Source organism: Jatropha curcas, chromosome 8, assembly GCF_041381405.1.
Source record: "Jatropha curcas cultivar XTBG-Jc1 chromosome 8, XTBG_Jcur_1.0, whole genome shotgun sequence".
In the NCBI taxonomy this organism is placed as follows: domain Eukaryota; kingdom Viridiplantae; phylum Streptophyta; class Magnoliopsida; order Malpighiales; family Euphorbiaceae; genus Jatropha; species Jatropha curcas.
The window spans coordinates 8,554,212-8,663,675 of record NC_143158.1 but is presented as its reverse complement, the minus strand read 5'-3'; the positions used below and the strand labels follow the sequence as shown (position 1 = coordinate 8,663,675).

The window sequence follows — 109,464 nt, the reverse complement described above, 5'->3', positions numbered from 1 at the left end:
TAGTTTGTCTCCTAATACACTTGACTACAGTATCAAGCCCAGACTCTAAAAGCGACTTACAATCCAAAATAACAATGTCAAATTTTGAGTTGTCTAATAAAATAAAAGACGATGCAAAATAAATGTTTTGAGAATCAATGTAAACAAAAATCATTCCTATGCATATTTGATGCAGCATAGATAAGAGAGTGACGAGGAGCTAACTTCCATGGTATCAGGGTTAAGGCTACCTTCATAATAACTGATAACGCCCTAATGAATTGGCCTTCCTTATCTTCAAACAAGATACAAAAATCAGCAAGTCTAAAATCATTAAAATTGGTCCCATCAATGTGACAATGCCATTCATTAAAGTAATTGTGGATTTGTGCTGTGGAGTTGCTACTAGACAAAACGGTTATGGACCTTGAAGCCCTTGGCATCGGATTTGCAGGAATTAAATATATGAATGATTGTTTCACATGGAATTAAAGGCCTAAAGTGAATTCCTCTCATATTTGGAAAGCTGTTTGGTGAAGGTATGAAGATTATATAGGTGGAATGGTTATTGATGTTAGAAATGGTCAAACCACAAGGTTTTGGATGGACTCTTGGTTTCATGTTGGCCCTTTGATCAATTTAGCTACTTGTCCTATCTCTGAGTTAGAACTAAACTATTTTGGAACTAAATTATTTTGTTTGGAATGATTTGACAACTAGTGAAGATTGGAAGTGGGATCATCTTAATGATAAATTGTCTGCCTCTGTTATGGATTCTCTTGGTATTATGTTTCTTTCTAATGATAATTAAGACTAGGATAGTTGTGTTTGGGGACTATTTCCTACGTGTGATTATTTTGTTTCCTCTTCTTATTTAAGTTTCGTCAAGATAAAGACTCTACTTTTATCCAATGGTTGGAAAAAGCTTTGGAAAATCCTATTTCCTCAACGGATTCGCTTATTCCTTTGGTAAGTTTTTCGTGACGAGATAATGTGTAACGTGGAATGATACAAACGTTGTTTTATTACATATCAATAATGTTATTTATGTCATAATGATGCTGAATAGGTTATTCATATTCTTCGTAAATCAAGGGCTATGGACTTTTTTTAATGTGAGTTAGTGTTTTCCTTCCTTTGCGAGTTTGGTTGGATTAGAATTTGAAAACTTCTGTGATTTTTGAAGATTGTAGTTGGAATATGTTCGTTGCTAATACTCTATGGTGGCTTTGGAATTCCAGAATTTTTAATAGAGATGTGACTTGGACATTATTATCGAAGGGTAAAATTATTCATAAACCAAAAGAGTATGTTATGGTTGGCTAATCGTTTTTGTGGTGTTAAGTGGTGTTCATAGTCCTTATACTCGTTTTGTGAGTTGGATTTCTCCTTAGCAATCTTAATTCAGATGGCTGCTCTAAAGAAAACCCTACCTAAGCAGCTTGTGGTGGTGTTCTTTGTAATGCAGAGGGAAATTGGCTTAGTGGCTTTATGTTAAAGATTGAGTTGAGTAACACTATAAAGGCTGAGGTGTTGGGTGTGTATAAAGGCCTTTCTTTAGCCTGGGAGAGAGGCATCCAGGAGGTGGAAGTGCAAACTGATTCACATATTATTGTTTTCCTCCTTACATCTCAACGTAATTCATCTTTTCGTTATATGAACTTGGTTTTAGCTTATAGAGGCTTAATGAGTAGGGGATGGCAGGTGTCTATCAAGAAGATTTATAAATAAGATAAGAAATTATTATTTATAAAAAAATCTTTAATTGGATTAGTTGTATTGGTTTCGTACTTAAGTACAAAATGAAAAACTAACATTTATTATTAATTAATATTTGAAGTAAAATTTTATTTTTGCTTTGGTATAGAGTTTATTATTTTTTTACTTCAGATGCTTTCTGTTTATCGTTTTACTTCTTAATCTTAGCGGTATTATTTTGTTTAAATTATTATTATTTTTATTTTTCCACCTTGTTCAATCATAAAGTTTGTTTTTCATTTCATTTTAATAATTTTTTTATAATATTTTTTCATTTTGTTTACATACATATGATAATTCTTACAGTAGAAATTAAATAAAAAGAACCAAATATATTTATTTTTTTAATAACTTATTACCATTTTATTATATCACAAAAAATACGATCAATCATATTTAAAAAAATAATATAATGAGTATTAATATGCAACGCGAGTTGTTATTTTTGCATAATTGTAAAAGCTTCTAAAATAAGTTGGGAGTAAACAGGGTTAAACTACAAAAATACCCTGACCTTTGTGACTTGTTGCAAAATCACTCTACTTTAATTTTTGTACCCCGGACACCCAAGTCCTAAAACTTAGATATATTGGCACCACAAATTTAAAAGTGAGATAAAGTTTTAAATAAAATATTATATTAGTGAGGCCGCTAATTATCTTTAGATTAACTTAACCCAATGAACTAAAACGCAGCATTTCTCTTGATCTATTTCTCTTTTTTTAATTTTTATGAATTATTAATATTATTCATTTCTTTTTATGATTGCTATTCTTGATATTTGGTCTCTCTCTAAATATTTCTTTTTTTCTTTTGTTTGTTGTGTGTAGTTGAATCTTGAAAAGGAGCTTGTAATGGAGAATCATAAAATTACTCTAGTTCACTGGCATTCCTATCATCACCAACAGGAGAAAGAAAGGGACCTACTCGGCAAAATAACCATCTGTCGTTTTTCTTATTACCAATTTATCAATCCTCTTCCTCTCTAAGCATCATGACTTTCTTTTCACAGCTTCTGTAACTATGCCATCCACTCAATTAATCAAATCAATTTTATCAATTATTTTTTATTACAATATTTTGGTTGTTTAGAGATTGATGGTTTTAAGAGAGAAAGTGTTTTGATTGTTTACAAAACTTGACGAAGGTCTGGGCTGCACGGGTTATTTTAATAATTTGTAATTTATAATTTATAAATCATCCATATTTATAATATATAAATTATATTTAACATATATTATAAGATTTATTTTATTCTTGTGAAATTCTCGTGTTATATAAAAATTATAATATTATTAATTTGTTTAAGATAATAACAAACAGGTTGAATATTGTTTCTTATCCCAAATAATTTTATAAAGTGTTGCAATTCAAATAATTCAATGTGGATAATATATAATAAAATAATTTTCATAATTTTAATTATTTATTGTTTAATGGTTAAAATATAATTAATTATTATATTAAATATCAATTTTTAAACTAAAAAAAAGTCCTATTAAAACATAGAAAATTTTATTTTAAAAAATACATCAATTACAATCATATAATTTACTTGTATTGACGTGAAGTACAATATTTAGATTTTCATCCTATTGCATCTCTAGTTTCATAGTACCTCTCAAGAATAGTAATTCCTACATAAAAATGTAAATTTAATTAAATTTCTGTCATAGTGTATGTAACTATATTCATAAGATTGGCAATAATACATTTATAGTTTAGTATATATATATATATATATATATATATTGAAAAAAATTCCTTAGAAGTGAGAAATGATAATAATATTACCTTTGTATAAACTATAAAATATTAATTAATTTTAATATCCAATAAATGATAATAATATTAATAACAAAAAAAAACACTCCCTTCAAAGCAGAAATAAAAAAAAAAAAAAAGAAAGCAATGACCCAACGTGAAACAAAAGAGGAAAAAATGAGAAATTAAATCACGAGAAAAGTAGAGTTCAAAAAAAAAATCATGAGAAAAGAAGATCAAAGATTAAAATAAAACCTATAAATAAAATTTAGTTTTCTTATTTAGAATTCAAAGAATGGAAAGAAAAAAAAAAAGCGAAAGAAAACCTAATCTGAGAATGATTTAAGATTCAGTTGGTGGCGAGTTCTTTATGTTAATCTTTCACTTTTGTTCGTAGAAAAAGTAAATAAAACTATCTAAGAACAATAGCTGGAGGGAGCAGGAGGTGTAGAGATACAAATAAAAATTAAGATCCAATAGAAGAGTTAGATAAAATTAAATTTCAAAAATATTGGTTATAATTGCAAAAAATTAATTTTTAAATTTAAAAAATATTTTATTGGCTATTCAAATTGTAGAAAGATTCCAAAAATGTTAATTATTATCATTAAAAAATAATTTCCAAATTTAAAAATATTTCAATGACCAATCAAATTTTTAGAAACAAAGAAAAAATCTAAAAATTTATAAACAAAAGAGAAAAATAGAAATCTAAAAAAAGAGAGTAACACATCAGTATTTTTAAAATATTTTTTACTTCAGGATTATATATATACTAGGTAAATGGAGCCCCGCGCTTTACACAGATTGAGAGTTACTTTTTTATTCTAGATTTTATTTTATAAAATGTATTTTCTATATTATCAAAAGATCTATTTTTACATTATTAAATTATCATGTTATAGATAATAATTATAAAATTCAATGAATCATAAAATTTGACGATTCAAATAATTCAATATGAATAATATATAGATAACTATTATTTATAATTTAATCATTTAATAGTAAAATATAATTTATTCTACAAAACATAGAAAAATTAAAGAAAAAATTAAAAATTTCTTTTCTCAAAAAAAATTAAACATTTCTATACTAATATATATTAATTTCAAATAAAAAATACTTTAATTCAATTTAACATATATAATTTAAATATATTTAAAAAGTAGATTTAAGTAGAGATAGCGATAAGAAATATTATGGAAGATAAGAAATAATTTAAAATTTTCAAAACCCTAATTATCTTAAAAATTTTAAAGAAATATAGAAAAAATAAAAAAAATGAAATAGAGATATAGAGAATAAAAAATTAAAAATTTTCAAAAGATAAATATTACTTTTAAATATATAAGTATCCAATAAAAAATAGAATCTTATCCTACTTTCTGTTTTCTTTTTGAACGTGGACGACTTTTTAGTACATGAAAAATAATTTATAAAATTAAGAAATTAAGTATTTTAATATATTTTTATTTGGATAGAATAAAAGGAAAATTTAATTATTACATGACAAAGACATGTAAATGTGCAGTTCAAAGCCAGAAGATCAGGTTTTTGAAAAGCCTTAAACGAATCAAATTATGTAAAAGTGAGGCTTATTTCAGTTCTCCCTTTCTAGATAATTAAAGCAAATTGAATATCTTAAAACAAGAAAATTTATTTAACTATTTTTTCAATGCTACACCAGATATATATACACACTGTTATGCAAATCCAAAAAAAAAAAAAAAAGGGATATCCTGGGTATGTGATTCCATAGTACTGTAATTTATCAGCATTTGTCAATGGAAATAGGGAAAAAAAAAAGTTTATCTATATATATATATATATATATATATATATATATATAAGATAGATAATTGTAACGGAATACTAAACAAAATAAAATTTCAAAACCATACTTATCTATATCTATATCTATTTATAATAAATAGTTTATATCTATTTATAATAAATAGTTTGTAAATTTTAAACAACATAACAAATAATATAAATACATTAAAATAGAGAAAATTTATAAAAAAAAGGAAAAAGCAAATGCTGTGAAACAAATGAAATAAATATATTGAAAATAGTTCTCATGACAATAAAAATTAAATCTAAAAATTTTAATTAAGGAAGAATGAATCTTGATCGCTCCATTCAATAAATTGATAAAATTATTAATTTTGGAAATCACGTTTCCTTATCAGTAGGTTGGATTTGGATTTAACTGTGATTGGCTTTTGCTATTTAATAAGCCACCGCTTGTGATTTTTCTAGCACATAAAACAGAAAGAACCTCAACTTTCCAACATTAATTTGGACTTTGGAATGTTATATTAATCTAATTGGTTTGAAAATAAATAATTTATACTCAAAAATATTTATTTATGGTGAAACTTTAACGATCAAATCTTAGTCAACAAGGTAGAGAGTAAATCCATCTGCCTAACAGTCAACTCTTAAATTAGATAATATAAAATTGCATTAACAGTGCATTGTACATTTTAAGAAACATAAAATAATTAAAATTATTAAGTAAAAAAAGGAAAAGTAGAAGTAAGATTTATTTTATTTTATTTTCTTTTAGAAAGTTTCTTAATGCTAATAATTTAATGATTTCATGTAGTTGACCGGTTATTTAAATAAGAAATATAGAAGTGGAATTTATTATTTTCTTTTAAAAAGTTTACAAATGCTAGTAAGTTGACTAGTTATTCTATTGGATAAGCTTTTTGTGGGTCGCAGCATCAAAACCACCTGAATATAACCGATTAAATAAATAGCCATCGCCAATAATTAAGGTGTCAAAATTGATTGCTCGGCGGGGCTTAACACCAGCCGTCTGGCACGTCACATGACTAATATCGATGCAAAATATAATTTATTTAATAATCGTGTCAAATATTTAATATAAAAATTAAATGAGTGACATTATATAAAAATAATATGTATAATTTATTTAATTAAATGGATCATATATAAATTAAAAAGTCCAACTAAATTTAATTAAATGGGTCATATAAAGATTAGAAATTGCATAATCCACTTAATATATGTGTGCGCGCGTGAAATTGCATTATTATACTTAAATAAATATGTTAGACGAGTCAACCCGTTACACGATCCATTTAAACTTGTATTATGTACCGTTCATGACATGAATTCATTTAAACTCAATTCTAACTCGTTTTTAATTTATATATTAGGCGAATCATATTCCCATGTCATAACCCATTTTGACACGCTACCAATAATAGTGAGGTAGCCATGACTCTTTTGGTCATGGATTATATCATTCTCCCTAATATTTTAATTTATATTTACAGGCTCTATTTTTTATGGATTGGGTTGCCCTTAGCGGACCTTGATGTAATTTATATTTAAAATTATAATTGTTTAAGTCTATTTTAATTATAGTATTGTCTGATTGCATATTGTAATATAGCACTTGTATATAATATTGAATGCCAAAATAAGGAAAAAAATAGATTAATGTACAAAAGTGAGCAGTTCTAGATCACAATATTACACTCGTAATAAAATCTATTTGGCTAAAGATTTAGGCCTAATAACTAAAGAAAACCTAACTTTGATCATTTTAATAATTTTGGTTAATTCTTTTAATTGTTACAATTGATACTCTGAAGTAATTTTTTATTAACAATTGTGTCTCTGTCTATTAACCGTTACTACTATGTTGATTTGGCCGTTAGTGGGACTCTCAATATGACATATCACTTGCTGACTGTAAATTTACAAGATATAATCATTAAAAGAATTGGTCAAAATTGTTAAAAATGCCAAAATTCAGAGTTTTTTTTAGTCATTAGGCCAAAATTTGTTAGTTTACCAATTTAATATATTTATTTCAAAAATATGATAACTATTTAAGTAATTTTTTTTGGTAATAATAAGTAATTTGATGAATCACAAACAGAATTTTTTAAGAAAAAGGCAGATATACAAATCAAACTTATAATCTATACTCAAAATTTATTTAATAAGTGAATTAATTTTAAAATTATTTATTATTTTCAAAATTATTTAATAATTTTAAAATTATTTTCAAAAATTTACATCTCAAATGGGATTATTTTGATGTCGTTTTTCCATTATTAATTCTTGAAACGTGGAACAAAGCTAGCTAATGCGTACTTTACTTTGGTTTGTGTTGATGTATTCTTTTATCCATATTTAACAATTTCCTACATTAATAGTAATCTTTGTTGTCTTATCACATTCATCATATGATGCCCTAACTAATCGGGAAGATGGAGAGCTTCTCAGCCAGGTAAAATTATACTTCTTTAATTAACTTTTTAATTTTGGTTTATTAGTAATCACATTCCTTTTTGTTTTTTATTATTAAATTTTTTAATGAGATTTCAATATAAAACCTCTTGCAATTGATAATTGTGATTTAAATTTGTTGTTTGTGCTTATTATTTTTTAAAATTGAGTGGTCTAATGGATAAAAATAACACTACGGCTACACAACTAGGAGTAGCTATCGCCTTTACTCATCAAATTGGTGAAAATTTTTGTATTTGAAATGACTCGAATTCGAGACCTTTCACTTCTCATATAAGTGAGAAGACCAACCAGACTACACTTAACATAAATGATGAATTTTATTATTTAAATAAAATTCTCTTGTATTTATTAATTAAGAAAATTCACCAAACTGTCATAAGACAATTCACTCAGAACATAAGATAAACTTGAATTTATTTATTTAAAGGAAGTCAAGAGGTAAAAAGGTTACTCTGACCCATAGTTGTTGTTGAAAGGAGTTTCTTACTTGTATATATATTTTGGTGTGACAAATAAACAAAATACCTTTTCTTATCTATCAACTCAAAAGGAAAATAAAGGCATGTGGAGCCTTTTGGCTATGCATTTTCCACCGTACATAAAAAGTTTCAATTTAATGCAACATATTATTACTCATCAATTCAAATATATTTTTTGTTTTGCCACTCTTTCCATTTCATTATTTTTATCAAGATGGTGTTCCTTATTTGATAATTATTCTTTGTTTCGTATTAATAGACTAGAAGAAGATTTCATTTACAAACACAAGCTAGTTTTCTATTTTTTGGCTGTGAAATTAAAAAATTAATTTTTAATTTATAAAATTATAAAAACATTTTGAATTAGAAAAATTTCACATTTTCAAAATTTATTACTGAAAATGAAAATATTATATAAAAATGATCAATTATGACAGTCGTAAGTGATTTTGATTGTTTATGGCAATTGATAGGTGACTAATAGTTATTATCGGTGATCAATAATAGCAATAATTTGTATTCAATAAACTAATAAATGTGATTATATAATTTTTTTTATATGAAAGGAGAGTTAAAATTCAAAAAAGAAAACTAAAGAATGCAAGAGCCATTGAAATACCACTAATGTTATATGTCAAAGTTGGTTGTGGTGTGCCCACTTATATGGGACCCACATGTGCAAAAGGAAAAAAAAAGGAAAAGGAAAATGTGTTATTTGAAAAAGAAGAAAAGTTGGCAAAAGTTGTCAATTTCTTTTTGACAAAGTGTGAAGCCGTGAATGAGTTATACACGACTCATTCACTGAACTGCCTATAAAAGGAGGCAGACGAAGTTCATTTAAACATACCAAAAAAGAGAGAGTGAGAGCAATTGTGAGAGAGAAAAATAGAGAAATTATTCAAAAAGAAAAATTAAGATTAATTTTTTGAGTATTCTTGGATAGAGGGTTGTGAGTGTATGTAAATGCTTTATTTATTTTTCTCCTATAAAAGATCTGTAGCAGTCCGGAGACGTAGGCAAGATTGGCCGAACTCCGTTATCAAATTGTGTGTGTTGTTATTTTCTTTTGCTCCCTCATCTGACTTATCGGGGATTTTGCGTAATTTTTTCCCAACAACTGGTATCAGAGCTGATGCCCAACAACTGGTATCAGAGTTGATTCCTAACAATTGGTATCAAAGCCGAAGGTTTCGGTAGGTCCAGCCGATCAGATAGCGGTACCGGATCCGTGGATATACTTTGAAAATAAATATACCACGACGACGAGAAAATTACGACGAGTCTATTGGTGCTGTCCGCTCGGAAAGTTGTTGCAAAATCGACTTAGTGATGAATAGTAAAATAGTAACTCAAAGTTGGTGATGAACATTATTATTGGCGTTACTATTACTGAGCCCGTTTCAAGTAAGCCCAGCATTATTTCACGCATAGTACTATTTATATGTACGGTTACTATTTACGTGTACGACTACTATTTATGTATACTGATACTATTCATGGAGTCAGACTCGAGTGGGAGTAATGGCCGCAGATGAAGAAAAGTTGAAAATTGAAAAATTCGATGGTGCAGATAGAGGATTATCTGTATCATAAAGGTTTTTTTCAAACCTCTCTCCAGAATGAAGCCAGAGGCTATGAAGGAAGAAGATTGGAATCTTCTAGACAGACAAGCACTCGGGGTTATTCGTTTAAATGCTCTCCCGTAATGCCGCCTTCAACACAACAAAAGAAAAGACTAGACGATGGACATAACACAGTGGCCAGCGACTCAAAACAGAGTGGGCCAGTGTTTGCAGAGGTAGACGATATCTGAGAAAGTCCAGTGGCCAGCAACTCAGAGCAGAGTGGGCCAGTGTTTGCAGAGGTGGACAATATCTCAGGAAGTCCAGTGGCCAACGACTTAAAGCAGAGTGGGCCAGTGTTTGCAGAGTGGCCAGCGACTCAGAGCAGAGTGGGCCAGTGTTTGCAGAGGTGGACAATATCTCAAAAAGTCCAGTGGCCAGCGACTCAGAGCAGAGTGGGCCAGTGTTTGCAGAGGTGGACAATATCTCAGAAAGTCCAGTGGCCAGCGACTCAGAGCAGAGTGGGCCAGTGTTTGCAGAGGTGGACAATATCTCAGAAAGTCCAGTGGCCAGCGACTCAGAGCAGAGTGGGCCAATGTTTGCAAAGGTGGACAATATCTCAGAAAGTCCAGTGGCCAGCAACTCAAAGCAGAGTGGGCCAGTGTTTGCAGAGGTAGACAATATCTCAGGAAGTCCAGTGGCCAGCGACTCAAAGCAGAGTGGGCCAGTGTTTCTAGAGTGGCCAGTGACTCAGAGCAGAGTGGGCCAGTGTTTGCAGAGGTGGACGATATCTCAGAAAGTCCAGTGGCCAGCGACTCAGAGCAAAGTGGGCCAGTGTTTGAGAGGTGGACGATATCTCAGAAAGTCCAGTGGCCAGTGACTCAGAGCAGAATGGGCCAATGTTTGCAGAGGTGGACGATATCTCAGAAAGTCTAGTGGCCAGCTACTCAGAGCAGAGTGGGTCAATGTTTGTAGATGTGGACGATATCTCAAAAAGTCCAGTGGCCAGCGAATCAGAGCTGAGTGGGTCAGTGTTTACAGAGGTGGATGATATCTCAGAAAGTCTGTCGAATGAATGGAGGAGAACCTGAATGCTTTGAGGAAGCATGTCAAACGGCAGATGCCAGCAAGTGGGAGCTTGCCATGAAAGACGAAATGAAGTCTTTAATCTCCAATCAAACATGGGAACTAGTTGAGTTACCCATGGGAAAGAAGGCACTTCACAATAAATGGGTGTATCGAGTGAAAGAGGAACATGATGGTTCCAAGAGATACAAAGCTCGACTGGTAGTCAAAGGGTTCCAGCAAAAGGAAGGAGTTGACTACACCAAAATATTTTCACCAGTTGTAAAACTCAATACTATCAGGTCTGTGTTGAGTATTGTTGCTAGTGAAGGGCTCTACCTTGAGCAGTTGGACGTAAAGACATCGTTTCTTCATGGAGATTTGGATAAGGAGATATACATGTACCAGCCGGAAGGATTCTCAGAAAAAGGAAAAGAGAATATGGTGTGCAAACTCAAGAAGAGCTTGTATGGCTTGAAGTAAGTCCCAAGACAGTGGTACAGAAAATTTGACGGCTTCATGCATTGAGAAGGTTTCCAGAGGTGCAATGCCGACCACTGTTGCTACTTCAAAAGGTTGAAGACTAATTATATCATTCTGTCACTTTATGTCGATGATATGTTAGTAGCAGGACCAGATATAAATGAAATCAAAAACTTGAAGAAGCAATTGTCAAAAGAATTTGACATGAAGGACTTGGGTCCAGCGAAAAAGATTCTTGGAATGCAAATCACGAGAGATAAGCAAAAATAGGTGTTGCAGTTATCTCAAGCGGAGTACATCAATCGTGTATTGCAAAGATTCAATATGAATGAAGCTAAGCCAGTCAGCGCACCCTTGGCTAGCCATTTTCGCCTATCCAAGGACCAGTCCCCTCAAACGGAAGAAGAAAGAAAAGACATGGCCAAAATTCCTTATGCTTCAGCCATAGGAAGTTTGATGTATGCGATGGTCTGTACAAGACCAGATATTGGCCATGCAGTGGGAGTTGTTAGCAGGTATATGTCAAATCCAGGGAAAGCTCATTGGGAAGCTGTAAAGTGGATTTTGAAGTATCTACGAGGCACTACTGAGAAGTGTTTGTACTTTGGTAAAGGAGAACTAAAAGTACAAGGTTATGTAGATGCGGACTATGGAGGTGACATTGATCACCAAAGAAGCACCACATGTTATGTTTTCACTGTTGGTACTACAGCTGTTTGTTGGATGTCACAGGTACAAAAGATTGTAGCTTTATCCACCACAGAAGCTGAGTATGTCGCAGTGACAGAAGCCAACAAAGAGATGATATGGCTTCAAGGCTTGTTAACAGAGTTGGGATTCATGTAGAAAAAGAATGTTTTGTATAGTGATAGTCAGAGTGCAATACATTTGGAAAAGAATTCAGCATTCCATTCTAGAACAAAACACATTGGTCTTCGATATCATTTCATCAGGTCTCTACCTGAGAATGATGTGCTAAAGTTAGAGAAGATTCAAGGAAACAAGAATCCAACTGACATGTTAACAAAGGTGGTGACCACTGAAAAACTGAAGTTGTGCTCGACTTCAGTTGGCCTGCTCGAATAACATACCAGAGAAGATTGTTGCATGATTGATGTGTGAAGACAGATTGAAATCAGTCTTCAAGTGGGAGATTGTCAAAGTTGGTTGTGGTGTGCCCACTTAAATGGGACCCACATGTGCAAAAGAAAAAAAAAAGAAGAGGAAAACGTGTTATTTGAAAAAGAAGAAAAGTTGGCAAAAGTTGGCAATTTCTTTTTGACAAAGTGTGAAGATGTGAATGAGTTATACACGACTCATTCACTGAACTGCCTATAAAAGGAGGCAGACGAAGTTCATTTAAACATACCAAAATAGAGATAGTGAGAGCAATTGTGAGAGAGAAAAATAGAGAGATTATTCAAGAAGAAAAATTAAGCTTAATTTTTCGAGTATTCTTGGATAGAGGGTTGTGAGTGTATGTAAACACTTTATTTATTTTTCTCCTATAAAAGATCTGTAGCAGTCCGGAGACGTAGGCAAGATTGGCCGAACTCCGTTATCAAATTGTGTGTGTTGTTGTTTTCTTTTGCTCTCTCATCTGACTTATCGGGGATTTTGCGTAATTTTTTCCCAAGAACTAGTATCGGAGCTGATGCCCAACAACTGGTATCAGAGTTGATTCCTAACATTATAGTCCAACTAAAGAGAAAGACATGAACAGTTGCAATCCTTAGGAACTAACTACATAACCTTTTTTTCTTTTTCTCTCTGACTGCTTTTCATATGCCCTAATTGCATTGTTCTCTTCGCTTTTCTTTCAATAACCTTGATCTGTCCTTAATTTCTTACTGGTTTTATCGGCTCTTGGCTTTCATGGAGCATGGTATGGCTTCCTTGTCTATCATGAAGGCAAAAGATGAAGGGTTTAACATTGAACCCATAAAAGATCTGGCAGAAACGTCCTATGAATTCTACTTAGTGGGCATGCTTTTAACAATGAACTCTATCAATTTTAACACTATGCAGAACGTGTTCGTTGATCTTTGACATCCATTAGGAGGCATTAGGATATTATGTCTTGAAGCTAAATGCTTCCTCTTCAGGTTTTACAATGAGCTTGATATTGAAAGAGTTATAACAGGATCACCATGGCACTTAACACGACACCTTCTAATTTGGCATCAACTTGACAAAGGTGAAGACCCCTTAACTGTACCCTTACTTTATGTCAATTTTTTGGTGGAAGTTCATGACTTGCCAAAGGGATATATGTCTGAGAATATTGCTACACTCCTTCGAAATTTTGTGGGAAAATTTCTTGAATATGATTCAAAGAATGTGACCTTAGTTTACTCAAGTTTATACGGATAAGGGTCCAAATAAATATCCATCAACCATTAAGGAGGAGAAAGAAGTTAGTGGTGGCTAACGGGGAGGTCCTATACGTTCAATTTTGGTATGAGCGAATATCGACTTTTTGTTTTTTATGTTGTAAGCTCGGTCACACCGACAATTTCTATGAGCAAAGGTTGTACTGGTAAAAAGAGGAGTTAACCTTTGAATGGGATGATCAGCTAAGGGTTCCAGCAAGAAGGGGGGTCAATGGATGAGTACCTGGTTATGGGAAGATTCGAGTGCCTCTACAACAGGATTATAGGCGGGATCCAAGGACCTGGTTATGGTAAACTTTCCTCAACTCAAACAACAATAGTTATGGAATTCTTTTTTAGGTACCAACAGTAAGGAGAGTTTTAATAGAAGAAATTATGGGCTTATAGATTTGGACCAATATCAACCGGGCCTGAATAATGAATGTTTAGGCCCATTGGAAGATGAAGCTTTAGAGAAAAATGAAGAAGCAAAAAAATGTCCCAGAAATAAGTTACACCAATCTTTAGTTGTTTCCCTCACAAAGGATTTAGTAGGAAGTACATAAACACACCAGAAATCGGCTGATCCTGCTAAGCAGGATAGCCAGCAGTCAGGTAAATCATTAGATGGAACTATTGAGAGATTGGCAACCATTGTATAGTTCACGCTCTTAAGGATATCTCCTTGAGTTAAAAGCTTGACATGATTTTTCTTAGTGAGACTCTTATTCATGAAAAGAAAGAGTGTAGTTTTATTGGTTTTAATTCTTGCTTTTCGATGGATAGAATAGGAGGGGAGGGAGGTCTGTCCCTCTTATGGAAGAACTCTTGTAATGTGAATGTGGTGAGATACTCAAATAATTTTATTAATTGTACCTTGGATATTAATGGCCATAGAGTGCATATTATTGCTTTTATGGCTTTCCAGAAAGACAGAGATGGCAGTCTTTATGGAACTTGTTAAGAGCCATAGCAGCTACATTCGACCTCCCTTGGTTGTGTCTAAGAGACTTTAATGATTTGCTCTCCATGGAAGAAAAAGGGGGTAATCCTTATCCTATTTTCCTGATTAATGGTTTTAGAGAGGCAGTTAGGGACTATGAGTTGCTAGAAGTTCCTTCGATTAGTCCTTTTTTCACTTGGGAGTAGAGGCGGGATAATGTTGTAACAATCTAGGAGAAGTTCGACGAAAGTTTGGCCAATAATGAATGGGTTTCTCTCATCCCAGTTTGTTTCCATAACATGCTTGTGGCTCCCATTTATGACTACAAGCCAATTATGGTTGATACAACTATTTCTTCTCGTACAGGGGTGCAACCTCTTTTTAGATTTGATAATTCATAGATATTAGATGAGGAGCTGGAATCGGTAGTGAGGAGGGGCTAGACTATTAACACTTTTGCTCCTATTATGGATAAAAGAACGCTTATAGGGAGGAGATTGATATTTGGTCAAAAAACAGGAATAAAGAATTTCGCAGGAAGAAGCGGAATGTGCATAAGGTACTTGAGAAAAAAACAATTATGACTTGCTTTCTAATTTGAAGTTGCATAAACTTTGTAAGGAATGGAATATTATTTTAGAGCAGGAAGACATGCGACTTCGTCACCAAGCCAAAGCCTTTTGGCTACAAAGCAAAGACAAGAATTCAAAATTTTTTCACATTTTTATTAAGGGGAGGAGGTGGACAAATAAGATTTATAGGTTATTGGATGACTTCAAAGTCTGGATTGAAGATAAAGATGGTATAAAAAAAATATAAAAAATTATTTTAATGCTTTATTTGCATGTAGCTCTTCAGACCCCCATCGGATCACCAGATTGGTTTCCCCTAAGGTTTCTAAGGACAATAATAATATGTTATGCTTTCCTTTCTTATCGGCTGAGTTTAAGGAGGCTATTTTCCAAATGCACCCTAATAAATCACCAAGGCCAGGTAGTTTAAACCCAATGTTCTATTAGAAATATTGGCACATTATTGACAATGATATTATTGCAAGGTGCAACAAATGGCTTGCTCAGGTACTTTTTCCTTAGACGCTTACTGATGCTCTTTTAGTTTTAATTCCTAAGAATAATAATCTTGAAACTGTGAAAGACTATAGGCCTATATATTTGTGCAATGTGCTTTATAAGATTATCTCCAAGGTTCTTGCTAATAGGTTTAAGAAGATTTTACCTAATATTATTTCTAAGAGTCAGTCTATTTTTGTTCTTGGAGGTTAATCCAAGATAATATCCTTGTGGCTTTTGAGATTATTCATAACATGAAATGTAAAATTGATGGGAAATCGGGCATGGCTGCTCTTAAGATAGACATTAGCAAAGCTTATGACCAGGTTAATTGGGACTTTTTGAAACATATGTTAATTGGCCTAGGTTTTAGTGATAAGTGGGTTGCCTGGATGATAATGTGCATTACTAGTGTCAAATATTTTGTCTTATGCAATAGGGAGGTTATTTGGCTTATTATCCCTAAGAGGGGCCTGAGGCAATGGGATCCTTTGTCCCCCTATCTTTTTATTATTTATGCTGAGGGGCTTTCTTTGTTATTTAGGCAGGCTAAGGCTAAGGGCTTGATCTATGGGAATAGGGCTAGTCGTAGGTGTCCTAGAGTTTCAAACTTACTTTTTTGTTGATGATTACGCCTAGAGAGAGTAAAAAAGTAAAAGAGATTTTAAGTGTGTTTGAGGAGACTTCGGGGTAGGCGATTAATTTCCAAAAATCGGGTATTCTGTTTAGTCCTTACATGTTTAGTGTTGATAATATGTCTGTGTCTAATACCCTGGGGGTTTTAATCCATTGAGTGGGGGTAAATATCTAGGTTTACCTTCTTTAGTAGGTCAGAATAAAAGTAGATTTTCAATTACTTAAAGATAAGCATTGGAATAGAATTAATTGTTGTAACAATAGGACCTTGTCTAGGGCGGGTAGGGATATTTTACTAAAGTCCATAGCTCAGGCTTTACCGTCCTTCTATATGAGTGTTTTTCTCATTCGCAAGTCTACTTGTGATGAATTTCAGAAAATCGTGAACTCTTATTGGTGGGGCAAGAAAGGTGGTGATAGAAGTGGTATTCATTGATTTTCTTAGGATCAAATGTGTCATAGCAAAAAAGATGGAGGGATGGGTTTTAGAGACTTGAACTGTTTTAATATAGCTATGCTAGGTAAACAAGGTGGAAACTTCTCGCTCAACCCAATACTCTTCTTCATAATATCCTCAAAGCTAAATATTTTTCAGAGGGGAATTTTTTAGTGTCCTTAGGACACAATCCTAGTTTTACTTGGAAGAGTATTTTGTTTTCCAGACATATTTTAAAACAGGGCCCTTGGATCCTTAAAGATGAGTCCTTTATTGTGGAGGATCCAAATTTAATTGATGGTACCATGAGAGTTTATGCCCTTATGTCTAGGGACTGCAGAAGTTGGGATTTTACTAAAATTGTGGGGCCTTTTAGTACGAGAGATATTCAAGCCATCCTTAATATTCCTATAAGCGTTAGTAATAGGGACAATATAATTATAATGAGGAATTATAAGAAAAAAGGGACTTATATTATTAAATCTTGCTATATATTACCTTAATATCCTTGGAAGAGGGGGATAAAAAAGAGAATGGGAATATTTGGCATAGGATTTGAAATTTAAACATTCCCCGTAAGATGAAAGCAATTTCTTAGAGAGCATTGAAAGTTATCCTTCTTACTAGAGTTAAGATCTTTGATAGAGGGGTCTGCATTAATAAGAGGTATGCTTTTTGCAATGATGAGGAGGATGTTACTCATGTTTTTATGAAATGTTGAACGTCAATTGAGTGGAACTTGTTACTCATGTTTGCAATCGAAGTGGTAAAACAAAATCGTGCTGATAACGTGTTATAAAATAATATGAAACTAAAGAGAGAAATAAAGAGAAAATAAGAAGAAATACGAGAGTGTTATTATTATTATTTATGAGAACCACAAATATATATAGGTACAAGAGTGGAACTTGATAAAGGAAGATAGAGTTCTAATGATTAGGAATATAAACTTCTAACCCATGTAGGATATCCACTAATTTCATAGCAGACGATATATTTTCTAAACAATTCAAAGTAAAGGATGGTAGTAAGATAACTAATACTAATTAATAAAAGTATTTATATTAGTATTTGATGAAAGTTTGTGTGTTTATGTTTAATTTTACTATATAATTGGTTTTAACAATATAAACTCATTAAAAATAGAAGAAAATTATTTTCATATTAAAATTATTTATTCGAATCACTTTTATGCTTGAATTTCAATATAAAAGTTACAAAAAAATGTCACAAAAGAACAACTTAAACGTTATATAAATACTTGCGCGCGAAATGCGAATTCATAACTAGTTATTGAATAATATTATAGCATTAAAGAATTCAAATGGATCGAGAACCATTTAAACAAGACCCCTTTCAGGGATGGCAATTTAAACCGATTCGATTCGATCTAATTTTAGCAGGTTCGAGTAGTAAATAAATGGGTTTGAAACAGATTCAGGTAGTAATTTTACTACTCGTCGCGGATTCGGTTCAAGGACATGATTACCCCTACCCGTTACCCGTTTAATAAATATTCAAAAATATTTAAAATTATTATTTTTTAAATGAAGAATTATATATACACACTTTTTTTAATTATAATTAATGCTATAATCATTTAATATTTATATTATATTCTTTATTAAGTCAAAATAAAAAATTTTATAATTTTTAGTTATTTTTATTTTAAAAAATTAAAAAAATATATTTTTAATGCTAAATGAGTTTTTAAACGGGTAATTATAATCAAATTTGGGATAGATTTAAATAGTAAATATGAATTTTCAAACAAATTTGGAACCGATTTGGATACTTAATTTATAATCAAATTTGGATCCGGACAGTGCATTTTACGCGGGTACCGACCCGTTGCCATCCCTACCCCTCCCTATCCCTCCCTTTCAAACAAACAAACAAAAAAAAAAAAAAAAAAAAGCAAGACCCGCGATAATAAAAAACAAAAAAACTGGGCTTAAAAAGATTTGAACTGAACCAAACCAAGGTCGATTCAAACCAAACCGAAGTATGAAAGGTATTCAGGAGAGAGAAAGCGAGGCTTTCTTCTCCTCTCCCTTCTCTCCTTCACATCGTCCGACAGAGGCTTCCAGCCTCTCCTTCACCGATCAACTTTCGGCCAGCTCCGGGAAGCGATCGACGCCATGCACGGCCACAGCTTTGATCCCAACCTGAATCTAAAGAGAGACAGAAACGTTTAGCCATTGATTACGGCGACCTTCCTCGCTTCCGGCAAGAATCAAGACCATAGGTGAGAGAATACTAACTCCAAAACACCTCCTAGATTACTTTTCTCAAGTTAATTTCAAGTTTTATAGACGGTTTTGTGAAATTTGAAAGTGGGTCTTAAAAATTTTAGGGATTCATCATATACAGTGTAATGATAGCTCATATGGTTAAATTGATCAAAGATATGAAATCCCCTCACTAAAAGGATTGGTCTGGTGTAAATTTCGTACAGCTCCGCTGAAGCCGATTTCCCGTCCACTGTGCGGCGGTCTAGCGAGGTCATTAGAGACAGAATTTTCTTTTCTTTGCCGTAGATCATAAGCTTGCAATCCAATTTTGAATCGGTGAGTCGCAAGGCCTCCAATTGTCAAATTTCAAGTTTAAATTTAAATTTCCTATTCCTAAATTTGGTATTGAACTAATAAATTGGGATCTAATATTTTGCAACGTTATATTCATTATTTGCAAGTGTAAATATTGAACAATTAAACGAATTTTAAACATTTGATTGAACTTTAGTTAAAAGCATATAAATGGTGGCCGTGATAAAGTTAAATAAATTGGATTAAATGATAAGTTTTTGTTATTAGCTAGTGATATGTTATTGGTAAGCCTGAAATGACATGAGTATTGAACGCTATATATATATTGTGATATCGAAAGAAGGGCTTAGATTGAGGAATTGCTTGATGGATGGGCTGGGACTTGTGAAACTTGAATTGGCGGATAGTCCGTATTATAGGGCTTTGGGAAGATGCTATCGGATTTTCGGCAAAACACTTATTAAAGAACTAGGTTAGTTATATCATTAATGGGAAATGACTATTAATATTATTAGTATTACTTTTATCATTATTATTATTAGTAGTAGTAGTAGTAGTATTATTATTATTATAAATCATTAATTACCAAAGAACCACAAGCTTTATTAAAGTTATCAATTAGAATAAATAAATAAATAAAAGAATTGTAATTATATAGTTTGATAAGTTAAGGTAAGTTGCTATAGTGACCGTAATTAGCAAATGAATGAGAATTGAATTTCTCGAATTAGAATTCATACTTAGAATTTCCCTTCTAAATGCTTACAATAGCAGAATGACAAGACAAAAGCTGAAATGAAGCATTAATAAAGATAGTCCTATTAAGGACAATAATGAACTGTGAAAAAAGTTAGATAATTCGCAACACATGCATTTTACATTCATGCATACATGAAGAATATGATATCTATGCGAAACATGCATACATATGGAGATGCCATATAAGCGTGTATGCCACAAGTTGCATTGAATGTATATTTTATATATTGAAAAATAAGGGGATGTCTTATATTATGCACTCTGTGAATGATGTGAGATTATGTGATTGGATGTGACTTGTTTGTGTTTTGTCGTGGAGTTAGTAGTCTCACCCTTTATTTTCATCTCCATCTTCCAAGGCTTGACCGACATCAACTATAATGGACTTAGTGAGTTATTGCACATATAAGCTGAGTGGACAGTCGTGGACATTCTACTCACCTAACCTATTTAAAGTGGCTTTGGGAATAAGTTAAATGGGTGTGGAATGGGTGCGGGTATTAATGTTTAATGTTTTAAATGGATGTGGGTATAGATATTAAAAAGGAATTTTAAACAGGTTTGGAATGGGTATGGTATCAAAATATTTAAGTGGGTTTGAGTGTGGGTAGTACAAATTTTAAGGATACCCTCCCTATTTCCATTCCTAGCAGTGAAAGTGCAACATCAAAAGTGACATAAACAATGTAGACAAAAGCGACATATGCGCGAGAATTCAGATTAAGGCTATAAATTTAATTATATGCGTCTAATACAAAAAGTGACGTAAGTAGACGATTGTAAAATTGTGTGCAAAAAGAATGAAGAAAATGAGCACATTCACTAAACGTGGTTGTAATTGGATACTACACAACAGCTCAGTTGTCGCTTCATTCACAATGTTTGAGTCAACTTCAGTAGGTGAAGCATTAAAATCTAATTCAAGTTCATCAGGTGTAGGCATTTCTTAAATTTGTTTGTGGGCGAACTATTAGGAAAGTAGTTGAAGTATAATCGAAATGTTGCATCCATGATGCTTAGAGAATTTTCATTTATTTTTAAAGTGCCCTATTCTATAATGTCTGCAAATAAAAGTTTTTTCTCTTGATGGGTTCTTCTTTACTTACATATGGTCATATATAAATAGAAGTTCAGGAGACCTTTTGCAAGCACTAAAAAACTAGGCTCCAAAAGTGGTTAATTTTGCACCCTCAATTGAACAATGCCCCACTTTTATAATCCTCTAAATTTCCCTTTAAATTTGAAACATTGCCAAAATTTTCTCAAATTTCAAATTCCTTTTTAAGCGCTTAAAATGTAGCTCAAATTTCCCCCAAAACAGCTGTTGATGTCACAAGATAATTAAAAAACTGCCTATGGTACATATATTATGCTCTATCAATTGTCAACTAGATCGAATACTTCAAATTAAGATTGTATTTTTTTTTTTTTTTTTTATATGAGAAGTTTATTATTTAGACTTTTATGCAAAATTATAGAAACTTATCGATTTGTATTCTATATTGACTCAATACACGAACTTTGTTACTTTAACTTTATATTGTCCTCAATTTTTACTTTGATTCATTAAACACTTCAATTCATAAAATTGCACCTATTAAACACTTCAATTCATAAAATCATTTTATTGAACACTTCAATTTGCAAAATTAGATTAATTAAACATTTATTAAATAGTTGAAAGTCATGAAAATTATTATTTCAAACATCATGTTTGCAAAATATCAAATTGATATTTTGTGAATAAAAGCTAAAATTCTTAAAACTATTGCTGTTATTGTGGAAAGGAGTGCAATGTTACTAAAATTTATAAATTCAAATGCATGATATTGATAGGTCATTGATAAAATTCAGGATGACATATGATTAAAGTTGTAAAATTCAGAAATGAATTTATGTATTTCGCCATTCTTTATCAAAATACTGTTTTCTCCTAGTAAAATTTTCAGTTTTAATTTATTCTAAAAAAAATTATTCTCAATTATATCAATTTTCTGTTTTCTCCTAATAAAATTTTCAGTTTTGATTTCTTCTCAAAAATTTTTTTTGACAACTAGTGATAAGAACTAAATATATCAAATAAATTGAAAAAAAAAAATATGCTCTTCAAAATGCACATTAGTGAAAAAATAATTCGATTCATTCTCTCTCTTCCGCCTATTCGTTATGTCTTTCCTTCGTTCTCAGCATTCTGTCTTCATCCTTGATCTCTAACCATAAAAATGTAATTCACTAGAAACTACAGCAAAAGCTACAAATCGGTGAGTACCTCTTTAACTCTTTTTTGTTTTGGTTTGGAAATCCCAATTTCTTTTCCCATTCTCGTTTTCATACACTTGCAAGCACCCAGTCACTGCCTCAGCATTTGATCCCAATGACGGGAATCTAATGAATCGGACTAAGGAAAACCTAATTGAGGATATTATGTTTGTTTGATTCTGGTGCAGTAAAAGAAAAAGAAGAAAGCTTTGATGATTGTTTCTGTAATTTTGTTTTGTGAATTCGAATGTCTATGGTGGTTTGTTCTTTGATTTGATTACTGTGAAAATGGGATTTTTTTTTCAAAAAAATTAAATGTAAGTATTATTAGTCCAGTTGACAAAGTTTGCAAATTTGGTTCTCTGAGAATTTAAATGTTCATGTGATTTTGTTTTGTATATTTTTAGGTTCTGCTTTCAAGCTTTAATTATTGTGATATTTGTTTGGGTTTGATGTGAACAGGGTTGAGGTTGTTGCTCTTTCACCAATGTACTAGATTGAAACTATATATGATTCCTTCTCAAACAATGAGCACCACAACTGAGCCTCAAAACACACCTGGATTGATTATATCGACCACTGAACCCATTCGTTCCTTTCTCCTTTCAGCTTCCAAACAACCACACCTTTCTCAGAACCTTCGAGCCCTTGCTTCCACTCTCCTCACTCAAAATAATATACACTACAAGTCTCTACGTAGCTTATGGATAGCATGCCAGCCTTCCAACCGACCTGATTTGGCCAGCCTCTTCTCAGGATCTGAATTCCTCTTTACTAGTCCTAAACCTAGAGAAAAGGTAAGGCTTGCAATTTTCTTTCTCTTTCTCTTGTATATATGCTGTATGTTTCTTAGGAAAATTGTGAAAAATGAGAAAATCTCTCAATTGGACTAAGTGTAGTATTTATGCTCAGCATACTTGAGCTGTTTTTCATTGCCTTTTTTTTTTTTCTTTTTGGAATTTGCAATAATGAAGTTAAAAAAAAAAACATAGGTTTTTAAAATTTCCTTCATGTCTTGGTGACCAAACAGACATGATTTTGTGGAAAAGTCAAAATAATTCATCAAATTGAAAAATCACCCCTTGTTTGGTATAGATGAGTTGAAGTGTGAAATGCATTTACTGAGAAAAATTGTTTTAGTTATATTGACTTACATATTTTGAAGTGAAATGAACATTTTTGTTTACATCAACTGTGAAAATGAGAAGTTCCGAATGAATTCTACATAATTTTGTGGAATTCATTAATAAGAAGCAGATCCTTAATGTAACTTTAGTTGACTTGATGATATTCCCTCTGGCAACTAAGAAAATGGGTTTTTGTGTTGGTGTATTAAATTTATGCTTATTTTGTTTGCCTTTCCATATTTCTTTTATTTTGAGATTGATATAGAGTGAAGCGTTAAAGGCAAGACTGAGGAAACTTGAGGAATTGGCAGAGAGGAATGCATACCAGAAGCTTGTTATGGATATTACACCAAGGAACGACGAGACTGAGCCTTTCTCCTCTTACAAGGATCAGCTTGGTTTTGGTAATTATCATTGAACTTGCAAAGTTACATCTAAAGTTCCTGCAGCAATATGATATTAGAATTTTCTGTTTCCAGAATGCATTGCTCATTAAGAACTTGTTTGGTATGGTTGAAAACTGCATAAAATTTTCTGGAATCTTGTGCAAATCTATATTTTCATGTTTGCTATAGATGAAAATTCATGTAGAACTCTACATTTTTAACTCCACGGAATTGGTTGTATGCTTGAATTAAATCTCATCAAAATTGATAGAATTTGCAATTGAACTATAAAGTTAACAAGGGTCGAGCTATCTAAACTAATCAATCTAAAGTACAAGCTAATAATGTTAAATATTTCAATTAATTCTATAGTTAATCCAAACGTGAAATGAAATTTATTTGCAAATGAAATGAATTCTGTATGGTTTATTCCAAGCATTTTTAAATATGATGTTATGATGTTCTGAAGTTATTGCCTTGAAAACTTTCACAGGTTTACATGTTGCTCTAACCATGTTTACTGGCTACTTGGTGGGATATGCAACATTTAGGGCATTGTTTGGCCACAATCTTGGAATGGTAAGATAAGATGCCATCTTTTCTATATATGCTTGTGTGTTTTTTCTTGATCATTGCAAGTGTAAACTGCTTGTCTTGTGGGGATATTGTTTTCCCTTGTCATCAATTTGCCATGAGCACATAAACCTATTGCTTCAAACTTTTCTCTTCCATTTCCTATTTTATTGAACTTTGATGCCAATCTTCCATTTAATCCAGAGTGCTGCTGGAGGGATTCTTGGTCTAGTTTGTGGAATGCTTGTAGAAACTTTGCTTTTTATTATCAGAACTTCTAACCAAGATCGTCGATCCTCAACTTCTACACTAAAGAAGAATCAGTAGACTTGCTATAGAGAGGCTGGTTTTTCGAATCTTTGTCATTTAATGCTGAGTTGAAAAGGTATTTAACTATATTGTAGACAGTTCATCTGGTTATGTGTTCACAATGTAGGTTGCTCTCATAGATTCACAACAGATTGTTTTTATATATATTATACATTTTACTTTCAAATGGTCAACAATTTTTCAAAGGCTGGAGGTAAATAGGCCTTTTAGCTACACCTTTTGTTATTAAAACATCACTATGCCTTGTAATCTTGGATGTGTCTCGAGTTGTTTTTCAATACCAGTGTTTTGTTATCACAAAAAGATAGTTGTCTGCCAGTGCACAGCATTTGAATCACTTAGTGAGGCCTTTTTTTTTTTTTTTTTTTCAAATCTTTATGTTGCAATATTTTCAAAACTGTAGCTAGGACTAATTGGTTGATGCTTTCTTTCAGTTCTTGGACATTAGTTGGAATGCAATATTTTCAATATCTGTAGCTAGACCTAGTTGACATGGGAAGTTTCTTGTTATTATCTTGTGTTGTGTAAATTTCTATAAACAAAATGATGAACTTTTGAAGTTTTAAAGAACTTTAACTCTTCATATCAGTGCAGTTTGTGACACACACACACACACACACACACACACAGTCTCACATAGCATCAAACCAAACTGAAAAAAAAAAAAAAAAAAAATGAAATGAATAAATTCATATTTGCATAATTGCTTGGTTTAGAAACAAAGAGAGAACTAGGGGATTTGGTGGTCCTTTAATTATCTAAGACAGTTATGTGCTAGCTGTTAGTTTATTGAGTAATTTAGGTGTTTTTAATGGATTTTGTTTGTGTAAATTTTTCGTTGAGATATTGGTTTGCTCGAAACTCCATGGATTTGGTTTGAATTTTCAGTCTTCTTATATGGATTCAGCCATTACATGGGTAGGCATGGCAACGGATCAGGTATCCGTTTAAAATACTCTGCCTGATCTGAACCCAATACGGATAGTAAAAATACTATCTAAACTCGTCACAAACCTATTTATTCATTACCCAAACCAGCTAAAATTGGGTCGGGTCGGGTTAAATTGATATCCCGATAGATGGGTATTTATATGGGTTTTGATATTTATGTTGTATAGATTTTGCCATTTTGGTAATTTTATATTACTAGTTATTAAATAACGGGTTTCATTTTATATTACTAGTTATTAAACCATATAATGGCTTGAATATTTGAAATTATTTACTGCCTCGTTAACATAATAGCTGGAATATTAATTCTCTATGAAAAATAATTAAATATGGTACTTAAGAAAATATAAGATAACATAAAAAAAAAAAGTTAATACTAATAAACTTTTCTTCCTTTTTTTTTTTTAATCGTAACCATTGGTATTTGAAAGCTTATTGGATTTTGACTAAATCAGGCTCCGAGTATAAAGCTCGAACATTTAATTAAGGGAAAGGAGTACCAATTACTCTATCCTAAAAAACATTGGTAATAATAATAATAATAAATTTCTCTTTTGTACTTGATAAAATTTAATTAAGGCTATTTATTAATATTTAAGATAAAAGAAAAATTAATAATTGATTTTGGTTTTGGCACCATCAATTCCCATCTCTGTTCTATTCAGTAGGGGTGTAAACTGGTTTGGAATTAATCGATTCAAATTGAATTTCAATTTAGAACGGAATTTTAGAATATAAAAATTAAATGAAATGTATATTTTAAGATATTGGTATATAAAATATTGAATGGAAATATAGTACAAAATTCCATATCCCTATTCAAATTTTATTTTATTTTATTTTTTAGTTTTAATTATATATTTTAATAATACAATATTAAAATTGAGTAAAATGTTTTTAAAATTTAATATTAAAAACTCCTATTTCAATCTAATATTGTATAGTTTACTGGAATATGAACCCTAATAATAATTATAATAAGCTTGAAAAATCCAATTCAAAATAAAAAAAAGGAAGTCAATTTCAGTCATATTTTACATGTTTTTCATCGATTTTCTTTGATTCATGTAAAGTGATGTATCATTTTCTTTTGTTATATTTGACAATAAAATTTATTTTTTAATGTTCAACTTTAAAAATTTTTTATTTGAATTGCTATCTTGGTCTTTTTTTTTTTTTTTTCTTATTTCTCTTTCTAGTTTATCGTTTTTAAATTTTATTATATCTATTTCATGATCGTACTAATAACATACGTAGACTTACTTTACATTTTGAATTGCATAGAGAGGATTATTTGATTTATTAGACTTTGAGAACCCAACTCATGACTAGGTAAAATAAAATTATTATGCTAATTTGATTATAAATTTACTTTTATGTCTGATTGGATGTAAATAAAAAAAAAAAAAAGTCATAATCCAATTTCAATTTTGATTCATTTATTTTAATTTTGACAATATCAAATACTCGTGACAAGATAAGGATCACATGCTAGTATTTTTTTTTTTCAAAACAAAAAAATTGAAATTGATATAAAAGCTTCCAAAAAGAAATATTAAACCATGCTACGGATTGTTGAAAGCCAGATAGTGACAGAAACGCAATAACTCAAACTGAAACGCCATCCTACACGCTTTCTGCGACTACGAACTATCATATGTGAACTGGACGTTTCAAACATCCTTATCGTCATCGTTAGGGTTAGCTCAACAATTTGTCATCTTCTTCAACTAAGAAAATCCAACTCATCACCTAAATGAAAGTTTGATTTGGTATGATATTAATTTAATTAATTATATAATAATAAGTTTGATTTGGTAAACTAAGTAGTCTGTGGATAAAGGCAACCACAATTAGAACTATTTATGAAATACCCATATTTGTATCGATTTGTTAATTAGAACTCGGGCAAATTTTGCAATTATTTTTCCCAGTTTTGCTAAGTATTTTAAATATTATAATATGTCTTGTAATTTTATTTATTAAATTTGCTAAAGAAGCGTTCTACTTATTATAAATGACTTCAATTCCTTAAGTGGGAAATTTGATTACCTATTATTATTATTTTATTATTTGTTAATTATTGTTTATATTGATATATATTATCTATGTAGTATAAATTTTTGAGATTTGATTGATTTATTTCTTAAATATAATTAAGATATTGCCGTTATTATATTTGAAGCTTATATTAGCCCTTGATTTAAAATTGTTAATGATATTTATACTTCGAACATGCTCCTGAAGTAGTAATATTGAGAGAGATGATTTTAAGATATATTTTGAATTTTTCATATCTTTTATATCATTGAGCAAAATAAAAAGATTTTAATAAAGATCATGAGATCACCCAACTAAATTTTGCCCAATTCCTTGAATTGAATAGAATAACATATATATGGCTCTAGCTGTGTCTACCCAACTAGATATGATATTTTCTCTGAAGTGAATGCAATAATATATGATATTGGGCGTGAATATGAATAATGTTAAAGATATAATTGTGATTGAGAATATTCATGAGATTATAATTGAAATAATGATTTTAGCAATAATGGTAGCCACATGAGTTAATAAGAACAAATCTTACAACCAGAAGTGGTACAAATAAATGTGGCGTATGTAGATATTGGTTATGTACTTGTACACCAAATATTAGAAGGCAAATTTGATTTTGGTAGTAGAAGAATATTTAAAGGCTCCGTAAGAGCAAGTATTACTACCAAAAAGGAATGAATTTTATGCATAATGCAGCATTCCAAAGATATTTATAATTGAAATAAATATTGTTGTAGGCCAAAAATTTATAAATTCAAGTACTTTATCATTTGGCATGATCGATTGAACCATTCTGATCAATAATGATGCGGAAAAAAAAATCCTTAAATGGATATTTATTGAAGAATCAGAAGTTTCTTCAAATCTATTGAATTTTTCATGCTTAGTTTGTTCTCAAAGTAAATTAATTATTGAGCAATCACCAAGAGTTCAAATTGAACTACTTGCATTTTCTGAAATATATAAAGTGAAATTATTGATTAATTCATCCATCATGTAGATTATTTGGATATTGTATAGATGCATCCAAAAGATTGTTACATGATTATTATCAACATGCAACTAGAAGTTTGTATGATTATTACGCAAATAATTTAATTAAAAATACAATTTCTAGATTATGCTATTAAGACAATTTATTTTGAGAATAATGATAAATTTACACAACGGCCTTTAATGATTATGGCGTGTGTTAATTGAAATAATTTAGGGTAACATGTTGTTGCTTTTATTTATGCTCAAAAATGATTTAGTAGAATCATTTATAAATCATTGTAATTAATTGCAAGACAATTATTATGAGAACAAAGCTCCTTATTTTTGTAGAGCAGCATGCTATTATATATAGTAGTACTTACTCGCATCAGGCCAATAAGTTATTATAAGTTCTCTCCTTTACAATCGGTTTTAGATCAAGAACCAAATATTATTCATCCATGAATTTTTGAACGTGCGGCGTATGTTCTAATTGCTCCACCACAACGCACTAAGATAGGTCCTCAAATGAGGTTGAAAAATATGTCGGGTATGAATTTACATCTATCTATCTAGAACTTTCAAAAATAAGAAAGTTATTTATAGTCAAATTTGCTAATTGTTACAGATCTTGACATTAGGGGAAGAAAATAAGCAGCTAGAAGAATAATTAATTGAAAAAGAATTGTCGTTATTATATCTTGATTCTCATACAAGGCAGTGTGAATTTAAAATTTTAAAAGATAATTCATTTACAAAATATTGCAAATTAGTTACTAGATATATTTACTGATCCAAAAGGAAATAATTAAATCTCATAAACTAGCTGTAAAATGCTCTTATTAGAATTAAAGTCCTTGAAGGACAAACTGCCTATGCTAATGAGTCTAAGGCACGCCTGAAGTGTAGTAGACTAATTGGTTTTAAAGATAAAAATCCTAGAAAATGAAAAGAAGCAAATATTCAAGATATTTAAGTTCTAGAAAAGTAAATTCTAGAAGAAATCCTAGACATGACTAGTAAGTTTTCCGAAGAAATTCAAGTACTTGAAATCAATGAAAATTATGAGATCTCTATAAATTATATCATGCCAGGACAAGATGGAACCAATATCAAATATATGTTGACAATATTTTTTATGATATAGCGCTGAATTTTTTTTTTGAAAGCTTATGAGGATCTTGAGAACTATCTATTGAGAATATAAACATAGAATTAATTGGCCAAAATAGAACGACACATATGATATTTAATTTACTTGAAAAGTAAAATTTAAAAATTGAATATGGGCATCAGGAGATGTCAAGCCAGTAAAATGTAAATATATATTTGTGCGAAATTAAAATGGGATCATGAGTTATAAAGCAAACTTATTGCACATGTTTTTTCCGCAAAGAACTGGTATTGATTATGAGGATAAATATCCTTATGTGGTGGATACAATTATAATTTGATATTTGATTAGTCTGACAACTTATGAAAATTCTAAATGTGTCTAGTGAATTAATAGCTGCCTATTTATATACTAACTTGATGTAGATATCTATATGAAAATCCCTGAAGGATTTTAGTTGCTTGAAGTATAAAGTTAAATTCTTGAGAAATTTATTCAACTAATATTATAGAGCTCTATAAATTATTGGATAATAATATCCATAAAAAACTGAAAAAATGCTTGAAGCAAACAAATTGAAACCCCGAGAAATATATTCAAGATTTCTAAATGGATTAAAGAAATTTCAATACATTTGATATAATAGCCTTAATGATGTTTATGACTAAGAAAATATAATATTATTTTATAATTATATTATTTTTATAATATTTTATTATTGAAAGCATACTTTTAATATTTACTTTATATATTATCACGAGTAAGGTGATATCTTGATTAGTGGATATCAGTTGAAATGATATTTTAATAATATTATTGTATGTTTATGAATTTTTATAGAGATATTTGAATATGAATTTGTCATTATTTGATTGGAACTCCTGAAGAGTTTCCAAAGATTATAAATTCCTTAAGGAAAGAGTTTGAGATGAAAGACATTGAAAATATAAAGTTTTGTTTCGGCTTAAAGATCGAGCATTTCATAAAAGAAATTTTACCTATGAATCCACATATATGATTAAGTTATTCAAATGATTTTATTTGGATAATAGCGAGGTCACTTGATGAAAAGATGACCATTTTTCACTTTGAGAAAATTATAAAGAACTCTTGGTCTTGAAGTGTGACATCCTACTGAATCCAGTCGTTGCATAGAATCGAGTCGAGTCCAGCCGAACTAGAGCCCGGTTCGAGCCATTTAACTCCAGAGTGGGGTAGAATGGGATGTAACTTAAATAAGTAAAAAAAAGTGGACTTACTTGAATGAAACAAAAAGATCAAAGTATAAGGAGTAGGACTTACTTGCACTAAAATATAGAGTTTAGGTATTAAAATGTAACATAGGGAAAATGTAGGTACTATCTGGTAATTTTAACATACAATTAAAGAGATGGTTGGAGCAAAAAGCAACAGCTTGACATCATATTCAGCACACAGAATGATATTAGCATGAAAGGACATAGGTTCAATCAGATTGTAGCGTCTCGGCTCGGTTCATTCGAGTTAACGGGTGGACTGGGAGGGGATGTTACATGAAGTACCATATTTTAGTACAATAAAGGCGCTAATGTATCTTGCTACTTATACTTGACTTGATTTTTATAAATTTTATTAACAAGATATAGTTCTTGTTGAAAATGAAGGAATTAATGGAGTTACATATATATTTTGAGATCTTCATATTATATGATAAATATGAGTTATATTATAACTAACATGTCAAAATCAGTCTTGATTGGCCATGAAAATGCAAGTTATTTGTCTAATCCACATTATGTTATATTATAAACAAGTCATTCATTTATATGTGGATGTACAATTATTTTATGACATTCAAGAATCGAAGAATTGCTAATACTTCTTTTAACTATCAAAATTTTAGCAACTCATGAAGAAAGATAAGAATGTGTTTGCTCAAAGTACGTGTAGTCTATTTGTCTAGAGAGAAATTCCTACAATATTATATAGAGAATTGTATATTGAAGTTCAATCACTCAAGCGATTATATTATTGATTTGCTCATCAAACATCTTCTACTACAAGCTTTCTACCATAAGTTTTGAAGGATTGGTGCACAAAAAAAGAAACGCATAAACTCAAAGATCTCAAGATTTATCTTCATGAGCGGGAGAAAATACGCACTGTACTATTTTTCTCTTTAACCAAGGGTTTTTCCAACTGGATTTTCCTAGTAAAGGTTTTTAATGAGGCAGTATTTCAATGCGTATTGAAGAAAAGAATAATATACTGTTTTTCTTTCACTAAGATTTTTTTTTTCCATAGTATTTTTCTTAGTAAGGTTTTAACGAGGCATATTCTTTGAAAAATGGATATCCAAAAGGGAATGTTATAAAATAAGTGAATGTCCCATATTAGCTAGAATTCTGTAGTCTTAATTATTGCGAACTTTATCTTCCTGATTTGTGAAGGATTCTGTTAGGGTTTCACTTATGTAACTATATATATGCATCTTCTCATTAATAATAAAGATACTCTCGTATTCTCTTCCATATTTTGCTCTCTATTCCTTCCCTTTCTTCTCTCTAGTTTTATATTATTTTATAACATTACTTAATTTATTTGTTTTTAAAAAAGGCTTGAACTTATTTCTTTTTTTAGAAAAATGGCTTGAAATTAATTTATTTTTTTGAGAAAAAAGCTTGAACTTAATTTAATTTTTTAAAATGAAAAGAGGTATTTATAGTAAATTCAAAAAATCAACTTTTCATAAATACCCTTAAAACTAACTGTTATATATTTGTTAGGAGGGTTAATTTGAAAATTTCATAAAAATATCTTAAAAAATAAAAAAAAAATTGAACCAGGAGAACCTTTGGTTCGAAGCCTCAGAGGCATCGGTACAAACCGGTTGAAAGAACCACTGGTTTCGGCTGGTTCTTGGAACCATCGGTTCACGGTTCCTCAAAAGTGGGAACCGAAACTGGACCTTAGACCCCGATTTCAATTTCCAACTGGTTCTTAGAATCAGTTCACGGTTCCTCAAAAGTGAGAACCGGAACCAGAATGCAGACCTCCGGTTTCTATTCTGGTTTGGATCGGTTATGGTTCATCATGGTTCTGGTTCTGAATTGGTGGTTTCGGTTCCAAAAATCGTGAAATGGCCACCCCTACCCTTATGTAGATGTCGGAAAATAGTACCAATTACGTACATTTATGAGTAAATAAGGGCGCGCGAACCTCAATGTCGAAAGACTAAAATGGGGTCAAATGATCCTACTAAAAAAAATTTTCTTTTATATATTAAATATTATATATAAGTATGTTATTTTCTCAAAATCTAAAATTAACCTAAAAACTCTCTTTTCTTCTTTCACGGGCACCACCGGTGAACTCTCACCAGTGGTCTCCCCTTTCCCTTTTTTTATGTTTATTTTTTCGTAAATAATCCGCAGATCTGTATACAAATCTAAATTATTGTCACCAAATATTAGGATTTATTGTTGCCCATATCTTGAGATTTTGTTTTAAGATATAGTTTTAAGTTATTGTTATCATCATTATAGTGATTTTGTTTAGAGTCTTTTATTATTTGGTTAATTTGGTTAATTATATAAAAAGAAGTGTAGATCTCATCTCCAATAGAAGGAAGGAATTTGAACATAATCATATCGGACCTGTAGAAAGACCATGGAGTCAAACAATAGCCATGAATAGCCACCAGGTGGAGCAAGCGATCGCCTATAGCACAAATATTATGCTCTATCAACTCGATTAGATATTTCAAATTAAGATTGTGTTTTTTTATTATTTGTATAAGTGGTTTATTATTAGATTTTCTACACAAAATATAAAAACATATTGATATGTATATCATATTTGTATATAGTTTCCAATTAATGAAATTTCTTTCATTTTTTTCTCAATGAAAAAAAAAAGTACGTTATTTTAACCCACATCTATAATTTTATTTGAGCCTCCCTTAGGAGAGTGATAATAATGATAATAATTATTTTTAAGAATCCACTTTACAAAGAAGGAAAAGTAGAAAATATTTTTTTTTTTTCAAAGGTAGTAGTAGAAGACTAAAAGTTGGCATGAATCTATTGAACATATGTTATATTTTTCATATTCTTCCTAAATATTTTCATTTTTAGAATCGCTCGTTTCGGTTTTAATATTATCCCAGTTATAAAAAAGATGAAATTAAAACTAAACCACTTTTAGTGGTTTCTAAGATGGTTTTGAAACCATCAATTTTGATTTTTTATGGATTTGCACCGAAATAAGATAATTCTATTTCAAACTTTTTAAAATTCTTTTCTATAATTGTAGATCGAATCAATAACAATAATAAATTTTACTATTAAAAACACTAAACCAATTCAATAAAGATTCTTAAAATTTATTTAATAAAATTATAATAAAAAAAAATTGAAAGTTTCTTTAACATGTTTTTCACGGTATAAAACCAAATCCGCCAGTTTTAAATCAAAATCACTGATTCTGGATTTAAAAAATACAGAACCAAACTCTAAGTATACGGATTCGGTTATAGTTTAATGCCACAATTTAATGTCGATTATGACTTATTCGATTCCGATTCGGTTCCAATTTGAAACCGAATCGTGGTCATCCCTAGGTAGAAGAGAAGTTAAGCACAATGGTTTTCCCATTAGTCCATCTCTTCACATCTCCGTTGCTTCTTCAAATTTCTCTATTTTCATTCTATCTCTTAACCTCACCCATTTCTATTTTGATCCTCTAAAAAGTAGTGCAATTTTTGTTGATTCCTTTTTTAGTTATAGATTTCTTGTGCATTTTATTTCTAGTATTCAAAAGGCATTAATGAATATGCACTAAAAATAATTAAATATTTAATTTATTTGAATTATTTTTAAGTAGAATCGTACTGTTTTCTTAAATAAAAAATGCATCTTGATTTGTATAAAAAAAACAGCATCTTGATAAAAAAATTATAAAAATATTAAACATATTTGAAATTTTGCATTGTTTTGGAAAAAATTTATAGGTTTTGTTGTGAGAATTATAGGATTTATTTGTTTAGAGATCAATACCCTCGTTTCAGAATTAAGATTGTAATATATCAATAAATAAGAAAACATATTCATTCTTATTTTAGAATTTTATACCAAATATCTATTTAGTCTCTATAATTATAGGAATTTTGCGTATAAATTACAGATTCCTCCCTGGTAAATATTCATATTCTATTAAATGTTATCCATAAGTAATACAACATTTCTAAGCGATTGATAAGTGGTATTTTAATAATTGACAAGTGTATTACATTTACTGACTTGACTTTATAATTATTTGAAAATAAAATGAAGTTATGATTGTTTATTTATTGCTTCAAATTGTGTTAAATAAATTGATTAATTAGAATGTTAGGCCATTTTTGGTTTAATGTAATCAACCATGTAATGGAATGAGGATTGCATTACATGACAGATTACATTGTTTGGCTAGACTTTTTTAAACAATGTAATACTATTGAGATTACATGTGTGATCTTCATTATTTAAATTGATGTAATATTCCTATTCAAAAAAAAATGATGTAATGAATATTCATTACATCAAAAAACAAATGCATTGACCATTACATCGAGCACATGTAATACCAACTATATTAAACTAGCCCAATACAAATTCTACCATTCAATGGTATTTAATACTACCACCTCACCACCACAGCCACCATCACCATTCCACCACCATCGCTCCACCTCAACCACTCTATCACCACCATCTCGCCACTACTACCACCATCGCTCGACCACCCCTCCATCCCATCCACCACCACCTTAATCACCACTTCCACAACCTCAGCTACAATTACCATTACCGCTCCACCACCCTCACCATCACCGCTCCACATCCTCACCACCACCTCAACCACCACCACCACTTCTCCAACACCTCAACTACCAGCGCTCTACCACCTCAACCACCACTATTGCTCCACCACCTCAACCACAGCCTCCATCTTAACCAACACCATCACCACTACCGCTTTACCACCACACCACATAATAAAAATTATATTTTAATACTTAATATGCATCAAAAAATAAAAAATATATTTTATTCTTTTATTTTGTTATAGGAACGAAAAGAATAAAATGAAAAATCATTAGAAAGATCAAAATCCCCATAATTTTATATTGTAATTTAATTTATTGAACCAAAATATATGAAAAAAATTAATTTCTAATGACTTTGAATTTTATTTTGTTACATTATATTTTTCCGGTTCACTTTCTTTTAATTTTTTTTTTAGTTGAAATAAATTTATAAATCTAAATAGTCTTTAATAACTTAATATAATGAATAGTTTTTGGTTCATATATTTCTTTTGTGTTAATAATGATGCGGTGGTGATGGTCGTATGATTGGTAGTGGTAGTGTTTTAATTATATTGCATATTTACAAACAAACATAAAAATGGAATAGTGATTACATTCTATAAATTTTCTCAATTACACTACCAAACATAGTAATGAAATCTTGATTACATTCCATTGCATTACATCTTTGATTACATCATATTGCATTGCATTATATCTAACCAAACATTTGCATTAGAGAATTAATAATATGCCAAGTAATACTTTATATAGATTTTAATGATATGTATAATTTACTTATATTCATGGATTAGAATGATATGAGTAGTTATTCCTTTTGTCCACAAATATAGGTCGTCTTAGGATAGATTTTTTTTCCCACAAATATAAGTCGTCTTGAGAATATTAAGGAGTAATTACTAACGTTTTTATAATTTTACCCTTATTTATATTTAATACAATAATCGTCTTTACAATATTTTAAATAGTAATTTAGTAAAATTAATGAACATTTGTTTGTAATATGAATACCTTTACGCTTTGCAGAGATATAAGGTGTCATTATACTTGAGAGAGTTAATTGTTTACTTACTCATCATGTAACAACTTTAAATGACTTATATTTGTGATGTCGATGATACTTTTTAATTTTTATACTAATTTCAAAATAAATTGTTTTAAAATAAATTAAAATTATGATTATTTATTCACTAAATTAAAATGTATTAAATACAATTGATTAATTATAATATTATTGAAATAATAACATGTCAATTAAATGATAATTTACATTGCTTTTCTTGATATGAAAAAGTTACTTAATTCATGAATTTTAATGAATTGTAAAATAAATAAAATTTACTTATAATCATTCCTTTCGCACATGTTTTTATAAGATTAATTTAGGATCTAGTACATGAATTTAGAACACTAATAATTATTATAAAGGGAAAACAATTTGTGCACCTGATTTGTGGTTTGAAGCATAGTTTCCGATTTGACTCATTTTATTTCTACAACTACATACTCGCAAATAAAATTAGTATTTGTATAATAAAGACTAGATCTTCCTCTCGTATCCTTGTTCACATAGGCAGCTTTCAATGGGACTATCCAAAATTAGATTTTTTTTAAGGATGGAGAGGGGACCTTACCTATTTATAGAGAATCCTATGGACCTTTCCATCACAAGTCCTTATAGAATTAGGCCTACACTTTTACTGTCTAACCATGCTGGCCCATTAGCGGTGCATAAGTCCATTACACAAGTGATCACATAAACATGAATTGAGCTTCACAATATTCTCAAACTATATTTACTCGGTCTATTTTTACAAATTAAAATAGCCCACAATTAATAGTATCCCATATTAAAAAAAATTCTTACATTCTCCCACTTGGACAATATTAATTATGGCTTTTAAATATATTCAAAAATAATTTTGAAAACTGACTCTCAGATTGAGTAGTAAAACACAAATGTGACCACTTAGTTTAAGAAATAACACCTCTAAAAATCTCATCCATATGAAGTCATAGATATCGAATCATGGTGATAATTATGCCATTTATTAACATAAGATCTATCCATGGTTACAAATATAAATCACTTACCGACATGGATCACAGTATGGTAGTGTAGCAAAAGAAATAGCACTCAAATATGATCAATTTGCTATTTCATTGCCGATCCTTAATGATTCCTCTTTTAACACAAATACTTAGGAATAAGCAAGAGAAATTACAACAACCCAATTGTTTCCTATAACACCAATGGAAACAAACACATATTAGCTATAAATAATACTTAAGACTGAAACATATGTCTTAAGAATTCAACACATATTTCATGACATGTCATCGTTTAATGAGCAAATATAATTAAATATAATATCACAAATGATGATTATCAAAAGCACAAATCCATCTCAAATAATTATTTATAATATAGATAAATTTAATGTATATAATTGCTCAAAAATAAATTACAAAAATAAACTCCCTCTAACCAACAACATTAAAAGACTCCATAGCACTCATATTACTAACATGGCCCTTAAAGACTATAGGTCTAAGGCCTTTGGTTAGTAGATCAGCAAGCATTAGCTCAACATTAATATGCCTTATCTCTATATTCCCTTTCTTCACTAAATTTCTAACAATGAGATACTTAATCTCCATATGTTTAGAATCACTATTACTCTTATTGTTCTTTGAAAAGAACACAGTTATACTATTATCACAATAAATTGGAAGTAGTTTAGAAATGGAATCCACTATAAGTAGCATTAAAATAAAATTTTTAAATCATATTGCCTGTGTTGTAGCTCCATAACAAGCAAAAAATTCAGCTTGTATGGTAGAAGAAGCAATAAAGTGTCTGATTAACACTTTTCCATAAAACAGCTCCACCGACAAGCATGAATACATAACCTGAAGTAGATTTAAAATCATCATGACAACCTGCAAATTCTGAGTCCGAATAGCCAACTATTTCAAGGAGATCAACTTGTTTATAAACTGACAAATAATCTTTTATCTTTTGCAAGTACCTTAAACCTTTTTATCAGCAATCCAATGCATTAGACCAGGATTAGACAAATATCGACCAAGAACACCAACAATATATGCAATATCTGGTCTAGTTCATACTTGAGCATACATCAAACTACCAACAACACTAACATAAGGTACATTCATCATGGAATCTTTCTCAAAATTATTTTTAGTACATTATTCCTTACTTAACTTGTCCTCGTTCACAATAGGAATATCACCATCTTTACAATTTTGCATATTAAACCTACTAAGAACGCGATCAATATGGGCTCTTCAAAAAAGTCCCAACATATGACAAGATCTATCACGATGAATCTCAATACCCAAGACAAAAGATGCCTCCCCAAGATCATTCATGTCAAAGGCCTTAGAGAGCAATTGTTTAGTTTCACAAAGTAATCCTATATCACCACTAGCCAACAAAATATCATCAACATAGAGAACAAGAAATATAAATCTACTCCCACTAGTTTTAAGATAAATGCAATGATCAATCTTGCTCTCTATAAAACCAAATGAAGTCACCACTTCATTAAATTTAAGATACCATTAGCGTGAAGCTTGCTTAAGCCCATAAATAGATATCTTCAATCTACACACCAAATGCTCTTTTCCACTCTCTCGAAAACCTTCAGGTTGCATCATAAAAATATCTTCACCAAGATCTTCATTTAAGAATGCAGTTTTCACATCCATTTGATGAAGCTTCAAATCAAAATGACCCAATAAGCCATAATAATCCTAAAAGAATCATTAGTAGAAACTGGTGAAAAAGTCTCATTGTAATCAACGCCCTCACATTGAGTAAAGCCCTTCCCAGCTAATCTTGCCTTAAACCTCTCAATATTCCCCTTAGAGTCTTTTAGTTTTAAACACTCATTTTCACCCTATGGGCTTATACCCAGGTGGAAGCTCCACTAACTCCCATACTCCATTATGAGCCATAGATACCATTTCATCTGTCATATATAGCATCAATCCATAAACTAGAGTGTGTACCATTGATAGCCTCTCCATATGTAACTGGATCAACAATATGACCTATATCATAATCACTCTCACCAAGATACACAATAAAATCATCAGAAATAACAGACCTTCTTTCCCCAAAAAATCTTCTAATAGGTCGTCATTCAATAATTTCAGGCTATGGAGGATTATCAACTAAAACTGGATCCTCTTGTATATCATTTCTCCTCTCAATAGGTACTCTCACTATCTTTTCATGCAAAATAGGCAAAGGAAAGGAAACTGTTTTAGTTTGCACATCCTCTACAGGTTGTGGAGAGCAATCAACATCAGCGACATCAAACTCATAAAAACTTAGATGTCATAGACTCTAAAAATTTTTGTGTCACGTGTAGGATAATAGAACCTGTATCCTTTACCCTACAAAGAAACAACGAGTAGTCCAAGGATCTGTCTTTTTCTTATTTGCATTATAAATTCTAACCTCAATAGGACAACCCCATACGAAAATGGTTCACACTAGGTTTTCTCCCTATCTATAACTCAAAAGGTGTTTTAGGAATAGATTTGCTAGGTACATGATTTAGGATATACAAGGCAGTTTTAATGGCTTCACCCCAAAGGAATTCAAACAAATTAGATCTACTCATCATGGTCCTCATCATATTTTTGCAAGTGTGATTATGCCTCTCAAACACTTCATTTCGCTCGAGACTACCAGACATGGTATATTGGGCAACTATTCCACACTCTTGTAAATATTTGAAATGGTCTCATAAGTTGTCCGGTCTCATGTTATTTGCCATAATATTCTCCCCTATGGTTAGACCTCACAATCGTACAATATATAAGCATGCATTAGTAAGCAAGGTGTTATTAAAAATAAAATTTTGTGCATGACTACACATTTCCCTTTGGGAAGAATATGTACATGCAATAAAATTTCATACATAGAGCTCACAATGAGATTATTCTAACTTTGAAAAATCCATCCCCTTTGGATAGATAGACCTTCTAGGTTAATATATCTAAATACAAATGTTCTGAATCACACACAAAATTTTAAATTAATACATATAATAATCTCCTTTGGGCAAATTATTATATATAATAATATATATTTTTTTAAATATATACCTTTATAAATAATTAAGAATAATCCTATAAATCTCAACAAGTGTCCTACTTAGGCAATAACACTGATATTGACTTCCAAAATTAGAAATTTCACAAATACCCACAATTAAAATACATACCAAACACAAACGTATGTGTTTAAGAAACACATATGAGATACTAATCACAATGTATCTCTATTATAAATACATGCCAACACAAATATGCCTTGAATTAATTTTATTCTTTATTTTATTTAGTCTAATAAAGAATGGAAGACGAAATTTGATCTTAATAATGATTAATAATACAATTTAAAGAAAAACAGTATTTATTTATAAATATTATAAATAAACAGGTGCGACCTTAAAATTTAACCTAACGACACTATATGTTTGTATATATATATATATATATATATATATATATATATATATAACAAAACAACACTGAGTTGTTAATTAATTCAACATAATCGTGAAATCAACGATACAGAAACAGATTATTTATTATTTATATATATAACTATCAAATCTACATCACAAAACAAGAAAACAATTGTATATATGTAATTACCAAAAAAAAAAAAAAAAAAACGAGAAAAGGCAACTGTGTATATATATACAATCAGACGAAACAACAACCACACAAAATCAATGCAAATTTATTATTATTATTATATGTAATAACCAAACCAATAATACAAAGAACAAGAAAAGTAATTATATATATAATCAATGACACAAATAATAGGAATCAGTATATTCAAGTTTCAGATGTATGACGAAAACAGTATAATCAATAAGACGAAATCATCTTACACTGCCGCATCAATTTTGATATATATTAATCGGTGCTTTTTGAAATCGATGTCAATGCCACATGCATCTTAATTTTTATATATCCTTATCAAAACCAAAACAAAATATCAACCACGCAATACCAGTAAAATTTATTTATAATAATTTTAATCAGGTTTCAAAATTCATGCACAATTTAAGCTCTGAAACCACGTGTAAGATTAATTTAATTAAGATCTAATATATGAATTTAGAACACTAATAATTATTATAAAGTGGAAACAATTTGTATATCTGATTTGTGATTTGAAGTAGAGTTTTCAATTTCACTTATTGTATTTTCTACGACCACGTACTCGCAAATAAAATTAATATTTATGTAATAAAGACTAGATTTTCCTCATCCTTCTCTCCATTTCCGTCTCCTTATTCGTTTAGGTGGCTTTCAATGGGATTAGTCAAAATTAGGTTTTTTTTTTTTTTTTTTTTTTAAGAATTGAGAGGGGACTTAGCCTATTTATAGAGAATCTTATGGACCTTCCCATCACAAGTCCTTATAAGATTAAACCTACACTTTTACTGCCTAACCATACTAGCCCATTAGAGGTGCATAAGCTCATTACACAAGTGATCACATAAACAAGAATCGGGTTTCGCATAAATTGAGTTTAACATAAATATTTTTAAATTGCATTTATTCAGTTCATTTTTACAAACTAAAATCGCCAACAATTAATTTGAAGGTATTAAATAATTGTATTAATGTATTGGCATGGTTTGGTTTGGTTTGGATTTATTTTGAATTAGTATTTTTGGTTTGATTTGATTTGATTATTCAATGTATTAATGTATTGGTTTAGTTTGGATTTATTTTGAGTTAGAGTTTTTTTATTTGATTATTTAATGTATTAATATATTAGCTTGGTTTGGATTTATTTTGAATTAATGTTTTCGTTTGGTTTGATTTGGTTATTTAATGTAATAATGACTTTAAATGATTATTATTAATTATTAGTTTTTAAAAAATGATAAAGTTTAATAACAATGAATTATTCAATTAATGTATTAATGTATTGATGTGTACCAAATGTTTACTCTCAAATTTGTGAAGTAACAAACATTTTCTCCGACAATCGTTAATGTATATTTAAGTTTTCTATCTAAACGTTTCCGTTTTTTTTTTAAATGGTGTAGTAATGCACTTTTTGAAAATTTTAAATTGTTTACCCTCAAGAAACACTTTAGGTTTTTTAGAAATACTATATATAAGTTATATCACTATACTCTTCTGTATTCTTTGGAATGATGTATTGGTCCCTGCTTTTAAATATATTATTCCTTTTTTACTGTTCCGAATTTTCTACATTTCAACAATTTCCACTAATAGAGTTAGTAGTTTTTACTCAAATTTTTTTTTATCTCCTTTTTAAAGATTATTTAACATGTATATATATATATACACACACAAAGCAGGCAGAATTTTCCTTAGTGTTGCCACTTAGGATTCAAAATTAATGACATGTATATGACTTAATTGTTTTTTTTTATATTTATTTGAAAATAAATTAATTTATGATTGAATTAAACCGTCTTAAATGTAATTGATTAATATGACATTAGAGAATTAATAATTTTTTAAGTAACAATTTATATAACTTTTAATGATATAAATAAATTACATAATTTATAAATTTTAATTTTGTGGACAGTAATTATTTTATATTAAAAAATTAAAAATTTTTGTATTAAATTAAATTATATTAAATATAATTGATTAATTATGGTATTAATAATATTATAGGTTGAAGATTTATACAACTTTTAGTTATTTAAAATAAATTATTTACTCATGGATTTTAATGAAATAACAAGTTAATTATTTTAAGTTTACATTAATTTTTAAATAAATCAAATTAATGAATTTTACCACCTCTTATTTTACTTTTTTTATTTATCTCTATAAATTTTAATATTTTTAATCCATATTCTAGAACACATGCCTATCTACTAATTTTTCACTTTAATAATAAAAAATTACGCTACAATTTTTTTTACTATTGTTATATCTTTATGATATTTTTTAATAGCATAATAAAAGAAATTTCATTCAAAAATCTATAAATTATGTATATATTCTCTTCATTTTACTTAATTTTATTTTTTTAACCATGCATAGCACAATATATATTGCTAGTTTATATAGTATTCTCACTTTTACACTTAAAATCATAACTACATTTTTTATTATTCATCCCTCAATGATAATGATTTTGTTAATATAGCGCCATCCGTACATATATAGACATTACATGCATTGTATATATATATATATGTCAGCTCATATCCCACTCATGTTTTTAACACCATGCCCTCTAGTTTGGGCACTTTGATGATGAGTCAATTCTTTAAATTAGGTTGTCTTTTATCCCTCCAGGTGTTATTTACTTCCTCTACCATAAGCAGTACATGATTCATTTTTCTTTATCTTTTAAGGGCTTTATCAGAGGAATCCTCTTTAAGGCATTAGGTATTTGTTGTACCTCAGCCTTAATGTTATTTGACATGCCCTTTCTTTCCTAATTTAGTCCTCTCATGTTTGGCTTAGAAAGAGTATGTGGCCATAGCTATTTTGGTTCAGGATGACTGATTGTTTGGCTTTAGATTTAGAATCCCCAGATACATGAATTCACCCGTATACTTTATGTAAAAAATTTAATAACCCTCTCAATTTTTATGTTAACTTTTATTAAACATTTTAATTTAAAAAATTGTATCCATTAAATATTTTAATTTGAAAAAATTATTTTATTAAACACTCAAATTTAGAAAATTAGATCGATTAAACACTTATTTTATAGTTGAAAAATGTGAAAATCATTGTTCTAAAAATTATACTAACTACATATCAAATGAATATTTTGCATATAAATGTTAAAAATGCCAAAAAAAATTGTTGTTGCTAGTATGGAGAATGGTACAATATTACTAAAATTTGTAACTTCGGAGGTGCGATAAATTCACTTGTAAAGTTTAAGGAGTAACAAGTTTTGTTCTTGGTAAATTACAAGATAAATTTATACATTTGGCAGTTTTAGAATCTAATGGTAAAGAGTGTGCCACCTCTTTGAAAGCAGTCTAAGTAGGCTTCCATAACTGCTTCCCATCCTTGCTTATCCCAGCCATTCCTTGACGTCGAGGAATTGAATTTTCAAAGTTAGGTAAGAGTTGTTTGATATTTTAGTGCCCTTCCAGGGCAATAATATTTTATAATTAATAGTATTAATCATATTTATTTATATTTTGCAAGAATTGATAACAAGGCATATTATCATAATTATGAAGACATGTAATTATTATGCTTTTGAACATATTCATTTATATATATATATATATATATATATATATTGCCAAACATTTCATAATTTATTGAAATCTATCTATCTATATATTATATACAATTTTTTAAAGCCTAAATATTTATGTGATATATTGAATTTTTTCATTATAATTAATAACTTTTATATTTAAATAAAAAATAAATGTGCTTTATTAAATAATGGAGTTACAATTAACTAATAAGATTTCTTTATAATTAATATATAATAAATATTATATTTTTTATTAAATAGTTCTTATTCTATAAAAAAAATAATGGAGTTATAATAGAGTCATAGTTAATAAAATTAATTAAATATATAATTAGATTAACAAATAGAATTAAAATATTAATTTCAATTCACTAAAATTTTTTTATTAAGATTATATTTTTATACTCCATTTAATTTGAATATATGAGAATTTCAAAGAAAAAAATAATTAACTAAATATATCAATTAAATAATAATAATTTGCTTATAATAATTAATTGTTCTAATTAAACTTCACTTCAATATTTGAAAATTTAATCCATCCTTTAATCAAAAGTACATAAGTAAATTATTTAAATTAAAGCAACGCAAATATAGATCAAAACAAATTTTTTGAAAATTATATTCAATTTAATTAAACAAATATAAAATTATACAATCTGCGCGTTGCGCGGGTTGAAGACTAGTTGTTAATAATTTAGTAATTCATCAGCATCAAATCTAAGGCTTTATTTACGTACGGCTTGTCGCTCAGTTGGCAATGCAGGCTGGGCATGTGGAAAGAGCTCTTATGTTCGATCCTCACTAAACGTACCTGCAGGGAGGGGCGAAGAGCCTTAACTGTGATTAAACCTTAAGTCGAATTAGGCGGTCCCTAATAATAGAGTTCGGATACCGATGATTTTCACAAAAAAAAAAATCTAAGGCTGTATTTGGAAACAAGAGAAAAAAATATCAGAGGAAATAAAATAAAGAAAAAGGAAAATAGTGAAATATGTTTTTAAATTTACCTACACCAAATGTATGGCCCCATATATGAAATCAATCTACAAAAAGCTATTTTTGACGATTCACGGGGCAAAAATGATAAAATAATAATATTTTTTTAAAAGAATCTTATTTAATTAGCTTGATATATAAGTTTCATAGACTGAGCGTAGGTAAATCTTATCCATTTCAAATTAAACAATGCAATTTTCAATTCATTCACCTTTATTTTTTTTTTTTTCAATTTGGAGATACCCTAACTTTATAGGCCAAAGAAGAAAATAACGCACATTTCCCTCCCCTTTATAATAAAGAAAAATCATTTTCTTTGATATTTTTTCACATATTTTTCTTTCCTTCAAAAAGTCCTCATTTCCAAATAAAGGATAAATAGTTAACCATGCAAAAAATAATTATTGGATACTTTTATAGGCAGATCCACATTCAATTATTTAATATTTTAATAAAAAATATTGGTGTTCTTGTAACATCCCTTCCCGGTCCACCCGTTAACCCGAATGAACCGAGCCGAGACGCTACAATCTGGTTGAACTCATGTCCTGTCATGCTGATATCATCCTGTATGCTAACTATGAATACAAAATATTCCCAATTAAACTCCAAACTTTCAATATCTCCAACTAATCATCATAACACAATAACACTTTATATATATATAGTCATAACTGTATCAATCCTCAATAGCATGTAATAGCCAGCAATTAAGTGCATTCATGATCTATATCAAGTCTTCAGGACCTAATCATACCAACTATAGTAAAATATTTCATCTTCAATCATTTCATAAGTATTATTCTTATCTCCAACTACTTATACCAAAATAATTACATGCTTCACTTATATTTACAATCACATAGCTCTAACAAATGTAATAATTATACATGCCATAAATCTTAATACATGCCATAATTCTTAATTATATAACTCTCAATCTACTACTCCCAAATTAATCACTTCTGCTTTGATAGTACTCTTCAAGTCTTCAAGTAGCAACCACGATCTTCAACCTACGCGTGATAAAAATCGACGCGCTGAGTATAAAACTCAGTGGTACTCATAATTCACATACTTAACAAAGTGTGATGGCAACTAACTTAAAATACAAATTTGCATAATAGCATTGAAAATCATAGATTCAGTAAATTTCAACATCAATGCATCTTTATAGCAAAGAATAAACTTCTAATTCACACCATAAATAATTTAGTTCTAATTATCTCATAACTCCTTTAATCACACATTATGATACTATCATGATCGTACCTGCTGTTCATTGTGTTGTATGAATGAAATCAATAAACATGTAAGAATACATAACAGTATATGTTCATTGTCTTACTTGCTATTCATTATGCTGTATGACTTATGCACTTTCAAGTTATGATTAATAACATCTCATGACTGTTAAAGATTCAATAAATAAACTTGTAAGCATATATAGCATTATACTTTCATGATCTTACCTGATGTTCTTTATGCTGTATGAATTCTGCAACTTTAATTAAACTCAGTGAATATCACAATGAATAAAGAAACATATAAGCACATACATATGTAGAAATAAACATGTACTCACATGTGGAATGTAAGCACACATATCATGATACTTTCATTTTACCTTGATGATCTTTCTTGCTGTTTAGTATACTGTATGCTTCATGCAATGTTATGTCAAGATATCTGTATGGCTCCATAAGGTTATAGTGAAACCGAAGTGATAAGAAAAACTGTATGAAACTGGATGAAACTGTATGCTTGGCTGCTATGGCCTATATAATCATATCCACTCAACGGCCTGTAGCCGGAGTACCAAACTGTATGGGGCGCAGATCTGCTATTCTATGTCGCGACATAGTCTTATCTACATGGTTTCTACCTAACCTCAATGGAGCATAATGTTGGTATGTCAATAGATAAAACAAATGCATAGTAACTGTGTCATAATTTGCATGCTTGTGTCATGTTATTTTCACTTGCTTGTGTCATAAAATTAACTGCTTCATCATTTCATAAAATTTACTGCTTACCTGTATGCTGAAAGCCTCGCCAAGCGGGCAACTTGTGTCATGTTAGTTTCTGAAACAACCCGAATTTTTATTTTCAAAGATTTTCCAATTAAATTTAATGAATCAACAGCCTGGAAATTAATATTAATATTTTAGTGCGAATACTGTGAGAAACCGGATCGAAAACCGATTGAAAAAGCTGAAAACCAGTTAAAAATCGATGATTTGGGCCGAATCGAATCGAACCGAACTGGTTCGACCCAAACCATCTAGAAAATTCTTTTTTTTCTTATATCCATCGCTGCACCTTCATTTCTCACCCACCATTTCTGCGCCACCTCCAGCCCACCACCGCACCACCACCTCCTCCTCCTTTCTTCCTTTTCTTCTTTCTTTCTTTCTTTTCTTTTCTTTTCTTTTCTTTTCTTCTCCTTCCTTCTTCCCTGCGTCTATCTCTGTGTGACTGGCGAGAAACAGCAGATCCACTGCGCGCCGCCCAGCCCTCGCCGCCTCTCTCCACACCGCCAGTCGACCTCCGGCCACCAGCCCCATTTCCGGTTAATCGAATTCCGGCAACAATATATTAGGTATAATTTAGTTTTAGTGAATGAAATTAATTGTTTGTAGGTAATTTATTTAGTTAAGTTAGGGTTCTTGAATTTATTTAGTTAATTTATTTAGTTAATTGATTTAGTTTAGTTAGATTAATTTTAATAATTTTAGTCGATTTAGTTAATGTTAGTAATATTAGTTAATTAAATTAATTTTATTATTTGAAGTTAATTAATTTAGAAATATTAGTTAATGAAATTAATTTTATTACTTGTAGTCAATTAGTTTAGTTAAGTTAATGTTAGTAATGCTAGTTAATTAAATTAATTTTATTATTTGTAGTTAAGTAATTTGGTTAATTTAATTTGATAATTGTAAGTAGTTAACAGTTTTATAATTTTAGTATTGATTTAATTAAGGTAGTTTAAATATAATGTTATTGTAATGTATAATTTGGATTGTGTGGTGATGTTGAGATTGAAGGAGGATGGGAAAATGTTGTTTGATTAATTGCCCGACGGATGGGCCGTATGGATTGAATATTTGATAAATTGTTGATATTTTAACAGGAGGATAGTCCAACTTTTAGGGGAGATGCTGCCGAAATTTCGGTAGGAATTAGATTATTTTTAGAACTCTAATAGATAGTACGAATTAAATTATTATTGTTAGTAATATTATATTATCAATCATATTATTCTTATTAATACTATTATTATTATTAATATTAGTATTCTTATTAGTATTATTATAAAATATTACTTAACCTTTTATTTAAAGTTGATAAATTAGAATAAATATATAAATTAGAAAACTATATATATATATATATAATAAGTGAATTAAATGACTGGTAAATGACTGGTAACCAAAACTAATAAACGAATGTGAAATATAATTTTCCGAATTAGAATTCTTACTTAGAATTTTCTTGTTTATTTTAGAGGATTATAAAAATTCAAAAATGCGAGGACAAAAGCTGGAAGCATGTGGCTAAAAAGGCAGTCCTTTTAAAGGACAATAAAGAACTGTGAGTAGTGTTAGATAACTAGTATCATCCGCTTGCATTCATGCATTCACGGCTAAATGTTATCATGCATTATTTTGTTGAATTATCATACTGTGATGCACTATTTGTTGATATTAAAAATTGTTTGATTATTTGTGTTGTGACTATGCTGTGCTTTGTTTGTGTGGAATTGGGATGAAGTGGGTCACCATGGGTTTGTGAGACCGTTACCGTTATATGGATCCCGATTATGATTACCGTTACCGTTATATGGATCCTAATTACCGTTAGCCGGGTAAATGGGAGATCGGCGCCCCCGTGTGCACCTACCGTTACCGTTAACCACAGGTTGGCTTCTTTATTGGGCGCACCGGATAATCTAGATTTGATCGCAGCCCGCAGGGTGGCCTCCTGTTGTGAGCGCCTGATGATCTAGATTTGATGGAGACGACCGAGTTGCCTCCTGTTGGTATAAAAAAAAAAAAAAAAAAAGAAGAGAGAGAATGGAAAAACAATGAGAGGGCTGGTCAAGTGAGGATTAGACCGGTCGGCCAGAATGGGGGATCGGCTCCCTGGTGCACACGTGAGAGGATGGGCCATGTGGGAGGACGGCTCATCAGGGGTTTCGGTGACTCCACTGACTAATTTCCACGTGATGTGATTATATGAAGGTGATAATAATTGTGATTGCTGTTGTATTGCCATTTGTGTGATAAACTGCATGATCATATACTAAATCGGTGATCAGATAAAAATATTTTAGCATCTGTGTGATTGTGTGGGGTGAGAGGGTTATCTAACCCTACTCATTGAGTTTGGCGCTCACCCCTGCCTACTTATTTTTTTTTCAGGTAATAGAAGAAAGTCCTATGGAGTTGAAACATTAATTATAGAAGACTGTTAATGAGAAAATAATGAAGTAAATGTACAGGTAGAGTTCCGCAATTGTATTCCAACTGGGTTGTAAATGATCAAATAGAGTATAGACATTTATTATGTGGGTTGTACTTTGGATATATATTTGTGAAATAAATTATTGGGCCTGAATCCATAATTATGAATAGAATGTAAGATTTAAATAAGTTAGGCTTACTACGGGCTTTGGGGGCCTTAAGCCCACCCAGGTCCTAGTGCCGGTCCGGCCCACGGAAATGGGTCGTGACAGTTTCACACCATTTGCATGCTTGCATTTTGTGTTTATACATGTGTTCATGTTGTCTTTTTGCTTTAAAATGATTGAAGACATACAAGTTGAGAAAATGAATACAATTGCATAGAATTCATAACTTCACACACCATTTCACATCATTTCACAATTGCATAGAATACAATTACAAGTTGTGTTTACCTCATTTCACATCATTTGCATGCTTGCATGTTGTTTTGATGCATGTTCTAATGTTGTGTTTTTGTTTTAAAATGATTGGAGGCATACAAGTTGAGCAAAGGAATACAATTGCATTGAAAATGAAGTCCAAAAGAGCATCAGAACACAATTCGCGAGCGCGTCATGCAAAGTCGCGAGCGCGAGAAGTGCAAATGAGAGTCAGAGAGTTTCCACACACAATTCGCGAGCGCGCAAATGAAATTCGCGAGCGCGTGACGTGTTTTCCAGCCTGCGCAGTCTGTACTCTTTTGGTCATATCTCTCAATATACAACTCCGATTTGGGTGATTCAAAAACCCATGTAAAGCTAACACATAGAGGAACAAATAACTCTTCTATGACACTTCCTAATTCCATCGTTAAATAGGGTAAAAATCAAGGTGAATTTACTGGTAACTTTTCCAGCAAAACTTGTTTCAGCATGAACTCAATATCTACTTCATTTATTCATTTCATCTCATGCTTTTTCACCATTTTCAGTCTTCTTACTCAATATTAAGCAACATATCTCCTCATTTCAACACATCACACAAATTATCATGCAAGGAAATGAATTAAACTAAAGGAGATAGCACACCTTCACTCAACAAGCTTGGAATCTTCTTCTTAGCTTCCTTCTACCTTGAGATCACCTCTCCTACACATAAGAATTCTTATGAATCATCTAAAAATATCACCAAATGATTCAAGTATGAAATTCAAGAAGGTTTACTTACTTGGATATAATAGAAGTTGAATTAATGCTTGAATCCCATTAAAATCTTCACTACCATTAAAAGTGATGGAGAAAGGAAAGTGGAAGAGGAAAGTAGAGGAAGAAGATGGAGATAAGGATGAAGAAATGAAAATGAAATGGAACTCACGGGTAGTCTCTAGAATTACATTGATTTTTATGTGAAAATTACCAAATGGTACCTCAAGTGTCAAAATGGTACAACTCAATACCTCAACTTTATCTTTTTGTGCAAGTAAGTCCTAATCCTTATACTTTGATCTTTTTGTTTCCTTCAAGTAAGTCCACTTCTTCTCATTATTTCATTCTAGCCCACTCTAGACTCTAATGGCTCGAACCGGGTTTTAGATCAGCCCGACTCGACTCTAAGCATCAACTCGATTCAATAGAAAATGGGACGTTACAGTTCTACCCCTCTTAACAAATTTCGTCCTCGAAATTCACTTACATTAAACACTGATAACTCTCATAATAGCTTCCAACTCAATTTGATTCTTCGATAATCGGCGAGCACTTACTAGCCTTATGTTCTCCACATGATTCTCCCAAATGAACATCCATACTAGCTAATATATCCAGTCCATATCAGCACTCAATCCAAAGACCTATATACCGCTCATACCAAACATATCAGCGTATCAGATACATATCATATCATATACAGATCATATCATCATCTCATATACATATCAAGGCATTTCATTGCAATAGCCTATTCAAAGATTTGCATAAAGTAAATTCTCATAAAGCATGATGAGATTATAGACACATATACTGAGATCATATAGTTTATGTTCATAACTGTATGAATAACTTCATGTCGTCATGGTACCGTCATGGTACTTCTTCTCATCCACTGTCATGCATATATACATATAGTCATACATGCATACTTGCAAGTTCCACTCCAGAAGAAAACAAAATGAAACCAAAGTTCCAAATGTCAATACATGAAAGTAATTATACACAATCACAAGGTTATGCAAATCATGCAATGTGCCATATAGATTATCTCAACTTGACCATTTATCCATAATGATTTGGTAGTTCCATCCAAATAGAATTCACTAAGTGATAGCAATTCCACTTTTTTTTTTTTAATCATAGATAGCTCACATAAATCTATAAATCATCCATGACTTATAAATACTCTATTGATGATTAACCAATCTTTTCTGTCTGAAGTATGATCACTTATAAAATCTTGATCATTTTGACTTCGAATTTATTCTTATATAAACATAGTGAGATCAACACGAACCACAATTTGTACATATTCATGAACTCTCAAAGTATAGTAAGTCTGATCTTGTATATACTCTGATGCATCATTACTTCTCTTTCATCCAATCTTAATACCCATGATTCCTAATTTGTCACAAAACTCTGAATGATTATCATCTCATTTAAATCATCCTAATGCATACTTCTTCACCTCTGTAATTGATGCTTTTCTAAATCTTAATTCAATAACATGACTAGATCCATTCTTACTTACCTAATTTCTTGGTATAACATCAATTCAATAGTTAGACACTATCTCTCCATGTCCAATGTCATTCATCATTTCACTTAATCATCATGGTCCAATATTTATATAACATAAGTATCTTCATTTGGTGTTTAGGAGTCGTTTACTTTTTTTTTTTTTTTTTCGAATCACTCTTTATTTCTAACTTACATAACATCGAGAATGCACCAAGTACTGTAAACCTCAAAAGATTAAATCTCGTTGAATTTAATTCATACTTATACCATATTAAACTATAAGATGCCACAATTCATACAAGATCCACTACTAGGCTCATCAAGATTTAAGTAATTTACTTCTTCCTAAGAATCACCATACTTTTCTTATAACCATAGTACTTTATATTATTCCTGATATTCATACAGTTGCAAAATAGCTTATGAACACCACAATATACTTGACTCCACCAAATAGTAAGTAGTTCTCATAAATAGAAATCACCTCTCATGAATGGCTTTAAATAATGTTTCATTCCACCAACATTAGTGCTTATGCAAAATACTCATCACCCATTCTTAGAGCAAATCACATCAAATCATTCATCATTAAGATCATATATGTAAATACACCAATGAATATATGTCTATATGTATTCTATCAGCAAAATGCTTATCTCAATAGTCATAATAGATTCCATTAACCAAAATCATGTAAACTTCAATACTCTTCTTACATAGATTCTAATGTCCTTAAATCCAAATCAGTTTGTTTTCTTATTAGATAATACTAACAACTCATCCTCAACATACTCCTTCCTTCCATAGGCACATGTACACTCATTCATGCATTTTATGCATGCATTTCACTTTCACATCATTTAACTCCAACTTAACCTTTATAATCTTAATCATGCATGACTTAACATAGCTTTGCGTACACAACCATACAAGGTTACACTACATCTTACATCTGTATATACATATATGTTATTTTCTTGTTTAAGTCATAAACCAATATACTTCATAGCTCATGAATTTATACAAGTGACTTCATTGTCATTTATAAAACAATCCTTCATTTATCAAAACTTTAGAACTCCACACTTGAAAATTTATTTTTCAAAGTGTTCAGAGAAGAAGAATTTTCATAGCAAAATCATTTGGTCATAAGCAACATAAACTAGGCTTTTTCTGGAGTCAACATGAACAAACATTTTTACAAGTCATTCATGCTATCACAATCATGGATAAAAATCAGTGTCAGAATACATCTCATAATACTTATAACATGTAGAACTCATATCAACTCACGAAAGTACACAAATCCTTAACACCTCAATAATATTTCATCTCCAATAACCACTACATCGAATTCCCTATCCATTATTCTCTAAGCATATCCTCCATGCATGATGGTCCAAAAGGATCTAATCATTAATCATCAATAGTAACCTCAATATATACTCCACTTACCACGACACCATTTTCCAATGGCTGGTTGTTTCCAATCAAACCAATATGGCATGTCTTTAACTTAAATTACTCATACTCTCACTGCAAAACAGATAACTCCCTACATAGATACACATATGGTCCGAGAACCGCCTAAACCTAGGCTCTGATACCAAAAATAGTAACATCCCTTCCCGGTCCACCCGTTAACCCGAATGAACCGAGCCGAGACGCTACAATCTGGTTGAACTCATGTCCTGTCATGCTGATATCATCCTGTATGCTAACTATGAATACAAAATATTCCCAATTAAACTCCAAACTTTCAATATCTCCAACTAATCATCATAACACAATAACACTTTATATATATATAGTCATAACTGTATCAATCCTCAATAGCATGTAATAGTCAGCAATTAAGTGCATTCATGATCTATATCAAGTCTTCAGGACCTAATCATACCAACTATAGTAAAATATTTCATCTTCAATCATTTCATAAGTATTATTCTTATCTCCAACTACTTATACCAAAATAATTACATGCTTCACTTATATTTACAATCACATAGCTCTAACAAATGTAATAATTATACATGCCATAAATCTTAATACATGCCATAATTCTTAATTATATAACTCTCAATCTACTACTCCCAAATTAATCACTTCTGCTTTGATAGTACTCTTCAAGTCTTCAAGCAGCAACCACGATCTTCAACCTACGCGTGATAAAAATCGACGCGCTGAGTATAAAACTCAGTGGTGCTCATAATTCACATACTTAACAAAGTGTGATGGCAACTAACTTAAAATACAAATTTGCATAATAGCATTGAAAATCATAGATTCAGTAAATTTCAACATCAATGCATCTTTATAGCAAAGAATAAACTTCTAATTCACACCATAAATAATTTAGTTCTAATTATCTCATAACTCCTTTAATCACACATTATGATATTATCATGATCGTACCTGCTGTTCATTGTGTTGTATGAATGAAATCAATAAACATGTAAGAATACATAACAGTATATGTTCATTGTCTTACTTGCTATTCATTATGCTGTATGACTTATGCACTTTCAAGTTATGATTAATAACATCTCATGACTGTTAAAGATTCAATAAATAAACTTGTAAGCATATATAGCATTATACTTTCATGATCTTACCTGATGTTCTTTATGCTGTATGAATTCTGCAACTTTAATTAAACTCAGTGAATATCACAATGAATAAAGAAACATATAAGCACATACATATGTAGAAATAAACATGTACTCACATGTGGAATGTAAGCACACATATCATGATATTTTCATTTTACCTTGATGATCTTTCTTGCTGTTTAGTATACTGTATGCTTCATGCAATGTTATGTCAAGATATCTGTATGGCTCCATAAGGTTATAGTGAAACCGAAGTGATAAGAAAAACTGTATGAAACTGGATGAAACTGTATGCTTGGCTGCTATGGCCTATATAATCATATCCACTCAACGGCCTGTAGCCGGAGTACCAAACTGTATGGGGCGCAGATCTGCTATTCTATGTCGCGACATAGCCTTATCTACATGGTTTCTACCTAACCTCAATGGAGCATAATGTTGGTATGTCAATAGATAAAACAAATGCATAGTAACTGTGTCATAATTTGCATGCTTGTGTCATGTTATTTTCACTTGCTTGTGTCATAAAATTAATTGCTTCATCATTTCATAAAATTTACTGCTTACCTGTATGCTGATAGCCTCGCCAAGTGGGCAACTTGTGTCATGTTAGTTTCACACCATTTGCATGCTTGCATTTTGTGTTTATACATGTGTTCATGTTGTCTTTTTGCTTTAAAATGATTGAAGACATACAAGTTGAGAAAAGGAATACAATTGCATAGAATTCATAACTTCACACACCATTTCACATCATTTCACAATTGCATAGAATACAATTACAAGTTGTGTTTACCTCATTTCACATCATTTGCATGCTTGCATGTTGTTTTGATGCATGTTCTAATGTTGTGTTTTTGTTTTAAAATGATTAGAGGCATACAAGTTGAGCAAAGGAATACAATTGCATTGAAAATGAAGTCCAAAAGAGCATCAGAACACAATTCGCGAGCGCGTCATGCAAAGTCGCGAGCGCGAGAAGTGCAAATGAGAGTCAGAGAGTTTCCAGACACAATTCGCGAGCGTGCAAATGAAATTCTCGAGCGCGCGACGTGTTTTCCAGTCTGCGCAGTCTGTACTCTTTTGGTCATATCTCTCAATATACAACTCCGATTTGGGTGATTCAAAAACCCATGTAAAGCTAACACATAGAGGAACAAATAACTCTTCTATGACACTTCCTAATTCCATGGTTAAATAGGGTAAAAATCAAGGTGAATTTACTGGTAACTTTTCCAGCAAAACTTGTTTCAGCATGAACTCAATATCTACTTCATTTATTCATTTCATCTCATGCTTTTTCACCATTTTCAGTCTTCTTACTCAATATTAAGCAACATATCTCCTCATTTCAACACATCACACAAATTATCATGCAAGGAAATGAATTAAACTAAAGGAGATAGCACACCTTCACTCAACAAGCTTGGAATCTTCTTCTTAGCTTCCTTCTACCTTGAGATCACCTCTCCTACACATAAGAATTTTTATGAATCATCTAAAAATATCACCAAATGATTTAAGTATGAAATTCAAGAAGGTTTACTTACTTGGATATAATAGAAGTTGAATTAATGCTTGAATCCCATTAAAATCTTCACTACCATTAAAAGTGATGGAGAAAGGAAAGTGGAAGAGGAAAGTAGAGGAAGAAGATGAAGATAAGGATGAAGAAATGAAAATGAAATGGAACTCACGGGTAGTCTCTAGAATTACATTGATTTTTATGTGAAAATTACCAAATGGTACCTCAAGTGTCAAAATGGTACAACTCAATACCTCAACTTTATCTTTTTGTGCAAGTAAGTCCTAATCCTTATACTTTGATCTTTTTGTTTCCTTCAAGTAAGTCCACTTCTTCTCCTTATTTCATTCTAGCCCACTCTAGACTCTAATGGCTCGAACCGGGTTTTAGATCAGCCCGACTCGACTCTAAGCATCAACTCGATTCAATAGAAAATGGGACGTTACAGTTCTCATAAATAATACTACTAATTTTATGGGGTTATACTGAATAAAAATTGTGTTCGATTTTAAAAGAATTGTTAAGTTTGACATAATTGAAGAATTTCCTAAGATTTTCACATATTTCACTGGAATTCTACATTGAATTTTATGTAATTTATGAGACTTTTTTTTTTTTAAGATTTTGATTGACTTTGATAAAATACAATAATTTTATATATCTAATCAAAATTAATTTTAGGATCTAATTGAATAAATTAAAAAGTTTTGGAGTCTAATTTAAAAATTGAAAAACAATGCGGGACCAAAAAGTAAAATACATCATCTTCTCCAAAATCGTTTTTTCTTAGTTAAAACTTTATCGCTATCAATAGTGAAACGACTGCAATGGCCAACGACCTCAGCGGCCATCTCGTATTCCTAGAACAGTCGCAATGTCGTCAGAAGACTATAAATTTCTCTTCCATTTATTGAAAGGCAATCGTCTCATTGGAAATCGCACGTTTATATATAAATCGCACGTTTATATATATATATATATATATATATTGAAAATTGAAAAATCCGTAATCACCATTAGCCAAAACTTGTGCCAGCTGCCGGAGCTCGCGCAAGGAGGCGGCGCACATCATGATAGGCCTGATGCATATCCCACCACTTGCGACTCACAGAGCCTAACGGTCTGGCCACAATAATGGCAAACTGTATTCTTTAGTTCTTCGACTATTTCAAATCTTTTTTTCAATTTTTTATTTGATTAAATCATAATTTAATTGAAATCAACCCATAAAAATTTTAGAAAATAATCAAATTAATTTTTTGAAAAAATTTGCAACAGTATTAATATTATTTTTTGTCAAAATATCAAATTCTCAACAAACGAGTTAATTTGAAACTAATCTAATAATTAATACATTATTTTACACATTGAGGAGTAAGGATGGAAGCGGTACGAGTATTTTAGGATACTCGCTCGGCTCCGATCTATTTAAAGAGAATATGAGTAGTAGTAAATGAGTTTGAAATAAATATGAATAATGAAATTATTAGCCGTAACGGATATGAGTAGTAAAATTATTACCCATAACAAATATGGGTAGGGTATAAGTATAGATCTTTGGATACCCACTACCCGTTAACTGCTATATTGAATGAGTTCGGTAATAGGTACTCATCCATTATTAGTAAAAAATGTATTTTAAATAAGTTTAAATTTGGATAGTTTAAAATTTTATGCATTATTATTCATGGTACCCGTTTAAGATTTTATGTTAATTTTGTTCATGGTTATTTTGTATTATTATTAAGTTCAAAATAATTGTTAACTTCAATACTCATAACATTTATTTTGCCAACCTGTGAGATAAATGTAAATGATTTTGGATTGGTGAAAAATCAACAGTGAGAGTATGCTATATTTGGATTGGTGAAAAACATAGAAAGAATGAAAATTAAAAAGAAAAATGAATAAAATAAAAAAAGGAAATAAATTATATAAGGAGAAATTATATAGAGCCCATATATTATTCTCTCCGATTTAGGAGAAAAGTAGAAGAATAATAATTAAAATTTCATTTTTTCTTTATTTATTGTATTTTTTAAACTCATGATTTTACATTTTATATTTATAAAGTCAATCTGATATGAAAAAAATGATTCTCCGTATTTTTTTCATTTTCTTTATCGGTATTATCGAGAGTATCATTCATTAGTAAGACAACAATAAAAAATAATCTACTCGAGGTATTGCGAATACAATTTATTTATTTTAATAAATGCAACATTTATTTTAGTAAAGTTATAATTTTATCTATATAGGTTATCGTAAATTATTACTCTATTTTTCTATTTTAAAAAATACACTACTGTATCTCTGTGTTTCGCTGAATTATACTAGTTTCTCTCTCGCTCCATTTTCTTTAATGTCCATAGTAAACTTTCTAATTCCTTGCCTTGGTATAGCTATCTCATCAGCCGCAGCAATTGGACCGACCATAATACCTTCAGCCTCGAAACAGCAACGCCTGCCAGCATATGTCTTGGTGAGATCTATAGACGTATTAAAATTGGACTTACAGCCATCAAATCAACATCACGGGAAAATAAATTAAAATTGAGAAGTGGTCGTTGTCCATCAATCGAGACGGACTAGGTGAAACCAAGATCCATACAGTTAACACAGTCTTGGAAACTTACCGTTTACAAATAAAATATTTTCTACATAACTTATTTTTTTGTTGTTTAATTATAATATTAAAAATTAATTAAAAATATGAAAAATTTTAATTTATAAGATCATAATAATAATAATAGAAATTTTATATTTTTAAAAATTTTCTTATTAAATATAAAAAGAATAAAAAATAGTAAATTATAAAAGTTGTCGGTGATCGATGCTGATGGTGATGGCCAATAGTGAGTGATGACTGATGGTAGTGACTACCGATGATTAATAAATTAAAAAATATGAATTTATAATGTTATAATAAGTTTGTTAATTGCGAAAAATATTTTAAGCTATTGAAAATAGGAAATTATTTTCTTTAAAAATGACTTAATTTTTCTTTTACTAGCAAAATAATTTCTATTAACTTATTTTTTTTTGATGTGCCAAATAATAAAAAATTATTGAAAATATTTTCCTATAAATTATTTTACAAAAACAAACAGAGTCTAAATGTTAAAAACACGCAATGATTGGCTTGAGCTGCTCCAGGTCATGAAAGGATTGGCTGTCGTTTTTAGACTCACAGTCACGAAACGACAGTTGGAAAATGCATTCAGTGAGATATTTCTTTCTTGCAATTTTGTATCGTTCGATGATGATGTATTTACGAAATCAATGGGTTTTGCTTATGGATTTTGCATAAACGCGGAAAAAGTTAAAGCTACACTCGTGTTCTTTGTAAAATCCACTTGAATTGGACCATTATATTTGATGATGATGTAATTGTTACTTGATGGCGTATTTACCTTTTCGTGATTGTGACAAGAATCTATTTTCCTTTAATTGGAGATTTGGAATTCGAGTCTTGAAGCATTTTCTCCCACTTTTACGGATTTATTCCGCATGAATTTAGATTAGTAGAGTTGAGACTAAGGGATGGTTAAAAAACCAAAAGAAAAACTATCTATTTTTTGTTTGACCTATAAAATAAAATAGATGGAAGGATAAATATTTGTAATAGAACTAAAATATAGGAATATTGTAGGGTATATTTTTAAATAGAAAAAGAATAGTAATTTATAACAAATTACATGGGTAAATTTATAATTTTACCTTTCTTTTATTGGATATGTACACTGTACAGCATTGGGCCTATAAGACCAAGGATCAATAATTTCTCCTATATCTAATAAAGTAACGTGACCATGTCAATGAAAACAAATCTATAAATATAATAAATATATTGAGAGAGAGACAAACATGCAAGAATCAGTAAATTAACAAAGAAAGCCCGGAAGATAATCATAGATCGATTTGTTGGCAAATCCAGAGAGAAAATAGGGTGGGCAATGCTTTAATTCGAGTGGCTGTGAATCATAAAGGCAGAGACTTTATGGGTGGCGGAGCTCTTGTGGACGGTGTTCGTCGCTGGTTTCAACGCCGCCACAACACTGTCTCCTCTTCTTCAACTTCTTCTTCTTCTTCAATTCCTCCTAATAACTATGTAATAAATGGAAACGATAATGCTAATTATAATAATAATGCTAGTACTAATACCAATAATAATAATAGTAATTTTAAAAACAACAATAGTATCAGTGGCCAACCACAATCATCGGATACCGGTGAGCGTGAAAGGCGAGGAAAGGAAGGGGGAGAAAATCAGCAGGAGGAAAATCAGTTTATGTTTATAGAGGATTTTGATTTCTCTGGATTAAAGGGTATTAGAGTTCCCAAGCGCAATACCCTTTTCGCTTTTGGTTCTGCAGCTGGCATGGATCAACATAAGAAGGTAATTAGCCCACATCTCCAGTTCAAAGAAAAAAAAAATTAAGACTTAGATCATGGGTAATTTGAGTTTTTTTTAATATGTTTATTTGTTTGTTTTTGTTTTGATTTGTAGTATTCGTCTTGTTTATAATTCAACATTGGATATAATGAGACCCATTCATATTTTCAATGGTTCTGTTTGGGTGCTTAGCAAATATGTCAAAATAGAATTAAATCTAAAATGATGAATTCTGGCAAATGTAAGGACAGGATGGAACTGATGAATTTATATTTATTCTTTTTGATTAAGTAAATTTTTGTCCAAAGTGCACCTAAATTTTTGAAATTTGAAGGACTGAACCATAATATTGACTTGTGAAGGAAAAAATGTTTGCTAATGTTTTATTTAATTAATCGGTTGAGTTGATGGTAAAAGATGTAACTTCATTATTTATTATTGTGTTTCAAGGAATGACATTTCAAAAAGATTAGGTCTGTAGGCAGTTCATTCCTAAAGCTTAGTAAACGGTGTGATTATGCTCTTCGAGGAAGAATTTTTAATTTTTCAATCATTTGAAGAGATTAATACATTATATTCCACCAAAAATATATAAGATCATGCAATTAACTGTGGGCTGTACTTTTTTGTTAGTGATAATTATCTTGACGTTAGATATTTGATGCATAATATATTTTATTGGTGTGTTCATGTTGTCTAATGTGGATGGCAATTAAAATGGTTTCTTTCCTTTCCCTTTTGATGAATTATAGAAATTTGATTGATACTTGTGATTCTGGACCCATTAATTAGACGATGAATATCTCATTTGTCTGCACATTAATAAGTTTCAATTTTCTCGAGGGCATTTGCTCAGGCTAGTTTTTCTTGGCAATAACAGAGCCTTAAAGAATGGGTTCTATCTTTGCCTTTCATTCAATGATCATTCATGATTGGCTGTTTACTAACCAATGATGTTCTTGGATGATACAATCGATGTCATATTCTTTACAAGTGCTTGACCCCCTTCATTCTGTGTTTCTACTTGTAAAGTATTCAGTTGAAGTTAACAGTACCAGAAATTGCTTTTCTCTGTTTAGGGTTCAGCTGAAGCAGACTTCTTCACTGAATATGGAGAGGCAAATCGGTACCAAGTACAAGAAGTGATTGGGAAAGGAAGCTATGGTGTTGTTGGCTCAGCAATTGATGCTCACACTGGAGAAAGGGTTGCAATCAAGAAGATTAATGATGTTTTTGAGCATGTTTCTGATGCCACTCGTATTTTAAGAGAAATTAAGCTACTTCGGTTGCTTAGGCATCCTGACATTGTTGAAATAAAGCATATCATGCTTCCTCCTTCACGTAGAGAATTCAGAGATATCTATGTTGTTTTTGAGCTGATGGAATCTGACCTTCACCAAGTAATCAAGGCAAATGATGATCTTACTCCTGAGCATTATCAATTTTTCTTGTACCAGCTTCTTCGTGGTCTGAAATATATACATACAGGTTGGTGCTTTTTTGTTGTCCTTTTGCTTTTATTGCTTTACGCATGGTTGATTCAGTGTTCTGGATTGGTTGCAGCTAATGTATTTCATCGAGATTTAAAGCCAAAAAACATTCTTGCTAACGCCGATTGCAAATTGAAGATTTGTGATTTTGGGCTTGCTCGAGTATCTTTTAATGATGCCCCATCAGCTATTTTTTGGACTGTATGTTGTTCTCTCATGAAAATCATTAACTGTTATTTTCATTTCTCTCGTTTTCTTTTGTTTATTTATAATTGTTTCTGTTGGTTGAATCTCACTGCAATTTACGGGAAGTAAACATTTAAAGCACTAGATGCTAACTAAACTTCTTTTGATTTTCAATTTTATGAAGGACTATGTAGCAACTAGGTGGTATCGTGCTCCTGAGCTTTGTGGCTCTTTTTTCTCCAAAGTAAGCTGCCTTTTATGTTTGATATTATAGATTTGCTTTGCTGTTTTCTGTTTTACTTCCTGTATTGAGATGGCTTAAAGATATAAAAGATGCCATGTCGTTTCTTCTGATTATTGGGTTAAAATGGGATCGCTTTGCATTGATTTTTATCTCCCCTTTCAATCATTTTCCCAATTCATTTTTCCTTGTGGCATTGGCATTGATCAAGGAACCTTATATGCAAAGATGTATGTGAGAGAGACAGAGATAGAGGGAGACACAATAATCACTAGATTTGAACAGTTTAAAATTCTTCCATATTTTCTAAGATTGATATTTTCTTAAACTAGTATCTTTATATCTCCTACATGAACTTTTCCAATAATTAAATATTTGGAGTTGACAAGTTCTATCTTTACTGTATTTTTGTGTCTTTTGTTCAATTAATTGGTACATTTATTGAATCAGGAAGATGATGTCTAGTCTGGATGTTTAGCAAATTGACATGGCATTGCAGCACTATTAGAACCTGGTGTCATCTAGATATGTTACCCAAATATCTTGTTTTTAAGATGCATATTCTTCTTTAGGTGTCACATTACACGTGTCCTTCATTCTTGATCACTTCATGCCCTCACTTTCTGGAATTTGACACATTGATAAATGTTAGGCTGTTAAAAGTAAATTCTTTAATTCTTTTTCTATGAACAGTTTTCTTTGTGGACTTATTTTCTTCGACTTCTAGGAGTTTTATAAATATATGTAATTTGAAATTCATTCATCTCTTGCAGTACACTCCTGCAATCGATATATGGAGCATAGGATGCATATTTGCTGAAATGCTTACAGGAAAACCTTTGTTTCCTGGGAAGAATGTGGTGCATCAATTAGATCTGATGACTGATTTGCTTGGAACTCCTCCACCAGAATCTATTGCAAGAGTCAGTATTCCCATTCCTGCCGTTTGTACTCTATCATCAATCCTAAAGCTTATTGTGTAATTTAAACAAATGCTTTCTGATTGTTTCTGTGGCCCATTTAGTTTCAGAAAACAGTGTTCTGTTTCTCATTTTTAGTTTTGGTTTCCAGTTAGGAAACTGGAACTTTTTAGTACCAATTATAGGTCCTGTTTAGCATGGGATTACCAAAATGGTGGTCAAATGTCACAATGTAACACTTACTGATGTAAGTTTATTGGTTCTAATTGTGTTAATTCACTCCTGCCCAGTAGTGTGGATTTAAATGGGTGGGTGAGGGTTCAGGAAGTTGAAGGCTATCTCTCATTGTATGGCCTAGGCCTGCTGTGAATCGGCATGGACAAAAAAAATTTATGGTGGTAATGAAGGAGCCATGGCAGCAAAGATTGTGGCATGTCTATTTACCTGGTGGTGGTGATGGTGGTGTGGTGGTTTTCTAATGGCAGTAGGGGCATTGCTGGTGGTGATGATGATGCCAATAGTGGTGGTACTAGTACTGTAGTTTGGTGGCATTGTTGTTGTAGTGGTGTTGATGATTGTATCATAAAAAAGAATATGCACTTGTAAATCATAAACATGAAGAATGTAAAGTTTTGAAGGGAAACTACAAGAACACTTGTTTAATTGTCTTTTTTCATCAATATAGATTTGGAAAGTCAGGTAATTTTCAATTTTTTCTATTTGGAAAATGATTGCTTCAGAATAGAAACCTGTCAATTTTATGCTTCTCTGATTTTTTTCTTTTGTCTTTCCAGAACTGAATGTGTCCTCAAGTTTTCTTTTTCCTGTGTGTTTTGAAGTAAATTGTCCTCTATATGATTTTGAATGTGCATTTCACTTTTGTTTTTTTGGCTTTCTTGTTTCCTCCTCATGCCATTGACAGATTCGGAATGAAAAGGCAAGGAGGTATCTTAGTAGCATGAGGAAAAAACCACCAGTTCCATTCACACAGAAGTTCCCTAATGCAGATCCACTGGCTCTGAGCCTACTGGAGCGCCTGCTTGCATTTGATCCCAAAGATCGTCCAACAGCTGAAGAGGTAAGTAAGATTTAATAACATTATGCTTTTAAATGTAAGATTATGATTCATAAACGTCCCTATTGCAAATGATTGCAGGCATTAGCTGATACTTATTTTCAAGGTTTGTCAAATGTCGAACGCGAGCCATCCACTCAACCTATTTCAAAGCTGGAGTTTGAGTTTGAGAGGAGGAAATTGGCAAAAGATGATGTAAGAGAACTGATCTACAGAGAGGTATGCCTGTTGCACTTGATATGTGCTTCTATGCTGTTTTTTGGCTTTGACACGCCTATATGACTAATAACCTTTTGGGTTTTTGTGAGAAGATATTAGAATATCATCCTCAGATGCTACAAGAATACCTTCGAGGTGGAGAGCAGACAAGCTTTATGTACCCAAGGTACGTCGCCAGTCTATAGCCTTACTTCCATTGTGTATGCTAATCTCTAAACACTGTTGTGTTTGCATGAAAAGTTACTATATATTTCAAATTTTACTTGAAGTTGTAACTTGGGTGGGATTATGATATGTTCAGAGCAATCAGTAATTGTATAAGCTCCTTCTAGTTAATTTTTCTGTCACAGTTTTGGGCTTAGAGTTTGCTAATCTGTGTTAAATGGTGCCATTCATTGACATGCACGAAATTGATTAAGTTGATTATGGACTAAGGTTTTTCCTTTTTCCTGAAAAAGTAAGATTGATCGTGTATTGGTAAATAAACATGCAGCAGATAAATAGGGGATATTTGATGAGAATCTACAAAAAGATATTCCTAAGTGAGAAAAACTCTGAAAATGCATCTATAAAAATTCGTTACCAGTTAATCTTAATGTTTTACAGGCAATAATATCTTGTTCCAATACGCATAGGCCTCAGTCCCTACCCCCACCTTGTATCTGAATTCTAAACTTCATGATAGATATGTGGTTACAATTAAGCAATAAATCATGAAACAAGTCATGGTTTTGCAAATTGATGCCACAAATATTGTTTTCATGGTTGAACGCAGAACCTTTCTAATGCTGCTGCTGAAATGCAAGAATTCTTGATGTTGGTATGTGACACTTTTAGTGTCTTTTTCTTCTTGAGAATGGACAAATGAATTATTGTTTTTTGTTATTCAGTTGGAAACAGGAATATTTAAAAATTGTTACACTTTAACCAATGGTCACGCACAGGGGGAGGCTACTGTCTCCCTATGTGAACTATTTTCACCTGTGTATAAACTATTTTCACCTCTCTACAAAATATTGAAAAATAACTGTCCAGTAAATTGAATGTAACTATTTAAAACTTCAATAATTGTAATTCCTGTGATTTCTTTTTGGAAAATTTAAAGGAAAACTTAGTGAAGAATTTCGTTCCAAAAAGGTTAAGTTGTGGAGAACATGAAGTGTATTTTTAGTGTACTAATCCACTGGACATTGGTAACCGATGAACCCATATGAATAATTATAATTCGCTTCAGTTTTGCAAAAAGCATAAAGATATTTGCTTCCCCTAAATCAAAACCCTGCATCTGCCACTGACTCTTGGAACAATATAAGTGGAATAAAACATTTGTGAAAATTGGCAAGTGCGCTCTTAAGTGTATAGGAAACAATTTAAGCTATTTAGCAACAACAACAAAAAAAAGGATATAAGAAATAAATTTAATTTTGGAATCTTAGATGTATTATTGTAATTCCAATGACTTGATATTGTGATACTACTCTTTAATTCCACTGGACATTGGTAACCGATGAACCCATATGAATAATTATAATTCGCTTCAGTTTTGCAAAAAGCATAAAGATATTTGCTTCCCCTAAATCAAAACCCTGCATCTGCCACTGACTCTTGGAACAATATAAGTGGAATAAAACGTTTGTGAAAATTGGCAAGTGCGCTCTTAAGTGTATAGGAAACAATTTAAGCTATTTAGCAACAACAACAAAAAAAAGGATATAAGAAATAAATTTAATTTTGGAATCTTAGATGTATTATTGTAATTCCAATGACTTGATATTGTGATACTACTCTTTAATGTCAACTTCAGTGGTGTTGATCGGTTCAAGCGGCAATTTGCACATCTTGAGGAGCATTATGGTAAAGGCGAGAGAAGCACTCCTCTCCTAAGGCAGCATGCTTCTCTACCTAGGTATGCATTGGGCAAAAATCTTGAGTTTTTTCCTTTCCAATAAGATAAGAAGCTGTATCATTAAGCAAGCCGGTTCAGTTAACATTTCCGCTAACAAATCAATGTTTGTGCCAAAATCATCATGGCCTTATGACTGGTTGTCATGATTAACGATACAGCATGTAAAACTAGTCCCATTTAATCTGTTTGTTGGTGTGTTGTATACATGAATGTTCATAACCAAAATTTTTTTTCAGGCAACGTGTTCCTGTTCCCAAGGAGGAGATTGTTGAGCAAAACAATGATTTTGAGAGGCAAACTGGTGCAGTAACTATACAGGCTTCCACAGGGTCAGAGCAAGCTAATGGTTCAGAAAACACAACAGTAACACAGAATAGCCCTTACAAACCGAACCAACGAAGCCTATTAAAGAGTGCTAGCATCAGTGCTTCTAAGTGTATAGGTGTGAAACCAATAACGGAATCGGAGGTAACTGACATCATATTATGTGACATTATCATTTGTTTGTTTGCAATTCTCTCATGTGATAGCTGCTGTTTTCAGGCCAAGTCAAATTTTGTTTTAGTCTACTCAAAAAAAAAAAAAAAAAAAAAGAAAAAAAAAAGAAAAATGATGATCTTGTAGTTGCTCAGAAAATAGTTTTTTCTGCCAAATCCCATGCAAAATGAGATACTAAATAGATTAGATATGGCATCTCTTTGTTCAGGGATGAAGGTAGGATTTTCAACCAAGAGGAGCAAAAGTTGTTCACATGAACATACACGCACGTGAATTCACACATAATTATAATCTCTATAATTTAAAGCATCATAATTCAATTCATACGGATTTTTCTTTTGAAATTTTTCTTTATTTTTCATATAAAATCCTGTGAATGAATTTTTTATTCAGTGAATTCTAAAACTTATCTTTTCTAAAAATGAAACAGGTTAAAAAAAAATTTAATTGAAAGATTGTGGTGAGGTTCAAATTAAGGTATTTTGATTAATCAGAATTTCGACATTAAAAATATCTAGAAATTCAAATATTTATACATGTCTTCAAATTATGGTGTAATGGCACCATGATAATAATTAATATTTTATTTAAATAACTTTGCCAACAAATCTAATTAAGGCCAGAAATAGTTAATTTACAAAAAAGGAAAATTAAAATAGAAAATAAGATAAATGATTTAATTAATCATATAAGGTTTACTAAAACTGTATTATTTTTATTTATCTTATCTATTTAATATTTCGATTCTCATATACAAAAAAAAAGAGTGTTTCTTTACTTCTCGTTTCTTAATTTTCTCTTTTCATTTTTCATAAAAAGTAAAAAAATGGGGGTCAAATTTTATTTGTTGTTGTGGGAAAATTGAAAATTTTAAAAAATTCAAATGGTTTTATTTTTTATTTTCTATCAAAAGTAAGGGGGCAATATGGCTTCTTCCATTTCTCTAGTGATTAAGTGCACAAAATAATAATAAATAATTATGTAACTGTTTCTAGAAGCGCATATGACTGCTAGTGACTGTTGTTTGGAGCAAAAGTGGTTATGGAAATGAGATGGCATTTCATGGATTTCTATATCCCTCGTTGATTTTGTAGCAGGAAGGATATTGTTTTAGCATGTTACCGTAGAATTTATTATGATACTGAGAGATTATTTTCAGATGTTTGTTTCTTTGTGATTTTAAGATGTATTATGGTATTTTGATCAGTTGACTAAGACAAAAGAAATAGGGCCAGTCACCTAGAATGTCCTGTACTTTTTATGAATTTGAAATTTATAGCTTGAACTGAAGTTAACAAATGAGGCAACCCTCTGCTGCAGTTTTGCTATAATTGCAGCTCAACTAAAGATCATGTTAAAATTGGCTATTTATGTGGTTCGGACCATAATTGCAAATTGACATAGAATTATGTATCTTTTGGCTGAAAATAGTATTTATAATCTGGGTGCCATACAGTGTAATGTTTCTAGATGCATATTGATACTTCGAATGGATAACAAAGAAAAAGAATAATAGTTTGCTAGTGATGTGTTGTGAAACTGGTTTTTTCTGAGAGACAGGTTAGAGAACATGCTTGTAACCACTAAAACCTTCCACAGTTACTGCTATTACTAATAATCTTTTATTTGTTGATAGTAATTCTTTATGTATTTAATTATACTAATTTTAGGCAATGTTTACTCGCAATTTAATAACTCTGTTCTCTTTTCATTTATACAACTGCTGATTTTCACTTCACTTATGTCTAAAACTTTGGACTTTTGATAGTGTCTTTTTAGATATGATGTAATGGAAATAAAAATTCAATTGGTTTATTTGCTTGTGCTTTATTACGTACCACTAAACATTCGCTAACCCCTGGTGGTTTGTTTGCCTCTTGTATTTACATTCTAATTTTCCTTGCAGGAGACAATTGATGAGGTCAATGACGAGTCTGTCAGTGACTTGTCTCAGAGGATTGCAAACCTCAATCCCTGACTCATGATGTTATTATAATCACTTCTGTTGATTTCGGATGGGTTAACTTTGTAATGTGCCTATTCCCGTCCTTTAATCAGAGACGGGGGTTCCACAATGACCTTTGCAGAAGATCAGGTAGAAGCTAACAGTAGACTTCATTGGCGTGGTTATCCTTGTCGATGTCGCCAAGTCACAGAGAAGAGATGCTCACTTGTTAATATGACTCCATCTATATATATATTTTTATTTATTATTATTATTATTACTACTACTACTATTTGTGTTATGGCAGAAGGTTATCTGCATTTTGGACAAACAGCATACTAGTAGTATTTTGGCCTGTTGTTTAGTATGGTACAATATGAGAAAAGAAGTTTTGGCCTGAAGAGAAATTGGCATTGTACTTCATTGGATTATAGTTATTGTAAATTTTGATTAAAATTACAAATGATGAATTCAATTGGTTGAATGATATTTACAGGAACGAAACAAACTCCATTGATGCATTGTCCTTGACACTGCATTAATGGTGTTGAAGGTGAACAATGGCTCCAATAGAAGTATAAATGAGTCGAGCCAGCTTGTGAGTTGTTTGAGTTCAGCTGGAGAAAAGTTCAGCTAAAATCGAGCTCGAGTCGGCTCGTTAGCATATGAGCTGAACTCAAGCCTAATGATATTCAACTTGAAAGTTAATTCATTGAACTTATCGAATTTTTATATATACTTTATTTTAAATTTATACAAGCTTTTAAGTTAAGTTGGAGTTTAAAATTATTTGAGTTGAATTTGAGCTGAGCACAAGTTTAGAAAAGATTTATTGAGTTTTGAGCTGAGTAAATCTGGTAAATTTAAGTTCGGCGCAGTTTGTTTGCATTTGTAGGCTCAAACGCCTTGTCAAAGATGGTGGGAAAGTTGTTTTTTGGGCTTATTAATATTTAAGTTTACATTCCTAGGCTCTCCTAGGCTCAAACCCCTTGTCAAGGACGGTGGCAAAGTTGTTTTTTGGGCTTTGTTAATATTTATTTGGCCGACGACTGTTCTGACAGTAATCTATCAATAATCAATTTAAATAGAGCTGATTTTTTAAAAACAGTAATCGATTTTAAGAGAGCTGATTTGTTATTTTAGCCTAACTGAACTATATTATCATTATAAACCTATTATTAATAAAATTATTTTTTTTTTCTCAATTTAATTTTTATGCCATTATTTTAATTTAGTTACTTACAAATAATAAGTAATTAAATAAGCATTCTTAATCTACGGTAACACAGGTTAAGCATGTGAGAAGAGTTTTCGAATTTGATCACCACTAAACGTACCTGCAGGGAGGGGCGGAGAACCTTAACGGTGATTAATCTCGTACCAGAATTAAACAGTCTCTGGCGATGTAGTTCAGATACCAGTGGTTTACAAAAAAAAGACAAGCATTCTTTGGCAGTTATTATTATAAGATAAAATTAGCGATTTATATTTTTACTGCATTACAATAATACAATAATATGTGGTCACCTGAGCTTGGTGGTCTCGGTATTAAAACATGTTGGGAAAATGAATTCAGCTTTTTTGGCCAAGTTAGGCTGGCGTACTTGCGAGAGGACAAGGGGTTATGGTACAGGATTCTGCAGGCAAATATACGTCGAACCGTTCTAGGTTACTTGCTTTTTCCTCTGCTAAAGTTGGCCTGTTATTTGGCGAGTTATTTGTCGTAGTGCTCCTCTCCTAGTGCAGGGGGTGTATAGTATTAAGCTAACAGCTAGCAAACAGATTTTATCTCTTATCCTTGTAACTATTTGAAGTTGTAGTTATCTTGCATAGCTGTAGTTGTTATGTTGTTATAGGGAACTGCTGTATTTATTGGCTTGTGAATTAATAGAAAATCATTCCCACTCATACCGTTTTATGGTATCAGAGCCCAAAAAACCTATTGGTTTTTTTTCGGTCCTTTTCTCAATTTATTCGTTTGCCTAAAATCTATTGTTCTTCCAATGGCTTCTGGCTCAAACATCTCCAACCTTACACATATGTCTGGTAAGGCTTTGATTTCAATTAATGGTTCTCAGTTTCCTTTGAAACTGACTCGACAGAATTTTTCGACTTGGAGATCTCAGATTGTTCCTGTCCTACGTGGACATAATCTCCTAGGGTATGTTGATGGATCATACCCCTGTCCTCCATCAGTTTTGAGGAAGGATGATCAAGAAATTCCAAACCCTGACTATGATCATTGGGTTTGTCAGGATCAGCTAGTGTTGGCAGCATTGATTGCTTCCACGAGTGTGTCCTCTATGCATATTGTTTCCACTGCTCTAACTTCAGCAGATGCGTGGACGAAGATACAGATTGCATGTGCAAATCGATCTGCAACACGTCTTCTGTCTCTTCAAGAAAAACTTGATAATATCAAACGAGACTCTAAACCAGTTTCAGAGTACTTACAGTCTATTAAAGCAATTTTCGAAGATCTAGCCTTGTCTGGAAGTCCAATCTTTGACGTTGATCTTGTAATTCATACGTTAAATGGAATTGGCCCTGAATTTTGCGATATTGCTGCTGCGATTCGTGCACGTGATACTGTTATTTCTTTTGAGGAGCTTCAGGATCGGCTTCTCGCTCATGAGGTATATGTTACAAAAATTGATTCGGCTTATGATCCAGCACTTGTTGTAGCCAACAATGTTCGAAAGAACTCTTATTCTTCTGGGCCGCAATCATCATCTGGCTCTCGTGAAGGTACTGGGTATTCAGGAAACTCAAGCTCTCGGTCTCAGCCATTGCGCAGAAATAATGGAGGGTCTAAAGTTCAATGTCAAATTTGTGATAAGCCGGGTCACAATGCTAAGCAGTGTTACGGTGCCAAGGACTTCTTCAAGAATAATTTTCCTAGACCACCACCGCGAGCTAATCATGTAGCAGCTTTTGATTCTTCGAGCTGGGTGTTGGACACTGGAGCTACGAATCATGTTACTAATGATTTACAGAATTTATCTTTGCATGCTCCATATGACGGTTTAGATGAGCTTCACCTTACCGATGGTTCAGGTTTGCGCATAACTCATGTTGGCTCTCGGGTTCTTTCCTTTCCCTCAAAAAGTTGCTCTTTACAAAATGTTTATTGCATTCCTAGGTCTAAGGAAAACCTTATTTCTGTTTCTGAATTCTGTTTATCTAACAATGTCTCTATTGAGTTTTTCTTTGATTGTTTTATTGTCAAGGATCTCAACACGGGGGAGATCATCACAAGGGGGCAAATTAAGAATTTCTTGTATCGTTTGTCTTCGTTATCAAGTGATCGTTCGTCTTCAATTCCTGCCAATGTTTGTGTTCGTGATTCTTCCTTGCTCTGGCATCAGCGATTAGGCCATCCTGCTGCTAAAGTGTGTCGTCAAATTTTGTCTTCATTTCATTTGTCTAAATTTTCTAATGTTTCTATTGATTGCAATTCATGTCGGTGTAATAAGAGTCATAGACTCGCATTTGGAACTTCTACTCTTTCTAGTTCTCGTCCTTTGGAACTATTATATTCGGATTTGTGGGGGCCCGCCCCAGTTGAATCTATTGATGGTTTCAAGTACTATTTGATAATTATTGATCATTATACTAAGTATGTTTGGTTCTATCCTACTCGTGCTAAATCTGATGTTGCTCTAATTTTTCCAGCGTTTCAAAAATTAGTTGAAAATATGTTTCCAACCAAAATAGGTTCTGTGTATACTGATGGTGGTGGTGAGTTCCTTGCTCTCAAAACAATTTTCCGAGACAATGGAATTCAACACTTACAAACACCTCCTCATACGCCACAGCACAATGGTACCGCAGAGCGTCGTCATCGTCATTTGGTAGAAACAGGTCTAACTCTTCTTCAATCTGCTTCTGTACCCTACAAATTTTGGTCGTATGCGTTTTTAGCAGCAACGTATTTGATTAATCAGTTGCCTACACTTATTTTACAAATGACCTCTCCTTTTTCTAAACTTTTTAATAAAGATCCAAATTATACTAAGTTAAAAGTATTTGGATGCCTCTGCTATCCCTTTCTTAAGCCTTATAATAAAAATAAATTCGAACAAAAGTCAAAACCTTGTATTTTTATAGGATACTCATTAAACCAGAGTGCTTATTTATGTATGGAACCCACCACAAGTCGAGTTTATGTATCTCGGCATGTTTATTTTGTTGAGAATAAGTTTCCTGGGCAACATTGTTTTCGTGATCTTTGTGAAGTTACTGGTGCTTGGTACAATATTCATTATGGGCCTTTATCTGAAACGGTACCGTTTTTGTCAAATAATAAACATCATTCTCAATCTGATATTGGGTCATTGTCGGGTATGGGTATTCAAGATTCTAGGGCTCCTAGTTCTACTCTACCGATTGCAGCATCTGTTCCTCTAACTGGTTCCATGTCTACTTCATCATTAAATTCCGATTCGTCTGTTCCTAGTTCCGCTTCTTCTCCAACAGTTTCTGCAGGTACCAATTCCAGTTCTGCGTCGTCCATGGAAGGGTCTTCTGTTCCGTCTTCTGTGTCGTCTTCTGTGTCTGGTGAGTCTCTAAATTCTTCTCTTGCGTCTTCGGTTGAGTCTGAGTCTTCTGATTCGTCTTCTGTAGTTCCTGTTCGCACTCACCCTATGGTTACACGATCTCAAAATAATATCTTTAAGCCAAAAATTGTTCATACAGTTAGTAAGCATCCTTTACCCGATTCTGTAGAGCCAACTCGAGTTTCACAAGCGCTACAAAAACCAGAGTGGCGTGAAGCTATGTCTATTGAGTTCAATGCTTTAATGGCTAATGGCACTTGGGTTCTTGTTCCACCAAATTCTAATTATAATCTGGTTGGTTGTAAGTGGATTTTCAGGGTCAAGCGAAATGTGGATGGCTCTGTGGCTAAGTATAAAGCGCGCTTAGTCGCTAAGGGGTACAATCAACGTCCTGGTGTCGACTTTGAAGAAACTTTTAGCCCGGTTCTGAAACCAGCAACCATTCGGATTATACTCACCTTTGCAGTGACTAATAAATGGGAAATTTGTCAATTAGATGTGAATAATGCGTTTTTACATGGTCCTTTGCAGGAGGAAGTATATATGCAGCAACCTCCTGGTTTTGTAAGTCCAGACAAGCCGAATTATGTTTGCAAATTGGTTAAGGCCCTGTATGGTCTTCGTCAAGCGCCGAGAGAGTGGTATCAAGCACTTCGTGCCTGTGCGGTTGAGTTTGGTTTTCAGCAGTCCAAAAGTGATCATTCTTTGTTTATTCTTACAAAGGATCAGTTTGTGTGTTATTTCCTTGTTTACGTTGATGATCTGTTATTGACAGGGAATTCTACCTCTATTATTCGGCAATTTATTGGTGTCCTCAGAAATAAATTTTCTCTTAAGGATCCACAAGAGTTAAACTTATTTCTTGGGATTGATATCTAGAAAACAGCTGTTGGTTTGTTTTTAACGCAACATCACTATATCCGAAAGTTGCTACTTGCTGCGAATATGGAAGGCGCCAAGCCTGTGTCCACACCATCTGCTACAAGTACTTCTCTTGTAAAAAATACAAAACTAGAGTTGGAAGTTGATGTCAAGAGTTATCACAAGCTTGTTGGTGGATTACAATATCTCACTTGGATGCGACCGGATATTTGTTTTACAGTAAATAAACTATCTCAGTTTATGCAAAGTCCAACAACTACTCATTGGGATGCTTTAAAACGGTTAATTCGGTATCTCAAATTAACAGTTGATTATGGGATACTCATACAGCCGCAGACTTCCTTGGTTCTTCATGCCTTTTCAGACGCAGATTGGGCGGGTGACCCAACTGACAGGACTTCAACAACGGGTTTCGTTTTCTTTATCTAGGCAACACTCCAGTCTCTTGGACATCTCGCAAGCAGAAATCAGTTGCGCGAAGCTCCACAGAGGCTGAATACAGGGCTGTCGCCACCACAGCTTCTGAGGTTCTGTGGGTATATTCTTTGCTTGCTGAACTTGATATCACACAAAACCTGTCTATGCCTGTCATTTATTGTGATAATGTGTCTACCACTTATGCGTGCCAGAATCCTGTGTATCATTCACGTATGAAACACATTGAAATTGATTTATACTTTGTGCGTGATTTGATTCAAAAAGGCAAGCTTCGAATAAGTCATGTGTCAACCAAAGATCAACATGCAGACTTGTTAACAAAACCTTTGTCCAAGAACATCTTTGCAGCTAATCGATTCAAGATTGGTGTACGCAAGGTACCACAATCTTGCGGGGGAGTATTAAGCTAACAGCTAGCAAACAGATTTTATCTCTTATCTTATCCTTGTAACTATTTGAAGTTGTAGTTATCTTGCATAGCTGTAGTTGTTATGTTGTTATAGGGAACTGCTGTATTTATTGGCTTGTGAATTAATAGAAAATCATTCCCACTCATACCGTTTTATATAGAACGGTGCATAATGGGCTTTTGACGTCATTCTGGACTGAAGCTTGGATAATGCCACTGCCGTTAATTAATTATTGTTTAGTGTAGCCTCCGATGCTTCTGAGGGACCTACCAGTTGCGTCTTTTTGGAATGGTAGGATGGATCTGGGATATGTTTAATCCTTATCTTCCTAATTATATTTGCAGCATGTTTGAATTGGTATTCTTGATTGCTAATGTTCAGGTGAGTGATGGGATTGCCTGGCGAGCTACGGCGTCCAGTAATTTTTCTATCCAGTCAGCTTGTTCTAGCGAGGGGGGGTGGAGAATGGGGTTGTGGACCGTGTGTGGCCAACGATTATGAAGCTTAAGGTAGCAGAACAGGTTCGTATTTTTCTTTGGCTTTTCCAGCATGGTCGGTTGATGACAAATGTAAAACAATGTCACCGTGGGTTTACTGTGGATAATACTTGTCCAGTTTGTGGGGTAGGGCCCGAGTCTTTAGAGCATTTATTTCGGGATTATTATTATTCTCGGCATGTCTGGGTTTAGGTTTGGTCTCTTGACTCTCTTGCTATACTTTACAATGGTCGGCGAAGGACTGGCTCCTTAATTGTGCCCAGTTGCAAGCAGGAGCCTTTGATATGACTTCTCTCTTAATTAGTGATTCTCAGTTTGTGTTTATGGAATATTTGGTGCCGGCGGAAGATTTGGTCGCTTCTGTGTCGAAAGTTATTCAGGTTGGGTGGACCCTTACACTCATGGGGTGGCTGAAGCTTAACTCTGATGGCGTTTCGCGTGGTAATCCCTGCCCGACTGGTAGCGGAGGGGTCTTAAGAAATTCTGCAGGAGGTTGGATTGCAGGGTTTTCGGTGAGGTTGGGCCATTGTTCTTCTATTGTTGAGAGTTAAACGAGTTAGCTTTTGGTTTGTCTATGGCTTGGCAGTCTGGTTGTCAAACTCTAGAAGTGGAAATGGACTCCAAGGTGATGCTTCAGCTGGTGCAATACTCTGGTGGTTCCCATTTACGCCATTGTAATCTGATCTCAGTCATTCGTGGTTGATTGGGTGAGGAATGGCAGGTCCAGTTACATCATTGTTTTAGGAAGGCTAATAAGGTGGTGGATGCGTTAGCTAATGTTGCTGTTGAGTCTTATGACCATGTGAGAATGTTTAGTACTCCTCCTCATCATGTCGTGTCTTGTATGTTTTGGGACCAGTGCGGCACTAGCTGCCCAGGCTCGTATTTGCTTAGTTCTTGCGTTCTTTGGGGGTTTCGTCCCTTCTTTTATATTCAAAAAAAAAAAAAAAAGGAAATATTATGTGTCATTATTTGAATCTAAAGGTATACAACGAGCACTAAATTTTTTTAAAACCCGGTGGTAGGATTAACCATATAATATAAATAACATAGCATGAATTATATATACATCAAAATTTTAAAAAATAATTACATAAATTATCTAATTAATGTGAAATTATGGTTTAATATCCCATATTTTAATATAAAATAATATCATAATTTGCTATCTAATATAAATTAATGAAATATATATATATATATAATTTGATTCGTTTTGAGCAGCTTCGATTAAGGACATTACTAAATAGCACAAGTTGTATGTAGCACAACCTGTGTACAGTAAAATTATCCATAATGCCCTTAATATATTTAAGGGCAATGCTAAATGGCACAAGTTGTGCCTAGGGCAACCTGTGTACAGTAAACGTAAATTATCCATAATGCCCTTAATATATCTAATTGTTTCTTGAATAGAGAGAAGTGAGAAAGACCCTTTGATCAAATTAAACTACCAAATGAAGGTGCATTGTTCTAGTTGTCGTTGTCGTTGCCGCTGCACTACTTGTCAGACTGACGCTGGCCACCGTGCATGATAATTGGAAAATCGAATTGACCCAAAACCTTGCCTATTATATATCAAAATCATGAAAATTTCATGAGGGACTTAATTTTATTATCAATTTACTGCTGCGTGAACTGCTTGAGCTTTTATTCTATTCTAACTGCGTAATCAACAAGAGGCTTTCAAGTCCTAAGAGCGTACTGTACTATATGAAAAAGAAGGAAAGGAAGCTTAAGTGTTTATTAGAATTTCCAAGAGTAAAACTCTTTTCCTTTAAAGTGAGAAGTCTTAAAAGAGCCTTAAACTAGAGCCAAGAGACAGATTCGAATACTGCCACACTTGAGGAACAGGCGAACGAAGCTTACTGGTAAGGAGATCAAAAGCAAGGACTAGAGAAAAGCGTATTTTATTAATTTTATCGATTTCATCAAAAGCCCCAAACTCAAACTCAAATTTCAATTCACATAATTTTCCACCAAATCTTTAAGTGAACACAAAATCAAGTTTACTTTTATAAAAAACTATGAATTCAAGGTTACCTTAATAAGAAATGCAACCAGAATTACAAAACCGAATTGGAAAACTCAAAAATAATAAAAATTGAATTTCTTAGTCCGCAAAAATATGAACTTGATAAACCAAATGATGACCATAAATAGACTTACTATAACTAGAGGTGTATTTTGCAACCTTGTTCACATTATACAGTGGCCGGAGTTCGACTGGGGAAGGAGAGACATTAAGTTATTTTGCTTGACGTAACAAAGGAGGAGAGGAAGAAGAAAATGACATTTACTCTCACCTTAAACTATTATAGTCCAATTTAATCCGATCAGAGTTCGATTCGATCTAAATCACAAAATCTTGATATCTTTGGTTTTCTAATGGTTTAACTTAATTGATTAGATTATTATGATTATTATGCATTAATTGATTAGACTAAGAAATAAATGTATTAATTGATTTTACATATTTCCCTTAATCATTAAAAGACTTTCCATATTCATTAGAATGATGATCTTAAAATCAGGTATAATTATAAGAATTGTGATTCAATACCTTAATTAGCATATATAATTAATCAATGTCAAGATATTTCAAATCATTGAAATATAATTATAACCTTTTTAATTACTAGCTAGTATTATTTTATAATAATAATAATAATAATAATAATAATAACCATTTTACCATCAAACCGACATAGTTTTGATGCAGTAAGTTTAAATCAATCCTCAACCAAAATTATGTCATGTTAACTATGCTAATTATCATTCTCATTCTAATTGCATCACAATTATAGACATTCTAATTATAATTAGCATTATAATCAAATTTAGTATTAACTTATATTATATGATTATAACTATTATAATTATCATTATTATTATTATAGTACTATAATTATAGAATTTCTAATTATTACTAATTTATAATCAAACCTATTCATATTCTAACAATATTTATATTAGCATAATTATAATAATTATTATAATACTAACTTCTATTATATGATTATAATTATTATAATTACCATTATCATTCTAATAGTACTATAATTATAAATTTCTAATTATTATTAACTTATAATCAAACTTATTCATACTCTAAAAACATTGTATATTAGTATAATTATAATTATCACTATAATCAAACTTAATACTAACTTCTATTATATGACTATACCTATTATAATTACTATTATAATTCTAACACTACTACAATCATAGAATTTCCAATTATTACTAATTTATAATCAAATATATTCATATTCTGTGCTATTGCGTACTTGGATAATTATTAATTATGATTATAATTATAATTATAGCCAAATAAACTAAGTTAAAATGGTTCTCTTTGATAATACTAGGCATTATATCTACTAAGTATTATATCTACTAAGTATTGTAATGCTAAGTATAATTACAATACTAAAAGGGCTAATAACCTTATAGACAAATGAATAATCTAATTATACTAATATGTAATATTGTCAGATTATGAATAGATTTGAATATAAACTAGTGATAATTAGAAATTTTATAATTATAGCACTATTAGAATGATAGTGACAATCATAATAGTTATAATCGTATAATAGAAGTTATTATAATATTAAGTTTGATTATAACACTAATTATAATTAGAATGTCTATAATTATGATATAATTAGAATTTAAATGATAATTAGCATAAGTGATAGTTTTACTTGTAGGTTGATTTAAATTGTATTGATTTAAACTCCCTATATCAAAACTACGTCGTTTTGATGGTAAAATTAGCGATGTTGTTATTATTATTATTATTATTATTATTATTATTATTATTATTATTATTAGTGGTTTGAAATATCTTGATATTGATTAATTACATATGCTAATTATTAATTAAGGCATTGAATCACAATTCATATAATTATTCCTTATGTTAAGATCATCATCATTTCAGTGGATATAGAAAGTCTTCTAACAATCAAGGAAAAGTATGTAAAAATCAATTAATGCATTTATTTCTCAATTTAATTTAATTAATACTACAAGTTAAACCGCTAGAAAATAAAAGAAACGAAGGCTTTTATAATTCAATCTGAATTGAATTTAAATCAGACCAAATCGGATTATAAATAGTTTGAGAGGAGAGAGAAAATTCTACTTTCTTCTTCCTCTTCTCCTTTGTTGCCACTTACGATAGAGGTCGACTTACTGCCTCTCCTTCTCCAATCAAACCCCGATCGTTGATCGTTTAACAAGAATAAATGCCGAAATACTCCTCCGGTTACGGGAAGCCTATATCTGGTCACCGATTGGTCGATCTAGTTTCTATTTTTGGGACTAAAAAAATTCAAGTTATGTTGTTTTTGAGTTTTTCAGTTGGATTTTACAATTCTAGCCATATAATTGATAGTGATTTTCGCAAGTGTACGAAATCGCAATAAGTAATATAGCATGAGTAGAGTATCGTGCCCACAGGTATTGTATACCAAGTACCAAAATTATGTGAACCTACTATTATTTAAATGGCAATAAGGGGAGTTATTTTAAGAAATTAAATTTTACAAGTAAGAGAGAACAAACAGAAATCAAGCAAAGCAATTTTGATTAAAAGAAATCAAGGTTTAAAGGTTACTAGGAATTTTGATGTTACTTAATTCCATCCAATTTATTTTATTAGTTCATTAATCAATTTTAATTGTTCAAGTAAGGGAAAAAATCCTAAAATCACTAACAAGCTCTCCCGATATATTGTTAGCTATTTTAACCTAATCTAATTACCTATCTTCCAATAGTGCAATCAAACATGAATTAAATCATTAAGTTTTATGGTTTGTTTTGTGAATTCATAATCTAAGGTCATTAACTTATGAAAAACCCCCAGGAGTCAAACCATATAGCTTCCACATTAAGTTATTATTCTCATGTAATTTATTACCTTTTTTTCATATCAAGAACCCTTATATGGTAGTAATTAATGAAATAAATCAATCCAAAGGAGAAACTCTACCTGGAAGTGTTAAATTTAATAATAAATTATACTTTGAATAAAGAAAAACAAATGTAATATTATAAATTGGAAAAGAAATTAAGCTACATCAAATCCCTAGTATGAGAGTTTAGTTCAACATAGTAATTAAATAAAACTCAATAATACTTGATAAAAATTCCATAATCAATCAGAATAATGAAAGAATAAAACAAGATTAAGAATTTAGAGATAAAAACTAGTCAACAATTAATTCTGGACGGCTTCCTTGAATCTTGGCACAAATCTTAAATAATTGAAGTCTTGGAGAGAGAGAAGAAGAATAGAACAAAAATTATCAAAACTAGAGATTTAGTAAGGGCAGCAATCAAATCCTCTAAATTCTTCCGCTTCTCTTCTTCATACTCAAAATTTGGAGGATATTGGTGATTTCAACCCTGCAATGAAGCATCAAAATGCCAATGGTAGTCAAAATCTGCCATATCATTTAACATGTAAAGAACATCTTCATAGCTACTTTCCAAAAGGTGAATACTGGTTGCTGAAAATCCATTATTTACCCAACTTCTTGTTTATTCATCTAATCCACAGTAGAATATGTAAGTGAGATATTTATTTGTAAAATTATGATAAGGAAATATCTCCAATAATTCATTAAATCTTGCCCAAGCGGCAAAAAATGGCTCTGAATGTCGTTGAATAAAACTTGCGACTATTTGCTGATGAAACATCTCAAAATACTTCACAAGAAAATAATGAAAGTAAAAAATCAATTCATAATAAAAAAAACTACAAATAATATAAACAAATATTTCAATTAAGAACAAAAAATAAAAAAATTAAAAAAATGTCTAAATTAATAATACATTAATTAGTATTGATACTGGTATGCCAATCCCTGGCAACGGCGCCAAAAACTTGACAATAATTTTCGCAAGTGTACGAAATCGCAAACAAGGAATAAAGAATAAGTAGAGTATCGTTCCTACGAAGATTGTATACCAAGTACCAAAATTGTGTTAACTTACTATTATTTAAACGATAATAAGGAGAATTATTTTAAAAAATTAAATTAAACAAATAAAAGAGAACAAAAAGAAATCAAACAACAATATTTGATGAAAAGAAATCAAGGATTTAAAGTTACTAGGGATTTTGACTTCACTTAATTCTATCCAATTTATTTTATTAGTTTGATAATCAATTTTAATTGTTTAAGTGGGGGAAACAACCCTAAAATCACAAACAAGCTCTCCCAATGTATTGTTAGCTATTTTAACCCGATATAATTACCTATCTTTCAATAGCGCAATCAAACATGAATTAAATCATTAAGTTTTATGGTTTGTTTATGAATTTATAACCTAAGGTCATTAACTTATGAAAACCCCCCATAAGTTAAACTATATAGCTTCTGTATCAAATTATTATTCTCATGTAATTTATTATCCTATTCATATCAAAAACCCTTCTCCCGATAGTGATTAATGAAATAAATAAATCAATCTAGGGGAGAAACTCTGCTTGGAAGCATTAAGTTCAATAATGAATTATAACATGAACAAGGAAAAACAAATCTAATATTATAAATTGGAATCAAAATTAAGCTACATTAAATACTTAGTATGAGAGTTTTAGTTCAACATACTAATTAAATAGAACTCAATTAAACTTGTAAATATTCTCATAATCAACATGAATATTGAAAATAAAATAAGAAAAGAATTTAGAAATAAAAACTAGTTAATGATTGGCTTGGGCGGCTTCCTTGAATCTTGACACAATCTTGAATATTTGAAGTCTTGGAGAGAGAGAAAAAACAATAGAACAAAAGATGAAATATACAATGAATCGATTCGACCCCCTAGAATATCTTCGTGTTTGTTTAGGAAAGTGAATCTTTATCGATTAAGAAATCTTTTAGAGATAGGAAACTGTTTAGGCTTTGTATTTCTTCCCAATTAGGACTCTCCCAGCGTCTAAATAAAATTTAAACTTGATTGGCACGTCAAAAAAGTATCTCATGCGGGCCCGTGCAGCTAAGTTGTTGTTTTCGGCCCAATATGAAGTTAGGCATTCCGCATGGGCGTGCTATATGGCACGCCTCTGCTTAGGAACACTCTTTTCTGTATTTTGGCTGGTTTTCTATAAAAATTCAACAAAATAACCCAAGATCAAGTGAAATGTGATTCAAGGAAATTTTAAATAAAAACATAAATAAAACTAAATAAAAACTAATTAAAGTAATTAAAAATACTAAAAATCCTAATAAAAATTATATTAAAAATACTATAAAACACCTATCAATAATCCTTGTTGAGATAAACTTGAAGTCATAGTTTTCTATGAACTAAACTTGATTTTGTGTTGACTTGATTTGGTGGAAGGATTTTATGGATTGAAATTTGGGTTTGAGTTTGGGAAATTTGGGGCTTTATTGAAATTGATAAAATTTAAAGAAACTGACGGTAGAACTAAGATCCTCACAAAATTCTGATAATTTTAATATATAAAGAGCAACTTTCTTAATTGGTTCTATTTACGACCTTGCCGGCAGCAATGGTCCTCACAAAATCCGGTCGGTTGAAACTCATAATATCCGTCATATCACAAAACAAACTGTTTAAATTCTCTAAGGACATTACTATCCTTTTACGTGATATCACAAAACAAACTGCTAAGAGCATTATTGACTTTTTACCACAATGCAATTGGGTTTTGCCAGATACAACTTGTGCAAAAACTATTTTTCGTTGGATTAAAAAACTGTAAACTTAATGAAAAAACTCAGATTTTCAAATTTTATACACTAAACCTTCAATTTTTTAAAATCACGGTTTTATATGGGCTTGGGTTGGATAAACACCCTAATTAGCCCCCTTACGAAATTGAAAGCAACCCCGAGAAAAAGAGTATAGTTGAGACGCATTGAGGGAGGCTGTGAGAGGAACTAAAACGTTGAACTTTCACCGGCAGCCGCAATTACTGGTACAATTCTCTTCCGCCGATCGAAAGCTTTCTTTCCGTATCAGGGATGGAGAAAGACACTTCCTTTTTGTTTTCTGGCATCCGTTTCGATAAAAAGAAGTTTGCAAACGATTTTTCCCGCTTCAAGGTAACATTTGTTCTTTCTTACTCTATTGCTATCCGCTTGAGGTTTTGAGGGTTTCTGAAAGCGTTTGTTTTTGCTTTCCAGTTTCATGCTTTATGCTTCCATCTGTCTCTCTTTTGTTCACTTTCTTTTGCTTTAAAATTTGATTAGGAGAAAAAGCAAAGCAATGATGGTGGTCCAACGGATGAATTCGATAGTGGAGATTTCGAACCAGTAGATGTTGCTGTCTCTGCTAGGAAGAGAAAGCGAAAAGATGTGACCTCTTCAGGTAATTAATTGAATTTTGGATTCTTCATGTCATTAGCTATGGGAATTCAGATAGGTGTTCAATCTTCTGCATTGAGCTTACTTTTTAGTTTTTTATTGCATAACATTTTAATTTACTTGCACTGGAAACAGAAATTGTGGAGGGATTTAGTGTCTTTAAGAGTTCAAAGTCGGTATCTTTATCAATCGATGAACAGAACAATCAAGAGGAAAAAAATGAAAAATCCAGAATGAAGAAGAAGGAATTAAATAAGCAAATTGAGGTTTTTCTCAATTTTTCTTTGTAAAAAATTCTGCTTCTTATCTTTATTCATGATAATGATTATATTTATGTTATGATTTCCTTCTTGATGTGTTCAGCAAGATGCAATTTTAAGGAAAAAATACCGCATTCATGTCTCTGGGAGTAATGTTCCATCGCCACTCCAAAATTTTGCCGAGTTAGGCTTGAGGTAGGTGGCATTTCCATCTTTCTTGTCATGGCTGGTAGTGTTGGTGCATTATGATGTTGATTTGGATCAAGTTGTCATTGATAGATATTTTTGAAAATTATACCTTTTGTAATTTAGTATAGATTTCATGAGCTGGAGTTTGAAATGCTTTCCTTCTTTAGTTTGTGATCATCGTGGTGGTTTTCTGATACGGCATGAATTATTTCGTTAGTAAAATGAAAATATTACCAGTAGTTTACCCATTATGGACACATTTATTCTGATTGGCATATGTAATGCTGTGAGAGTACTTAATTCATAATAAAACTTAAAATTTATTCAGGTAACCAATGCTTATTATATTGTATGCGTTGAAGTGGATAAGATTTTTCACCTTTTCCTTTCTGTTTGGTCCTCCTCCCTCTTTTTATTAATTGTTACATTTTTTTTGAAATTTTGGTTTGATGTCCAATTTTCATTATGGAGGGCAGTTTACTTCAGCTCATCAGTTCTTAAATGTACAGTAATAATCGCATCTAGCTCTTCATCTCCTCCCCGCCCCGACAAGATGCACCTATCTTTGTGTCAGTTTCCATATATCTGCGGATGTATTGGTGTGCTTTTTTTCTGACTGGCAATTAAATGGTTCATTTTTGCAGATATGGGTGCGAGTCATATTTATTAAACAATTTGGCTGAACTTGGATTTAAGGAGCCAACACCCATCCAAAGGCAGGCTATTCCAGCCCTCCTATCTGTATGATCTTTCTTTTTAAGCTACTTTCTGCCATGGATGATTTTGCTCTCTCTTTCTCTCTCTCCCTCCCAACTCCGCCTCTTTACTTTTTCCTTTTTTGAAATTTCTATATATATAAGAAAATGACAAAGGAGTGGTTAGACATTGCTTTTACATCCTTTGAACTTTAAATTTGTTGGTCGTTTTCTGGTAACCATAAATGTTCTCCATGTTATCATTGTCTTTTGCTATTTTGTGATTTGTGTTTCAGGGCCGAGAATGCTTCGCTTGTGCTCCAACTGGATCTGGAAAAACCTTGGCTTTTGTGTGTCCCATGCTCATGAAACTTAAGGTACTGTTTAGGCCTTTCAACTGCTGGAAATGCTAATTCTCAAATTTCTGATATGAATTTCTCATACACAGCTTGCGTCAAAAGATGGGATTAGAGCTCTTATATTGTGTCCTACAAGAGAATTAGTTGCTCAAACAACGAGGGAGTGTAAAAGAATGGCTAAAGGGAATAAATTTCGTATTAAGCCATTGACCAAAGAACTAGTAAGAAGTGCCAATTCTTCAAAGTTGCTTTGTGATATTCTTATATCAACGCCACTTCGGCTGCAGTTAGCTATCCGCAAGAAAAAGGTTGACTTAAGCAGGTAAGTATTCTTGTTTGTGTACCCTCAGTGAATATCTTGATACATAACTATTACTCACATAAGCCAGTAATCTAGTATTTGTGATGAATTGGCAAATTTGTGATCACATCTGTCATTTTGCTTTTTGTTTTATCTCTTAGTTTTTTGGTTTGATGAGGACCAGGAGATGGGGCAGGGAAAGAATAAAGGTTGGGGGAAATTACTCGGCATGATCAATTTATCATGTAATTTATGTTTTTGCACAAATATACTCTGCTATAAATACACCAAAATGAGAGAATGTGCTGATGGTCTTGGTTCTGAGGATCTTTCAATTCATTGTATGAGTGCCTCCTTACTACTTCATATTTTCATTACCCTACAAGAAAATATACACCTGTGTGTAAAACTTGATTATTTTAACATAATATTTTAGTATATTCTTTGGAGAATATCTTCATACATGACTACATCTCATATAATCCAATAATCTATTTTTTTTTTTCCCGTACATATTTGTTACATGATCTTTCCTGCTTTTCTTTTTATTTATTTTTTATTTTTTGAATTAGTGACCCCAATAGTTGGGTGCAGGGAAAGAAATAGACTGTGGATGAATTATTGAGGACATGCTCATTGTTTTAGACTTGAGAAAAAGTTTTGTTTTAAAAAAAAGATGAGTTTTATTACTTGCTTTATGTAACTTGTGTCTCACTGGAAATTAACTTTTAGTTTTGTTGTATTTCTTGTGCATTCATGGTGACACTGACAGGACATGAATGTACTATAGGCATTTTTAAAGAAAAGAAAAGTAGCTTTGCTATAAAATCTCTGGAGAAACTCTGTTAGCCTAAAGAAAACGAATGATGGCATGTTTACATCACCCTATGTTATAGATAGGGGAAGAAAATGAATTGCCATTAGATAATGTCACTCAAAAACCTGGGTTGTGTGCAGGGTTGAGTATCTCGTTCTTGATGAATCAGATAAGCTATTTGAACTTGGCTTGTTAAAGCAGATTGATACCGTGGTCAAAGCATGCTCGAATCCTTCAGTAATACGTTCACTGTTCAGTGCCACTTTACCTGATTTTGTTGAGGAGCTTGCACGGACAATAATGCATGATGCTGTTCGAATAATTGTTGGCAGGAAGTGAGTAATTGCATTTCCTCTTCATTATGAATAAGCCAAGAATTCCCTTGACATATATCATTGATATGAAATTTTGAACAGGAATACTGCTTCTGAAACAATCAACCAAAAGTTGGTTTATGCTGGAAGTGAAGAAGGGAAACTCATTGCTCTTCGTCAAAGCTTTGCCGAGGTATGCTGCTAATGTACATGTGACTAAAATCTTTTTCATCATCTTTTTTTCTTCTTCAAAAGGCTGGAGCTATGGTGAGACAGTCTCTATGTGTGCTCTAAAGCATCCAGCGGGGACTATATTTGTTTTGTGTTGGGGTTTAGTCATCAGAGGATGCATTTCATTGTTAACTAGAAAATGAAACTCCCTTGGTGTTTCAGGTAGTGCCCAATGGAGTTATTATATTTGAATCACACATCATAGCCATTAAATTTGTTTGTTATATAGTTTTGGTTCAAGTGGCTTAATATATTTGTCTAGTTCATAAGTTCTTCCGAAGCTGTGGGCAATCTGTTTGCTTGATGTAGTTCATGCAGATAAAAATGATATAAAGGTGTTACTTAGGAACTTTGTGCAAAAAAATAGAATAAAGCTTCTTGTATTCTTACTGTGCCATGAAGCAGGAATTATTTATTGACCCTTTTGTGTTATTCTTTTCTTGCTGTATGCCTTTCATTATGTTTTTTTGTCAACTATCTTAGAACATCTTTTGACCAACTCTTATTAATTTTTTTTTTCCATCTTGTAATTTGTATAGTGTCTGAACCCACCAGTGTTGATATTTGTTCAAAACAAGGAGCGAGCAAATGAACTATATGGGGAATTAAAATGTGACAGTATTAGAGTTGGTGTCATCCATTCTGATTTGCCCCAAAAACAGGTATTATTATTACTGATATCTCCTTCCTACTGGATCTTTTTCAACATCATACACTTCTAGTCAAAGAGGAAAGAAGATCGAGGAAATATCCAGGTGCCCAGAGTGCCTGGTCTCTAAAAGCTCTATATAATGTCTCATTGTTCATGAAATTGTATCTCGTGAATTCTAGCTGCCCATCGTCATTATTACTTTTCCGCAGCAATAATGTTGTGGTTTATGCTAACCTCTGTATTTGAACATAGCGTGAAAATGCTGTTGATGACTTCCGAGCTGGCAAAATATGGGTCTTAATTGCTACCGATGTTGTTGCCCGGGGTTTGGATTTCAAAGGAGTCAATTGTGTGGTTAATTACGATTTCCCAGATTCTTCTGCTGCATATATCCATAGGATTGGTATATTTCTCAACCTACAGCCTCTCCTCACATGTTACCTAGATGTTCAATGTATGCCTCAATAAATGTTTAAGTGGCTATGTAACTGTATTTTGAGCACCTGAGCCTCTCAATTTTTCCATCACGCCGTAACCTTTTGTTTATTTTCTGACATTCTTTTAATGGTTCCAACATTTGGTCGAAGAATTGACTAATTGTTTTATCATATAAATTTTAAGCTGCCTTTGAATTTGAAATCATCTGGTTTTCAGGTGCTCAAAGTGTCTCAGTTTGAGGGGAAGAAATCCCTCCTTATGCCAGTGACACTCCAAACTCCTATATGATGAAATTTGTGTCATTACTCTACATAGATTTTACCAGGATTGTGTACATTACCTTTACGAAATTGATTTCGTGTTTCTTAAAGCTTTTTTATTCCGAAATAGGTCGGTCTGGTAGAGCTGGGAGGATTGGAGAAGCTATTACTTTCTATACAGAAGATGATGTTCCAGTTCTACGAAACATAGCTAATGCAATGGCAGCTTCTGGCTGTGAGGTCCCGTCTTGGATCATGGCTTTGCGCAAATTGAGGTGGAAGAAGCACCGTCCAGAAAGAGAGTCAATTTCAACAAAACTGCAAGATGAGGAGTAAAATAACGATTAGAGAGCAAAAAATTTGTATGATATTATCTTTCAAGATTTTTTTTGAAGATTTCAAAATAGTATCCACATGTATTTGACATTAACTGATTTCTATTTGAGCAAGGACTTCGTCTCGCCGTGCATAAGCTGTACGAAAATACTTTCAACCATAAGAATTAAAAATAAAAAGTCTTTCATATTGGTCAAAATAAATTAATTATTTTTTGAGGCAATTTATTATTTATCGAAACATGCAGCCTAAAATAAATACATCAGTTTTTTTAACTATATTTAAATGAATTGGTTATCTATTTTAAAAGGAAACAAGTTATTTTAAAAAATAATTAACTTATTTATCTTCAAAGAAATTACATTCAATGGATAATTTCTTTAAAAATAGCATAAAAGACAAACAAATGTTCACAATTGTTGAAGTATCAAATTGAAATGCTGTACAAAGAAATGAAACATAATCCTAAGAGGTTCATTTGTTTTTTTGCAGTTGTTTTATGATGTTTGGATGTTCATATTGCATGACCTGATATATGCTGCGATTTTGGGAACGTGTTAGTCTTATACTAGAAAGTTACAAAAAGCTAACTAAACTTAAAGGAAAATTTACCTCTTTAATAGGTAATCAGTGGCACAATAGCATGGCAGTTGGCAGTTGGCAATCTGGTACTTATTGACGGAAAAAAAAAAGTTGATCAACGTGAACCCAATATTGTTTTGGAATGCAGCATTTAAGTCCCAGTTACTAATCCAAATTTCTTGGGTGCTGCCATTCTTTCTTACTGCTCCAACATTCAAAACCTGAGCCAAGAAAGTTTCATAATGGTCAAAGGTATTCATTCCATTTTTATCTTTCTTTAATTTCTTTTTTTTTTCTTCTTTTTAATCTCTTTTGGTTACCATGTTGAAGAACTGATTTAGCTTTCAATTTTGTTATCTGGGCTTAACTCCATTTTCTTAAGTTTTGAAATGTTTTTGTTGTTTTATAATTCGAAATGCAATCTCAATCTTGCATAGTTACTAATGTTAAATTGATTTTTATTTAGGCCTACCAGAATATTTGATGTATGAGAACCATCTACAAGAATACACCCAAAGAAATGGGTTATCATTCCCAAGTTACCATACTGCCAATGAAGGATTCCAACATGCACCAAAATTTAAGTCAACAGTTTGGTTAATGGAGTGACTTACACATCCCAGAAAACTTTTTTGCACTGAAAAGAAGCTGAGCAGGATGCTGCAAAATGCGCTCTCCAGTTCATAAAAGAAAATTTGAAAGATGAAGGACATTCCATGATTGACAAGGTTAGTTTATTTTGCAGAAGAAGATGCTTTTTTTTTTTTTTTTCGCAAATGATTGGCCTTTTCCTTTTGGTGTTTTTGTTCTCTTGGCAGCTTGATGATTTTATGTGCATTGCTATTAAAGAAATAAATGTTGGAATATAGAGATCAGGAAATAATTTTAGATTACGACTAGCCAACTTCAGCAATTGATGTATTTGAACAATGATTTTGAGAGAGACTGTTGAGCTTAGTGATGGAGTTGAGAGATAATAATAACTAAGAAAAAAGTGTTGCAGAAATGCTCATTTACAGGCCACTATACTTCCATTCAGTTTCATTGAGAATGTAAATAGAGATACATAAGTATGGTACTTTTTTACCAATCACCACCATGCTCATAAAAAGCTTCTAGATTTGGTTAAGGCCACTCGTAGTATGCAGCTAGTCCTCACACTAGACCATTCTTTTACATGTGCCATTACAATAAACAAAAAATTCAGAGAATAATTTTCTCAGTGTGGCAACAAAAGTATCACAACTCAACAGTGACAGAGTTCCTTGATGAATGATTAAAAATCTACACAAATATTTGAAATTTTTTATTCGAATTTGGTTATGAAATTGTTCTGCATAAATACTTGCAAATGCTAATTATTTGGAATTTGTTCAAAACAGTTTTGCAAATTGAATTATTTAACTCTGAACTATCTTACATTATATCTATTACAGGATCCAAAATATTGCAAGTCTATATTGCATGAATATGCTGTGAGGATGAATTTGGGAACACCCAAGTATAAAACAATCCAAGGAGAAGGGGTAGGACCTGGCTTCATCTCTTCATCGTTTTTCGATGGTAAAACTTGCACTGGTGAAGTATGTGCAAGCAAGAAACAGGCAGAACAGCTAGCGGCCGGGGCTGCAATTCAAACACTTCTTAGTAAGCCTTTGTTTCATCAAAATTCTTAAGCCTCCATGGTAGACAAATTGATAGATGATACCGTATCTTACAGGAACTGATTCAGGAGTTCTCCAACAAGTAATTAATTCCAAGGCCAAAGTGTGCAAGGCTTTGCATAAGGTCAGGACCTCAAGCTTCAAGCAAAGCAACCTGTCAACTATTCAAAAGTCAGGTAAGATTGCTTTCATCTACATTAGTTAATGAAGCTAAACAAATTGAATTACCTATTCGAAACTGATAATTGCTTGTCTTTTAGTGGAATCTTCTCCGCAGCTTATTAATGTCAGGGTAAGTACCCATTTCTCCAATTCTTTTGAAACCAATATAGCATTTCATGCAACACGGGTAATTCCCTCTAGAAAAATCAGCTTTGTGAGGATAAAATGTAATTACTGCTTATTTTTTGTACCATAACTTTTTTCACTAACTTCTGTTTACCATGGAAAGCCAACTCGTGGCGGATGCAGCCAGCTTCATGGTCTAAGCAAACTCAAGCCAGGAAAACAAGAATGTGCTAAGTCAGGAGAAAAGAACATGCGAAGTTACGGACAATGAATCTGTTAGTACACTTTATTAGGGGTAGCACATTTACAAGTATTTCTCTATGTCAAAGCATGCCTTAATTTAGAAGTGAAATTGAATTAATGCATAGCAAATTGCAATTTAGTGTCCTAATTAAAGTGAATATGGCCAGTGAATGAAAATTCAAAAGTGATTGAGAGTTTTCATAACTCGATTTTTCTATTAATGAATATTTAAATTACGTGTGATTTCTCTTGGTTAAAGAATCTCTATGGCTATTCCTAGTACTTGAAATATTTCTTAAATACCATCTTAGTCCTAAATTATGTTCATATCATAGGATATCAGTGATTGTTAAGTTTAAAAAAATAGTTCTGCAATCAGAAATGGAGGGATAATTCTGATTCCTTTGATCAAGCTCTAAATCAGAATTGAATCAGAAACAAAATGGTTATTTTTCTCAAGTAATGCCTCAAAGATGGAGAGAAATGTCTAAACAGTTATTGTTCTTAAGAAGACTTCTGGTCCCATGCTTCATTTTCTGTGGTGATCAATGTGCTCTTCAAGTTATTTTTAAAATAGCAAAACCAGTGTAATGAATGTTCTGTGTTATATTTCTAAGTTCTTTTCTTTTTCATAATGCAGGTTTAAAGGTTAGGTTTTAGTGAGAGTCAACTTATTATTCAGATCAACCTATGGTTTTTCCATATATATATATATATGATTTACTTACTATAAATTATGACTTTTTTTTTATATTATTTATTTATTTATTTAACTTTAGGATGGTGCCTTTAGAGATTTTGTTCCTAAAGATAAATTTTTAATTTTGTATGTTAATGTTATTCTATCTTATCGTCAACTTTTTTTTTTTTTTTTTTTTTTTTTTTTTTTTTTACATGGGAGACCTAATGGACCGAAATAATATTGTGGGTTATATAGCAAGAGATAGCTCTCCCCTTTGAATGACATTCACTAAATTAGTGATAATATTTACGGTGGAGTCTCACACACTACATCTTGCAGGAGAAGTAAGAAGACCAATCAGAGTACACCTGATTAACTATCATCAACGCTTTTGTGACTAATCTTTTCAGCTAGGGTGAGCACGGTTTGGAAAAATTTTCGAACCAAACCATAAATTAGGGTTTATAAATTTTTTAATTCAAACCAAACCATTTAATCAATGAAATCATACTAAATCAAACCGCAAAAGGCGGTTTGATGCAGTCTGGTTTGCGGTTTGAAACTATTAAAATAATTTATTAATTATTTCAACATAATAAATTCATATATGATATATAAAATATAATATTTAATATAAGAAAAAAATATAACTAGCAAAAAAAGTGATAGCCGATTGATAACATAAAATACAACATATAAAATATCAATTTTTGCAATTTAAATTTACAAAAGCAATAAAATTATATGTAATTAATAATTATGATCCTCCAAAGTGTAACCTATCAATAAGAACTTATTTATATATATAAAAAAAGATTTCTTTCAATATTATAGCATTAAGAAGATGAGAAATGACATAAAAAAGAACTTGTCATGTTTAGAAGATGTATTTTCAAAACTTCAAATTAAATAAAATATATAGCAATTAAATTAATAATACAATGACATTGTAGAATATTAATGCATTTGATTCGGTTTTAAATGGTTTAATAAAATGAAAACCAAACCAAATTAGAACAGTGAATCACTTAAATTATTAATTATGAAATCTAAACTAAATAGATTTTTATTTAAAAAAATTATATTTGGCTAATCATTAATTCTCGTTTGATGTGAGTAACTATAGTTAAACCATACAAATCAAATATCACATCTCAATACTTTTACATGATGAATCTTCAGAATTAGTTTTTATACATCCACCGGCCCTTATTGTGAATACTGTAGATGTAATATAATGATGGGCCAATGTATAAATTTGTAATTTATGTAAAAAATTTTATGGTACCCTCAATTTTTACTTTGATCTATTGAACACTTCAATTTATAAAATTGTATTAATTAAATATTTCAACTTGCAAAAATTATTCTATTGAATACTCAAACTTCTAAAATTAGATCAATTAAACACTTCTTTAATAGTTGAAAAATATGAAAATTATTGTTCCAAAGATTATACTAACCACATATTAAGTGAATTTTGCACATAAATACCAAAAACACCAAAAAATGTTATTATTAATATAGAGAGATACAATATTAGCAAAATTTGTAACTTTAAGGAAATAATAGGTCGCTCGCAAAGTTTAGAATGCCACAAAATTTTTTCCTTAAAGTACATAGATATATTTATGCATTTCGCGGATAAAATTATTTTTCTCGTAAGAAAGAAAAGGTAATATAAAGCAACAAATAACATTCGATTTTAAATTTGAATTCCTTACTTTGTCCACATTTTTAAGTACTAAGTTAACAAATTTTTGAATCACTCAACAAAATCTTTAGGGTATCTCTTGAGTTTGTCATTATAATCCACAAAATACAGACCAAACCTTTGGATCGTTATGATTTTTCTTCATTTAATTCATTAAGATTCTGACATAAAAAAGATTATTAATTGATAGAATATAAATATTTACTAGGAACTTAGTGGTAATTTCTATATAAATCTCCAATGATTATAAAGATTAATACTGACATTTATCCTAATTAGAAATATATCTGTTTTCCTAAATAAATACTGATTTGAGATTCAAGAAAGAAATCTATATATAGAACATTATGCTCAGAAAGTACATTGGCACATTTGTTTTCAGGTGGGTTAATAAGGTTTTTGTGAAAACGCTCGAAGGAGAGAAGATGAAGAAGACGTTTAATGGGTTACTGTTTGTTTTTCTTTTTATTTTAAATAGTTTTTATTGGGGTTTGGGTTTTTTCTATTTTAATATTTTTTTATACCTGTTGACTTTTCTTACTGACGTTGTTAATAATGATACAGTAGAGGTATAAGTTGTTTGTGGGTCCCATTGCATGATATAGTGAGGGTATTTCTGTTTTTTTATGTAAAATTAACAGGAATATCACTTTTTTTATGGAAGGACTAAAAGGTCAAATAAAACTTATTAAGCATATTACCTACTCTAATAAGAATTAGATATTTAACTATTATATTATTTTATCCAATGTTTATTAACTCAATGGTAATTGTTATTATTCTTTTTATATTTTATATAATTATAAAACTTTTTCTTATTTATTAACATTACATATTTTCTTCGTCAATAGAAACGTAGGATTATATTATGGAGTTTACATCAAAATAAAAATAATTAAAGTCTATTCATCAAAATCTTAAACGTCAGTTTTTACCAAAAAAAAAAAAAAAAAAATCTTAAAAGTTAGTAATTTGTGGACAATTTTTTATTTAGAATTAGATTAAACTTTTTGATAGAATTTAGATTTAAAATAGAAAATTAATATAACAAATCAAAATTAAATTATTCTTATTTTTCAATAAATAAAATTAAAGTCTTAAATAATATTTTTGTTAATCAATAAAATTATTAGGTGCATTTTAGGAATCCAATATCCCTCATTCGTACTTTTATATATTATTATTATTATTGTTAATTAATAAAATTAACAGGGATATTTTAGGAACCCAATGTCCTCCACTCGTAAGTACTAGTTTTTTTTATGACGTGCCTTACACGTTGACTATGCTCATTACATTTTTATACTCTTTTAATTTTTTTTTTATCTATATAATATTAAAGCATAAGTTTTTTTTTAAATTAAAATAAACACAATTATTTAATTTGTATTGGACTTTGTCATACAAGTAATTTGTAATTCTATCTCTTATGTGCTTAATTCTATTTTATTTATAATGAAGTGATCTCAAAATAAAATTCAATTCAATCCTTAGACCTAATCTTTCAGTTCCTAATTTATCAATGCAGATTCTTAAAACCTTAATAAGCGCCCAAAAAGAAAATCAAATCATCACTCAATCTCTAACCTCCTGCCTTCAACCCCAAATCAATATCTGTATACAACTGTAATGAAAAATAATAATAAATTATTTTATACTGATTGGTAAAGAAAAAAAATGAGCAAATGATCTGAATTAATAATTGTAATTACTTTAGCTATAGTGACAGTATTATTTATTTTATTAGAGAAAGGAATATATGCACATACACACAAATTCTTGAAACCCAAAAAGTGACCAAAACCAGAAATATAAAGTTCTATTTTTTTTTTCAGTTTTATAAATACTATTTTCTTTCAAGTTAAAAAGATTTAGAATATAATAGAAAAAAATATTAAGAAAATTAAAAATGTGTATCATCAAGAAGCCATCCATTTATTACAAGGGAGATATAGATCTCTTACTAAAATAAAGTGATAGCAGTTATAAATTAATTCAGTAATGAAAAAGAAAATAAAAAAAAAATTGCTATTAAGAATAGAACTCTTTTCGGAACTCAACATATAACAAGAACAAATTATATTAAAATAAATTACCAATTTGAATTTCAAAAATCAACCCCTTCTTTAACTGAAAATGCTGTAATTTAATGAAATTTGATGTTGATAGACAAAAAAAAAAAAAAAAAAAAAGAATTATATCCAAGTCAATAAATGAAAATTACAAGCAAATAATGTTAGAATCTAATTTGGTTTCTCTAATTTTCTAAGTTTCAAATTTAAAATAAATAAATAAATAAGTTAATTAATTAATAAAAAAAAATATTACATAAAAGAATTTTTCTATCCTCGCCATATAAAATCCTCAATTTTCCTTACAACCATACAAAAAAAAGAAGAGTATACTTTTTTTATTATCAATATTCATTTACTTAAAAAATAATTTTAAAAATTATATCCAATCAAATAATAAAATTCAATTTTTTTGTCTTAATCACGTGCTCCTAGTGAGTATTTGCTCCATCCATGAGGATCAAACTCTCAACCTCATATAAGAGAGAGTGTTGAACCACTCATTCAAACACTCGTTGGTATAAAATGTAATCTTCGAATTAATTATTTTAGCATATTTCCATATTTCATTGAGAGCGATATCGAAAATCTCATCCTCCCCCTTATTCCCACATTTATATATAGTATAAATAGATAGATAGATTATAGATTTTATATTATAAAAAAAACTAGTTGACCATATTTAGAAAACAAAAAACATGTAAGTACAATGAGTTCTAACATGCAATGCATATTGTTAATAGTAGTAAAGAGAAAAGGGAGAAAAACAAATAATCACAATTAGATATGTAAATATTTATATTGAAACAATAACATCAATATATAGCTTTCACTCTAACATCAAACTGAAAAGGAAGCAAGATTGAAGCTGGCAATTAAATAAATGGCTAATTTGACTATTCATCTTTGTACAGAGAGGAAACTCATTTTCAAATTACCTAATTTATGTAAATGATCCCAAAATATTTCTGGAGAGTTTCCGAATGTTTGCGTGCAAGATACATTTCCAAATTGTTAAAACAACAGCCAAAGAAATTTTCTGTGCATTGTAGCTTAGTGTTATTAAGATGTTGGACATTAATAAAGATCAAATGGAAGATAAAAACATCGGTGACATGTTTGGCTATTATGTATAGAGAGGAAACTCGTTTCCAAATTACCTAATTTATGTAAATGGCCTGAAATATTTCTGGAGAGTTTTCGGATGTTTGTATGCATGAAATGTTTCCAAAATGCGAAAAAATTAGCCAAAGATATTTTCTATGCATCATAATTTAGTATCATTAAGCTATTGCACATTAAAGATTAAACAGAAGGATAAAACATTGTTATCATTTTTGGCTATAGCTATTCATCTTTATACAGAGGGAAAACTCGTTTTCAAATTACCTAATTTATGTAAATGGCCCGAAATATTTCTGGAGAGTTTTTGAACGTTTATGTGTAGGAAACGTTTCCAAAATGTGGAAGCAACAACTAAAGAACTTTTCCATGCTTCGTGGCATAGTATTATTAAGATGTTGCACACTAATAAAGATCAAACGGAAGGATAAAAATATCTTTACCATATTTGCTAAATAAATAAAAACATATGTTACGTAGATTTAAATCCGATTCATCAAAAACCTAATTGCATATGAAAGCTTAAATTATATTCAAAAGTGCAATTACCCTTCAATTACAAAGAAAAAAAAAATGGATAGAAGAGAATGAAGGCTTACTCTAAAATCGGAACTTTAGCTATCCATAGAGATTGCACACAGAGGGATAGAGCTTCCTTGGTACAGATGGGAATCCATTTCCTTAAGCAGAGTAAGATCCCCGATCTGTACCAAGCAAGCTCATTCCACCAGTGAATATGAAAAAGAGAAGGAATTGTTGGTGTTGCATAAGGTTAATCTAACTACTTTAAATAGGCGAAAGGCACAATCCATATAAGTCTAGTATTTTGCTAAAATATATAATTAAGTAACTCATTTATGTACCTAACAAATATGAGACGATTATATCAAATTTAATTCAAGAATGAATTAAATTTTTTTTAGGATGACAAACTCGATACAGACCATAATTAGCTACACGGAACCATATTCCATATATTGGTTTAAAATGTTCAAATGTTGAGAGATTTAAATGAAAAATTTGCAAATAGGAGAGTTTGGTTCCATGAAAAAAATATTCCTATAATGTGTGTTGACATTCCTACAATTTGATATGTTTAGACAAAGAGTTGTCATCTAACTGATCTACGAGTCACATAAAAATGTAATTGATAATTTATGTTATCTACCTAAATTAATTCAATGTAATTTATTGGGCATACCCAAGGTTATATGAGTTAATTAGGATCTTAGCCTACTAGGAGATCTAATAGCTAGATTTTTCGAATTAATAGAAAGGGCTATTAATTTGAATAAAATTAAAGACCTTATTTTAATTTAGTATTGCATGAATTTAATACTAGATGTCTCCATATTTGTAGATCAATTATCACCATGAGTAATAACCAATCCCTGCGTAGCATACTTGATCCTAATAAATTGATTGGACCAAACTTTATAGACTAATATCGCAATCTAAGAATTATTCTCAAGAAAGAGAAGAGGTTGTATGTCATTGTAAAAACAAACCCGATATTCCCACTGATGAAGAAAAGGATAACTACACTCGTCATACTGATGACGACGAGCAGGCTACATGTGTGATGTTAGCTAGTATGAGTTCTAAACTTAAAAAGCAACATGAGAAATATGGATTCTCGCACCATTATGTTGCATCTCAAGGAGTTGTTTGACTCCCAAGGTAGGTCTGGGAGGTATGAGACCTTTAAGGAATTATTCCGATGTAAGCTGGTAGAAGGATCTTCAATTCATGTTCACATTTTGAAGATGATTGGTTATATTGAAAAATTGGGCTAATTGGGCATTGTCATGGACCATGAGCTGAGTATTGACTTAGTCTTACAGTCCTTACTGCCCAACTATTCACATTTTATTTTGAATTTTAATATGAACAAGCTGAATGCTTCCTCACCTGAGTTGCTTGGTATGCTTAGCACTATTGAAGGAGCCCTTAAGAAGGATATAACTCCTATACTTCTAGTTCAGTCTTCTAAGGCTAAGAAAAAGCCCAAGAAGAAGCAAAATAAGAAGCAGGCATTAAAGCCCAATCGAGGCATGACTAAAGAAAAGGGTACATGCCACCACTTGGCAAAGATGGCCACTGGAAGAAGGAATTGTAGGAAATATCTCGCGACTATGAAAGTAAAGAAGCTTGCTAAAGCTTCTGCTTCAAGTATGTTTATGATTGAAATTCATCCTTCTACTTTTAGCTCTAGTTCTTGGGTATTATATACCTAATGTGATTGTCATATTTATAATAAATGCATGAACTAAAGAAAAGTAGAGAATTAAGCAAAGATGAACCTATGTGTAGTCAGCGGAGCAAAGGTTGTTGCATTAGCTGTAGGAACATATTTTGATTTAGTATTAGAATTAAATAATTATTGTTTTATTTCAGTACTTAGTAGAAACATTATTTTATTTTCAGATTTAGTTTTTAAATAATGGATTCAAATTTTGTTATTAAGAACAATATTTGTTCTTTTTATAATAAAGATATTTTTTTTTATGGAACTAGAATCAAGATAATTTATATAATGCTTCTATTAATAGGCTCCTCATCAACATAAACAATGAGAAATCTAAAATAGATAATAAAACTTATCATATTTTTGGCATTGTGGACTTTGTCACCCTTTACATGAAAAGTTGAAAGGTCAAAATAATTATTGAACCTAACACATTCAGATATATATGGACCAATTACTACCCAAACCATAGGTCGATATTAATGTTTCATTATATTTATTAGGTGACTATAATTGATATGGTTATGTGTATATCTAACGAAACACAAATCTGAATTTTGAAAAGTTCAAGCAATTCAGAAATAAAGTTGGAAACGAACTAAAATATATTATAACACTTCGATCCAATCAAGATGGAGACTACTTAAGTCAAAAGTCTTGAGATTATCTATTAGAAAATGAGAATTATGCCTTATTAGATATGACACGATCCATGATGAGTTTGTAGAATTACCTTCATCCTTTTGAGGATATGCCCTTCATAATGCGATATACCTTCTAAATAAAGTTTCATCCAAATCTGTAGATAAGATTCCATATAAGATATGGACCAACAAAAGAGCTGTCTTATCATACATAAAGATTTGAGGATATGGCGCTTATGTGAAGTGTTTGGTATCTAACAAGCTAGTGGCTAGATTAGATAAATGTAACTTTATGGAACATCCAAAAGAGATTATTGGATATTATTTCTACCATCCTATTGAGTGAAAATTGTTTATCTCAAAACATGCTACCTTTCTAGAAAATGAATTTGTCCCTTAAGAAACCAGGGGAAGCCAAGTAGAACTTGAAATGTTCAAGAACCTCAAATAGACATTAAAGCCGGAACAAGAATAAAAGATTATCGCATTAGATAAATAGTCAAAATACACTAGCTAAAGAACCACCGCGTAGATATGCTAGGATGTGTTGTGCTCCTACAAATATTGGACCTTCTTGTGGAGACTCAAACCTAACAAATATAAGGAAGAAATGTTTGACATTTTACTTGCAATTACAGCATACTATGATTATGAAATTTGTCATATTGATATAAAAAAATTGCATTCTCAAATGAAAATTTAGTTAAGGATGTGTATCTGACAGAACCGGATGATTTTGAATCAAAAGAATTTTCTAATATATTCTGTAGATTGTAAAAGTCTGTCGAGGGACTTGAGTAAGCTTTCGCGGAATGGGAACATCCGTTTTAATGAAATAATCAAACAGTTTGATTACATAAAAAATGTGGATTAATTTTGTGTGTATAAGAAGGTTAGTAGGAGCGGAATCGTATTTCTTATTTTATATATTGATAACATATTGATAATAAGAAATTACATTCCACTGCTCTAAAAGTTTGGTCATCCAATAATTTCTCCATGAGAGAAGCAATTTACATACTTGGTATTAAAATCTATAAAGATAGATCTGATAGTTTGCTAGGATTATCTCAATCTACATATATTGATAAAGTGCTAAAATAGTTTAGCATTAAGGAATCCAAAAGAGGATACCTATCTATATATCAATCTGATCCGCATGAAATTTATTAGACTACTGTAAAGCTATCATTAAGTATTAGGAAAATTATTATTTAGTCCCTCAGGTTTTACATAATTATTCAACTAATCCCAAGTTTTGCGCAAATATCTAACTAGTCCCTTAGGTTTAACTCCGTCTAATTAAAAGGTCATTCCGTCTGAAAAGTTAGTTTTTTTTTTCCGTTAATTGAAGACTAAAAGACTAAAACACCCCTCCCTAGCTGACGTGGACCAGTATGAAGCGATAAGAAAAAATTATTATTTAGTCCCTCAGGTTTTACATAATTATCCAACTAATCCCAAGTTTTGTGCAAATATCTAACTAGTCCCTCAGGTTTAACTCCGTCTAATTAAAAGGTCTTTCCGTCCGAAAAGTTAATTTTTTTTTCCATTAATTGAAGACTAAAAGACTAAAACACCCATCCCTAGTTGACGTGGACCAGTATGAAGCGATAATAATATACCTAATTTGTTTCCCTTTTGTTCCTTCCATGCCATAATGATATACCTAGTTTATCTTTTGCACAGATAACCTTGCATTAAATATTAGGAAAAATTATTATTTAGTCCCTCAAGTTTTACATAATTATTAGTTATTTTCTATTTTATTCATATTTAATATGCAAATTTTATCAAGAAACATTACTATTATCATTGATAAAATCTAAAAAAAAAAAAAACAAAGTATTCCATCTATTCATAAATACTTTTAATGTTTTTATGGTAATTAAGTAAGTAAATTTATTCTTATAAATTATAACAAAATATTAATTAATTTTATTAAGTAACCTTAAGTAAGAGAGGAGATGTCATATGATTTTGGAAAATTATAAAAATAATTATTAAATTTAATATAAATAAGGATAAAATTGAAAAAAAAAAAATTACTCATTAATATTCTAAAAAAAAAGATATTTGCAGAGAAAACACCGGCTCTAAAACAATAGTTATTTATAGATAACAAAAGTAATTATTATTGCCACCTATATTATTATAAGTTCATAATTTTGAATATGAATATTAATATTTAATGCAAGGTTATCTGTGCAAAAGATAAACTAGGTATATTATTATGGCATGGAAGGAACAAAAGGGAAACAAACTAGGTATATCGTTATCACTTCATACTGGTCCACGTCAGCTAGGGATGGGTGTTTTAGTCTTTTAGTCTTCAATTAACGGAAAAAAAAATAACTTTTCGGACGGAATGATCTTTTAATTAGACAGAGTTAAACCTGAGGGACTAGTTAGATATTTGCGCAAAACTTGAGATTAGTTGGATAATTATGTAAAACCTGAGGGACTAAATAATAATTTTCCCTTATCGCTTCATACTGGTCCACGTCAGCTAGGGAGGGGTGTTTTAGTCTTTTAGTCTTCAATTAACGGAAAAAAACCAACTTTTCAGACGGAATGACCTTTTAATTAGACGGAGTTAAACCTGAGGGACTATTTAGATATTTACGCAAAACTTGAGATTAGTTGGATAATTATGTAAAACCTGAGGGACTAAATAATAATTTTCCCTTAAGTATTTAAAAGAAAATAAGTAAGGAAACTTGTCGATTTACGGAGAAACTGATGAACTATGAGTTCATGGATATATTGATGTCATAGGATTAAAATACATGGGTAATTTGCTTTAGTACAAGTGGGAGATTGTTGGTCATGTGCCATATAGCCAATTTATTGGTTATATTTTAAATATAATATTTCATATAATAAAATATTTAATTATTAATATAAAGAATTTATTTATCTTTTATATTCTACTGAAAAAATCTCGATAAAAGATAAAGCCTATGAGACAATATTGCTTTGCGAAATAAATTATAATATAGTTATAATTATGATTTTTATTTTGCATTAAAACAATGTTTCTAAATATTCCTACTCAATATTTTCCTCATTAATGGACGATGATTAGAGCTGCTGAGATTGATATATATTATGTTCTTTCCTTTGTGAAGGGAATCAGCTGTTCTCATAAGCTGAGATATATGTGACATCTAAAACTAATATGTAGGTACTTGTTATTTGAACAAGTCCACTGAATTGACGTGCATGAGAATTCCATATGGAGAGTTATTAGCGTTTATGGAATACGCAAGTGATGGTTGTATAAGCGATCCTTTAACTTGAAATTACTAAGCTGTCTTGTGTGGGGATCCTTATGTTTTGATTTTTCATTCACATTATTCATTCGTGGATAATAGGCAATGATTAATTGGACATAATGGGTACTATATGGAGATACTTGTGTAATTAAGAGAGAATTCATCACTCTAGGTAAATTAGGGAAAATGTTCTAATTGTTTTCTATTAATATTGATTAAGAAATCCCTGTGCAAGATAGAATGAAAATAGTAAATTAGATTTGAAATTTCCTTCAAATGATCAATGGTTAAGATTAAGAAACTAGTATCATTTAGTAAAGCAGACACACTTCATGCCTAATTACTGAATCAGAATATTAAAATGTTCCTACTAAGTTTATGAATTAATAAAAATATCATTGATGACTTTAATTTTATTGGTAAAAAAATAAATAAAATTTAATTTTGATTGATTATATTGATTCCCTATTTAAATCTAAGCTCTGTTGGATGAAATAAGAAATCATATCATATATATAAGGTATATATTTGGTTCTGTTCCCTTGTGATAATCGATGGAATAAGTTCAATTAAGGGAAACACATTTTGATCTTCCTCAGCAGTAAATAAAGATTCAAAAAAACGTACAGCTTCCTTTCCTATGTCCTTCGAATCCTGTAGCCATGTTCCATCTGCTGCTTGAATGGTAGAGATATGTTGAAATTTTCTTTTCATTCTGACATAATTGTAGAAGAAAGTAGTGTTTGCATCTCCCTCTTGTAACCATTTAATGTTAGCCTTCTGTCTCCAGAATATCTCTGCTTGCTTGTGTCTTTTAAGAAGCATTGCTTCCTTTAGTTTCCAGGAAGAACGATTAGTAGGAGTGGGATCAGATAAATATTGATTTTCAGCAATAGCAGCTTCTTCTTCCAATCGAATGCTCTCATTAAAGATATTCCCAAACTGACTTCGATTCCAGGATTGAATGGCCCGCTTTAGAGAGTGCAATTTTTTGAAAATACCATGCATACCTCCCCCATAAAAATTTCTGTTCCAATTCTCTTGGACTACGGAAAGGAATCCTTCGTGAGTAAACCACATATGCTGACATCTGAAGGGCTTGGGGATTTTTTGACTGAGTTTGGTGCAGTTGAGTAGAAGAGGTGAGTGATCTGATGAAGCTTTACTCAGATGTCTAACATGAATATCAGAGAATAGATCAAAGAAAGAAATTGTTGCCATAATTCGATCTAGTCTCTCCCAAACCCTGCCTGAAGAGCGTATACCTGTCCAAGTGTAGCTACAGCCATAGAAGGGAACATCCACTAGACCACAGTCATTTGAGCAAGAAACAAAATCTTGAATGCTGTTGAGACAAGGAGAAGAGTTACCTTTATATTCTGCAGGGTTCTTAATGACATTAAAGTCCCCTCCAACAAGCCATGGAAGAAAGTGTTGAGAGGAAAGAGATCGCAAAGCATCCCATAAGTGGTTCTTATCACTTCTGTTATGAGGGCCATAAATAGAAGTAAAAAGAAATCTGAAGCCGAAAGAATGTTCCTCAACTTGGCATGACAGCAAGCTTCGATCATCATTAAATTGAGTTAATGAGACATATTGAGATTTCCAAAAAATCCATATTTTGTTATCAGCTGAAGAGAAGACATCACTAAACCCCAATTTGCAAGCATACCATAAGTTTTTCTTGGCGTTAACCATAGGTTCAATGATAGATAATAAGTGAAAGTTAAATTCTTTACAAAGACCTTGGAGTCTAGAAAGGGAGGAAACTAGGCCTCTAGAGTTCCATATCAGAGCATTCATTGTTCAGGATTGGATAAGAAAGTGACAGAACGATTACCCCTTTTAGAGGTTCGCAAGGCTCTGGATGATTGTCTCTTAAGAATTTGTCTGCGTTCCACTCGCACAAAGCCATCATCTGCATCTGCGTTCCACTCTCTCTTACCGTTCGATCTGGGATCCAAATATTCCTACTAAAATCTCAATCTTCACATGGAAAGTCTTGCAAAAGGCTGTACCTCTTCCATCTCGATTACAAAAAATGGGAATTCAGCTTGCTTCTTATTGTCCATTTTGTTGTTCAGCAGAGGGTTCATTTAATCATATTTTTTTTAGCTGTTCGACAATCTCCCTGATTTGGAAATTCTTTCGTGATTCAATCTGCACTAAACCGTTAGCAGCAAATTCCCTTCGGCAGGAACTAATCTCATGGTGGATTCTTTATGCTCCTAAATCATCACCAGGTATAATAATGAGATTTATCTCCCAAATTATTCTCTACTCAATTTGGTCAGCATACTGCTGTCTCACATGGGGCGAAGGAGGTGGTTTTCATATTCCCCAATTGCTGGAACAGATTCGTACCACGATCTATAAATGGGGAGTAGCTCACTCTGAATCCAAATTTGCCAAACCCATTTCTTTATTTCAAGATTACCTTCCTGAATTCTTTGGCAATAAATTGAAAATTAAGCTGGTATCTTGGGTAAAACCACAAGCTGGATTTTACAAGCTCAACGTTGATGCTTCATACTCTTCTTCTTCTTCCGCAGGAGGAGCCATAATTCGAGATCATTTAGGTAGCCTCATTGCCGCATACTGCTTCCCAATTCATGCCAGAGACTCTACAGACGCTGAACTAAATTCCTTATTTTTCAGTCTCAAATGGTGTCAAAGCTTAAACACCTTTCCCCTTATTATAGAGAGTGACTCAAAAACTACCATCGACTTCATCACTTCCTCAACTTCAGCTAGAACGCCTCGGTTTGTCATTCAGATCAAGAATTTAGTCTCGGGATTCAATGTCTCTTTCTGCCACATCTATCGTGAGGGGAATCAAGCAGCTAATTTCTTGGCTCGTTTCAGCAGATTGTACTCAATTAATTGTATTTTTACTACATTTACTTCTTTGCCTCAATTACTTAAAGGCATTGTTAATTCTGACATTTTGGATTCTCCATATATAAGATATAAATAAGGTTTTCCCAAAAAAAAAAAAAAATATATATATATATAAGGTATATATTAAATATGGTAAGAATATAATAAATATCTTTACATATTTTAATTTTATTAGTTGAGAAGATTAAGTTAATTTAATTTTAATTGGTTATATTAATTTTCTATTTAAATCTAAATTCTGTTGAATAATATAAGAAATTATGTTACTATATATATCTAAGCCGTGTGGGAAAGCATTGTTCCATAACATTGATTTTATCATATAATATTTTTTTTAATCCTTCTATTATTGTGTAATTATATTCTTGCTACAATAGTATTTACCACTTAATCCTTTTATAATTATTTAATTAGATTTATATGCAATATTATTTTTTTCAATTAATCCTTCAATTTATTATTCTTTAATTACATTCTTACAATAACTTAAATAATTAATTAGTTAAAATTTCTTAAATTAATTTTTTAAGGATTTATATAAGCAAAACTTAAGAGTTTTCCATTGCATTTTTTTAAAAAGCATAATTATAAATATTTTGAATAGTTAATTTTTATAATATATAAAATTGATATTACCATTATATAAAAATTATTAATGACTAACGTTTTTAATTAATTTGATTTATTTTCAAACTTTTCATTTTCTTAGACCTAATTAATCAATAAATGCCATATATCTTCTCTCATAATGTAGAAATCCTTAGAATTTGAAAATTTTGGTGGTTTACATACGTACATATTACTATTTACATTAAATACTATATATATTTATATTTATAATAAACAATTATCCATCAAATATTAATTATTAAATGTCAGTAATAATTTTTTAAGCAAATTAAAGATTAATATTATAAACTTATATAAAGGTCTATTAATACTATTTTTAAAATAGTGTTTATTTATTCTTTTATTAGTCCAATTAATAAAATAATAATATTTGATATCTTATTTAAACCCAAGAATAATATCTATATAAATTTATATTTTTTTGACTTTTTTTGCCTAAATTGACTCAAATTAAAATTTTAAGGATAAAAAATTAATAAAAATTAATTTTAAATTTTATTTTTACAAATTGCCCATTTTCATTTGAGAAATATTATATATCTAATAGTCGAAATATTATTATTATTTATTTATAACTAATCGAAATCTCGTGCGCTTATCAATGAATTGTTTGAATAATGTTCATTATTGAATTATATTGCTATTTAGAAAAACTTTTAATTTCTAATATCATTTTGAAATCCAATTGAATGTTTTTTATTTTAAAATTTTAAAATAGTGATAAATTAGGCTCATCTTTATGGATAAGATTGAATACTAAGATAAATATAACCATATATATTTAAAAATCTGAATTTTTAATTTTATATAAAATACTTATTGTATAATAAAATAAAATATATAAAAGAAAAAAAATTCAAAACTTAAGATATTGATGTAGATAATATACGTAGAGATAATTTTTTTTCAAATAGTTTAATGATTTTTAAATGAAATTATTAGATATAATTTTTAATATTTTAGATAATAAAATTAAATTTTAAATGATACAAATAAATCTTTATTTTTTATTTTTTATTTTTTTCAACCTATAGGAATTAGGAATTATTGATTATCTGAGAGGAAAGAACTGAATTCAATAAGACAAAATGCCATCACTGTAATGAGCATCTAGGTTGAAGTATTCACAC

General features: G+C 31.1%; 4 protein-coding genes and 3 long non-coding RNA genes across 9 annotated transcripts; 5 read left to right on the top strand and 2 right to left on the bottom strand.

Moving 5' to 3' along the window:
* Positions 1 to 18,953: 18,953 nt before the first annotated feature.
* On the top strand, positions 18,954 to 25,017 carry LOC105631058 (ER-based factor for assembly of V-ATPase). 2 transcript variants are annotated; one of them, XM_012213050.4, is made up of 6 exons: positions 18,954 to 19,097; positions 19,308 to 19,419; positions 22,879 to 23,213; positions 23,809 to 23,947; positions 24,423 to 24,508; positions 24,707 to 25,017. In XM_012213050.4, the coding sequence occupies exons 3-6, from the start codon at positions 22,926 to 22,928 to the stop codon at positions 24,827 to 24,829; spliced, it is 636 nt and encodes a 211-aa protein (XP_012068440.1). In that variant the 5' UTR covers positions 18,954 to 19,097; positions 19,308 to 19,419; positions 22,879 to 22,925; the 3' UTR covers positions 24,830 to 25,017. The 2 variants fall into 2 exon arrangements, with proteins under 2 accessions (XP_012068440.1, XP_012068441.1); XM_012213051.4 differs by lacking the exon at positions 19,308 to 19,419 and having other exon boundaries at positions 18,959 to 19,097.
* Positions 25,018 to 46,912: 21,895 nt separating this feature from the next.
* Positions 46,913 to 51,853, bottom strand: LOC149494142 (uncharacterized). The gene is made up of 3 exons (XR_016321972.1): positions 51,751 to 51,853; positions 51,612 to 51,671; positions 46,913 to 47,088 (listed from the first exon to the last, which is right to left on the bottom strand). It is a non-coding gene; the product is annotated as an uncharacterized LOC149494142 (long non-coding RNA).
* LOC149494143 (uncharacterized) lies at positions 48,417 to 50,714 on the top strand. The gene is made up of 3 exons (XR_016322041.1): positions 48,417 to 48,674; positions 49,584 to 49,669; positions 50,500 to 50,714. It is a non-coding gene; the product is annotated as an uncharacterized LOC149494143 (long non-coding RNA).
* A 9,343-nt stretch (positions 51,854 to 61,196) lies between the features above and the next one.
* LOC105631057 (mitogen-activated protein kinase 9) lies at positions 61,197 to 70,731 on the top strand. 2 transcript variants are annotated; one of them, XM_012213049.4, is made up of 11 exons: positions 61,206 to 61,791; positions 62,868 to 63,276; positions 63,352 to 63,479; positions 63,649 to 63,708; positions 64,479 to 64,628; positions 65,548 to 65,703; positions 65,782 to 65,919; positions 66,012 to 66,085; positions 67,724 to 67,825; positions 68,062 to 68,293; positions 70,230 to 70,731. In XM_012213049.4, the coding sequence occupies exons 1-11, from the start codon at positions 61,393 to 61,395 to the stop codon at positions 70,299 to 70,301; spliced, it is 1,920 nt and encodes a 639-aa protein (XP_012068439.1). In that variant the 5' UTR covers positions 61,206 to 61,392; the 3' UTR covers positions 70,302 to 70,731. The 2 variants fall into 2 exon arrangements, with proteins under 2 accessions (XP_020533797.1, XP_012068439.1); XM_020678138.3 differs by lacking the exons at positions 67,724 to 67,825; positions 68,062 to 68,293; positions 70,230 to 70,731 and adding an exon at positions 66,695 to 67,722 and having other exon boundaries at positions 61,197 to 61,791.
* Positions 70,732 to 84,903: 14,172 nt separating this feature from the next.
* LOC105631055 (P-loop containing nucleoside triphosphate hydrolases superfamily protein) lies at positions 84,904 to 90,473 on the top strand. The gene is made up of 12 exons (XM_012213048.4): positions 84,904 to 85,153; positions 85,301 to 85,418; positions 85,550 to 85,680; positions 85,778 to 85,869; positions 86,508 to 86,604; positions 86,855 to 86,935; positions 87,007 to 87,239; positions 88,176 to 88,370; positions 88,452 to 88,542; positions 89,120 to 89,242; positions 89,485 to 89,635; positions 90,061 to 90,473. The coding sequence occupies exons 1-12, from the start codon at positions 85,073 to 85,075 to the stop codon at positions 90,264 to 90,266; spliced, it is 1,599 nt and encodes a 532-aa protein (XP_012068438.1). The 5' UTR covers positions 84,904 to 85,072; the 3' UTR covers positions 90,267 to 90,473.
* Positions 90,474 to 91,318: 845 nt separating this feature from the next.
* Positions 91,319 to 93,203, top strand: LOC105631071 (double-stranded RNA-binding protein 4). The gene is made up of 3 exons (XR_016322229.1): positions 91,319 to 91,576; positions 92,285 to 92,495; positions 92,569 to 93,203. It is a non-coding gene; the product is annotated as a double-stranded RNA-binding protein 4 (long non-coding RNA).
* Positions 93,204 to 105,310: 12,107 nt separating this feature from the next.
* On the bottom strand, positions 105,311 to 106,606 carry LOC149494141 (uncharacterized). The gene has a single exon (XM_089724964.1). It carries the CDS (start codon positions 106,604 to 106,606, stop codon positions 105,311 to 105,313), a length of 1,296 nt encoding a protein of 431 aa, XP_089581090.1.
* Positions 106,607 to 109,464: the final 2,858 nt, after the last annotated feature.

Coding starts and splice junctions, on each gene's coding strand:
- LOC105631058 (XM_012213050.4), top strand. CDS start 22,926: ATGATTCCTTCTCAAACAATGAGCACCACAACTGAGCCTCAAAACACA. Junction 23,948..24,422: donor CAAGGATCAGCTTGGTTTTG/GTAATTATCATT, acceptor AAACTTTCACAG/GTTTACATGTTGCTCTAACC. Junction 24,509..24,706: donor TTGGCCACAATCTTGGAATG/GTAAGATAAGAT, acceptor CATTTAATCCAG/AGTGCTGCTGGAGGGATTCT.
- LOC105631057 (XM_012213049.4), top strand. CDS start 61,393: ATGGGTGGCGGAGCTCTTGTGGACGGTGTTCGTCGCTGGTTTCAACGC. Junction 63,277..63,351: donor TCTGAAATATATACATACAG/GTTGGTGCTTTT, acceptor GATTGGTTGCAG/CTAATGTATTTCATCGAGAT. Junction 65,920..66,011: donor GAGAACTGATCTACAGAGAG/GTATGCCTGTTG, acceptor TTTTGTGAGAAG/ATATTAGAATATCATCCTCA.
- LOC105631055 (XM_012213048.4), top strand. CDS start 85,073: ATGGAGAAAGACACTTCCTTTTTGTTTTCTGGCATCCGTTTCGATAAA. Junction 85,870..86,507: donor TTTGCCGAGTTAGGCTTGAG/GTAGGTGGCATT, acceptor TCATTTTTGCAG/ATATGGGTGCGAGTCATATT. Junction 88,371..88,451: donor CGAATAATTGTTGGCAGGAA/GTGAGTAATTGC, acceptor AATTTTGAACAG/GAATACTGCTTCTGAAACAA.
- LOC149494141 (XM_089724964.1), bottom strand. CDS start 106,606: ATGAATGCTCTGATATGGAACTCTAGAGGCCTAGTTTCCTCCCTTTCT.